The sequence below is a fragment of the Euprymna scolopes genome, chromosome 11, assembly GCF_053919585.1.
Source record: "Euprymna scolopes isolate OS-2025 chromosome 11, ASM5391958v1, whole genome shotgun sequence".
Taxonomy (NCBI): Eukaryota; Metazoa; Mollusca; class Cephalopoda; order Sepiida; family Sepiolidae; genus Euprymna; species Euprymna scolopes.
Window position 1 is genome coordinate 63,545,575 of NC_136492.1, and position 121,896 is coordinate 63,667,470.

The window sequence follows — 121,896 nt, forward strand, 5'->3', positions numbered from 1 at the left end:
TCAACTTTTTACTGCGTGGAGGGATGCAATGACGTATCTCTGCTTCTGATGCACGTCCATGACAGAGGTGGTTTTCTTAGAGTCTTACACCGTCAATATATGGGAACATAGAGATGAAACTTTCGGGTCATGAATGCATAAGTTCAGTCATAATAACAATGCAATTTGCAATCCTCTCAGAACACGAAGGAGTGGCATTACTTTTGAGTCGTCTGTAATAAAGATTATGTTACGAATAAAGGTGTTAGTATATCATAACTATTAATTTCTTGTAGAAGATTATACCCGAAGACAAATATATGTGTGCACAGTCATTACAAAAAATAGTGGAAGAAAGTGGGATACGCACAGTTGACTTAACATAGACATTTTATTTACAAAGAGACAACATATAGAATGATGCAAGTCTTAGTCCGATATTGTGTTTGTGTGTCACTCACAACTGCTACGGATATAAGTAATATATTCCCAGCTTCATTTACTCGAGTTCAAAATCGACATTTTGTTGGCAACTGTAGCGTCTGTTTTGTCCCGTTCTCGCGTCTCCACGCGAGAACTTGTATAACACATGTAAAGAGAAGGTGGTAACTCCGCCTGAAACAAAAAAGGAGTTAACTCTGCTTAATCGTAGTCCTCTTTTCCTAACAGTATATGAATATGTGTATATATTTGTATGGTCAGGATGCAAGTAATCGATCACTATAAATTTTGGAACTCAGCTACTAGACGTAAGGATCCTAATGTGGACTATATTTAGTTTAATTTAATTATACGCAAAGATGGTAAAAAGGGATGATTACCCACAGTAGAAATTTTGATAACTCCGATTTTTGTGAAGTTTGACAATAGATATTAGAGACCCATTAAAAAATATTCCCCGAATTTCAGTTATTTAGGAATATTTTAAGGTGTTTAAGGACAATATATACACAACCGCCATTTCAGCTGAAATCATTCATATCTGCATTTAATTTGAACCATGATAATTGACACAAAATGTAACATTTTCAACAACAAAATAGGTGTATTTTATACATACATGCCGGTTTTTGTACGTGCTGATTATTTATTCTGAGTATTTTTAGTGTTACTGTAGAGGTTCTACTTTGTGTGGTTTAGCTTTTCGAATACTGATCTGATTTTACGATCAAACATGATTTCTGCTGGAGATCGTGCGGCTGAAGTGTGAGAGTTTGCCGTAATCTTGTGTTCTTTGAGATACTGTTGTAGAGCTTTTTCGTGGGCAATTCATGAGCTTTTTTAGTGTGCCCACAAAGCCATCGGCTTGGCTGTTGCTCATAGAATGATATTGTGGAGTTGTGAGATGCTTTATCTGATATATACTGCAAATATTTTTGAAATTTAAAGAAGTGAATTTAGTGGCATTATTCTGTGTATAAAGAAAGTAACACAATAGAGACGTTCGCTGAAAGTTTTCTTATATAGTTTTATTTGGAGAGAATTTACTCAGGAGGGAGAGATTGAACTTAACTTTTTACTTAACGAACTTAGTGAGGCACACGGAGGGACATCGAAATAATATTCGCCTTAGATTACAAACTTCCTACATTGTTGACGGTGTCTCGTTCGCACGGCTTCCCGGAGATATTGATCTAAAAACCTTAATTTTCCACGCTTGAAAACGTGAAGTCACTCTTCATCGGCTATATTGTCTACAGTATTTGATCTCTGCGCTCTGCTTCAACTTTATATCACCTATCTTTCATCTAACCCTGGAAATCATTTCGTTTTACAGACCTGGGTTATCATGCACTCAGTGTGACCCTTTTCAAAATTCACACTAACTTTTCTTAATCGTCACCGACGTTGGGGCCCTAATATGTAACACAATTAAGCGAAATTCTTTAAATTTTAATTTCTTCTTAAACCCCCTAAAGTTTGAGCCTTAATTGGAATAAGGATTCTAGATATGAGATTTAATATCAATTAGTCTTAATTTTAATCTTTGTGATGAAAGATAAAACAGTGAAAAACTGTTCTGTTGGGGAATTAATTTTATCCGTCTAAGGGGCGGGTATTCTTCTAGCCATATATGAAGTTAAGTCAGCCGGATTTTAGAAGGCTCAAATAGGCTTTAAGCTGACAAATAAAACGTTACTTATGACTAGCCAATTTGTATATGTTATTGTTGTATCATGTTTTTGACAATATGATAACGAACTTCGCTAAAAAAAAATTTAATATTTAGTCCGGTTCAAAATGACTGATAATATAAAAAAGATTTTATATAATAGCTGAAAACTCGTTAAAAAGACGTTAATTGACGCTGGAATAGGTTTTATCTTTCTGTTTTATTTGTTTTGTTTTAAATTTTTTACATTTTTTTCACAATAACTTAAAAGTATATTACAAAACTTGACTATCTAGTATAACTCTGTTTAACTGGTCAAATGCAAAACAACACGGGAATATGGAATATCAAAATGTAACAAGAACATACAAACGTATAATTTGTTCGTCTAGCCGACGGACAACTTCTGTTGGTTAATTAGATATCGACTTGGTATTTATTTGTTTCCCCACGAAACAAAATGTGACACAAGATCGTTTTTAATGTGGGGGAAAATCAGCTCCCCTCAAAAGGGGCACTGTGGCAGTTTGCAAAAATGATATTACCTTAATATAGAAGGGTTTTCCCCCTCCATTGACTGAGGACAATTAATTTGAGTGCAGAATCTGAGTAGACATCGCAGTTTAGTCACCAGTCCAGTATGAGTACCGGATATCGACTTCAGTCTTACGGCCTTGTCTTCTGGTATTTATTGTGTATGGACCAGTTCATTCGTAGGTAACACAACACCCCCTCCCAAACTAATTGCTCCGAAAGGTGTTTACGTAGACTGAATGAATCTGTGATCTTCCTTTTTCTGCCAGAACGTCGTAGTTCTCATATGATTTGGGGAAGCTCAATATCAAATGTGTCGTATACGGTTTCAATCGCCTCTATTTCTTCCTGAGGCAAATTTTCTTGATCCTCAGTTACACATTCGCGTATCTAATTCACATGCCTATTGTGTGTGAATTTCGGGCCCTGAATAATGTAGATAACATTATCGATCCTCTGTATTATCTTCCCCAGGTACGAAAAATAAATGTTATTTCTAAAATGCTTGAAGTAAAACTTTTTCTCCAAGGATGTATTTTTAGTGTTACTGTAGAGGTTCTACTTTGTGTGGTTTAGCTTTTCGAATACTGATCTGATTTTACGATCAAACATGATTTTCGAATACTGATCTGATTTTACGATCAAACATGATTTTCGAATACTGATCTGATTTTACGATCAAACATGATTTTCGAATACTGATCTGATTTTACGATCAAACATGATTTCTGCTGGAGATCGTGCGGCTGAAGTGTGAGAGTTTGCCGTAATCTTGTGTTCTTTGAGATACTGTTGTAGAGTTTTTTCGTGGGCAATTCATGAGCTTTTTTAGTGTGCCCACAAAGCCATCGGCTTGGCTGTTGCTCATAGGATGATATTGTGGAGTTGTGAGATGCTTTATCTGATATATACTGCAAATTGTTTTTGAAATTTAAAGAAGTGAATTTAGTGGCATTATCACTGACCAGGCAATCAACAACTCCAAAATTAGCAAACAGTTTATGTAGGACATTAATTAACAGTTATTGCTGTGGTGGGTTTTCTGTATATTAGTACTTCTGGCCATTTCGAGAAACTATCCACCACTATCAAGTAATAAAAACCATCCAGTAGTCACACAAAGTATATATGTATCCTGAACCATGGTTGTTCGGATTTGGGTTTTTGCTAAGACACACCCTTTATATGTTTTAACCATATTAGTGATATATCCGTCCATGGATGGTCAGTAAAAAAAAAAGCTGCGCATCAGGCATTTCATCTTGCTAGTGACCTATGTGAAAGTTTTTCAGTATACTCTTCTGAAACGTTTTAAGAATAATGACTATCTCGCTACAAAGCAGGATGTTGTCGCAAACTGAGAAAATGTCTGAAGTAAATTCCCCTTGTGTTAATTTATGCTTTGTGGTATTCATAAATTCATCATTCACTGCTTCTGTCTTTATTTCTTTTTAATTTTTGTATCTCTCTTTTTTTTTCAGTCCCAATTTGCTAAGGGGTAACTTCACTGTTGTGAACAATAGAAGAAAACGCAAAATATAGAAATAAAAATATTCTTTCTCTCGCCTTTTTTACGCAGATGTTTCGAAGAGTTTTTTCGCCCGTGTTGAATACACAATGCATTAGTTTTAGTGTAAAGGTTCAGCGTCGAAAAACCTGGGGGTTTTTTTTTGGGGGGGTTCAATGCTATAGTTGCATTCTAGAACCTTCGATAGTCAGTGTTATAAGAACATTGGGATATTTACTAGAGTATCCTTCGTGAGTTCTTCGAATCCACGATCGCCAGTATTATACGAGCACCGGGGTATTTAAATTCGGAAATTCTTTGTGAGCTCTTTGAATTCTCGTTTCGCCAGTGTTATAGTCCTGTTTAAAGGGTTAAAAGGAAAACAACACGGGGGTGGAGTATCAAAATGTATTAACAAGAACATACAAAAGTACGAGTTGTTCGTCTAGCCAACGAACAACCTTGGTTGGTCCACCGTATATCGACTTCCGTCTTAAGGCTTCTTTGTCTTCCGGTATTTATTGTGTATGGACCATTTCACTCATAGGTAACACAGGTAGTTCAATCACAAAAATATCCTAATAACAACTATGTATGATGAAAAAAAAAGATGACCTACGATGAAAGAAGCATCGGTTAAGATGAAAGGGCGTGGTTTATGATAAGTGTATACAGCGAAAAGGTTTAGCTGAAACGAAAGATTGGCCAGGAGCAAAGTGTCGTATTTGTTCTGATACTATATTTCATATCTGCCGTTCTCAGTCAGTAAAGGAGAAATCTTTCTAGACTGGGACAATTTTTATATGTGTCCCAATCCAGAATGTCCCTTTTGAGAGAAGTGGATATTCTCAAGCTGACCTTGCATCTAACCCTTCCCTTGCAGAGGATGCAAGTAAATAGGGCCGTTTTCTTTTAAAGAAACCAAACTAATGTGTTTCCATTTTCTCGCCAAATCGGATTCTCAGTGATTGGTCTATGAGAGCCGTCTCTAGGAGAAGGAGGATCCGCAAGTAGTTGAGTAATGTACAGCGGTTTCAGATATCCCGTAGTGATATGGGAGGACATCGATGAGGGGAATTAACTGAAGTTCCTCAAAATATGAGGAAACTAAAACACTTTTTTGACACTTGAGGCTCTTCTCTATCTCCACAAATCTAATATCAAACTATATATGGAGTACCGTTGTCATAGTTGGGCTGGTGAAATTCTGTTCCATCTGAAGGTTCTTGATAAAGTGCAGAAACGTATCTGTAATTTGATTGATCACAGCCTTTCTTCCTTTCACAGACGTAACGTTGCTAGTCACAGTCTTTTAGTGTAGGAGCAACTCATTTGTAAATAAAAGGAGAAGTCTATTTATTTGACATACACTTTTATATACACGGAACCAATTTAAAATATGTTATATACTCCAATAGAAAAATGCGAGCATGTAAAGTAATATGATTAAGCTTAAACATGGAAAAGTGAAGGACTAGTTGTTAAAACTGGAAAAGAAAAGGACAAGATATTTTAGTAAAAAATATAATAAATTTAGAACTTAAGTAGTGAGTCGAGAGATTTGCTAATACTATGAGATATAATTGTAAGCACATCGGCTTTAGATCTAGCAGAACGGAAACCATATTAATTGTCACTAAGAAGGTTATTTTTGTTGAGATGGTTGATTACTTCTGTATTTAACACAGACTCCAGCAACTTACTCATGATGCACAGGAGACTTATTGGCCTGTACTGAGAGTGGGATGAGCGATCACCTGAATTCTAAAATACAGAGCATACTGATGAAATTTTCCAGGATGATGGGAAGCAATTCTCCTTAAGACAACGTTTAAACAGTTTTGTAAGTATGGGCGCTAGTTCTGGTTGAAGTTTTTTTAGTACTATGATTGGAATACCGTCAGGGCCTGTTGCTTTACTGGAATGAAATACACTTTTTGTTGCCATAAACACCTTGTCTTGAAGTCTTGATTTTTCACACACAGTATATATATATATATATATATATATATATATATATATATATATATATATATATATATATATATATATAACGTTTTGTTCGACGTTTATTTCATTCATTCCGTTTTAAATTCTATTTTTCTTTTTAAAACAGTATTTAATCCGATTCTTTGTGAATCGATATCATATATAAAACTGCTAATTCCTATTGATCAGCTGTCTGAATATATTCCATCAGATTTTTTTTTTGTGTGTGTGTGGGGGTTTTAGTTTATGCTTTGTATTAGTTTTACGTGCGTTTTTTTGTTTGTTTGTTTTTTAGTTTTTCCGTTTAATTCTTCCTAAGACGACCCATTCGTTTGTCTGCATTTGGAGGATAAAGGAATAATTATTATTATTATTATTATTATTATTATTATTATTATTATTATTATTATCCGATTAGTTATTGTCATCACAACAACTAATTTCCGCTGATCTTAGGAAACCAATTTTTCTCCAAGACGCATAATCGTGACGACTAGGGCATCTCGACGTTTTAAAGTTCAATCCTGAACAAAATCTACAAAACGATTGAACAAGTTAATTAAATGCTTTTTTATCGGACATTGAAAAATTAAAAAGCAAACGGTGTACCACCGCATCTTTAATAAATGGTTGTGTTGAAAAGTACGTGACGGATTCTGAGTTCAACAAAAAACCACTTGAATAAGGCTGGAAGAAAAACAATGGAAACACTGATGAGCATAGCAGTCCATAAATAATATTGACTAATAATTCGGCTTCATTAACATTGATGAAAGCACCGCAATTCAAGCGTTAAATCAGACATTTCTCTCACTTGCGTTTTTTTCGTTTTTACTCTTGTCATGCCAAAACAAAGCATATTATCACATGGAACATAATGGGCTATTATTTGGGATTATGCACGACAATAAACGGGGGGTATGAGCTACGAGATGTCTCTTCACATTACATTTAAACTTCTGCACATTAGTAAAGTCAAGAAAGCAGAAAACAGGAAGGGAATTTCAATGTCTAACAGTCCCAGGAAATAAACTATTAGAGTATAAGACTGCGATATCTAGCGAACTTAATGAATGATGGGATTTTACTGCTTATCGGATTAGTCGGAGTATATACGTCGAGGGGGGCAGAAGTGTAATAAGTTCATCGGAGCACATTCCATTAGTACTTACAAAACAGACACATGGAGGCAAAATTGCGGCGATGGGACAGATGTTGGAGATTGACCGATAGTGCTGGACATAACAGATGCGGGACTCTTTTACACTATGCATCCTTGTTAAAAAAAATAATACGATTATGAATTAAATCGTTAATTATTTTTTTTTTAATTTATTCAAAAGTGACTAGTCATAAAAACATTATTTTTGTAGTTTATTGGCTTTTGTTATTTTTTGTATTGTTGTATGTTTGTTTTTCTGTTTTGTTTTGTATTTGTTTGTTAGTTTGTTTTGTTTTGTTTGTTTGTTTGTTTGTTTTGTCTTTTTTTTTGTATTGTTTTGTTTTCCCCTCATTGTTCGTCCTATTCCAATGAAATTGTGTACATAGATATGATTTTGAAAAATTAAATTACAAACAGATATTGTACAAAGATATAATTTTGAAAAATTAAATTACTAACAGATTTTGTACATAAATATAATTTTGAAAAATTAAATTACTAAGAGATTTTATACAGAGATATAATTGGGAAAAATTAAATTACTAACAGATATTGTACGCAGATATAATTTTGAAAAATTAAATATTATTTTGGAAAATTAAATAACTAACAGATTTTGTGCATAAATATAACCTTGCAAAATTAAATTACTAACCAGATTTTGTACATGAATATAATTTTGAAAAATTAAATTACTAACTGATTGTGTGCATAGATATAATTTTGAAAAATTAAATTACTACCGGAATTTGTACATAAATATAATTTTGGAAAATTAAATAACTAACAGTTTTAATACATAAATATAATTTTGAAATATTTTATTAGGAACAGATTGTGTACATGAATATAACTTTTAAAAATTAAATTACTAACAGATTTTGTACATAGATATAATTTTTAAAAATTAAATTACTAACAGATTTTGTACATAGAAAAAAATTTGAAAAATAAAATTACTAACAGATTTTGTACATAGATATAATTTAAAAAAATTAAATTACTACCAGATTTTATACATAAATATAACTTTGAAAAAATTAAATTACTAACAGATTGTGTAAATAGATATAATTTGGAAAAATTAAATTACTAACAGATTTTGTACATAAATATAACTTTGAAAAATTAAATTACTAAAAGATTGTGTACATATATATAATTTTGAAAAATTAAATTACTAACAGATTGTGTACATAGATATAATTTGGAAAAATTAAATTACTAACAGATTTTGTACATAAATATAATTCTGAAAAATTAAATTACTAACAGATTTTGTACATATACATATAATTTTGAAAAATTAAATTACTAACAGATTGTGTACATAAAAATAATTTTGAAAAATTTAATTACTAACAGATTATGTACATAGATATAATTTTGAAAAATTAAATTACTAACCGATTTTGTACATAAATATAATTCTGAACAGTTGAATTAGAAACAGATTTTGTAGATTAATATAACTATAAAAAATTAAATTACTGACAGATTTTGTACGTAAACACCATTTTGAAAAATTAAATTACTAACAGATTGTGTACATAGATAAAATTTTGACAAAGTAAATTACTAACAGATTTTGTATATAAAAATAATTTTGAAAAATTAAATTACTAACAGATTTTGTGCATAAATATAATTTTGAAAAATTAAATTACTAACAGATTGTCTACATAGACATTATTCTAAAAAAACTAAATTACTAATAGATTTTGTACATAAATATAATTTTGAAAAAGCAAATTATTAACAGTTTGTGCACATAGATATATATTTGAAAAACTAAATTACTAACAGATTTTGTACATAAATATCACTTTGAAAAATTAAATTACCAAGAGATGGTGCACTTAGATATAATTTTGAAAAATTAAATCAGTAACGGATTTGTACATAAATATAATTTTGAAAAATGAAATTACTAACAGATTTTGTACATAGATATTATTTTATAAAATTAAATTGCTGGCATATTTTGTACATAAATATAATTTTGAAAAATTAAATTACTAACAGATATTGTTCGCAGATATAATTTTGAAAAATAAAATTACTAACAGATTTTTTACATAGATATAATTTAGAAAAATTAAATTACTAACAGATTTTGTACATAAATATAATTTTGAAAAACTAAATTACTAACAGATTTTGAACATGAATATGCCTTTGAATAATTAAATTGCAAAAAGATTTTGTACATTAATATAATTTTGAAAAATTAAATTACTAACAGATTGTGTACATAAATATAATTTAGAAAAATTAGACTACTAACAGATTTTGTACATAAATATAATTTTGAATAATTAAATAACAAACAGAATTTGTACATAAACATAATTTTGAAAAATTAAATTACTTACAGATTTTGTTCGTAAATATAGTTTTGAAAATTAAATTACTAACCGATTTTGTACATAGATATAAATTTGAAATATTAAATTACAAACAGGTTGTGTACATTTATATAATTTTGAAAAAATAAATTACTAACAGATTTTATACATCAATATAATTTTGAAAAACTAACTTACTAACAGATTGTGTACATATATATAATTTTTAAAAATTAAATTACTAACAGATTGTGTACATAGGCATAATTTTGAAAAGTTCAATTGCTAACAGATCTTGTACATAAATATAATTTTGGAAAATTAAATAACTAACAGATTTTGTGCATAAATATAACCTTGCAAAATAAAATTACTAACTAGATTTTGTACATAATATAATTTTGAAAAATTAAGTTATTAACTGATTGTGTACATAGATATAATTTTTAAAAATTAAATTTCTACCGGAATTTGTACGTAAATATTATTTTGGAAAATTAAATAACTAACAGATTTTGTGCATAAATATAACCTTGCAAAATTAAATTACTAACCAGATTTTGTACATGAATATAATTTTGAAAAATTAAATTACTAACTGATTGTGTGCATAGATATAATTTTGAAAAATTAAATTACTACCGGAATTTGTACATAAATATAATTTTGGAAAATTAAATAACTAACAGTTTTAATACATAAATATAATTTTGAAATATTTTATTACGAACAGATTGTGTACATAAATATAACTTTGAAAAATTAAATTACTAACAGATTGTGTACATAGATATAATTTTGAAAAATTAAATTACTAACGGAATTTGTACACAATATAATTTTGAAAAATTAAATAACTAACAGATTTTGTACATAAATATAATTTTGAAAAATTAAATTACTAACAGTTTTTGTACATAAATATAATTTTGAAAAATTAAATTACTAACAGATTTTGTACATTGATATAATTTTGAAAAATTAAATTACTAACAGTTTTTGTATATAAATATTATTTTGAAGAATTAAATTACTAACAGATTTAGGCTCATCTTAAGTAGGACAGGCACTAGTGTAAATGTGGTATTGTGGTGTCTGAGATGGTTCTAGTTAAGAGTAGGATAGACATTTGTAAAACATTTTTATTACTGTTTTTCACCCCAAACAAGACATGTCACCAGTTGAAACGTAAAAAAACTATTATTTGAGATCGTGCCTAATAGGCGACTGCGAGGAGTTGAACAGCGAGATGTCTGTTCACATTACATTTAAAGTTCTGTAGATTAGTGCGACTAGTGAAGCAGAAAACATGGAGAGAATTCCAAAAGTTTAGCAGTCCAAGGGAAGAAACTGTTAGAGGAAAAGGCTTTCTGACATCTATGGACCTTAATAGTGAATGGGTGGGATTTTGCTGTCTGTTGGATTCGTCGGAAGTATTACGTCGAAGTAACATTAGTGTTATGAGCTCATCAGAGAACATTCCATTAAGTACTTGCAAAACAGGGACAGAGATGCAATACTGTTGCGATGAGACAGAGATTTGAGCTAAACCGATAGTGCGGGACCTATTAGACTTGCGACTATTATTTGAAACTCTATCTAAGAGTGGGTGGTGGATGCATCAGCCCAGATGCGGAGACAATGCCCTATGCATGGGCAAATTGTGGTTTTGTAGAGATATGTGTTTTTTTTACGATTTTACGATGGTGTGTGTAATATTTTCCATTACACTACCAATTGAAGGTTGTTTTTTTTGGGGGGGGGTCTGCCATTGTCTTGAATATTTGTATACAATTTTATCAAAAAGGTCATTTACAAATATCAGGAATAATAAAGATCCAAGGATCGACCCCTGGAACACACCTGCATTAATATCATGTTGTTTACATGTACGACCTTCAAAGACCAGGATTTTTCTCTTGTCTAGGAAGAATCTGACTATGCTAAGTATTCGATCAAAAATATCATAGGATTTAATTTGATTTTAAAACTTTGGATATATCAATGGCTAATCCCTAGCTTCCCCTGCTTTATCCAGTGCATGATATATACGTTCGGAAATGACAGTTAAAATATCCGCAGTAGAGCGGGCTTGCCTAAACCAATACTGTTGGTTAGAGAGAATCTTAGCATTTACAAAAATTATAGGCTAGCGCTTGATTGATTAACGACTCAAAAATTTTAGCGAAAAGAGGGAGTGATAATTGAGTGGGTCATTTTCTTTTTTTTTTTTTTGCCAGAATTCTTAAATATTGATCACATGGAGGCAATTTTCTAACTATGATTAAAGTAAGACTAGACCAGACAATTGTTGAAGAGTTTGGAAAATTTTGATTTTTTTTCGAATAGGTCATAATTTCCAAAGGATTGATCAATTAAAAACGAATAGATTTCGTACTAATTATTTATCTATCGCTTTCAGCTTTTCTGTATAGTGTTTTAGTTCCGCTTATCTTTTATTCGTGGTTGATTACTCTCGCTTCCGTCACCTTTTCTCTCTGTATGAGGTTCGGTCTGTACCATCGATACATTTGAAACGGTGTTTTCATCGCTTAAAACGAAGATTGAATGGCGAAATCTTAAGAATAGTCCGTTCGTGTAATGTTTCTGAAAATTTGATTATGTCCGCTTGGAAGCTTCACAATCGACGACTATTGCTTCATCCGAAAGCTTCATCAAATCCTGGTGACGAGTGCAAGCAGAAGTAGAAATTTCTGTTACGTTTCATTTTCGAATTTGATGGCATTGGATTGAAAGGCAATTAACATCAAGCAAATCGATAACATCTCGATTTAGTTTGAAATGAGTTTTTTAATTGAACACTTCTGTCACTTCACTTTAACAAAAAAAATAGTGTTTTATATTTTATTCTCTTGAGATATATATATATATATATATATATATATCAAGAGAATAAAATATAAAACGCTATATATATATATATACATATATATATATATATATATATATATATATATATATATATATATACGTTCGATTATAAACATATATTCATATAATATGCATAAAAAATTGGAACAAACTCGATGAAAACGCATTCACACTTTCAGATCATATATATCGATAATGGTTTACCGACATTTAATCACGTGAAATATAATCACCCGACTATTAATCACAGACATATAATTACTAGACATTTAATCACTCGACACTGAGACAGTTAATCACCTCCCAAGGGAAAAATAAAAATTATTTATGTAATAATGTTAGTTATGTGATTATGTTTTTATTACGTTAAATTTTAGCCCCTTTGAGGATTTTGAGTTTATTTTTACGAGAGATTAAAATCTATAGGGTAAAACTGTACCCCTCCCCGCCAACCATGTAAGGGTTAGAGGAGAGGCTATCTGTTCGCTTGAAGTAAATATCAGCCACTTTTTAAAACTTGTTTAACCAGTAAACAATAAATATAACAGTTATTTTAATTAATCTATTTTTCATTTAAAAATGTAAGCAAACTTCTGCAAATAGTTTCATTTTTTTAAACAATATCGATCTTTAAAAAAAAAGAATACAGAATATTATAAAAGAAACTTTTCAATAACTATTTTATTTAAAAAATAGACAAATATAATGTGATGAAAAATAATACCCTTCAAGCATGTTCGGAAGTCCCCAAGTGATTAAATGTCTGGATATGATTAAGTTTCCACATGATGAAAAACATGTGATTACATGTCTAGTGATTAATAGTCCGCCTTTAATAGTTGTGTGATAAAATGCCGGGTGATTAAAAGACCGTACACCATCGGTAATTAATATTTCAAATTTATTGTCCATTCATAATAGTTTACACGCGTTTCGTTGAATGGTGTAAGGCAGAATAAAATATGATTAATGAACAATAAATATATATTTGGCTTTGGAATGTATATATGCATATATATATATATATATATATATATATATATATATATATATATATATATATATAAGGTGACCCAAAAAAACGGGCCCTGTGTACACTTTATGTGATATCTCAATTATTTATTCACCGATTGCCCTTATTTTACAGGACATGGCAGAATCAACGACCGTGAGTACACCAAGACCCCAGTGAGAGCTGAGACAAATAATACACTGTGTAAAATTTTACTACAAGACAGGCTCGTTTAAGAAAACCCAGGACAGTTTCATGCGTCAGTTCGAATGTGAAAAGGCTCGATCCAAATGCAGAATTCAGAACTGGGTGGACAACTTTAAGAAGTATGGGACTGTGGAGAACCTCAAAGCTGCCAGAGAGAACCGTCCAAGCCACTCGGGACGTCCCAAGAAGCGAACAGCCGAGCTGGTCGAAAGAGTGAGAGAGTCTCTCCAGCAGAGTCCGAAACGCTCTGTGCGTAAGCGAAGTTAGTTCCTCGGTATGTCCCGTGAGACTTGCAGAAGAGTGCTGGTGAACGATATCAGGGCTTACCCATACAGAATACAGACGTTGCACACCTTTACAGCCTCAGACAAGAAGCAGAGGAAGGCTATGGCAGTCAAGATGCTCGAGAAGATCGAGGAGACACCAAGTTTCCTTAACCTCCTTTGGACCTCAGATGAAGCCCACTTGCATCTTGATGGAAAGGCGAACTCCAAGACAAATGTCTTCTGGAGGTCCTCCAGGCCCAATGAAGTAGCCACCAAGCCCCTGCACTCTCCTAAGTGAACGGTGTGGGCTGCAATCTCGGCCAGAGGCATCATCGGATCAATCTTCATCGAAGAATCTGGCGCAGCAGTGACAGTCACCAAGGAGCGGTATGTGGAGGTCCTCAAAACCTTCAAGAGTGAGCTCCAGACCATCTACCCGTCGCTCATGAGCAAGTTCTGGTTCCAGCAGGACGGGGCAATTTCTTACATAATAAACCTGTCCCGAGATTGGCTGAAAGAGAACTTCGGAGGCCGAGTGATCAGTCTCAAGAATGTACACCCCATAGCCCGGATCTAGGCCCTCCCTTCCAGATTTTTTTCTTTGGGGCTATCTTAAGGACAGAGTCTACGCAGGGAAACCCAGAACCATCACGGAGCTCAAGGAAGCTATCAGGGAGAAGATGAGAGCCATTATCAATTCGGTCTCTAAGAACTTCATGTACAACATTGTGCTGCACCTCAAGAAATACACGGAGCTAAATGGAAGCTATCTAGAACATATGCTGTAAAACGGGGAAAAAAGGCCAAAGACCCGAGTGTTTTGATGTGATGTTTTGAATATAATAAACTAGTTATGACCAAAGTTTCATTTCATTCGGTCAAAGCACTAAGAAACGGGGCCTAATTAGAGTTGGGGCCCGTTTTGGGGGGCGGCAGGTCACCCTGTATATATACACACTTTCTATTATAAAAATATAGACATATAATATGTAGAAAAAAATTTCCAATTGGCACAAGCTCGATGAAAATGCATTTACACTTTCGGAGTATATATATCGGTAATTAATATTTCAAAGCCAAATATATATATATATATATATATATATATATATATATATATATATATATATATATATATATATATATATATATATGTCATTCATAATAGTGCATTGTGTTTTACACGTGTTTGTTGAATGATGTAAGACATAATAAAATATTATGAATGAAAAATAAATATATATTTGGCTTTAGAATATATATATATATATATATATATATATATATATATATATATATATATATATATATATCACTGGATCATTTTATATTTTTTCTCTTGGTGTATATATATATATATATATATATATATATATATATATATATATATATATATATATATATATATAGGGTGACCCAAAAATAAAAGCTAAATGGAGGCCATCGAGAACATATGCTGTAGAACGGAGAAAAAAAGGCCAAAGACTCTAGTGTTTTGATGTGATCTTTTGAATATAATAAACTAGTTATGAGTAAAGTTTCATTGCATTCGGACAAAACACTAAGAAACGGGGCCTAATTAGAGTTGGGGCCCGTTTTTTTTGGGGGGGGGCTCACCTGTATATATAAATGTAAAATAAGGGCAATCGGTGAATAAATAATGGAGATATCACATAAAGTGTACACGGGGCCCGTTTTTTGGGTCACCCTGTGTATATATATATATATATATATATCCTTTGATACAAAACTTTTTTGTGGCTTTATAATTGCCAATCCAATGGTTATTTGTAATGACAATCGCGAAGCAATTTGAATGTACTTTACCATGCAAATAGCTCACATAGCTTACACTTTCTTTCTTTCTCCCTTTCGTTTGAATTCACTTTTTCGCCACTTCCTAGGGTAAGTAAGTTTTTACAGGAACGTGTAAACTCAAAGCATTCTCAACCAATAAAAATCGTGTCAAACCTGAAAAGTAACAAATCTATGTGAAAGTTATAAATTCAAACTTATAGACTCCTATAAAACAAACAGCCCAAAAACTAGTTAGACTTATATAGCCGGCCTAATCTGAAAGACCAAAGAATGTATCCTCAATACCCCTCTACCGTGGCCTTTGGCAGGAGGATGGCGAACATGACTGTGATTCACACACAGACCTTCTTCATATCGCACACACATTCGTGCATACTACTGAGAGTCAGGCGAATAGAAACACGTTGCCACTCTCAGCTGTGCAAGCACTGACAAGACCAAGGTAAACCAACACACATACATACTGCTACGGTACCAGATACTCACATGCGTATATGATTCACACCATGAACATCTTTTACTTGTGACTACTGACTCAACTTTCGTTTCCCAAGCATAAGTTTGCATAAAGTAACATCTTCATGATTAAAAATGAATTTTACATTTTTATTTCTTATATAAAAATGTTTTCATTTTTCTCAAATTTTCAATTTCAAAGCTCTGTTATAGTTTTAGTAAGCATTTGCTTACTAGTGACCCTTCTATTTTCTCAATGGTTTATTTATTTACATTTTATATGCATGCTGTTGTGTATCTTTATTTTCTTCCTTCGCTAAATCATATTTATACCCAATTTATATTAATTTTTGGTGAGTCTCTTGGCAATACCCAAAGACGCTCATTGTTCAAACTGACCCTATCAAGGTCAGGAACCAGACCATATATTCTCTTTTATTATTTTTAATTAACGTTTCAAGTAGCTAAGTTTGCGAAGCGATGTCGAGCTAGCAAATATATATATATAGAGAGAGAGAGAGAGAAAGAGAGAGAGAGAGAGAGATAGATAGATATGTAAAAGTGAACGTGCCTGTGTGTCTGTGTGTCTGTCTGTGTGTCTATCTGTGTGTCTGTCTGTGTGTCTGTCTGTGTGTGTGTACATTTCCCTACGTAATAACTCTGTCAATTTTTAGTCTACAGATCTGAAATTTGATATACAGAGTACTGAGATTTGAGAAAATCGATGTGATCGGTTTTCGGACAGACATTTGGCTATTAAGGGGTCAAAGTTCAACGATTCGACCTTTGAGAACCCTACCAAACTCCTCCGACAATTTGGGGTCTAAACACTTGAAATTTTAGAAATAGGTTCCTTGGACATGGATCTAACTTACTAACTTGATTTGAACCCAAAACAATAAATGTTAAGGGGTCATAATAGGGGTCAAAGTTAAAAAAAAATTGACCGAGCACCCATCCTAGTATATATATATATATATATATATATATATATATATATATATATATATATATATATATATATATATATATATATTGAATTTAGTATTACCATGAGTGAAAAAAAAACGTGAACGGATTAGAATGTCCGTATTTATTAAAACCAATCGATTAATCAATGAATGTATCGCTGAAATATTTTATTTAATGAATTCTGATCGATTATTAAATTTGTTATTTCTTTTTATTAAAAAAATAATCCATTCTTCACACCTAATGCTAAGAAGAAAAAAATGATTTCTTTAAAATCGCGGTCTTTTTTGTTTTATTTTTGTTTATTTGTTTTTTGGAAGGTTTTTGTTATGTTTTTATTGTTGCTTGTTTTCACTTAATGAATATTATTGAATTACGCAATACGAAATAACTCACATGCTCTCAAAGGTCAATACTGAAAATGAACCCTTTTATATTTTTTCAATCATACTAAAAACCAAAATCTTGTTACTGTTCTCATCAATAGTGAAAAATGGTATTTTTAAATAATCAAAATGGTGCAATTAAATGTAACGTATTTATAAAAACGTCTTTTGTAAAATATGTAACTTGACTGGGCCCCTGCCTTTCTTCTTCACTGCAACCTTTTTCTCACAGACGTGGTGTTGCTAGTCTCAGTCTTTTTTATAAATATCATAGCATGTGCTCTTCAGCATCATCTTATCTATTCCCTGCTTCCTTTGTTCCAGCTCGTTTGATTCGCTGGTGTAGTGGTCTCCATCAATTTAATATTTTGATACCTCGTTGTAATACAGCTTCTTGTTCCAGTAGCTTCTTTCTAAGAATTGCAGGGTTGTGGAACTGCTCATTGTTTTCTTCCTACCTACAGCCACGGTGTTTCAAGATTAAGGTCAATAAGCATCCCATGTCTTTGCGATAATCATCTTTCATTCTGGTTAGCTTATCACATCAAATGGCTTCATTCCTTGTCCCAAGCGATTTGTCTGAGAAAAATGAAATAATCTTCCTCTTCCAAGAAGTTATGCAGATTTTTTTTTTCTAATTGCAATAAATTTTAAATTGAGAAAAACATTCGTGCACGGTGTAAAAAATAAGTGAAAAAAAATCCTCATATTCTTCAAAATGAAGATCGTTATTATCTACGACCTTTTGCTAGCGAACTCAGATTTTAGGCTTCTTCAACTTCATCGAAATACTCAAATAGGAGACACTTCGAAAAAAAAACCGGAAAGAGCCTGAAAACAAGCCTCAACTGAAGCTGCCTTAGCCAACTTAACAAATAAAAACGATGTGCAAATAATAATGCGGCATAGAGCTATGTTGGTTAACCGTGTAAGCTGCCCCAACCTGATTTCATAATTAAAGTTTCGTAAATCAATATGACACACAAAAAGCCACTTGTTAACCATATTATGTAAAAGTTACATTTAATGATGTGGATGACATTTATTACTTATATTGTACTAGCGAGTGGTACCCGGCGTTGCTCGGGTGTTTGGAGATGTGTGTGGAAACTCCGGGGTGGGGGAGGTTAAAAAAATGTTTTGGTAGGTAAGTATGAGGATCGAAGCCGAACCCTTGAGGCAAAGTTGTAAATTAAAGTGTGAAAAAAAAAGAGTGCGCCGGTTGTAACCATTGGGCCACCGCGAAATGCTAACGAAAACACGTTTGAATTTATTTAATTACTTGGATTTGGCAGGTACCCGTTTTAATGACTTAATGAGATCAAGTTTGACTGCAGGATAGTATTTCATTTACTGCGGGAATGCTTCCCAAGATGTTATAGAAAAAAGACTAACCCACATGCGGCGAGCGACAAATGTTGAATATTTATCTTCCCAAAGTCGAGCAACTTAAATAGACAGGCGAGCTTCGTTGTTAACTTTGAGATATTACGATTTATATGTGATATAAAAAGTTTTAAAAAGTTGTTAGGCGAGCGACCGCTTCTCTGAAAAAACCTTTTGTAGACATACAGAAAAAGCGAACACACATACATACATACATACATTTTCGCTTTTATATTTATAGATAATGTATGTGATTATTATCCATCATAGACCTCATACCTTGGTGTTTTTTTTATCTAATGTATGGTGGCAATCATGTTGAGCCTCTATTGGTGATGAGTGTGGTTGAACTGCTGAAAAAGCTAAAATCAAATACATTGGAAGCAAGTGCCTTTCCAGTCGAATAAAATCAACGATGTTTCAAGTCAATGAAATTAACAACTTGTTTTGGTAGCTGGACATTTTGTATTTTCTTTATGGTTTTACATGCAACAGACACAACGTGTCGCGGAGAATGGGACTCTTGTTATGTCTATTGTAAACTAATCTATAGTTTGATGATCCTTTCTTCCTTCTATGATAAGGTCATTCCGTATCCGGTTTTTGTTTACTGCCTGTGTTCCCACGTCTATGAATGGTTTAACCTGTAGCCCAATTAGGATGCTCTATGCTTAGACAAACTTCTTGGTCTGCCATTCACTCCTGATCTTAAATGGAGCACTGGTAAAATGGGTTGGATCATTCTACCGCTCCAGTAAATATCTCACTGTTGATGAAATTCTCTACCTGTATAAGAGCCGAGTACGTCCTATGATAGGGTACTGTCGTCACACATGGACACGAACTGCTTGGATCATCCTATCCTGCCTTGATATAGTTCAAAACAGACTTCGTAATCTAGTAGGTGATGTCTTTTTGTCTTCTCTGCAACCTCCTTCTCACAGAAGAGACGTTGCGAGTCTGTCTGTGATTTGTCGTTCTAGAGATAACTCAACAACGGGATTTGGGAGAATGAAAGCGAGGAAACATAAATTAACAAACAAAATGCATATATATTAACTTTTTTACATAGATATAAAATATACTTTCAAATACGAATGTTTGTTGAAAAGTTTTAAAGTTCTTGAATAAGAAGTAGACAAAAGCGTCAGAAGGATTATCTCAAAGTTCCGTTGGGTATGTGAGAGAGTTTACCTTATGAGTGGCTTTGTTTAATGGAGATATAGGAGCAGGCTTACAAAAATACCAGCATGGGGCATTCAGATCTTCTAGGATAGGCCTTACTGAGATTGAAAGTCACCCGGAAGAAGTCTCCTTTCAATTTACTAAACTACTGTTTTATAGGAGTTTCTACGTTCTCATTGCCCTGTTATTTTTACGTATATGTGTTACACTTTTTTTATTGGTTGAAAACTATTCTGAAACGATTTTCATTGGTTGAAAACTATTCTGAGTTAACATGTTCCTGTGAAAACCAACTTGCTTTTGAAGTGGAGAGCGAATCTCAACGAGGCGGAGAAAGAAAGACGGTAGCAATTAAAGCCATTTGCTTTTTAGCATTCGTTCGGAATGCACCTCGATGTAAAAATCCGGCGCCAGATTGCGATGAAAGAAGTGAAGAGGAAAGAGTAAAGCGAACGAACACACGTTCATCTTGCACATCAATTTCTAATCTATTACAATATCATGTGACCATTCAGTTTATTTACTTATTTAGACTTGTTTACTTTCTGTCTACTTTCGAGAATTGCTGACACTATTAAAAGTTTCTGTCATCTAATTTATAGGCCAAATGTGGGTCGCGAGAAGAGCATATTTTAAGCCTCCAAGGAAATCATTGTTTTCGGTTGTTGTTTTTTTTTGTTTTTTGTTTTTTTTTTGTTTTTTTGTTGTTGTTTTTTTGTTTTGTTTTTTCGCATATTTTAAAAGCCAAAAAAGTTATATTTGGGCACAGTTTAATTTGACGTTGTTTACTGAAAACGCTTTAAAATAGAATTTCAAATACGGAGTTTGTTTTCTTTATAGTTCTAAATACATTTACATCGTTTGCGTTTTTATGCGTTTTAGTTGGCGCGAAAGAATCGAAGAAGCTTGTCCTATAACCACAATGTTATATCCCTGTGTCTGTTTTATAGGTACTTTAATGAAATGTGCTCTGACGAACTCGTAGCACGTGTGCCTCTTCGACGTACATACTCCCGACCAACCAGACAAGCAGCTAACTCGAAAGGTCCTTAGATGCCAGAAAGTTTTCTACTCTGATAGTTTCTTCCCACGGACTGCTAGACTTTGGAACTCTCTCCCCGTTTCCCGCTTCTCTGATTGTATTAACATGCAAAAGATTAAATGTAACGCTAACAGGCTACTCATGGCCCAACTCCCCACACGGTCACCTGTAGATATGATCTAAATTAGTAGACCATCACGTCCAAGTGGCAAAACACCTTGTTTGCGGTTAAAAAGATTAGATACAAAAAAGGTATAAACACTAACATTAAACAATACACGTTTTGATTAATTACAAATATGTTTTAGATGAATATGTTGGGAGGGTTTTACAAAAAAAATTTATTTCCCCACTCCACGTTACTTTCCAATCAAATCGTATATAGACATATTTGTATTCGTGGACAGTAAATGTGGTCTTATGGTAATTGATGATACAGGTTAAGACTATGACATTTTTCAGTAACGCTTACTAAGAATGATCATCAATACCCATTATCCCCACATATTTGAACGGCTTTGTGCCTAATTTGCCCAAATGTATATGTTACACAAATGTTTTATATTTTTTTGCAAATATTTAAAAGTGTAGTATCTGTTCTGATACTACTTTTAATCTATTCTCTCTTCGGTTAGCGAATAAGTTTTTTTAGACTGAGTTAAATTTTATTTTTCGTCTTGTTATAATTAATATTATTTTGTTATTTATATAAAAATATGCTAAGACAATTTCATGTTCGTACGTGCGTTATCACCTTTCACCCCTATTTTAAAGACTAAAATGAGTACTGTTGCGTCATCTGGGCAGGAGCTGCTCGATGCGCCCTGTCCTGTTTTGATAGGGTTCAAAACCGATATTGAAACCTAATAGGTGATGAACTTTTTTCTTCCCTGCAGCCTCTTTCCCATAGAAAAGACGCTGCTCTGCCGTTATTTCTATGGCAAGTGCTAGTCTAGCAGTATCAGAATTTTTGTAGGAATTTTTGACACCCCTAACACGAAACTGTGAATACAATATAAAAATCTCGTAATTTCTCTGTTAAAAGTGGGTTATTTATTTTCTTTATGGATTATACTTCCAAAATAAACTATTACAGTTGTTTTAAAAGTAATAAAAATATTTTTATTTTTTTTTTAAAACAGTAATGAATTTTCCGAACTCAATATTTTTCAATTTTTAAACTCAATATTTTTAAATTTTTAAATTTTAAAAATCTATCAAAATTTTTCTATTGATTCTATTTTTACGATATTTTCAGGGTCAATGTGAAATTTTATGTTCTTTCCAATAAACCGAATATAATATTTTAGACAAACGTTTTTTTTAAATTCACGCCCCCCCATTTTCACGCCCCCCCCATTTTCACGCCCCCCCCCCATTTTGAAATGTCTATTAAAAAGTAAATAATTAATTTATGTTTAATAGGTTTATATATCACAAATTGAAGAGAAAAGGTCAATAAATAATATATTCAAATTTAAAACAAAAAAAAAATCAGTTTTTTAGAAATTTACCTGTAAAGTCCGAAGTTTAAAACCTTATTTTATAAGAACACATTTTTTCTTTTTGTCTTTTTTTTTTTTTTTTAATGAAACCTTGGTCCTTGCTCCTTTAATTGAAAAAAAAATTAGGGCTTGAATTACATTTTTCGAGGAGTTATAAGCTTAGAAAGATAGGGGGTCGAATAATTTACGCCTCTCATTTTGAAATGTCTATTAAAAAGTAAATAATTAATTTATGTTTAATAGGTTTATATATCACAAATTGAAGAGAAAAGGTCAATAAATAATATATTCAAATTTAAAACAAAAAAAAAAATCAGTTTTTTAGAAATTTACCTGTAAAGTCCGAAGTTTAAAACCTTTTTAAAAAAAAAAAACACATTGTTTTGTTTTGTTTTTTTTTTAAATAAAACCTTGGTCCTTACTCCTTTAATTGAAAAAAAAAATTAGGGCTTGAATTACATTTTTCGAGGAGTTATAAGCTTGGAAAGATGGGGTGGAATTATTCACTATTTTCACGAAATTTCTGACACTGCTAGTGCTAGTCTGAGCTCCAATCTATGGTCATCCCTCCCCCCTTGCCAAACTTTATCGAACCACACTGGACTAGCTACACCCACTATCAACAATTTTCTCCACTCTCTATCTGTGCATAATTCTAAACGCAGATCCCATGAACAAAGCTTCTTTCCGAGAACTGCCAGCATCTGGAACACTATTCCATTCGCCTGGTTCTCAGCCTGTTACAATATGATAGCATTCAATTCCAATGTTAACAAGTTCTTGTTGAGCCGTTCCCTTAAATAATTAGAATTCTACCCAATCTACACCATTAACGATTACTAAACTACCACCTTACATTCATTAACTCTTATCTTTGGATGGTCTTCGGGCCTTGATTAGTGGTAAAATAAAGAGGGGGAAAAAGGACATGATCTCCTGATTATCGAATAGGCAATGAAAAAAATAATAATAATTTCTTAAAATTTCCGTCGTTGTGTCGAACAGGAAATTCTAACTAAAATACACTTTCTTGGAATTCGCACGAGTATCAAAGTATATATATATATATATATATATATATATATATATATATATATATATATATATATATATATATATATTAGCATTTCAGCCCGGCGTTGCCCGGGTGTTTGGAGGTGTATGTTGAGCAAAAAAAAAGTGGTAGTAGGAAGGCAGGCTCGAACCCGTACTACGAAGGAGGAAAAGAACGGGAACAAAAACCTGACGTCTTTGCTGTTACGACCACTGCCAATCCGGAAGTGACATAGGTCTAAATTAAGGCTAGACAATCGAAAGTAGAGGATGACTTTAAAAAATATCGGCTAAAAAGAAGCGACCTGTAGAAAAGTGCCCAGTTGAAGGTGAAGATATTAATGTTTTTAGCCAATTTTTCGCTCGTCTGAAACGTGGAACTTCAAAACGATACTGATCTTGGTAAAATCCGTCGCCTTTGTCAAATCTTTTAGGCAGACACGCAAACATACATACATACATACATTTATATATTGGTAACTAAAACTTTTCGACCCAAACCGATTAAAACGCTTAGCCTATCTTTGAATACCCTTTATGTAAAATTTCAAATGTTTAGACCAGAAATTGTCTGAGTAATTTGGTAGAGACCGCAGAGGTCAATTTTTTTTTAATTTGGCACTTATTATGACCCCTTAACATTTATTGTTTTGGGCTCAAATCAAGTTATTAAGTTAGATTCATGTCCAAGATACCTATATCTAAAATTTCAAGTGTGTAGACCCAAAATTGTCGGAGGAGTTTGGTAGAGTTCTCAAAGGTCAAATCGTTGAACTTTGACCCCTTAATCACCAAATTTCCGGCCAAAAACCGATCACATCGATTTTCCCAAATCTCAGTACCCTGTATATCAAATTTCGAGTCTTTAGGCTGAAAATTGACAGAGTTATTGCGTAGGGAAATGTACACACACACAAAGACACTTTTACTTTTATAGATATACTAGCATGGGTTCCCGGCGTCGCCTGGGTATTTGGAGATGTATGTTGAGCAAAAAGAAAAAAAAGTGGTCAATTCTTTTTAGTTTTGACCCCTATTATGACCCCTTAACTTTTATTTTTTGGGGCTTAAATCAAGTTATTAAGTTAGATCCATGTCCAAGCAACCTATATCTAAAATTTCAAGTGTTTAGACCCCAAATTGTCGGAGGAGTTTGGTAAAGTTCTCAAAAGTCAAATCGTTGAACTTTGACCCTTAATCGCCAAGTTTCTGTCCGAAAACCGATCACATCGATATTCCCAAATTTCAGTACCCTGTACATCAAATTTCGAGTCTGTAGACTAAAAATTGACAGAGTTATTGCGTAGGGAAATGTACACACACACACACACACATATACACAGATATACACTTTCACTTTTATATATATATATATATATATATATATATATATATATATATATATATATATATATATATATATATAAGTGTTGAATAGCAGGGGACTCATTTTTAAGGATGCCGGGGAGTTTATATTGGGGCATATATATAACGGGACTCGTGTAATACAGACATAGACATAACGGTGGTGATGATGAGGGAGAGAAGACACACACACATATACACATACACACACACACACACACACACACACACACACATATATATATATATATATATATATATATATATATATATATATATATATATATATTGCAGTTCTTTTAACACATATTAGAGAAGAGGATGATATGATGCACAGTGTTTTACACAGAGAAGGGGAGATACATAATCTGTGAACGGTTACACAATGTTCATTATAAGATGATAACCCCAATTACCTTTCGTTCGTGATGAAGGACGTCACAAGACAACAGTTACAACATAATGATGACATCTTTATTCACTTCAGCATTTTATGACAAATTTAAGGCTAATTTCTGGAATGGTCACACATGAACACTTCTTAACCCAATTGATTATATAGTCTTGCTTTTCCTGTCACTACTACCACCCACGGTACACACACATATCCGCCATTACGGTAAAGGAGATCTTTACCTTCTTTTTGAGAAAGGGTTGGTTTATTATTAATTGCCGATGTTGTTCTGAGATTCTTTGTATGGCAGAGTGTACCTATCCTCATGCGCTGACTTTTTTTTTTAAAACCTCACCTGTCCTTGTGTCTAACCTCCTACAGAGGAAGTAAATAAATATGTGTGCTTGAGTAAGCATATTTACGCGCATAAGAAGAGAGTGTAATATTTATTTTGAACATTTCTCTTAGGTACTCTTTTTCATCCAAAACAAATGATATTGCCACATGGGCGCATAAGGGGTCATTTGGGATCGTGTCTAAGTGTGCAATGCGGGGAGTTGAGCAGCGAGATGTTTGTTCACATACATTTACACTTCTGCAGATTAGTTACAGTCAGTGAAACAGGAAACGTGAAGTGAAATTCCAAAGTCTGGCATCTGAGGGAAGAAACTATTAGAGTAGAAGGCTTTCCGGTACCTAGAGATCACAATGGTGAAATGTGGGATTTTGCTGCTCGTCGGATTAGTCGGGAGTATATACGTTGAGGGGGGAGGATACATGCATGGGCGAGGAGTGGCTTTGTAAAGATATAGGGTATTCTCATGTGTGGGTAATTTTCTAACACAGTAGAAGAAGCTCATCTTCTTTTCAGCAACATTGGCAACGTCCTCGATGTATTCGATCAAACCAGATGTTCTCGACCAGGGGTATTTTTTTTACAAAGGAATTACCACTTATCAAGGCCCAGAGGCCACTCGAGGATAAGGGCTAAAGAGTGTACAGTGGTCAAAAGGATAATATCAGTAATCGTTAGAAGTATAAATTTGGTAAATTGGATTACTTAAGGGGAACGGCTCATCAAGAACTTGTTTACATTGGACTTGAAGACGGCCATATTGTAGTCAGCTGGAAGAGAGTGCCACTGGTGTGCAGTTCTTAGAAAGAAGCTTTGTTCATGGAATCTACGTTTAGGTGAAGGCACAGATAATGAGTGGAGGGAATTATTGATAGTGTTTACAGCTAAACGAGTGTTTCTTGTAGGCTACGAAGTCTATTCTGAACTCTGTCAAAGTAGGATATGGTCTTCCTAGAAGCTCCTGCCCAGATGTGACAGCAAAACTCCATCCTTGGACGTACCTGACTCTTATATAGGTAGAGAATTGCATCAGCAGATCGATATCTACTGGATCGATAGAAGGATCCCATCATTTTTCCAGTGACCTTGGCAACAGATTTGATGTACGTGTTCCATTTCAGATCAGGAGTAAAAAGTCAAGCCCAGGATCTTGTTAAAACATGGAGCATCCCAAAGACGAGAGCCATTCATTTCAATTGATGCCAGATGGGGATAAGAACGTTGATGATGCAAAGATAGAAGCTTGGTTTTAAATGCATTGAAAGTAACCAGCCACTTTTCACCCATTGTACCACATGCTCAAGATCAGAAGAGAGAGAATCAGAGAGAACTTGGTCGTTTACGGCCTTTGATGTGCTGCCATAGATAGTAGTGTCGTGAGCAAAAATGTCTACGAATGATCTAAGGGTGTAATTTGGAAGATCATTCATATAGATAAGGAAGAGAGTTGGACCCAGGATGGACCCCTAGTGGATAAAAAATTATATAGTCGCAGGTAAATAATTGAAGTGCCTGATAATTTAAAAATAATTATTTATTTTCAGATTGTGTCATGTCTAAGAAATGTAATGCAAATTATGTAATGCATAATTTTCTATTTAGAAAAAAGTTGATTTTCTTTATTTTTGTGATACAAATGTAAAATACTGTTTTTATACAAAAAATAAAAAATAAAAGGTTCTTTTGACCTTCTTGTTTTTCTGTCACTTTATGATGACTATGAATTTTTTTATGTGGTAATAGGTGATAAATCGAGAAATAAATAAAGCTGATAGGCGAATGATTCGTAACGAAAGACATCTGTTTGGTCTGTGTGTGTGTGTGTGTGTGTGCGCGCGCGCACGCGCGTATGTGTGAGAGAGAGTGAGTTTTGACTTTGTTTTTTGTTTTAATTTTGTTTCGTTTTTGTTTGTTTTTTATATTTTTGTGTATTTATTTTTTATTTTATTTATTTTTATTTATTTATTTTTATATTCTTTTCGTCTTCGTTTCTTCCGTCTTTTCTTTCTTTGGTAGAGTAGTTTCGTTTTGTTAACCGCCAGAAGGTGTTTGTCATTTTTTTTTCCATAGATTTATCGAGTCTTTATTTTTATTATTATTTTTTATTATTATTATTATTATTTTTATTTATTTTTTTTTTTTTTTATTCATTTTTTTTTTTTTTAGAAACGTGTTGACCACGAGTCAACAGCGTTGCGCTTTGCGGAGTTGCAGATCAGCTGCTTTTTCTCTGTTTGAATGAACGAGCGTATTGACTTAAGACTCAGCATTTGCAACGCTCTCTATCTTTGCCCAGCAGCGTTCAGTTGTTTCGCGTGAGAATATGCTTCCTGCCTGCGCCCGGATTGTATTTACACGAGTTTGACATTTTGGCTCAAGAAAGGAAGATGAATTGAACGACCAGTTCCGTGTATAAAAAAAAGGGGGCAATATCTAATATCTTTTTTATTATTTTTTTATTTGTATGTTTTTTCGCAGTCAGACATCAGTGTTGGTATTTAAACTGAGATTTAGCTCATTCTGTCATTATTATTTAAATAATCACCATCATCATCATCATCATCATCATCCGTAGTGCAACGTATCAAAATGTTTTCTACCTATCGCTGTTATAATTTGGAAAATTAGAAATCGTTTAACATAATTAATATGAAATAGACAGAAACTGGAAAAAAAAAGAAACAATTATGATATTAGGATATATATATATATATATATATATATATATATATATATATATATATATATATATATATATATATATAGTCTGTTTATTATACAAATATTATTGGTTACATATGTGCATACATGTTTCAGTGGAGTCCCAATTCAGGGACAACATTTCATCAGATCAACAGATCAAAAAGGAATTCTTTTTTGGTCTGATGAAGTGTTGTCTCTGAATTGGGACTCCACTGAAACACGTATGCACATGCGTAACCAATAGTTTGTATAACAAACGGACTATATACCAGCTCTGTCCTGCATTTGGGACTCTTTAATGACCACGTGAGTTTCACTGGATTTTAAATCATTATTGTATCAATTTTTTTTTAATTCGTATTATGGAAATCGTTTCAGACAAGGCATGAAGCCACTTGATGCAAGGGACTAACAAAAATAAAATATAATTATCACAAAGGCGGGAGATGACTATTGACCCTAGTCTTGTGGAAAAATACGTTACTTAATATTTGCATAAGAAATTCTTAATAAGATAATTGTTGAGCATAAATTAATATTTGGTCTGGTGAATCTCTGTCCATTTGACGGCTCTTGATATGGTGAAGGAACGTATTTGCAATTTGATTGGCCCCATTTTTTATTCTTCTATGCAACTTCTCTCTCTCTCTCTCTCTCTCTCTCTCTCTCTCTCTCTCACACACACACACACACACTCACACACACACACGCGCGCGCGCACGCACATACACAGACGTGATGTTGCTAGTCTCAATCTTTTCTATAAATACTATTATGGCATGTATTTCTCAGAATTGTCTGATCTATTCGCATATTTCCAAGAACTGCAAGCTTATACAGTTCTCTTTCGACACTATTTTCCTCCTACATATAGCATTTGTCTTTTCAATACTGAAATCAATAGGCCTCCTGTGTCTTTTCGATAATAATCTTTCGTTCTTGTTAGTTCCTTAAATCAAGTGGCTTAACGCCGTGTCTGGGGTGATTTTCATAAAAATAATTAGATTTTCAGAAGTATATTATTGGTGTGTTGTGTTGGTGTGTATAGCGGTAACGACATAAAACGGGGTACACAGACGGTGACGGATAACGACATTTATAATAGATGGTAGACAGTTCATATTCATTAAGAGGAGCTTGATATAAATAGGGACGTAGACAGTTCTTTTAACACGTGGGGGATTGATACATTATTGAGGAGGGAGAATACGGTTACCCTTTGGAAGGCGGATTTCATACAAAGTTCATTTTACAAAGACAATAGAGAAAATCATTACCTTTTCGGTGGATGACAAACGAAGACAAAAAATCTTATAACATGAAGACATTTATTCCAGATGGTCATGATGCTGATCAGTATTTCGATTGCCTTGCAGAATTACATTGTCTTGTCTCCCTTTTTGGTTCGCTTCCGAAAGGGCTTAGCAAACTCAACTCTCCTCTCTCCCGAGTCCTAGCTATGACTCCCAGCTATGTCTCTGAACTCCGACTCTGATCTGCCTGAATGTATTGAGATCTATATTTATTTGTGACGTCAAAAACGTTCTCAACCACGTGAATTTTTTTCTTACGTGGATTTACATACACGGCTGTCTAACACGTTTTTGGCCAAACGAAAAAAAATCACAAATTGATTTCCATTGTCCTAACTCTGACCTCCAGTTGTATCATTATATATCTATAATAATGAACGTGTCTGCGTGTCTGCGTACATTTCCCTACGCAATAACTCTGTCAATTTTCAATTTACAGACTCGAAATTTGATATACAGGGTATTGAAATTTGATATACAGGGTATTGAAATTTGATATACAGGGTATATTCGGGCAGAAATTTGGCTGTCAAAGGTCAACGATTTTACCTTTGAGAACTCTACCAAACTCTCCCGCCAGTTTTCGGTATAAACACTTGAAATTTTAAGTATAGGTTCTTTGGACATGGATCTAACTTAATAACTTGATTTGAGCCCAAAACAATAAATGTTCAGGGGTCATAATAGGGGTCAAAGTTTAAAAAATTGACCGCTTTTTGTTTATTTGTTTTTTTGCTCAACATACATCTCCAAAAAACCAGGCAACGCCGGGCTGAAATGCTAGTTCCTAATATAATATACAATGCTATACATTCCTAGGATTGCATTGAAATTGCAATATGTATTCTTTTTCAACTTCTGGTTACTGGGTTCGATTCTAGCCTTTTCCTTTAATAAATATTATTTTCGCACTTATTTACTTTGTTTCTCTAATTACTTCGATCTGTCCCCTTCCACATACAGCATTATTAAAGATCGAAAATATTTTTCTTGTGTGTCCATACGTTTTACTAGACATAAGATCATAAGTAGATTACTATTTAGTTGTTGTGTGCTGTTTTGTCTGCGTGATATACTGAAGACAGACTTGAGCAATCTTCCAACGCACTTCTTATGAAATGGCATTCCCAATATTCGGTGACAACAAGGAATCGAAGAAACCGAAAGTGATGTAGGAATTAAAGAAAAAAGATTGGTGTTATTTTCAGAGCAATTCTGAGAGTACAGTCTACCCTACTATTTTAAACATAGCTAACGTGAGGAGAAATGGATTCATACCTTTCCCAATTGTATTGCAAACAGTAGCGATTTCACTTCTTAACTTGCGGCCATCCAAGTAATGAGCATGCTTAACGTTGTTTAACTGCTGTGATTCAATGAGTATCAAGTTTTCAATATGATATAGCCGTAAGATACTACAGATAGATATAAAAGAAAGACATATATATATATATATATATATATACTCTTTATTTGTTTTACATAAGCAGTAATATGTCGCTACACAGTCATGAGCCTGTTTCAGTCAGCTAGCTACTAGTAACTAGAGACCGCTTTAGGTAATACAGCTTATACGAAAGCAAAGATTGCAAACTTTGCTTTCGTATAAGCTTTATCGCCTATATACATATATATATATATATATATATATATATATATATATATATATATATATATATATATATATATATATGTGTGTGTGTGTGTATGTATATATATATATATATATATATATATATATAATTCAAGTATACGTCTTTAACAATCAGTTCAATAATGGCTTTGCTTCTGCTGGCTGACTGAGGTATGGTAGTATTCAGTCCTAGTGGGCCCTACCTACCAGGCTTTATCTTCTCCCTTTGAGAAAAAATTCGTTTATTACTAATGATTTGAAGCGCTTCGTCGAAGAATTCCGACGGGTCTGCTCAGACATTTTTAATAGGCCAGAATGCATTTCCTCTAGTGCGATGACTTTTCAACCCCCACCTGTCTTCTGTCTATTTTCCTGAAGAGATAAATAAAAATTAAAATAAAATAAAATAAAATAAAGATATCTAACGTTACTTAGTCTTGAATATCAATTTCGGCCATTTGTTTCAACCGTATGACAAAGCATAGTTTATTTGTTTTTTCTTTCCCTTTTTTCACAAGACTTGATTGGTTCACACTTTAATTTAACGGGCGGTATTCAATTCCATTTGTGCTACTGTTTTCTTTTTCTCATTATTCTGTCTTGTTCTTTTTTTTTTTTTTCTTGTTTTGTTTTGGTTGTTTGTTTGTTTGTTTGTTTTTTTGTTTGTTTGTTTGTTTGTTTGTTTTTCTGTCTCTTTTGTTGTTATTGTTGTTGCTGTTCTAGATCCTTGCCAGCGGTTCGGTTTTGCCCAGCATCGTTTATCATATAACTATTTGACCAGCAACGACGTTTGCGCCATTTTCCACCGTTTGAAGTTCAATACGATTGCAATGGATGACAACAATAGAAATGGCGACCAAGATTTATGAACGACACCGACAGAAGCGGACAAAACTCATTTCACGCTATCGGTTTGCATCTAACGCGATAATCAGAAAAGTATCAAGAATCCATATAATAACTACCTGTTCCCACCAGATATTGTTCGGGATTTTTTTTTTTTTTTTTTTTTTTTTTTGGTGGGGAGAGGGTCTCGCCTTTTGTTACTAAACTTTTTAGTTCATTAAAAACGGGAAAAAGTTATGGCCCGTTAACTTAAAATGAATGATTTATGCCAGATTGACGGTTGAATATGGTAACATTTGTGCTCATTTTTGCATTAAATACTAATCTCTATTAACCCTTATCGTGCATCGAATGGGTACCATAATATTTAGTTCGCTGCACCTTATCATAACAAAGGTCCATACAAATTTTAACCAAATCGGTCCAATAGTTTCCGAAAACACTTTTAGAGTAAAAATTTTATTGTGGTGACTAATCCCTATTAAATTCTATTCATTTCTAAATGTGCATCGAATGGATACAATAATACTTAGTTCACTGCACCTTATCATAATAAAGGGCTATACAAAATTTCAGCCAGATTGGGCCAGTAGTTTCCGATAAAAAGTGGAATGTATAAACTAAAAGAAATATAATATAGATGGCGTTGTTTTTAGAAAAGTAAAAAAAAAATGTATTTTTATATAATTCTGGAAGTTAAATTCAATTAATACAATGTCATTTTGTTATTTCGTAATTACTAATTTAATAAAATTGTTATAAGACTATCGATAATTTTGTAAAAGTAAAGTTTAAATCTATATTTATTGAATTACTGGGTGCAAATACCTTCCAAAACGCTCAATATTTTAATACACGAAGATTTGCTAAAGATTTTTTTTACGGCATATCAACCCCTTTTCAGGTTATTTAATGCCGAATCCAGTGATTTTGAAGAAAATTGTTTAATAGAATATATTTGTTTTGTTTTGTTTTGTTTCGTTTTGTTTTTTGTTTTTTTGTTTTTTTTGTTTGTTTGGTTGGTTTTTTTTTTTTTTTTTTTTTTTTCAAGTCGGTTTCTATTTAATCCATAGTTAGGACCCATACATGTACTACCACTCTGGGTCAGAGTGGACCTGGGAGCAATGGTAATTAAAGTGTGGCTCCACACTCCCCAAAGCCCGCAAACTGGGGTCTCACCATCGGATATAGTTTAAGGTCATATCCAGGACCTAACGATTTTAAAGCTAGAAATAAGTCTTTCTATTCAACAGTTGAAAATGCTTCCAAATGCCTTTCAAATATCGATAGCTCACAAAGCAATTCATTCTTTATCTTTCAAGTATAGACAAAAACTAAAATAGATGATGTGTTTACAAGAATACTCACATACATTCTGGAATATTTAATTCCAGGATTTTTTTTTCTTTTTTCAATAGGGTTGTAGTAACTGAATCGCAAAGTGATTCGGATGAATGCTAAAAAGCAAATGATTAAAAACTTATCCTCTTCCTTTCTCTGCTTCGTTTGGATTCGTTCTTTTTGCCACTCCCAAAAGTAATCATTTTTTTTTACAGAGCATAGTAATTCAACGTATTTTCAACCAATGAAAATCGTTTCAAATCTCAAAAATAACAAGTCTATGTCAAAATAAGAAGCCAGCACAAACTTAGAAACCCCTGTAAAAACGGTGACCAAATGAAATTTTTCCAAAATGACACCTGCCGCCTGCACCTCGAACATGATCTCAAAAACGTAGCCCCCCCCCCCACTTCTAGCATTTGGCCGAGAGAGTCTATACGAAAAGAAACACTACAATGACTCACATGCAAGCCTTCTTCATTTCGCACACACATTCTTACACACTAACGACAGTCAAGCGAACAAAAACGAATTGCTACTTATAGCTATACACGTACGAATAAGAATAAGGTAAACCAACGCACACGCATACATATTTGCACGCTGCCATATACTCACATACATATATTATTTACATATGCGTAGTATTCACAACAACAAAAAAAGCAATAGTTACCATGATGCTGGCATGCGATGTCCTGATAAAACGTTGAAAATTAAACAAAAATACAAGTAATAAAAATATAGAGTCCAGTTGAACATTATATTTTCGCTCGATTGGTGACAGTTATTAGCTGTGTTTCTGTATAATTTTCGATTTTGGAGCAATTATCACGGTTCCGCATGGTGGTGGTGGTTGTTGTTGTTGTTGTTGTTGTTGTTGTTGTTGTTGTTTGGGCGTAACAAGCTACTATTTGGGATCATATCTACAAGTACACTATGTAGGGTGTTGAGCAGCGAGATGTCTGTATACATTACATTTAAATTTCTGCATGTCAGTGCAGCCAGGGAAGCAGGAGACGGGGAAGGAATTCAAACGTCTAGCAGTTCGAGGGAAGTAAACGGCTTTCAGGCATCTAGGGATTTTTGCAGTGAAGTGGTGGGATTTTTCTGCTTGTCGGGTTATTCAGGAGTATTTACACCGAGGGGATACAAGTGCTATGGATTCGTCAGAGCACATTCTAGAAAAATACTTGTAAAACAGGTACAGGGATGCAGCATGGCAGCGATGAGACAGGGGTTGAAGTCTGGTTGATAGCGTGGGACCTATTAGGGTGGAGACTCTATTTTGAACCTTGTCTAAGAGGGAGAGACTAGTGGTGAATGGGTAACAATACTCCATGCATAAAATAATTTAAAACAAAAAAAAACTTAACCAGGTATGTAGAAAAGTAACTTATCTTGCCCTTATTGCCTGTTTGTTTGTTTGTTTGTTTGTTTTTCATATCTTTTTCCTGATGGATATTGCTAAAGAAGCACATACCACTTTATGAATATAATCTATACAGGAAATTGGGCATTTGTGTGTATCATAGAAGGTTTTATGCTTTAATACCATTACTTGTTTAATTTAATTCATTTAAGAAGTTTCAAAATCCGAATGAGAGCCTGTAGTTATTGATCCGTTTTCACCTTGTTAATTCACACAAGACACAAAAAGAAAACACGTACTAGCATTAACATTTTTTATTATTTTTAATGTTGGTTCTTTGTTTATTAATGTGAGCGACACGGTAACAGGATTCTCATTGTCATTTTTTTGTTGTTACTATGGCAGACGGACTAATACGCGAATATGTGTGTGTGTGTGTGTGTGTGTGTGTGTGTGTGTGTGTGTGTGTGTGTGTGTGTGTGTGTGTGTGTTGATATGCGTGTGTATGCTGATACAGGCGAACTATAGTTGACAGCCGTGTGTGTGTGTGTGTGTGTGTGTGTGTGTGTGTGTGTGTGTGTGTGTGTGTGTGTGTGTGTGTGTGTGTGTGTGTGTGTGTGTAGATTCGTGTGCCTGGATTAACATAGAAATAATTGATCACAATTCAAAGTTAAATAAACTTTATTTGATCATTTAATCAATAAGGAAATAGAAAAACTATGTGGACCATGGTATTTTGAAGCTTAATGCTTTCTCATCAGATGGGGAGGGGGAGGGGTGCTCTGAATCTCGAATGATGGATTTTTGTTTTAGATATCCTATCAAAAGATTTCTATCCATTTTAAATATTTTAGCGTCACCAAAAAAGAAAAAAAAACTCATGTTTTAAGGAAAAAGATTAATGTAGCTAAATGAATTAAAAAAACAAAAAAATTTTAAAAGCAGGGCAGAAAATATTGTAATAACTTGGAGAGTTAAAAATAAGTAAATTTGATCTATCTTGCGATGACATTCGTTTTTTTTTTGTTTTTGTTTTTTTTTTTTTTTTGCTTTTTAGACTAGGCCGTACTCCTTAATGTTTGCTTAAATAACTAGATATCATTTATAGAGGTCGCTTGACAGCATTTGGGTGCCGGTAGAAGGAGAAGAAGGAAGAGAAGAAGGGGAAGGCGAGGAGACTCAGAAGAAAGATCTGAGTGTCATGATCGGTAAGTACTCCCTCGGTTGCAAGCATGGGGGGGGGGCATTGGCTCATTTAATTTCAGAAACAAGATCATTGATCTAGAAGAGGTAAGTATCCCTTCTAATTTCAAATGCCAAAATAATGTGGATCAAACGCAAGACAGCAGCAAAAATAACCAACATAAACCAAAAACCCGGAGGAAGAAATGAACAACTAAAGAGAATAGAATGGTAATCGAATGCTATTACAGAAGCCACCCCCAAAGAAGGAGACTATCGAAAATGGATGAAAGAGTTGTGGGACATGTTTACTGATTACCACACAATGGAACAAATGATTGCAGACAGAGCAAAACTTATTCTTCAGAAAGGTTGGTTTTTAAATCTAAAACTAATGGAAATACAACGAAAGAAAATGATGGGACAGACCAAAGAACACCTCTCACTGGAACCCCACACATAGAAACTCTTGTAGAAGACCTGCAAAACTTAAACAATGTAAAAAATGTAAACGTGGAGACTGAAACATCAGAACTAACTGAGAATGAAGCAGCTGCAGTAGAAAACATCATAGAAAGTATGAATGAAAAAAAAATAAAACGAAGAGTGGAAGAAATTAAAAGCAAAACATAGAAAGTGAACAAGGTCCTCCCATACATCCCAACAAGTATTATTACAAATTTAAATAATTTATTTGTGCGACTGTCAAGCCAATAAGTATGAAATTTAAAGTGGAAAAGAAGAAAATGAACCGACAAGACATGGATGGGAATTCAGGCTGGAAATCCAGATCAACAGACTTAAAAAAAAAAAAAAAAAAAAAAGCCATAGCAATAAATAGGATGAAAGCGAACAGAAAATAATGGAAAAGTGAAAATGCGACTCGCAGGTAGAGGTTAAACAAGAAACACAAAGAATTAAAACAAAAATTAACGGCAAGAGAAGAAAGTCTAAAATGATACAGACACAAATCGGAAAAGTGCAAGTAAAACAGGACTTTTGAAAACAATGAAAACCAATTCTATCAATATGTAAATGGAGGATAAACAAAAACAGACCAACAAAAAATGTGTCCCAACAGAAATAAAACTCTACTGGAACAAAATGTGGAAAAAGTGAAAGGACCATAATAGAAATGCCGAATTCCCCACTCTTTATTTGTGCCTAAATCAAAACGTAGATTCCATGAACAAAGCTTCTTTCTTAGAACTGCACGCCTGTGGAACTCTCTTCCGTTTGCCTGTTTCTCAACTGACTACAACTTGGATGTCTTCAAGTCCAACATAAACAAATTCTTCATAAACCGCCCCCTTAAGTAATCCAATTTATCAAATCTCCATTACTAACGATTACTACAATATTACCCCATTGATTACTGTACAAGAAATAACCCTTATCCTCGAGTGGCCTCCGGGCCTTGATAAGTGGTGACTCCTATAAAAAAAAAAAAGAAGAGTTACAGCAAATCGCACGAGGGATATCTGGTCGCCAATCTTTCATGAAAAACACCCGTCTAGCTGAAACTACTGTCAATAATTTTCTCCACTCTTTATCTGTGCCTAAATCAAAACGTAGATTCCATGAACAAAGCTTCTTTCTCAGAACTGCACGCCTGTGGAACTCTATCCCGTTTGCCTGTTTCCCAGCTGACTACAACTTGTATATCTTCAAGTCCAACATAAACAAATTCCTGATAAACCGCCCCCTTAAGTAAGACACTTTATCAGATCTCCAATACTAACGATTACTACGATATTATCCCATTGATTACTGTACACGCAATAACCCTTATCTGTTACGTGGAAGGCTGTCCCCTTTCCATGTAAATAAGAAGAATATTAGATAAGTGAAAATGAGATTAGGATAAGCCTAGAATCGAACCCTGTAGGCAAATTTAAGAAATGGAATGTTAGAAATTTAGTCTATTGTTAAATTCTATTAGAATAGTTAAATATTGTTTATATCAAAAAAAAAGAGTTGAGTATCCATTCTTTAGAAATCGGAATATCAAATATGTCAGTAAAAGAATGAACAATGCAAATTAAATTATATTGTTAAAAAATAGGTTAGAGTTATATATTGAGGATTCTTTTGTTTGCCAAAAGTGTGTTGGACAAACATATGTAAAGCCACGTGAAATTGGTCACGTTTGAAAAAGACACTTCTGACGTCATAGACAAAGAACATTTCTCCATATTATGGGTTCGGATTTTAGTCAGTTAGAGAAGTCAGTCAGAGAGAGTTGGTCAGTTGATGAGTTGGAGTCAGAGCCCCTTGGAGGCGAGGGGAGAGGAGTAAACCAATGTAGCCATACCATTTGAATTCCTGACGTCATTGACCGGCCGATCAGATGAATACAGAAGTTATCATTATGTAAGTGTTGTCTCGTGTCGTCATTCAGTTACAACAAAAAAGGTAATGTGTTTCTCATCTTGTAACGAACTCTTGTGTAAACCCTTCCAAGTATTATGTGTCCCCACCATCATCATAAGTGAAGTATCTCCTCCTCTCTAATATGTGTTAAAAGAACTGTAATATATATAAATGTCTTCTCTCCCTCATCATCACTATCCTTATGTCTGTACATGAATCCCGTTATCTATGTACTCCAATATGAACCCCCCCCCCCCGCCATCTCTTTATATGTACCCTTATGCAACATCATTACAAGTGGCATTCCATAAAAATGGCATTTTGACTCACAAATAATTAATTCCGTCTCTTTTAATGTCATTCTCTCCCTCATCATCACTATCATTATGTCTGTATTGCATGAGTCCCGTTATATATGCCCCAATCCCCGTCATCGTTAAATATGAAACCCCTACTATGCAACATATCCTCGAGTGGCCCCCGGACCTTCATAAGTGTTGACTCCTAAGTAAAAAAAAAAAGGAAAAAAAGAAAAGTTACAGCAAATCGACCAAGAGATAGAAAATAAAATCAGCAAGACAACCCTAAGAAAAATGGCAAACTGGAGAGTACCAAGCCATTACAAAATATACATATACCAGTTAAAAAACTTCCCAGCACGACATAAAAGGTTAATTCAAAACCTGAAACGGTATATCCACGAAGAAGACGTGTCAGAATAGATGATGTAAGGTAGAACCACACTTATACAAAAAAGACACAGAAAAGGGAACCGCCCCCAGCAAGTTCAGTTCTATAACTTAATCATGTGGAAAATCTTCACAGTACAACTGAGAGAACAAATTTACCACTCCTTTAATAATTATGTATTACTTCCCGAGGAACAGAATAGATGCCAAAAAGGAAAAAGAGGAATACATGATCTACTATACAAAGACCAAAAAATCCTGAAGGAGGTAAAAAGTAGAAAAAATAATATAATCATGGCATGGATACACTACAAGAAAGCATACAACAGGATTTAAACACTACCTACAAGTTATCAACAACTGTAGCTTACTTTTTTGCAATGGAGGGGGGAGGCTTCCACCGAGCAACGCCGGTTGAAAGGAAAAAAAAAGGCTAAATACAATTTTTGAAGGCCAAAACTGCTTCAAAATAAAGCCAAACTTGCAAAATTTGGCAACCCTCTACAAGAATATGAGAGTTACCTGCCTTTGATGTAGCCTTAAATATCATTATAATAATATATCATCATTGTTGTAATGGTGTTAGGCAGAAACTCATAGTAATTTTGACATGCAGCGATTCTTCACCGAAGAAAGAAGTCAGTGAAACGTTACATAAAAATGGGAACATTCGAAAGAAACAGGGCAAAAAAGAGCATAATCTGCCAAGAGGTGATGGATTGAAGGAGTAAATTAAAGATTATTTCTTACAATGTGATTTTATTACTTGTATTGAACTATGTAACACAATATTACTTTCTGTGTATTTATTAGTACCTACTAATTTATCTTATTCGACCCAGTTCTATAGTTAATATAAAATGGACAATATCTTCATATTTTCTGCATGTTATTGGTTTCTCTGTACAAAAACTTTTTTTTTGTGCTCTCCAGAAAAATATCAGTTTTGTCAAAGCAGTTGTTGATTATATATTTATATATTTATATATTTCTCATTCCATGGAATTTCCACGGGTTCAGCTAGTTTAAAATATTTTTCATATAAAATTACCAAATAAAATATTGATATTTTTAGTTGAATTTTTTTATATAAAATTTTCTTTCGTCAAACAAATATGCGTTTCCATTACACTGATTTATATTAATTTAATTTATAATTATTAATTTAAAACATTTCTTAGAAAAATAAATAACTAACATTTTTTAATATCGGATTTTAAAAAGAAACAAATTCACTCTTGAATTGAAAATCATGTTTAATTTCAGAAGAGTTTCTGATGGGTAGCTATTTTGTACAAGTTCTGGAGATGAAGAATTTTCAGTCGGAAGCTGTTCTGTACAAGTCCTGGACTTTATAGTTTTGCAGGCAAAGAGTAAAAGATAAGAGTAAAATTCATGATTATTTATTTTCAACCTGCTTCAAGGCCTCGATGACCTCATCCTCCGTTATACCACCTTCACACCTACCAACTTCGGTTGTCAAAAGGTGAGGAAAGTCGACCAAATAGGTGTCGAACTGTTCCAATGACAGGTACCCTGGAAGTGAGACCTACATGCCTCCAGAACGTCTTCATTTGTGGTCACAGTATGTCCATCCGGCAATGTGACACGTACGATGTGCTGATTGGCTGCTTCTATGGCCATGTTTTTCGCCTCCTGGGGCATTCATTTTAACCTAGCCCAAATTGCTAAAGCTTGGTGCTCCTTTTCTGTCAAGGAGGCAAGCTGAGCCTTAATTACATTAACACTATCCACCTCCTCCACCGCACAATCTAAACTAGACTCTAGTGTCGCTTTAGCTGCCCTAGATTCTTGAGTTGTCTGCTAAAGTTGGTAGAAAAGAACCTAATGGCATCCTTAAGATTAATCCACCACTCTTTCCCAATTACAGCCCCCCGTCATTTCCCACTGTTGAGTTAGTAGTAACCCATCCCAGTAGCCCTGAACATCGAACAACGACATGTTGGGCTTCCAGTGTACCAGCCAATTTAAGCTTAGGTCTATTCAAGTTTAGCCGAATGCAAACAAGTCAGTGGTCTGAGTAAATTATGTTATGGAAACTTGGACAATCTAATAATCCTACATCGACTCACCTAACTAAGAACTGGTTGATATAACTCAAAAGTTGTACTGCACCAGAGCCGCGGCTACCTGTCCAAGTCCACACTACATCATGAGGCCTTTCATTTCGGAACTTGGCAATAAGATCCAACTTATCAAGAAACTCACGAAAGTAAAAGGCATCCCAATCCTTGTTAGTGCCCCTAGATGTTAACCCCAAGAGATCTAAATTGGAATCCAAGATCATATTCCAATCTCCCGCTAAAATAACCATTCAGGAAGTACTCATAAACTGCTCAGTCTAATGAAGGAAAGCTGCAAGCTCATCATGGCTATTTGGGGCATAAACACTGATAAAACGAAAAGCTTTACATTTTATGGTAACATCCAGAATGCAGTTTTCCTTCCGGATCCATGAAGCACAGGTCACATGCTGCATCCAAAGACTTTTTCACATTTAAGACCATAACCTCTTGTGTGGAGTCACCTATTTTAAGAGTGTGAGTCAGTGTCCACCAATTCATAATCGGGATCTATCAATTTTTAAGACCAAGGTTACAGGTGCAGGAATCTCTAGAAGTCGAAAGTAGTAGGGTATCTGCAGGACCATTAAATGTAAATTTAACGAGATCTCCGATTAACAAAAGGTTTCACCAAATCACATCCTCACATACATAAAATAAAAATATGAATAACTCCAGAAAATAACGACACTTGACAAAGAACTGAAGATCGTTGTATTGATATAAAATAACATTTATTTACATGTTAGAGAAATATTACTTCAAATCATTCCAATGTTGGTGTTTTCTTGTTATGAGTGTTCATGAGGCAAATTTAGCTGAATGAGGATCTTGTGAAAATGGCATGAAGTTTAAGATTACTGACTTTTATAAACAGAGTGATGCGCGAGGTTTGAATGTGGTTATTTTCCAAGAGGCAAACAGTCATTAACCATGTAAGTGAAACGTGTGTGTGTGTTTTCATCACATAAGAAAACAGTAGTTCGGAATAAAATTTGTTTAAGAAGAATTAATTCTTGTTCGATATGGTAAGTTTCCATGATGAGAATTTAGGTGCAGGACGCGCGCAAAGTCATGTTGGGTGATTTAACGTCTTACAATGAGGGAGTCTCTTCAGCACGTGTCGGGTTGGAGAAATCAGAAGAGAAACTGATTTGATTTTCGTGGCAAATCTTTATATAGAGACGTTCTGGAATATTCCAGATGTTTTATCTGTTTGTCAAGAGCCTGTTTGCTGTATTGCTATGCGTGGAATGCAATGTAGTTCCTTTACTGCATGTGGCCGGATGGGCAAACTGCAACATGTGTTCTGATAAACATGGATTTTGAATTCAAATCGTTCCAGTGCTGGTGTTTCCTTGTAATGAGTGTACATTATGCAAACTTAGCTGAATGAGGATCTCGTGAAAATGGCATGAAGTTTGAGATTACTGATTTTTATGAACCAAGTTGCACATGTGGTTCGAATGTGATTAACAGGGAAAACAGTCATTAAACCATGTTAGATAAATGTGTGTGTGTGTGTGTGTGTGTGTGTGTGTGTGTGTGTGTGTGTGTGTGTGTGTGTGTGTGTGTGTCACATAAGAAAACAGTTGTTCAAAATAACATTGTTGAAAAGAAGATACAAATTCCCGTTCGCTGTGATTATTTTCCATGATGGGTGCTGAAGAGAATAACTGGTTTGATTTTGTCTGTAGCATACATAAAGACAGGGGATTTTAACATCTACCTTTTGACAGAGTTTCAACGACAAATGTCCGGCTGGCAAAATCTAAAGAGAAACGGATTTGATTTTTGTGGGCGAATCCTTATATAGAGACTTTCTGGAATATTCCAGCCTATTTGCTGTATAACTGCGCGTGGAACACAACATAGTTCCTTTATCGCATGTGTGCAGATGAGCAAATCGCAATCGTGTGTTTGCATGTTCTGATATATGTGGGCATTGAAATGGTGATTGCTATGAAAATGTCTCTGTCTCAGTTTCTTTCATTTTTTTATTTACTTTATTTTTTTTTTTTAAGGAATTAAACGTTCTTTTTAATACCTACAGTATTTCTGTTTATAATAAATAAGAATTCTGCATTAATTGAAAGGTGATAAGTCATCTCCCTCTCAGTAGAGACCAATAAGTCTCCTGTATGTCATGAGTAAGCTGCTGGAATCCATATTAAATAGAGAAGTAGTCAACCACCATATATATTTCTGGGGAGGCTCCATGTTTTGACAAGCTTCTGGGTTTGACCTTTACTCCTGATCTGAAATGGAACACGTACATCAAGTCTGTTGCTCAGGTCGCTGAGAAAATGGTGGGATCCTTTTACCACTCCAGAAGATATGTCACTACTGATGCAATTCTCTATCTGTATAAAAGCCAAGTACGTCCAAGGATGGAGTACTGCCGCCACATCTGGGCTGGAGCTGCTAAAAACAGCCTATCCTGCCTTGACAGAGTACAAAATAGACTTTGTGGCTTAGTAGGGGATGCTTTTTTCTCTTCCCTACAACCTCTCTCCCACAGAAGAGACGTTGTGAGCCTATCCTTGTTTTATCATTATTTCCACAGCAAGTGCTCGTCCAAGCTCCAATCTCTCGTCCCCCCTCACCAATCTTTCACGAAAAACACCCGTTTAGCTGAAACCACTGTCAGTAATTTTCCCTACTCTTTATCTGTGCCTAAATCAAAACGTAGATTCCATGAACAAAGCTTCTTTCTTATAAGTGCACGCCTGTGGAACTGCCTGCTTCTCACCTGACTACAACTTGGATGTCTTTAAGTCCAATATAAACAAATTCCTGATGAATCACCCCCTTAAGTAAGACACATTATCAAATCTCCAATACTAACGATTACTACGATACTATCCCATTGATTACTGTACATGCAATAACCCTTATCCCCGAGTGGCTTCTGGGCCATGATAAGTGGTGAGCACCATGTGAAAAAAAAAAAACGGGCAACGCCAGGTGGCCTGATAGTATATAATAATAATAGTAATAATAATAACAATGATGGCAAATTTGTGGATTAACACTCTCAGCTAAATCACCTTCCTAAAATAAGATTCTACCTTTTTAGGTGATTCCTTGAAAAATTTGTTGGAAATAAAAAAGCAATTATTTTAGAATTTAGAGTATGAGATAGTTGTATAAATTAAGGCAAAATAATCATCATTTTTGGCCATTCTAATTTTTTAGGAATGTTCACGAAAGATGTTTGCCACTAACTCTAAGTCCGACTTGCTAAGTCGTAAAATCATGCATAATCAGATAAAAATAAACACACACAATTCATCTCCCAGAGAAAAATAATATAAAATAAAGTAATATAAAATAAAATTTGGTTTAAGATTGGCCCTTATAACAATAAACAACAATAAAGAAAAACTTGTCACTGAATGAAGATTGTATATTCCGCAAATGACAAAAATTGATCAAGTAGTTGTTTTTTATTTACAAAAAACAAATTTTACTGATAAGTGATAGACGAAGCCATGTTTTTCTAGAGAACATAAGGGGACGTAATCAGTGATTATTTTAACAGTTTCCACATGTATTAGGGCTATCTGCCTTTGTCCACCGATTCGTTGATTGTAATATGAACGTTTTTTTTTTTCACCCTTATCAAAACTTGATTTTCTTGAATAAAAAAAACTACTTAATCAAATTACGTGATTTTTGGAATTTTTCATATTTGTCCCGTGAATGGAATGTACATCATACAGACATTTGTGTAATTTTAAATGCTGCCAATCTGAATAAACACCTAAAAAAATTTTGTTTAACTGCTTTAAAACGATAGGATATCACGAAAATAGTTGCTCATTTTATATTAAACTTGCGTGTGAAACTGATCCACCATCCCAATCGTTTTTATAAAACATTTTATATTTAATTTGGTACAATTATGTCTATTGAGAAAAATGTTTTTATTTCATTTTTAAACATTTTTTTTTGATACTTTGTAAATACTGAATTCTTATGAAATTATTCGTGCTTGTTTTGTTTTGCTTTGCTTTGTTTTGTTTTGCTTTGTTGTGTGTTTTTTTTGTTTTTTTTTGTTTTGTTTTCCGTCAATTTGTTGTGAAAGAAAATAAGGTATTTTCATAGCTCTGCACCCTATACTACTTCATCCAAAAAGAAAAATGCAATTCTTCATTTTTTTGGCGACTACATGTAAACAATTAATTGATCCTTTGATTTTAATAGATGCAAGGATGAGAGAGAGAGAGAGAGAGAGAGAGAGAGAGAGAGAGAGAGAGAGAGAGTACACACACAAGTCTAGCCTGTAACTTGCAAGACATGGTTGACCACTAAAGATACGACATGATCCTAGCTGCAATGCACCAGATGAAAAAAAATGGCTGGGACGAAGTATGGAATATATTAATCTAAAAATTAATCAAAGTTGTGTAAATATGTAAAAAAAAAAAAAAAAAAAAAAAACGCTCTTGGTCGCGAAAATCCACTTGAATATGCCAAGATGGAGGCTAAACAGGTGTCGACCGAAATCCATCCTTTCCTTAGTGAAGTTGCTGGGGTCCTTATTCCATATTTCGTCCAACTGCTCATCTCACTGTGAAGACTTCCATTGTGTTGCCCAATGATGTTCCAACTAGTACGGCCACGTCACCCGCTGTTAATCATCAGAAACACTCCAAAATGTGTCCTGCATCAATGCCAATAATCCAAGTTTGTGTAGTAGACTGCCTAATATACGGAAAGGATCAGTTGATGATGACCTGTTCTTAGTGAGCAACACAAGCAAAATAGCAACAGACAAGACAAGTTGAAAGTCATTTACGAAGCATGAGGAGACACAAAGATGAGCTGGAATTTCTTTGTTTCCTCAATTTTCCCAGGAAACACCAGGATACAAGACCTGCTAGTTTGTTTTTTTGTTTTGTTTTTTGTTTTTCTTTTTTATAGAACTGTGGTAAATGTGTTCTTTTTTGCCACTAACTTAGCTATATAACACATCTACAGTCTCTTTCACTCCTCCATAGGAGGATATGAATTTCTTATAGTAAACGAACCTCGTGTCTCACATCTGAATGGAAAAAGGTCAAATATTGCCTGACATCTCTATAATATTCTGTTTGTTCCTTCCTTAGTTAGTCAGTACATTATGCTTTGAAAAGGGGCAAATACAATTTTTGAAGGCCAAACTACTTTTAAAAAAAAAAAAAAAAAAAAAAAAAAAGGCTAAATTCGCAAGATTTGTCTGTATAAAAACGCCAATCTGGCAGTCCTGGACAAAAATATGAGAGTGGCATTTTTAAATCTAAGACTACAAATAAAAAAAAAAAAAATTTTTTTTTTAAAAAGCAGGGCAGAAAATATTGTAATAACTTGGAGAGTTAAAAATAAGTAAATTTGATCTATCTTGCGATGACATTCGTTTTTTTTTGTTTTGTTTTTTTGTTTTTTAGACTAGGCCGTACTCCTTAATGTTTTCTTAAATAACTAGATATCATTTATAGAGGTCGCTTGACAGCATTTGGGTGCCGGTAGAAGGAGGAGAAGGAAGAGAAGAAGGGGAAGGCGACGAGACTCAGAAGAAAGATCTGAGTGTCATGATCGGTAAGTACTCCCTCGGTTGCAAGCATGGGGGGGGGTGCATTGGCTCATTTAATTTCAGAAACAAGATCATTGATCTAGAAGAGGTAAGTATCCCTTCTAATTTCAAATGCCAAAATAATGTGGATCAAACAAAAGACAGCAGCAAAAATAACCAACATAAACCAAAAACCCGGAGGAAGAAATGAACAACTAAAGAGAATAGAATGGTAATCGAATGCTATTACAGAAGCCACCCCCAAAGAAGGAGACTATCGAAAATGGATGAAAGAGTTGTGGGACATGTTTACTGATTACCACACAATGGAACAAATGATTGCAGACAGAGCAAAACTTATTCTTAAGAAAGGTTGGTTTTTAAATCTAAAACTAATGGAAATACAACGAAAGAAAATGATGGGACAGACCAAGGAACACCTCTCACTGGAACCCCACACATAGAAACTCTTGTAGAAGACCTGCAAAACTTAAACAATGTAAAAAATGTAAACGTGGAGACTGAAACATCAGAACTAACTGAGAATGAAGCAGCTGCAGTAGAAAACATCATAGAAAGTATGAATGAAAAAAAAATAAAACGAAGAGTGGAAGAAATTAAAAGCAAAACATAGAAAGTGAACAAGGTCCTCCCATACATCCCAACAAGTATTATTACAAATTTAAATAATTTATTTGTGCGACTGTCAAGCCAATAAGTATGAAATTTAAAGGGGAAAAGAAGAAAATGAACCGACAAGACATGGATGGGAATTCAGGCTAGAAATCGAGATCAACAAACTTAAAAAAAAAAAAAAGAAGCCATAGGATGAAAGCGAACAGAAAATAATGGAAAAGTGAAAATGTGACTCGCAGGTAGAGGTTAAACAAGAAACACAAAGAATTAAAGCAAAAATTAACGGCAAGAGCAGAAAGTCTAAAATGATACAGACACAAATCAGAAAAGTGCAAGTAAAACGGGACTTTTGAAAACAATGAAAACCAATTCTATCAATATGTAAATGGAGGATAAACAAAAACAGGCCAACAAGAAATGTGTCCCAACAGAAATAAAACTCTACTGGAACAAAATGTGGAAAAAGTGAAAAGACCATAATAGAAATGCCGAATTCCCCACTCTTTATCTGTGCCTAAATCAAAACGTAGATTCCATGAATAAAGCTTCTTTCTTAGAACTGCACGCCTGTGGAACTCTCTTCCGTTTGCCTGTTTCTCAACTGACTACAACTTGGATGTCTTCAAGTCCAACATAAACAAATTCTTCATAAACCGCCCCCTTAAGTAATCCAATTTATCAAATCTCCATTACTAACGATTACTACAATATTACCCCATTGATTACTGTACAAGAAATAAACCTTATCCTCGAGTGGCCTCCGGGCCTTGATAAGTGGTGACTCCTATAAAAAAAAAAAGAAGAGTTACAGCAAATCGTACGAGGGATATCTGGTCGCCAATCTTTCATGAAAAACACCCGTTTAGCTGAAACTACTGTCAATAATTTTCTCCACTCTTTATCTGTGCCTAAATCAAAACGTAGATTCCATGAACAAAGCTTCTTTCTCAGAACTGCACGCCTGTGGAACTCTCTTCCGTTTGCCTGTTTCCCAGCTGACTACAACTTGGATATCTTCAAGTCCAATATAAACAAATTCCTGATAAACCGCCCCCTTAAGTAAGACACTTTATCAGATCTCCATTACTAACGATTACTACGATATTATCCCATTGATTACTGTACACGCAATAACCCTTATCTGTTACGTGGAAGGCTGTCCCCTTCCCATGTAAATAAGAAGAATATTAGATAAGTAAAAATGAGATTAGGATAAGCCTAGAATCGAACCCTGTAGGCAAATTTAAGAAATTGAATGTTAGAAATTTAGTCTATTGTTAAATTCTATTAGAATAGTTAAATATTGTTTATATCAAAAAAAAAAGAGTTGAGTATCCATTCTTTAGAAATCGGAATATCAAATATGTCAGTAAAAGAATGAACAATGCAAATTAAATTATATTGTTAAAAAATAGGTTAGAGTTATATATTGAGGATTCTTTTGTTTGCCAAAAGTGTGTTGGACAAACATATGTAAAGCCACGTGAAATTGGTCACGTTTGAAAAAGACACTTCTGACGTCATAGACAAAGAACATTTCTCCATATTATGGGTTCGGATTTTAGTCAGTTAGAGAAGTCAGTCAGAGAGAGTTGGTCAGTTGATGAGTTGGAGTCAGAGCCCCTTGGAGGCGAGGGGAGAGGAGTAAACCAATGTAGCCATACCATTTGAATTCCTGACGTCATTGACCGGCCGATCAGATGAATACAGAAGTTATCATTATGTAAGTGTTGTCTCGTGTCGTCATTCAGTTACAACAAAAAAGGTAATGTGTTTCTCATCTTGTAACGAACTCTTGTGTAAACCCTTCCAAGTATTATGTGTCCCCACCATCATCATAAGTGAAGTATCTCCTCCTCTCTAATATGTGTTAAAAGAACTGTAATATATATAAATGTCTTCTCTCCCTTATCATCACTATCCTTATGTCTGTACATGAATCCCGTTATCTATGTACTCCAATATGAAACCCCCCCCCCGCCATCTCTTTATATGTACCCTTATGCAACATCATTACAAGTGGCATTCCATAAAATGGCATTTTGACTCACAAATAATTAATTCCGTCTCTTTTAATGTCATTCTCTCCCTCATCATCACTATCATTATGTCTGTATTGCATGAGTCCCGTTATATATGCCCCAATCCCCGTCATCGTTAAATATGAAACCCCTACTATGCAACATATCCTCGAGTGGCCCCCGGACCTTCATAAGTGTTGACTCCTAAGTAAAAAAAAAAAGGAAAAAAGAAAAGTTACAGCAAATCGACCAAGAGATAGAAAATAAAATCAGCAAGACAACCCTAAGAAAAATGGCAAACTGGAGAGTACCAAGCCATTACAAAATATACATATACCAGTTAAAAAACTTCCCAGCACTACATAAAAGGTTAATTCAAAACCTGAAAAGATATATCCACGAAGAAGACGTGTCAGAATGGATGATATAAGGTAAAACCACACTTATACAAAAAAGACACAGAAAAGGGAACCGCCCCCGGCAAGTTCAGTTCTATAACTTGATTACCAATCATGTGGAAAATCTTCACAGTACAACTGAGAGAACAAATTTACCACTCCTTTAATAATTATGTATTACTTTCCGAGGAACAGAATAGATGCCAAAAAGGAAAAAGAGGAATACATGATCTACTATACAAAGACCAAAGAATCCTGAAGGAGGTAAAAAGTAGAAAAAATAATATAATCATGGCATGGATACACTACAAGAAAGCATACAACAGGATTTAAACACTACCTACAAGTTATCAACAACTGTAGCTTACTTTTTTGCAATGGAGGGGGGAGGCTTCCACCGAGCAACGCCGGTTGAAAGGGAAAAAAAAGGCTAAATACAATTTTTGAAGGCCAAAACTGCTTCAAAATAAAGCCAAACTTGCAAAATTTGGCAACCCTCTACAAGAATATGAGAGTTACCTGCCTTTGATGTAGCCTTAAATATCATTATAATAATATATCATCATTGTTGTAATGGTGTTAGGCAGAAACTCATAGTAATTTTGACATGCAGCGATTCTTCACCGAAGAAAGAAGTCAGTGAAACGTTACATAAAAATGGGAACATTCGAAAGAAACAGGGCAAAAAAGAGCATAATCTGCCAAGAGGTGATGGATTGAAGGAGTAAATTAAAGATTATTTCTTACAATGTGATTTTATTACTTGTATTGAACTATGTAACACAATATTACTTTCTGTGTATTTATTAGTACCTACTAATTTATCTTATTCGACCCAGTTCTATAGTTAATATAAAATGGACAATATCTTCATATTTTCTGCATGTTATTGGTTTCTCTGTACAAAAACTTTTTTTTTGTGCTCTCCAGAAAAATATCAGTTTTGTCAAAGCAGTTGTTGATTATATATTTATATATTTATATATTTCTCATTCCATGGAATTTCCACGGGTTCAGCTAGTTTAAAATATTTTTCATATAAAATTACCAAATAAAATATTGATATTTTTAGTTGAATTTTTTTATATAAAATTTTCTTTCGTCAAACAAATATGCGTTTCCATTACACTGATTTATATTAATTTAATTTATAATTATTAATTTAAAACATTTCTTAGAAAAATAAATAACTAACATTTTTTAATATCGGATTTTAAAAAGAAACAAATTCACTCTTGAATTGAAAATCATGTTTAATTTCAGAAGAGTTTCTGATGGGTAGCTATTTTGTACAAGTTCTGGAGATGAAGAATTTTCAGTCGGAAGCTGTTCTGTACAGGTCCTGGACTTTATAGTTTTGCAGGCAAAGAGTAAAAGATAAGAGTAAAATTCATGATTATTTATTTTCAACCTGCTTCAAGGCCTCGATGACCTCATCCTCCGTTATACCATCTTCACACCTACCTACTTCGGTTGTCAAAAGGTGAGGAAAGTCGACCAAATAGGTGTCGAACTGTTCCAATGACAGGTACCCTGGAAGTGAGACCTACATGCCTCCAGAACGCCTTCATTTGTGGTCACAGTATGTCCATCCGGCAATGTGACACGTACGATGTGCTGATTGGCTGCTTCTATGGCCATGTTTTTCGCCTCCTGGGGCATTCATTTTAACCTAGCCCAAATTGCTAAAGCTTGGTTCTCCTTTTCTGTCAAGGAGGCAAGCTGAGCCTTAATTACATTAACACTATCCACCTCCTCCACCGCACAATCTAAACTAGACTCTAGTGTCGCTTTAGCTGCCCTAGATTCTTGAGTTGTCTGCTAAAGTTGGTAGAAAAGAACCTAATGGCATCCTTAAGATTAATCCACCACTCTTTCCCAATTACAGCCCCCCGTCATTTCCCACTGTTGAGTTAGTAGTAACCCATCCCAGTAGCCCTGAACATCGAACAACGACATGTTGGGCTTCCAGTGTACCAGCCAATTTAAGCTTAGGTCTATCTAAGTTTAGCCGAATGCAAACAAGTCAGTGGTCTGAGTAAATTATGTTATGGAAACTTGGACAATCTAATAATCCTACATCGACTCACCTAACTAAGAACTGGTTGATATAACTCAAAAGTTGTACTGCACCAGAGCCGCGGCTACCTGTCCAAGTCCACACTACATCATGAGGCCTTTCATTTCGGAACTTGGCAATAAGATCCAACTTATCAAGAAACTCACGAAAGTAAAAGGCATCCCAATCCTTGTTAGTGCCCCTAGATGTTAACCCCAAGAGATCTAAATTGGAATCCAAGATCATATTCCAATCTCCCGCTAAAATAACCATTCAGGAAGTACTCATAAACTGCTCAGTCTAATGAAGGAAAGCTGCAAGCTCATCATGGCTATTTGGTGCATAAACACTGATAAAACGAAAAGCTTTACATTTTATGGTAACATCCAAAATGCAGTTTTCCTTCCGGATCCATGAAGCACAGGTCACATGCTGCATCCAAAGACTTTTTCACATTTAAGACCATAACCTCTTGTGTGGAGTCACCTATTTTAAGAGTGTGAGTCAGTGTCCACCAATTCATAATCGGGATCTATCAATTTTTAAGACCAAGGTTACAGGTGCAGGAATCTCTAGAAGTCGAAAGTAGTAGGGTATCTGCAGGACCATTAAATGTAAATTTAACGAGATCTCCGATTAACAAAAGGTTTCACCAAATCACATCCTCACATACATAAAATAAAAATATGAATAACTCCAGAAAATAACGACACTTGACAAAGAACTGAAGATCGTTGTATTGATATAAAATAACATTTATTTACATGTTAGAGAAATATTACTTCAAATCGTTCCAATGTTGGTGTTTTCTTGTTATGAGTGTTCATTAGGCAAATTTAGCTGAATGAGGATCTTATGAAAATGGCATGAAGTTTAAGATTACTGACTTTTATAAACAGAGTGATGCGCGAGGTTTGAATGTGGTTATTTTCCAAGAGGAAAACAGTCATTAACCATGTAAGCGAAACGTGTGTGTGTGTTTTCATCACATAAGAAAACAGTAGTTCGGAATAAAATTTGTTTAAGAAGAACTAATTCTTGTTCGATATGGTAAGTTTCCATGATGAGAATTTAGGTGCAGGACGCGCGCAAAGTCATGTTGGGTGATTTAACGTCTTACAATGAGGGAGTCTCTTCAGCACGTGTCGGGTTGGAGAAATCAGAAGAGAAACTGATTTGATTTTCGTGGCAAATCTTTATATAGAGACGTTCTGGAATATTCCAGATGTTTTATCTGTTTGTCAAGAGCCTGTTTGCTGTATTGCTATGCGTGGAATGCAATGTAGTTCCTTTACTGCATGTGGCCGGATGGGCAAACTGCAACATGTGTTCTGATAAACATGGATTTTGAATTCAAATCGTTCCAGTGCTGGTGTTTCCTTGTAATGAGTGTACATTATGCAAACTTAGCTGAATGAGGATCTCGTGAAAATGGCATGAAGTTTGAGATTACTGATTTTTATGAACCAAGTTGCACATGTGGTTCGAATGTGATTAACAGGGAAAACAGTCATTAAACCATGTTAGATAAATGTGTGTGTGTGTGTGTGTGTGTGTGTGTGTGTGTGTGTGTGTGTGTGTGTGTGTGTGTGTGTGTGTGTTTATCACATAAGAAAACAGTTGTTCAAAATAACATTGTTGAAAAGAAGATACAAATTCCCGTTCGCTGTGATTATTTTCCATGATGGGTGCTGAAGAGAATAACTGGTTTGATTTTGTCTGTAGCATACATAAAGACAGGGGATTTTAACATCTACCTTTTGACAGAGTTTCAACGACAAATGTCCGGCTGGCAAAATCTAAAGAGAAACGGATTTGATTTTTGTGGGCGAATCCTTATATAGAGACTTTCTGGAATATTCCAGCCTGTTTGCTGTATAACTGCGCGTGGAACACAACATAGTTCCTTTATCGCATATGTGCAGATGAGCAAATCGCAATCGTGTGTTTGCATGTTCTGATATATGTGGGCATTGAAATGGTGATTGCTATGAAAATGTCTCTGTCTCAGTTTCTTTCATTTTTTTATTTACTTTATTTTTTTTTTTTAAGGAATTAAACGTTCTTTTTAATGCCTACAGTATTTCTGTTTATAATAAATAAGAATTCTGCATTAATTGAAAGGTGATAAGTCATCTCCCTCTCAGTAGAGACCAATAAGTCTCCTGTATGTCATGAGTAAGCTGCTGGAATCCATATTAAATAGAGAAGTAGTCAACCACCATATATATTTCTGGGGAGGCTCCATGTTTTGACAAGCTTCTGGGTTTGACCTTTACTCCTGATCTGAAATGGAACACGTACATCAAGTCTGTTGCTCAGGTCACTGAGAAAATGGTGGGATCCTTCTACCACTCCAGAAGATATCTCACTACTGATGCAATTCTCTATCTGTATAAAAGCCAAGTACGTCCAAGGATGGAGTACTGCCGCCACATCTGGGCTGGAGCTGCTAAAAACAGCCTATCCTGCCTTGACAGAGTACAAAATAGACTTTGTGGCTTAGTAGGGGATGCTTTTTTCTCTACCCTACAACCTCTCTCCCACAGAAGAGACGTTGTGAGCCTATCCTTGTTTTATCATTATTTCCACAGCAAGTGCTCGTCCAAGCTCCAATCTCTCGTCCCCCCTCACCAATCTTTCATGAAAAACACCCGTTTAGCTGAAACCACTGTCAGTAATTTTCCCTACTCTTTATCTGTGCCTAAATCAAAACGTAGATTCCATGAACAAAGCTTCTTTCTTATAAGTGCACGCCTGTGGAACTGCCTGCTTCTCACCTGACTACAACTTGGATGTCTTTAAGTCCAATATAAACAAATTCCTGATGAATCACCCCCTTAAGTAAGACACATTATCAAATCTCCAATACTAACGATTACTACGATACTATCCCATTGATTACTGTACATGCAATAACCCTTATCCCCGAGTGGCTTCTGGGCCATGATAAGTGGTGAGCACCATGTGAAAAAAAAAAACGGGCAACGCCAGGTGGCCTGATAGTATATAATAATAATAGTAATAATAATAACAATGATGGCAAATTTGTGGATTAACACTCTCAGCTAAATCACCTTCCTAAAATAAGATTCTACCTTTTTAGGTGATTCCTTGAAAAATTTGTTGGAAATAAAAAAGCAATTATTTTAGAATTTAGAGTATGAGATAGTTGTATAAATTAAGGCAAAATAATCATCATTTTTGGCCATTCTAATTTTTTAGGAATGTTCACGAAAGATGTTTGCCACTAACTCTAAGTCCGACTTGCTAAGTCGTAAAATCATGCATAATCAGATAAAAATAAACACACACAATTCATCTCCCAGAGAAAAATAATATAAAATAAAGTAATATAAAATAAAATTTGGTTTAAGATTGGCCCTTATAACAATAAACAACAATAAAGAAAAACTTGTCACTGAATGAAGATTGTATATTCCGCAAATGACAAAAATTGATCAAGTAGTTGTTTTTTATTTACAAAAAACAAATTTTACTGATAAGTGATAGACGAAGCCATGTTTTTCTAGAGAACATAAGGGGACGTAATCAGTGATTATTTTAACAGTTTCCACATGTATTAGGGCTATCTGCCTTTGTCCACCGATTCGTTGATTGTAATATGAACGTTTTTTTTTTTTTCATCCTCATCAAAACTTGATTTTCTTGAATAAAAAAACTACTTGATCAAATTACGTGATTTTTGGAATTTTTCATATTTGTCCCGTGAATGGTATGTACATCATACAGACATTTGTGTAATTTTAAATGCTGCCAATCTGAATAAACACCTAAAAAAATTTTGTTTAACTGCTTTAAAACGATAGGATATCACGAAAATAGTTGCTCATTTTATATTAAACTTGCGTGTGAAACTGATCCACCATCCCAATCGTTTTTATAAAACATTTTATATTTAATTTGGTACAATTATGTCTATTGAGAAAAATGTTTTTATTTCATTTTTAAACATTTTTTTTGATACTTTGTAAATACTGAATTCTTATGAAATTATTCGTGCTTGTTTTGTTTTGCTTTGCTTTGTTTTGTTTTGCTTTGTTGTGTGTTTTTTTTTTGTTTTTTTGTTTTGTTTTCCGTCAATTTGTTGTGAAAGAAAATAAGGTATTTTCATAGCTCTGCACCCTATACTACTTCATCCAAAAAGAAAAATGCAATTCTTCATTTTTTTTGGCGACTACATGTAAACAATTAATTGATCCTTTGATTTTAATAGATGCAAGGATGAGAGAGAGAGGGGGAGAGAGAGAGAGAGAGAGTACACACACAAGTCTAGCCTGTAACTTGCAAGACATGGTTGACCACTAAAGATACGACATGATCCTAGCTGCAATGCACCAGATGAAAAAAAATGGCTGGGACGAAGTATGGAATATATTAATCTAAAAATTAATCAAAGTTGTGTAAATATGTAAAAAAAAAAAAAAAAAAAAAAAAAAAAATGCTCTTGGTCGCGAAAATCCACTTGAATATGCCAAGATGGAGGCTAAACAGGTGTCGACCAAAATCCATCCTTTCCTTAGTGAAGTTGCTGGGGTCCTTATTCCATATTTCGTCCAACTGCTCATCTCACTGTGAAGACTTCCATTGTGTTGCCCAATGATGTTCCAACTAGTACGGCCACGTCACCCGCTGTTAATCATCAGAAACACTCCAAAATGTGTCCTGCATCAATGCCAATAATCCAAGTTTGTGTAGTAGACTGCCTAATATACGGAAAGGATCAGTTGATGATGACCTGTTCTTAGTGAGCAACACAAGCAAAATAGCAACAGACAAGACAAGTTGAAAGTCATTTACGAAGCATGAGGAGACACAAAGATGAGCTGGAATTTCTTTGTTTCCTCAATTTTCCCAGGAAACACCAGAATACAAGACCTGCTAGTTTGTTTTTTTTTGTTTTGTTTTTTGTTTTTCTTTTTTATAGAACTGTGGTAAATGTGTTCTTTTTTGCCACTAACTTAGCTATATAACACATCTACAGTCTCTTTCACTCCTCCATAGGAGGATATGAATTTCTTATAGTAAACGAACCTCATGTCTCACATCTGAATGGAAAAAGGTCAAATATTGCCTGACATCTCTATAATATTCTGTTTGTTCCTTCCTTAGTTAGTCAGTACATTATGCTTTGAAAAGGGGCAAATACAATTTTTGAAGGCCAAACTACTTTTAAAAAAAAAAAAAAAAAAAAAAAAGGCTAAATTCGCAAGATTTGTCTGTATAAAAACGCCAATCTGGCAGTCCTGGACAAAAATATGAGAGTGGCATTTTTAAATCTAAGACTACAAATAAAAAAAATAAAAAAATTTTTAATTAATTTGCACTTCTCCATTCAATTTATCAAAACAAAGAAGCAAGAAAATGTGTTTGTTTGTTGGGGGGCTTTTTTTTTTTCAGAAGGGACATTTTTACTTTCTACACCGTTTCATAAGGTACTTCCGGTATAATTTATTTCCCGTAATCTGGTAAGATTCTGCTCGTTTTAAATAAACGAATGTACGTTGTTGTTTTTTTGTTTTTTACATTTTGCTATTACACTTCTTTCTAACTTTTTCTATTTGAATCTTAATATTAAATCGTATCCGTAGTCTTCATAAATGAAAGTGTACATATATGACTCATAAACATGCTGTCTTCTGCTTGCTGTTAAGTTACGTTGATTTAAGTTTAGAAAAATGACTGTTTTGCTGTCACATTATTTTGTTTTGTCAAGTTAAATAATTATGTAGTCGTATTTAATAACGTAGAAACAAATGTGTTATTTTCAACATTAATTGGCTTCAAAATAATTATGATATTATATGAAACATATTTAGTAGAAACACATTTTTTATAATCGTTTTGGTACTTATGTTAGCGTGCTGAAAGAATAACGTTATTATTTAGAAACTTATTCTTAACCTGTGGAGGAGAAGGTGTTTTGGAACTATTTCACCTAACAATACACAAAAATATTGTGAAAATTGATTTTAACTTGAAAATACTATTTTAAAAATATAGTAACATAGATATACAAGCAGTAACGTTTTTCGGTATTATTTACTTCACGTTCGTATATAACAATATATATATATATATATATATATATATATATATTTGTAGATTTCGGGGTGCTAAAAACGGATCTGCAAACCGTTTCCGTCGCAAAAAAATTGTTTTCATGATATGAAGAAATTATTTTTTCGAAAAGTGGGTGATCACTTTTCGATGTAAATTTAACTTAAAATAAGCACCCACTTTCTGCCCACCTGAGAGAGGGGGTATTTTTTTTGTGTGTGTTTATTGGCTAAAAAAGTTTTTTGATTGATTTCTTTTGCATGGTATTAACCCCTGCCCTGAACTCTGGAACTCTTTTCCATTTCACAGCCTAACCTTTGTTTACGCTACGCGCGAGCATAAACGAAGGCTGTTAAATGTGCACTCGCCTATCAAACTGCCTTATGACAGTATAGTATTGGCGAAAAATTAAAATTAGATGAAAAACAAGTAGTTTTCCAAATATTAAACCATGTAATTCTATGTTATCACGGGTAGCCATTTTGTAGGCGCAAGCCCACGCATATGGTTGATGCACGCGCGTCGACCATATGCGCAGAAAAAGAAATTGAAAAAACCTTTTAGCCAATAAACACTCAAACAAATGTCCCCTCTCTCAGGTGGCCGGAAAGTGGGTGCTTATTTTAAGTTAAATTTACATCGAAAAGTGATCACCCACTTTTCACAAAAGTAATTTCTTCATATGAAAACTATTTTTGCGACGGAAAAGGTTTGCAGATTCGTTTTTAGCATACCGAAATCTACAAAAAAAATATTTTGTTATATACGAACGTGAGACGGACCTTAATGTAAATTTTTACCCGTTTTTCTTAGACACTGAATAAAATTTGAGTGCATGTGAAGTTTAAAAAACCTTGCTATTTTTGTAGGTAGGCTTTTTAAGTTCAATTGTTACATATCTTTTGTTTATTAAATTCTTATGCAAATATATAGAACAGTTTGTTTTTAGGTACCTCCAATGTGCTCCACAGTTTTGTTCCCTTCTGTATGTAATACAATGTAAGTGTAATTTAATATTATCATCCTAACTTTTCTACCATTTAAAAGAAGTTTCAAATTAACTGCTAATATTTTTATTAATTTTTTACAGCATGTTTTAAAAATCTAGCAAAAATCAAATAATAGTCATATTTTTCTGAAATTTTCGATATTTATTCATTATTAAATAAACTTACATAATAAAAGTAGGTTTCGTTAAATATATTAGAGGAAATATTTTTTTAGGTGTTTTACCCTCCCCCCACTATATTTCATGTTATGAAAACTAACAATAATAAATGTAGGTTGATAAAAATTTCAACACTTTTTTAAAGCTGAAAAGATCAAATAATTAAAAAAATAGTTATTTTTTTATATATATAAAATCCCGTCATTTTTTTTCACTTACCTTAAAGCTGTAAATAAAATTGGACATAAAATCAATATTATTATGTTAAAAAAAATAAAATAAACAATTTTTCTTGATTTTTTTTTTTTTTCTCAGTAATATAATTATTTGAATTACAACAAAAAAGCAGAATTCTAAAAAATAATTATTTTTAAAAAGCTGTAAATGATATTAAATTCAAATATTACGCAATATAAAGTTTTAACAGCTTTTTTATATAACAGGTTTCCAATAATACAAAAATATATTCATATAATAGAATATATAACTCTTGAGATAATAAAAATTACAAAAGCAAAATCGACTAAAAAAAATTTGTTTTGATTTGATTATTTAAAATGATAGGTGATAATCAAAATTTGTGCCTTTTTTTTCCAAAAATGTATGGACGCCTGTAAGCAGAAACATCTTTAGATACATGTATCAACAGAACAGGTTAAAATTAATTTTGTCGTCTGTGTAGTTCGTTATTAAAGATCTATTTGTTTTATAAAAGGTAAGTCTTATGTTGGTTGCATTCATTTTTTTATTTTATTCATAAATTTCTGCATAAATGATCTTCCATAGAAATTGACTCAAACACACAAAATGATGACGTCACTACTTATTGTGTATAATGATGACGTTCTGCACAATAGTTTGGAGGTAGCTATTGTTTTTTTTTTTTTAAGCCCTCCCCCAAGTTAAAAATGGCTTTCTAAATAATGACTATTTCAACATGGTTTGTAAACTGCATAAGTAACTTTTTTCATTGAAATTTACTGTACGATGACTGTTATGATTATATATTATATTGGTTTTGTGTTATTATGTTTTTTTTTTGGACGGGGGGTCCCTTAATTTTTAACCATTTGCTAGCGTTTTAAACATTGGCCATCGTTAAACAAATTTGTTCAATACCTTCTGATCACTTATGTAACATGTCCAAACTCCTAATCAACAGTGACTCCCAGAAATTGCTCAAGAATGTATGACATAATCAAGTCCACAGTAAAGTTGAACAGTGTGGATGAGAGGATACAGCCTTGTTGAACTTCAGAGTAGATTTCAAAGGTTTCTAACTCTTGATCATAAATGTGGACCTTAGTTTGGGTTGTTCTATAATATGGTTTCAGCAGGTAAAGAAATTTTGGTACTGTCTGCATGCAAAAAGTCGGTAAAGTCAATGAAACAGACAATGGTGTTTTTCTAATAGCACCAAAGCTGTTTGAGTGTTCAGTGCAATGTGGATATCTGGTCAGCACATCCACAAGGTCAAAAATCGGATTTGTTTGGCCTTGTTCGTGCATCCTGCTGGCTTTGAAAATGCCACAGCAGGATAATAGCAAATATTTTTGCAGCAACATCGATGAGACTTATGCTATGATAATTGCCACAATGCTGTTTGTTGCCCTTTTTGAAGAAGGGGAGAAGAACGGCGTCACTCCACTCCTGACGAAAAGACTCTAACTCCCATACATGGACAAGAATTTTGTGGAGGACCAGAACCAAAACGTCAGCACACTGTTTGTAGATCTCTGCTGTGAGACTATCTTCATTATTCTTAAGTTTCCTCACAGCTTCCTTGACTTTGTCAATTGTCGGTGAGCCGACCCCGCAGTCACATTCACCAGCAGGGTCATGCGGGTTCTGCTAAAGAGCTGGAGTGGAATGATCATGATTCAGCAGCCCTGAGAAATGCTCATTCTATCGTTTTAATACATTCATCAAGATTAGTGATCAAGATGTGCGTCCAATTAAGGATGGTTTCGCAATGCCTTTGTTTACCACTGTGTAGGGTGTACACTTCCTTGTGTCACTAACAACTGCAGTCCTCTACCAGAACACATTATGGTCCACTTCTGTAGAACAGGTGGTCTCCCAATGGAGATGACAGTAGTTCTCAGCAAGCCTGCAGTTAGCTAGTTTCATGCACTTGGAAAATAATAGAGGAACAGATTCGTAAAATATCACGCACATCATGACGATGCATAATTTTGTTAAATAAAAATGTTGGTTTATGCACAGACCATCTTGACATGTGACAGTATCAGTACAAGAGAATAAATTTAATCCATTAGATGATCTTTGTTATTATTTCATTCCTGCAATTTTGATCAAGACTTTATGGTTTTTCCTTCCAGCTGACAATGGGCCGATATTCCGACAGTGATGATGATCGAAAGAAACGTAAAAAGAAGAAACGGCGCTCACGTTCAGGGTAGGTAATTTTGTTTTGCTTTTTTTTTTTTTGTTGTTGTTATTTTTATTTTTTTCATTTAAAAATTAAATGAATAAAACATATATTTACTCACCTTGCCACAAGTACAAGGTTGATTTAATAGGGATGAGCATCTCTTAGAAGTGGTTTAGGATGAATAAAAAATTAACCTCAGCCTCCCACATGTCTGTTTCACAAGTAGAGGCCTCAGTCAAAACTTGTTGTGTCATAGCTTCATAATGGGAAATCTGTAACTTCCACAAAATTTATCTTTCTGTTTCCCATTTTTCTGATTTGGTTGATTTTTAATACGTAATCCAAATTGTCCATCTGCCTACACTGAAAATTGGGTGCCAATGCACTTACTGATCCACGCTATTTTTTTAATCGTATTTCCAAGTTTAATTAAAGTTTTATATGTTTTTTTATTCAATTGTAATGTTAAAGTACAGAATAGGTATAACACACCCTTCCCTCCCCATGTTAAGAATGGCTTTTTAAATAATAACGTTATTATTTCAGCACGGATCTATAAGTGCACTAGTACTGAAAATTGTTTTATAATACTTAGCATTATTTCTTCTTCATTCCATCATTTGGACTTGTAGCATTTAAATGCTATGTTTTAAACAGGCTTGAAAAAGCCTCGAATTTTGAGCTTTGTCTTGAAAAAGCCTTATTTCTAGTATTATATTGAAAAGGCCTTGAAAATATGGGAAATGTCTTGAAAAGGGCTTCAAAATTATATTCTTTATTGCCAGTAAAAATTTGTGTCGGAATTATTAAAAATAAAATCGAAATAAATACTATTAAAATATTTTTTAAATATTAAAATACTATTAAAATATTTTTTAAATATTAATAAAAATATTATTAAAATATGTTTTAAATATTAAAAATAAAATCGAAATGAATACATCCTTTTAAATTGTATCATATTATTTCCGATATTGTCAGCACAAGAGTTACACCCCTTTGTCATAAAACTCCCTGATGTTATCCATATACTTTACGGATATAGCCGAAGTGAAATTCGAAATCAAAATAAATACTATTAAAATAATTTTAAAATATTAATTAAAATATTATTAGTTTTTTGGTTTATTATATCATTCTTTATATATCAAATTGAAAATCTATATAACCGTGTTAATTGATTTACCATGATATCATCGTCTTAGGCTAGCAAATTATACTAGTATGTGTGTGTGTGTATATATATATATATATATATATATATATATATATATAAATCACATTTAGCACATGTTTATTGGCAGTATTAGAGTTTGTTGATGTACCACCACGTTTAATAATATTTTAAAAAATGTATTTTACACACACACACACACACACACACACACACACACACATACATATATTAATCAAGAGTATCTATTGGTCTCCTAACTTTCAAAATAATGTATTATTTTTGTATTTTCATCCATTTCTGTTTTTCTGGCATATTTTATTTAACTCTCAAAAATACTTATGACTATAATCAAATTTATTACAAATTTGAAATATTTGAATTTTCAAATAGGAGGTTATACTTATATTATTCCTTATTCCAAAGAAAATGAAATTTAAATTAATGCCTAATACCTATTGTTAAACTTTCACAAAATCGAGAAAGATTGTAATTGGCCAGTTCTTGCATTTGTACAATCATTGTGATATGTGTCCATCGTTTTTACCAAAAAGTGCATAAGACGGACCTTGCTGTTCAAAAATACTTTAATAGACAGAGTGTTCAAAACAAATGTGTTTATCGTTTGATGTTTCTTCATTTTTGAATCATTGAAAATATTTAATAACTATCAAATGCAACGGATATTTGTGTCTATTCACTATTGGTTGGTTTAGGAGCTAGAGAGCACGGATCACTGGAAAGCACCTGAAGATTGGAAACACTATGATGATTTGTATCGGATTTTAGTCAAAAATCGATGCTCCTTCATTATCTTGAAGACAGTGAGATGCGGGTTCCACTATACAGCATAATCATGTTGATACACCAGTTCTTATTAGATCACCAGCATTGAGCCTGGTCAGTAGGAGGACATCGACACAGATCTACAAAAATCTTCTTTTTTTTTTTTTTTTTTTTTTTTAAATATGGAAGTCACCACTTATCAATGCCCGGAGGCCACTTGGTGAAAAGGGTTATTGCGTGTACAGTAATCAATGGGATAGTATCGTAGTAATCGTTAGTATTGGAGATTTGATAAAGTGTCTTACTTAAGGGGTGATTCATCAGGAATTTGTTTATATTGGACTTGAAGACATCCAAGTTGTAGTCAGGTGGGAAACAGGCAAACAGAAGAGAGTTCCACAGGCGTGCACTTCTAAGAAAGAAGCTTTGTTCATGGAATCTATGTTTTGATTTAGGCACAGATAAAGAGTGGGGAAAATTACTGACAGTGGTTTCAGCTGGACGGGTGTTTTTTGTGAAAGATTGGCAGGATAGACTGTTTTTAGCAGTTCCTGATGTCGTTATCTCCCGTGATAGGTATATACATGCAACTGGAGACCACTCGTGAACTTTATACTCTCATGAAACTTCCTCCTTCAGAGGAAGCTGATTCAACCCGCTAAACTTTAGTGCTGTTTCAGTACGGTACGATACAGAGAATTGCATTAGAGATATGAACGTAACGATTAACAGAAAGAATCATAGCCGGCATTATGACGATGTCCACACAGCAAAATTCATTAAGGAGCTGCAAAAAAGATACGCAAAAATCCACGAAAGGCAATGTGGATTTTAGCAAGAGAGATAATTTTTTTTATATTTTTCAGGATAATTTGGAATATTTACTAGTGGTAAAGTGCCACTGGTAACTGTTTTTGTTTTTTATTAGTGGGATTGAGAGCTGTAGAAATCATTGTTATGTTGGAAAGGAGTTACCGGCATCATAATGATTTGCATCAGGTTAAAAAATTCAGAAATCTTATCTGCAACTTAGAATACTCAGAAAATTGCAATGGAGATGTGAAAGCAGTGACTAGCAGAAAGGATCCTAAAAAGCACAGCAAAATTATACGGCATAATCACATTGACATACTGGTTTCGTTGGATTACCGAAATTAAGTAATATTGAGCCTGGTTAGTACCAGATGAGTGACCATTTAGGAATACCAGGTGCTGTATGTGGGAGGATGTTGACACCTCCATGCAAGAGCTGCAAAAACCTAACGTCATCATCTTTCCTGACAGGGATATATATGTGATTGCGAACCGCTTGTAAATTTCATACACCCATGAAACTTCTACCTGCGGAGGAAGTCGGTTCAACCCACACATGGTAAGTGCTGCTTCAGAACAGTAGTACACAACAAAATTTATCAAGAATCTGGAAAAAAGGTGTGATAAGATCCAGGAAAGATGATGCAAATTTTAGTGAGAAAGATGGGCTTCAAAGTGACAGTTATGAGGAAAACACCAAGCCAGGATCTTTCCTATTTCCCATACAAGAGTGACAAAGACCAACTATTCAACATCAAGGCACAAGAGAACCACTTTACTATTGTAGCTTTGTAGACCGGTAATAATTAAGACAAACACAGTGGCATAATTAACAAAAAGTGTATTAACAAAAGTATTTTACAGAAGTACACATCATGATTCTGGAGCCATAACTGCCACAAATCACTTTTATAACTTTTAGAGGTAATCATATTGTGACGGGCTCGTACGAAAAAGATAAACAGACCCATCGAAACAGCACATTGACAAGGTAACGAGAGTGAGAGAGAGAGAGAGAGAGAGAGAGAGAGAGAGAGAGAGAGAGAAAGAAAGAACGTAGAAAAAGAATATCAGCAGAAGCAAAAGGGAAGTGAGGGGGAGAGAGAAGGAAGGAACGAAGATAGCAGAAATCAGCAGGGGAAAAGGGTGAAGGGAGATAATTGAGGCGGCAAAAAGCTTCAGTTGCCGCGAAGATTTAAAATGGTGTGGACGCAACTCGCCACATGGAGTGTAAGAAAAAAAGGATTAATCCCATCAAGATTTTTAAAAAAAAAAAAAAAGAAAGGAAAAGGAGAAGAATATGAGTTGGAAGAATCTAAGGTAAATACAGACATCTTTTCTTGTAATGCGGAAGGCAATACGAAAAGGGCGAAGAAAGAACTTTTCCTAGCGGGGTTATAGTCTTTTAACAAAAAAAGAAAGAGAGAAAGAAGAAACCAAATGTGAGTTTTGGAAGAGATCTAAAATGTTTGCATATATATTTTCTCTTTTCTCTTCCATGAAATGCGGATGCATTATGGACATGAATACAAGAAAAAAAGGATCGAATGTTTTAATAAAAAAAAAAAAGATTGAAGTTTTGAAGAAGTGATAAAAACAAAAAAAATCAAATTCAAACTTAATGTATGAATAATTGTTTTATTATTTCAGCATATAAATATATTGAACTGGCACATGTAGTAACGTGAAATATGACTTTTCATTCTATATATATAAAAAAAAAAAGAGAGAGAAATCTCCCTCTCCCTATATTGGATAATAAAAAAATTGCGCGTGATGCACTCGTGGTTTGGAATTAAAATATAATCCGCTGTTTGGTTTTCTTTTTGTTGTTTGACGTATGTAAAATATCACACGACGGAAGTTATAATTCCGCATAACCTCAGCGCGCTTTGGATTCTAGTCGAGTCAAGCCAACAAAAATAAATATATTCGAATCTCTATTGTTGTTGATCTCGACGGCGAAAGGAGAACCATAGCTTAGCGCATTCGTTGATCGGTCCTTTCCCGAGACTCATATGTATTAATTATATATATACCCAACAGCAAATGTCACACATATAAACCATTTATTCCTGAAATAGGTAGATCAGTTTACTCACATAATATCTACTAAAAGCAAAAAACTTCTAAACATCATCACAAACACTCAGTTGAACCAGAGATGCTGTTTCCTCTCACAAGCAAAATAACAGGTAATTAGCCTACAGTCCTCAAGAAATCTATGCCTCATACTAAGCAAGGTCATTTAAACTGCGATGGTCTTTGGATGCGTTTCTAGTGAAAGCCACATCATGCTGCCCCACATCTTTGAAAAGGGGCTCAGACTCAATTCAGACAGCTATGTTGCGTTGTTGTCTCCCTCAAACTAATGATGAATTCTCAAAGAACACCAGATCTGGATCCCCAATTCATTCGATTGCAACCCCATGAATTATTATGTATACAGCACAATGAAAGACGCCAGCTGTATCACTACAACACCAAAGTGAAGCTGATTGCAAGAATCAAACTGGGGTTCAAGCAACTCTCAAAGAATACTGTAAAAACTGCAGGCTTAGAGCAGTTTATTTCAATTGTATTTAATTCTCTAGGGAATGTACTTTATTTACTTTTCAGAATATATCAATTATTAGCCAAGATATGATATTTCTTTTTCTTTCCAAAATGGCAAATTTGTCTCAAACACTCTGTGTGTGTGTGTGTGTATAATTTCTGTGAAGTCTGATGAAATTATCAGATCGTTAACACGATTTGATAATCAAAACATGTGTAACCAAGCAGATTAAAAACGGTAATAAAAACATTATATATATGTATATATATATATATATATATATATATATTTATATATATTAGTGATTAACCAGAGATTTTTAGAATTACGGTAAATGACGAGTTCAAAACCTTGCACAGTTTCTTCAAAAAATTGAATAAAATTAGTATATAGACATAAACTTAGTATATCTATATAAATAAAACAGTAGATATACATATGTGTGTTTGTGTGTAAATATTTAACGTATAAACTCTTAAACTACTGGTCACATACCATTGAAATTAACAGGAAATAGTAATCATACATCAAGGATGATTTATAGTGAGTAAAATCTTTGTTTGGATGGATGAATAATGTGTATATGTTTGCAAATTGAAATGCAAAATATTCATTTCCAAATGCTGATATATTGCTATTACTTTTGTGCATTAGCAAATTCATTGCTTAAAGTGGTTTAATTTTAAATCTTTCTTATCTATCTCACGATTGCTCAACAGTAGAGAACATGACTCAAGTGCTCAATATTTTTGTTGGCACCCAAGTCGTTATTTTATTTTTTTATTATCTTTTTTATTTTGAAATCAGTACTATATATTAGGTACAATATAATATTCAATAGAGAATTGACTATGTAATAATAGATACAAAATCTGCATGAATTAAAATATATTTAAGCACATTTTATGACTGGGCAAGTCTAGGCAATCCACGCTAATATATAATAATAGGGAAAAAATACATTTTAATAAATTTTTCATTTAAAAAAAAATCTATGCTGCAGTTGCCAGTAAGGCTCCATTTTGTAAAAATTACGCTTCTTGTAGCTTCTTTATGCATTTCAGATGTGTTTTTCTTAAGATTATATGTGTTATACTAAATAGAATTTGAGTTAAAATTGTTCCTCTGTAAATATAATTTTAAAAAAAACATAAAACTGTCTTTATCGCCTGTACACAACTTTTTACTGCATCGTGTTTACCATGTCTACTTATTAGCTGCTAAAATCTTTTATTTTATATATTTTCTTTTCCAGGTCTGCAGAGAGTATCTCATCATACGACAGCCACTACCATAAGAAATCAAAGAGTCGTAAGAAACGTAAACGTAAATCACAGAGCCCTTCTGCAACTTCTTACTCAAGAAGCCAACGAAGTCGGTCAAAGGATCGCTCTAGTAGAAGGTCACGATCGCGGTCTCGTTCAAGGGATCAATCCAGAGATAAAGACTATTACCGCGACAGAGACTGGGAAAAATCACGGGATCGGGACAGGTCAAAAGAGCGCAGCCGGTATCAAAGGTCCCGAAGTCGAGACAGACTCTCTGGATCATCAAAGAGATCGAAGCGATCGCGATCCAGGTCTCGTGGATCCCGGCGATCGCGATCCAGATCTCGTGGATCCCGGCGATCACGGTCTAGATCTCGTGGATCCCGACGATCACGGTCTAGATCTCGTGGATCCCGGCGATCGCGATCCAGATCTCGTGGGTCCCGACGATCACGGTCTAGATCTCGTGGATCCCGACGATCACGATCCCGGTCTCGCGGGTCAAAGCGGTCTCGATCAAGGTCTCGTGGTTCTAGCGAGTCACGGTCCAGGTCTCGAGTTCGCCGGTCAAAAAGTGGAGATCGATCACGTTCATCATCTTTGGGCAGAAATTCTCGGAAGTCGAAAAGGTAAATATTTTGAATATTTGAACATTTTCTTTTAATTGGCAGGAACTGTGTGCAGTTATCTTGGATAATCTGCTGAAAAAAATTTTGACTTGTATCAGAGATTGCAAAGTGCATAATACATGTTTATTACTAAGAAATGCTTACAGCTATTTGCTTATGGAAGTCTTAACTAACACATGGCTTCATAGGCAAAACTTGTTTAGAACTTAACTATGCTGACTGTGCAGTAGATATTGACAATGACTATGCTATAGTACTTTCCATAATTAACAGCATCCATGCAGCAGCAGTGGCAACAACAGGAAAGTGATGGTAGCTAAGTAGTTAATGATACAGACTGACAATCTGGGTGTGCCAAGTTCAAATCCAGTTCATTCTATAGAAACCCTTTCACTTTGAGATGTTGGTAACCTTCACATGTCCCCGCGCATAAATACCTGATGTTTTTCTAGAAAGAATTCTAACTAGAACTAGGTTTGTATGGGCTTTAAATGGCCTTGAATTTTTAGTTTTGTCTTCAAAAGGCCCTGAAAATTGTATTCTTTATGTCGAGTAAAACTTTGTGTCAGAATATTAAAAAATAAAATCGAAATAAATACTATTAAAATATTTTTTAAATGTTAATTAAGATAATATTAAAATTATTTTTAAATATTAACAATAAAACCGAAATAAGTACATTTTTCTGAAATTGCATCGTATTATTATTTCCCCGTATTGTCAATAAAAGAGTTACGTCCCTTTGTCATGAAACTACCCCATGTTCCTATTTACTTGCCTCCCCACCAGAGCAGAGTTAGACACAAGGTCGATTTTTAATGTGGAGAAAATCCAGATCCCCGAAAAGAGGCTCTTTAGATAGGAACAAAAGTAAAAATTGCCTCAGTCTAGAAGGATTTCTCTTCCGCTGATCAAGGACAGAAAAGATGAAGTGTAGTATCGGAACAGATGGTATTTATTTGCTCCCCCACCGAGCAAATTAGGCACAAGGCCGATTTTTAATGTGAGGAGTGAAGGGAGGGGGAAGGGAAAAAGGGGACCAGCTCCCGAGAGGTGGGAAATGGGAGCTGGTTAAAGGTCAGGCATGTGAGGTTGCCCCCACATCTGGTCTTTGCTAGTCATAGCTAGTCCTAGCTAGTCATAGCTTGCAGTATCTGTCGGAACAGATGGTATTTATTTGCTCCCCCACTGAGCAAATTAGGCACAAGGCCGTTTTTAATGTGAGGTAAAAACCAGCTCCCCTAAAAGTAGGCAAAAAGGGGGCACTCTGGTTACCAAAAATAATAATTGTCCCAGTATAGAGGGTTTCCCCTCCATTGACTGGTACAAATCATCTTAAGTGCAGTATCTGCCGGAACAGATACTACACTTTGATCCCAGCCAAAAGGCCAACTTTATGGATGTATCCAATGGAAAGTTCAAAAGTAAAATGAATATAAATGGGTCAGAGAATGTAAATATGGACTGATAATGATTTAAAATCACTGAATGACAGATAGTGTAGTATGAGTTTAAGCTGTTAATAGTTGGCCAGTTTTGTTGAACTTTGTGTAAATAACCTTTAAAACTGCTTCTTGAATTAAAGGATAGACAAAAATTACTTTTCTTGTCAATTATTAAGCTTTTGGGTTTATTATATCACTAGCAGTTCAGCCCGGTTTTGCTCGTGCCCTATGTACTGTTCATAACTTTATGTGCATATGTATATATATATATATATATATATATATATATATATATATATAAAAAGTTTGACTTATGTCCAGGTAACCTACATCTAAAATTTCAAGTATTTAAACCCAAAATCGGCAGAGGAGTTTGATAGAGTCTGCACAGGTCAACTCTTTCACCTTTGACCTCTTGGCAGACAAATTCTCGCCCAAAAACTGATTAAAAATGTTTGAATACCCTTTATGTAAAATTTCAAATGTTTAGACCCAAAATTAGCTGAATAGTTTGTTAGAGACTGCAAAGGTCAAATTTTTTGAATTTTGACCCCTTGACAGCCAAATTTTTGGCCAAAAACCAATTAAAAAGCTTACCCTATGTCTGAATACACTTTATGTAAAATTTTAAATGCTTAGACTAAAAATTGGCTGAGTAATTTGGTAGAGACCGTAGAGGTCAAACATTTTTTAACTTTGACCCCTTAACAATTATTGTTTTGGGCTTAAATCAAATTAAAAAGTTTGATCTATGTCCAAGTAACCTGCATCTAAAATTTCAAGTGTTTAGGCTCAAAATTGGTGGAGGAGTTTGGTAGAGTTTTCAAAGGTCAAATCGTTGAACTTTGACCTTTTGACAGCTAAATTTCTGGCTGAAAACCAATTAAAAAGATTTTCCCAAATCTCAATACCCCTTATGTCAAATCTCGAATCTGTAGACTGAAAATTGACAGAGTAGTTTGGTAGAGAAATTTACACACACACAATTTCACTTTTATAGATACATAGATTGTTTATATATTAAATTTCCTTTTTGAAAACTTGAATTTTATCTGGAGAAGGCTTTGAAAAGTTCTTGAAAATTGACCTTGAAAACCTGTATGAACCCTGTAGAAAGATATTGGAGAAACGAATGCCAACACTAATTATCTGATTCATACGAAATGAATGATTCATGAACAGCAGCAGCAGCAGTGAGGTGATGGTGGCTAAGTGGTTAACAATACTGACAATCTGGGTGATCCGGGTTCAAATCTTGGTCATTCCAGAGATACTTAACTATGTTAATTATGCAGTAGTGCTATAGTATTTTCCATAACTAATAACATCCATGCAGTAGCAGCAGCAACAACAGGGAGGTGACGGTGGCTAGATGGTTAATGATACAGACCGACAATCTGGGTGTGCCAAGTTCAAATCCAGCTTGTTCTATAGAAATTCTTTCACTTAGGGATGTTAGCAACCTTCACATGTCTCCTCTCGTAAATACCTGATGTTTTTCTAGAAAGAAACCTAACTAGAACTAAGTTTGTATTGCTTGAATTTTTAGCTTTGTCTTCAAAATGCTTTGAAAATTGTATTCTTTATGTCCAGTAAAACTTTGTGTCAGAATATTAAATAAAATCGAAATAAACACTATTAAAATATTTTTTAAATATTAATTAAGATATTAAAATTATTTTTAAATATTAAAAATAAAATTGAAATGAATACATTTTTCTGAAATTGCATCGTATTATTACTTCCCGTCGATACAAGAGTTATGTTCCTATTGTAACAGTTTTTGGGACTAGCCCAGGGGTTTGACGTATATTGGGATCCCGGATGGAAATCCCAAGTGCCGATAGCCCGAAGTTAGGAATTTCAAGGGGAAATTCTCCACCCAAACGCGTGTTGTAAGATAAAAGAAGATATGCAGTGTGCCGGTTGTAATGATATCACAACCAAATGGCACTTTCCGAGGTTCGAACCAGCATTATTGTCATGAAACACCTTAATGACATTCACGGTTAATAATCAGAATAAGGCAATAAGAATGACAATGACACAACAGGGTATGAACGTACTAGAAATACATTAATTTATTTGCATGCGTGTAATACAGGTGAACGTAAAAAAAAAAGATAAAACAACAATAATGCAAATGGGGGTGCAGACAACATTATGGGTTGAGATGAGGAGGGGGAGCAATAATAATGTTTAATCATGGAAACGTATTGTCCTTTTCCCCTTTTTTTTTTTGAAACAAAAATTGAGTCACAGTTATTGTTTGGAATCAGACAGTAATATGTTTTCTTCTTTCTTTACGCATGGCAAAAAGTCAATTTATATATAGCAAGAATGACATTGAGCATAAGGACATGGGATTGGGTTGAGCGGATTGGGGAGAATGAAAATTGGAGGATACTCAGCTCTGTTAGTGATTATCCATTCCGTTGAGCATGTGTTGTTAATGTAAATGTCCTTTCTTTCCTTCGTCACTGTTTTTTTTTGTTTTTTTTTTCAACATTATCCCTTACACGTGATTTTCGGTATATAGTTTTCCATTGGAGGGATATTCATCTCCAAGAATAGTATTCAGCCAAAGTAAATCCAAGCTTTGAGTTGATTTCTCTTTTTGGTCCGTTGGCGATCTGGTTTGAGTGGGCTGTATTTTATTCACCTCTGCGACTTTCTACACTGGTGTGCAACTCCATTTTTCTCAGGAGCGATGATTTTACAAAGTGTCCTCATTGCTTGCAGCAGGCCAACTAAATTTCCTGCTCAAGTCTCCTGTTCACATGTTTCCTTCTGAGATGGGTGTTGGTTGGGGTTTCTGTCTGGCTCACATCCATTCACATTCGCCATCTACTCTCAAGGCGATGGGATGGGGTGGGGATCTTGTCTCGGTAGCTTCCTTTGTGTGGGTGGAATGAAAAGAGGTTGGGGTGGGTTGACTATTTCGACTTGGTTTTCAATTGTCGCTGCTCGACGGGTGTGGGTTGGGGAATGGGGGTTTCTGCTTGACTAATACATACATTTATTATGACATAAAGAGAAGGGGGAGGTGTATAGTCTTTTCTTATATCACTATTTACTTTCCTCTCTACGAGGGCAGAGTTAGACACAAGGTTGATTTTTAATCTGAAATTTTGAGATGAGGATTGATAATTCATCATTTGAATTCTTCAGACTACTGTTACCATCTTGAATGTTATTTGCACAATGTTTCAGTTGATGTAACCTCCAACCTTCTTCAGGTGTATCTTTTCAAATTCGAAAATCTGCATAAAATTTTGAACATAACTCTTTATTTAATCCACAGGAGTAGCATACTCTCATTCTGTCAGCCATGATTGGGTAGAAGTCCTAAGCAATTCACAATTGTATTTTGGGCATCACCTGCACTGAGGATTAAACCTTCAACCTCTAGAAGAGTGTTACTTTTTACAACTGAATTTTACCAAGTACTTTATCCACTGCGCCACACGTCTGCAACACTCAAGATGTGAACAGTCATCGAAAGAATCCAAATGATACAGATTAAAAATTGTGTTTAATTCTTGATAACAGTAAATGAATGACTCTTTAACACTTGCTCTTGCAGTACAGTCTCTGACTTGCAAAAAAAAGTGTTTGTTTTTTTTTACCTTGGTTCTGTCAAATGATTTTAAATTTGTTTCTGATTACTTTAAAGTCCTAAAAACAAAACAAAAACTATATTTATAAAAATGAAGTTAGTAAAAAAGTTAAGAAAATTAATGTTCCTCTTCCCAATTAACCAGTTAAATATCATATATCTTTCTTGTGGTTTCTTGGTTTCAGGACAAGAATTCATCTAATCTGGTGGAGTATTATGCTTAAAACACAATTTTTAATCTTGAGGTAACATCACTTGGAGAAGGTGCATCATTCCTCGTAAAAGTCACTGTAGGTTAGCTACTATACAGAGGAGATTGTATTTAGGCTACAAATACTATGTGATTTTGAATATTTAGTCAGGTTTACTTGTAGGGAAAAGTATCCTCATGCCAGATTGTCCTGACAAACCTTTTGTACAGAGAAACCTTAGACATTCGAGGATAGTGTCTCGTAGTCGTTCAAGTTCTCTCCAGTAGACATTTGTGGCGATCGGTGTTACTGATCTGTAGAGAGCGTGGTCAATATTTCAAAGAGGTTATTACGTTGAAGGTCGAAGGTCACCACTTGTTGAGATATGCACTTTGCACGTTCCAAAAAACAATAAAGACCAAGTTTACCGAGTAAATTTGAAGAACATTAAAAGAAAGAACGTTAAAACCAAGTTACAATATATGCAAATAAGATTTTTTATTTGACTTGAAATATGTAAGAACAATAAGGGAGTGTTTGTGCACACGTGTGTGTATGTATATGTACGAGCATGCATGAAGCTGAAAGTGTTTGTTGCACTCATAAGTTCAGTGTGTATACGTGTATGAACTTAGAATGTTCATTGCGCATGTGTGTGTGTGTGTGTGTGTGTATACAAGAGTTAATATAAACACGTGTATTCATTCATTGCATAAGAATGTACGTATGTTTTATCTTAAATGTAAGTATTTGCCTTCCGAAGCAAATGGAAAAGAATGTGTGTTTACATGAATGATTCGAATGAAAAAGTGAGAGAGAGAGAGAGAGATAGACAACGGAACCAGAAGTAGAAAATGCAACCTGTCAAAAAAATCGGAAATCACCACAAGGACAGATAATCAGTGTGTAATTGAGATACATTTGTGTGCAACATATCTATTAGCATATCAGTTCGAAAAAAAATCATCTGCCCATACATTCAAGTTCTCTCCAGATTGAGGGAAAATATTTAGTTCAAAACTTTAACTATTTTTGTTTTCTTTCCTTTTTATTTTCTTTCTTTTTCTCGCAGATATGAGAAAAGCAGTTATCATTCCAAGAAATCTGAGAGTCCAGAAATTAAGCAGGAGGTTAAAGAAAACAAAAAAGAGTGAGTTTTTTTTTTTTTTTAATTTTGTTCTTCCCTTGCTTCAGATCTTTCGTAAATGTCATTTTTATTAATCAGCCAAAGAAGAAAACAAAAACATGCTGATTAGGAGGAAGATAGAGAAAGGCCAGTTAATCTTGCTACATCCAAATATGAGTGAAAAAATTAATTACAGGTATTAGGAAATTTAGCGAGTTCCCGTGTGTTTTTTGAGATCAATGATTTCCTTTTTTATTTATGGAAGATCAATGGTTTTTCCTATGTTTAGGGAAGATCAGTGAATTAATTTATGTTTAAGAAAACTAGTTTGTTCTTTTTTTGTTGTTGTTTTCATTGAACTAGGCAGGAGTGAGAGTTTTCTGCTTTTTGTAATTCAGAAAAGACAAAATTTTGATTTTTTTTTTTTTTTTTTTTTTTACATTCAGAAAAACAATTTCTGTTTAAATCTGCTTTTTTTTTCTTTTTTTTTCTTTTTTGTTTTTACTGATTTCTGACAAATCATTAAAGCTTTACAACCTTATCATTTGACTTTATTTTATTTCTTTTTTTTTTCTTCTTCCTTTCTCTCTTACTTTATTTTAATTTAATTTTTTTTCTGTTTTTTTTTTTCTTCCCCACCTTACATTTGTTTCTAGCAAATGATGTAGGTAGGGGGAGGTAAAATATTTTTGTTTAGTCAAAACTCATTTCCTTCCCCTACATACATACTTGGGAGTCTTTCTTTTGTTAACAACGTTTTTTTTGTTTATCAAATATATTTTTAATGTTTTGAAATTTTATTACATACAAAAACAATTTTTAAACACAAAAAACTCATTTTAAGGGAATTTAACAAAATTAAAAGAAAAAGTAAAGTTACAATATCCGTCACTACTTTCGGTATGAAAAGAAAAGATTTACACCCTCACCACCCCAAAATGAAAAATAAAGATTCTACTTTTTTAGGCTATTATGTGAGAACATCCTTAAATACTTAATGAAAAGAAGAAAATAATTAAAAAATATTTTTGAATTTAATACAGAATGATCTTACATCATTAAGATTTCTTCAAAAAAACAAAATTTAATGAATTTTTTTTTTTTTTTTTTTTCTAGTGAACTATGTGCCAAAATTCCAGGATTTGCTGAAATGGTAAGAAAGCTTCTTTCCTAGAACTGCCCTCCTGTGGAACACTGTTCCGCTGGCATGCTTCCCAACTGACTACTATCTGGTAGCCTTCAAGTTCAATGTAAACAAGTTTTTGTCGAGCCACCCCTTAAATAATCAAATTCTACCCAATTTACACTACGATTACTACACTACCACCTTACATTCATTAACCCTTATACTCGATTAGCCTTCGGGCCTTGATAAGTGGTGACTCTCTTGTTAAAGAAAAAAAAATTATTTCTATCCCACTCTTTTCTGTGCATAATTACTTGAGACATAAGAAGTGTGTTAACTCGTTTTTAATTAATGGAGTACTTTCTCCATATTTTATATGATGTAGTATGCACATTTTGGTATGGAAATAATGATAGAGTAGAAAAAGACTAGCAATGTCTTTTCTTTAAGAAAGGAGTTGTAGAGAACAGAAGAAATTATTGCTCACTAGATTGCAAAGTCAATTTTGTACCCTGTCAAGGCAAGTAAGAGATGTGACAGCAGTACTCCATCCTAGGATGTATCTTTTACATAAGTAAAGGATTGCATCAGGAGTGAGGCACTTTCTGAAACAGCAGAATGATCCAAGCTTTAGCTATATAGATGGACTTAAAATTAGGTGAACTTATTGATAGAAAGAATATAAAAATTGAATAAGACATAAGTTACATGAACAATGGTTGAATGTTTATGAATTAAGGACACTTTATTTTTACAATAACTCATGGAGATATTGATTGTATAAAGTTTGCTTATGTGGTTAATCATTTTGTAACAAAGAAAAAGGCATATTGAAAAGATTTTTCAACATCTTTAATCATGTAAACCTTTTGTACTCATGCACTTTTCTTTTTTCACTTTAATTTTTAATGCACAGCACAAACTTGTATCTACATTTTTCTATCTTTTAAAGTCTGGTTGGTTGGTTGTTTTTGTTTTATGGCATATCAATCCTTTTCAGGTTATTTAATGCCGAATCCGGTGATTTTGACGAACAATTTTTTAATGGAGTATATTTGGGTTTTTTTAAGTCGGTTTCTATTTAATCCATAGTTGGGACCCTAATAGGTACTACCACTCCGGGTCAGAGTGGACCTGGGAGCAATGGCAATTAAAGGGTGGCTCCACACTCCCCAAAGCCCGCAAGCTGGGGCCTCACCATCGGATATAGTTTACGGTCATATCCAGGACTTTAAGTCTGGTAATATCAACATATTTAGCAGTTATACATTAATTTATTTCATGTATAAATATGTAAGTAAAATTATATAAACATTGTTCGGAGTCTATGCGGATCGATCAACGTTTCGACATTTCCATGTTGACATCAGGATTTCAAATGAATCTCACAGTCAGAAAATAATCTTGAAACACAATCTTATCATTATTAAAAAAGGGGGCTTTAAAGAACAAGAGATCATACCCCCTACTAGATTGCAAAGTCGATTTTGTATTCTGTCAAGGTAACAAAGGATGGTTTCAGTAACACCTTCCCCCAGATGTGGCAGCAGTACTCAATCTTGGGACATATTTGATGTATCTAGGTATTTTTAATCGCTGTGATTAATAGAGAAGAGCAGCTTTGGGCAGATGACAGTTTCCTCCTTCTAGGAAAGGCCACAAAGGAAAAAAACATAGAAGGAAGAAAGTGTAATTTTCCCAGGGCCCTTCTTACCAGGGATTCCTATGCCCTGAGTTTCACCGAGTGTACGTGTCGAGGATCAGTTTGCATAGTCAGCAGAGGGCAAGCTGCCAAGGATAACATACCCATTGATCCTCGGAACGAGCAAAGAAAGATTGATAGTAATGCAAACTTGAAAACCATCAATGCTTTATTGTATTTGATGAAAATGTTATTTGCATCAGTAAATTGTTTCACATCCACTATTACTACTACTACTAATTTTATTCAATATATAAATAGTTAACACAAACCAGTCAGTTTAATATGCAAAAATGGGTAAATATAGTGATATTCCCTTTGATTTCAACTTGATTTAGGGAATTATTTAGATAAAATTTGGATGTAAACAAAATGTTATTTTTTGTTTTATGTCATTAATAATTTTTTCCAGGTTATTTCAATTAAGTTTACTCTTTTCAGTTACGATCACTATTTTTTTTAATGTTGGTGTTTTTTTTTTGTTTTTGTTTTTTTTTTTCAACTTAATGTGTACCATATTGTTTGTCTCTATGCATATAAAAACGAACCAAACTTTAAAAAAAAAAAAAAACGGGTGCACACATCAATATGGTGGGTTTATTTTCACAAAAATATTCAAATTTAAATGTAATGCATGAACATTTTGCCCTTTTATCAAATCGTTTCCATCAGTTTTTACATGGCCCAAGTTTTTTTTTTATTGCTTTACTATTTAAAGAAAAATCTAGCTTGATCGCATTGAATCATGTTACAAACATTCAATGTGGTAGCTATTGAAATAAATTTTATATGAACAGTCAAATTTTGCGCTGTTATTTTTTCATTCTTCTTGTTTTTTTTTTGGATATTGTTTTTTAAGTTAATAGGATCTTGTTGAATGTTTAGGCTGACTTGATATCATAATTATAAGAGTTTTCACTTGTTCAAAGTCTGCAGTTTTTGTTAAATTGGATCCATCATAATTTGGTGGTTAATTGTGCTATCGTTGTTTATGTTTATGTTATCTATGTGAACATATTGAAAGTTTTTAGGTATAATGAAAATAACATTTTGCTGTCAGATACCTACTACTTCTGTTGCTGGTAAAGGAAGTTTTAGTTTTGTTTTAATTAACAAATAAATATAAATTAAATAGAATAGTTGAGCTACCATAAAGACATTTTGATTATAACTCAACAGAGAAATAAAATCCAACTTAAATGATGTTTCAATATTTTTGGCATTGTTGTATGGGGTATGATCACAAAGGTATGCACAATTATTTATATTTATATATATGTGTGTGTGTGTGTGTAAGTGAAATTGTCTGTGTGTACATTTCTCTATCAAACTACTCTTTCAATTTTCAGTCTACAGATTTGAGATTTGACATAAGGGGTATTGAGATTTGAGAAAATTTTTTAATCGGTTTTCGGCCGGAAATTTGGCTGTCAAGGGGTCAAAGTTTAAAAGATTTGACCCTTGCGGTCTCTAGCAAACTATTCAGCCAATTTTGAATCTAAACATTTGAAATATTACCTAAAGGGTATTCAGATATGCAGCAAGCTTTTTAATCAAATTTGGCTGCTAAGAGGTCAAAGTTGAAAGAGTTGATCTTTGCAGACTCTACCAAACTCCTCTGCCAATTTTGGGTCTAAACACTTGAAATTTTAGATGTATGGTTACCTGGACATAAGTCAAACTATACATATGCATATATTAATAATAATGTATTAACAGTATATAGAGCCCAAGCAAAGCCGGGCTGAACTACTAATATATATATATATATATATATATATATATATATATTCCAAATTTCATGATGTTGACCATCTTACAATTCCTTTAATTATGCCCTAATCATGCCCAAATGTATTTTCTTTTCTTTTAGTGGATTGATATTTGCTATTTCTTCTGATGAGTTAAAGACAAAATAGATTCATTGATTGATATAATAATTAAATGAATGATTTTGCTCTAGGAAACAGTTGCTGTCAAGAATTGTAAATGTCAATGTAATTAAAGGAATAAATTGTAAGATGGTCAACATCATGAAATTTGGAATATAGACTTTTGTCATTTGTTTGTGATATGCTCTGTAATAACATTGATCTTCATAAATTAAGGATTAGTATATAAAAAAGTGAAATATAATTGAAAAAAATCATACATCCACATTTAATAATTATTATAGTAAATAATATATATAAAATGTGTGTGTGTATATATATATATATATATATATATATATATATATATATATATATATAACCAGAGGTAATAAGATATTTTTCTAATCAAAATTCTTTCTATAAGACTATTGCATGCTTATGGAAGTGACCATATGAAAGTTGCCAACGTCCTAAGTAAAAGTGATTTTGTAGAATGAACTGGATTTGAACTTAGGACACCCAGGTTGTCAATCTGTGTTGTTAACTACCATCATATATTCATAGACTGAATCTCTTTAAATTTTTCAGTCATAGATTTTCATCTTGACACAAGATGATGGTCACTGTTGATCCTGACTGGATTAATGTTGCAATTCTTTTTATCTGGAATTCTTTACAATTCGCAGCTTCTCAGACTAGATTGATATTGGTAATTTTTCTTAGGACAACTATATTTAATATTCGCAGTGGGATAATTTTATTTTCTTGACAATAGTTTTTTTGTTTTTTTTTTTACATCCATTTTTGGATAATTTTTCTATTATGAGAATGGCTCTTCATTTAAGAAGTGGCAAAATAGGTTTCTATTTATTTATTTTTATTTTTTTCAGGAACCAAGTGAGCAAGCAAAGATCCGACTAAAAATGGCTTTACAAGCTGCAGGTGAATATAATTGCAAAATATTTTTATACTGAATTTGTTTTGGGTTTTTTTTGTGGCGGGGGGGAGGGGTCTCAACAAATCAACCGTTTTAAAGTTATTTAGTGCTGAAATATGTTTCTGATTATAAATAATTTGTTGCATACAATTAGTTGCAAACAAGTCTTTGGATTGAATGTTTAAGATTTTTTCTTGGTATTTGAAAATATCAGAATCATATTTGGAATGTATATCCTTCTAAGGTTGGTTAATTTTTCTTGTGGGATTTTTATTTGATCAATATTATATTATTAATTATGAAATCCCCTCCCCCTTTTTTACTTTCACAAGGTTTGGAGGAAAGTAGGCCTTCAAAATCTGAACGCCTTGCATCATTATTTGGTTTGGCCAACTTCTGATTGGATACTAAAACAAGATTTAATAAATTGTTGGACACAACTTGTTCATAACGAGTTAGCATAATGTAAAAGAAAATCTAGTCAAAGGCACAAGACCAAATTATTATTCTAAGTAGGACATGTGGTCAGAACATTATTCTAGGGGAGGCATGTGGCCAGAACATTATTTCCAGCAGGGTATATAGCTGGAAGATTATTCTGAACCGGGTGCATGGTCAGAGCATTATTTACAGTATAGGCAGAACATTATTCTGAGTGAGATAAATGGCCAGATCATAGCTTAACTGTGACACACATGATTAACAATTAAATGAATATATCATTTTGTAATTGTTTAGCTGCAGCGGACGAACAACTACGTAAAATGCAGGAGCAATCCAGCCTTGCTGTTGAGCAAAAATCAGTCAAAGAGCAACCAAACTTTGCTTTGAAAGTTGAGAATATTGAAAGTGCTGGATTTACACAATCCTTTTTTCAGTCAGGTGCTGCCCCTGGACGTGCCAAGCAGGTAAGTGCTATTTATTTTTATAATCCACACACACACACACACACACACCAAAAGTATTTAGGCAACCTTAAAAATTGCTTAATTCTTATCCTAAAGGATATATGCTAGTGTAACATATTAAATGGCATAATGGTTTAATTTATTAAGTTGACAAGAAAATTCTTGCAGAATTTTTAATTTTGATTTCAAATGATGTATTTTCAAATAAGTTTTCGTTGTAATACCTTTACTTTATATATTATTTCATTGAGCGTTTTTCAATCTATCTAATCGTTCAAATTACAATCGTTTTAAAACAATTATGTCTCCTTTTCAGAATGTTGAATTCAAGATGAAAAATATCAAATTCACGCAATTTTCTTATTTTAATTCAAGCTAGGCTGAAAAGCTGCTGAAACAGTTCACGATATCAATGAAGCATTTGGCCCAAGAACCACTACTGAACACACAGTACAATAGTGGTTTAAGAAATTTTGTGGCAGTGACGAGAGTCTTGAAGATAATGAGCATTAGTAGTCAACCATCTGATGTTGACAACAGTGAATTAAGAGCTTTAGTTGAAGTCAATCCACGCACAACTGTTTGAGAACTTGCTTCTGAATTAGACGTAACATATACAACAATTTGCCACAACTTGAGAAAGATTAGAAAGACAAAAAAACTGATAAATGGGTACCTTGCGAATTGAATGATGACCAAAAAGAAATGTCATTGTGACATATCATCTTCTCTTCTTTTATACAACAAAAAAAAACCCGTTTCTCAACCGGGTTGTGATTTACCATGAAAAGTGGGTTCAGTATGACAACTGACAATGCTCAGCTCAGTGGTTAGACACCGATGAAGCATCACGACACTTCCCAAAGTCAGAGTTGCACCAAAAGAAGGTACTGCTGACTGTTTAGTGTTCTGCAACCGATCTCATCTATCACAGTTTTTTGAATGCAAGTGAAATCATTATGGCAGAAAGTACTGTCAACAAATGGATGAAATGCATCAGAAACTTCGACAACAACACCCAGCATTAGTCAACAGAAAAGGCCTAATTCTCCTCCATGACAATGCCTGACCACACATTGCTAAACTGACCCTGCAGAAGTTGAACGAATTGGGCTACGAGATTCTGCCTCATCCGTCATACTCTCCAGACCTCTCACCCACTGACTATCACTTTTTCAAGCATCTCAACAACTTTCTGCATTAGAAATCTTCAAAAACCTAAGCGATATCAAAAACACTTTCAGCAACTTGGTCACCACCAGAACCCAAGATTTTAAAGTTTTTTTAACTTGTTTTGTGTTGGCAAAAGTGTGTTGATTTTGATGGTGCTTATTTCGATGAATAAATTTTTATTTGAACCGAGATATGTTCATCTGAATTTAAAAGTTAAAAACTGCAAGAACTTTCTTGTCAACCTCATATTATACTAAATACAAGTCTTCCAGAGCAAAAAAAAAACAAACATAGACCTCTTTTGATGACGATCACTACTTTATAGTTTTTTAATAGAAAAGGGCAATATCAAAAGTTATAGCAACAAAGTCTATCCATACATTTCATTTATGTTTTAAAATAATAAAAAGTTAACAAAAAGAAATTAAGAGTTCAAAATGTCTAGACATAGAAATTATTTTTGTTTGTCCGTGTGAGGATTTGTGTGTGAGTGAGTTTATGACCTTGTGTATAAGTTGCTGCTATGTTTAGTAGCCCATTGCTGTAACTTGTGTTGTTTACCAAGGTAAGATTTAGTTGCCTGAAAGGAGTTTAAGCAGTATGTTAAGTTCATTTGTCAAGTTGAGTCACTCGCTACTGGATATCCGGTTACACTCATATACTGGATTGGTGGCTGAAGTGTGGTGTCTGCTCAGATCCTGCATCCAAATTAAATTGTCTTTAGTCAATGGAGGGGGAAATCCTTCTATATTAAGGCAATTTTATTTTTAAAAACTGCCAGAGTGCCCCCTTTTGGGAGAGCTGGTTTTCTCCTACATTAGAAATGATCTTGTGTCACATTTTGTTTTCGTGGGGAAGAAAATAGATGTCACTCACTACTGGATGTGCTTGGGTTCTTGCTTATGTAGCCAATGGTATTATGTGCTTGGCTCTCAGGGTGACTCTTTCTAATTGGTTGAAGTCCAGTTACAGTAACCAATTGAGATTAAGTATTTTGATAGAATTGTGCAATAAGTATTAAGTATTTTAATCAATAAACATTGAATATTTCAGAGGTTATTCCTCTGCTACTGTTTGTTGTTTGTTTAGTGAATTGGACTTCTGCACAAAGCCCACAAAGATTGTGTACCATTTTTGTCTGGTCTGCACGAAGTTCTCATCATCAGTCGAAACTATTCGTCAGACATGCAAGATTACAGATTCACCCTCAACAAAGCTACCTCTGTTGTTTTGGTACTACTCCTGGAACAGGGTCCCACATATCCTTCACATTCTTTTCACCAACAATTGGAGAAGGTGTACTCCCTATTTTCCATATTACCACAATCGATTGTATTATTTGTCATGAATTACCATTACTGGGAGTTAAAATTAGTTTACCCTTCATGAAAACTTGAGATGATCAAAAGTGCACCTCAAAATCAATAATTTCTAAAAAGTGTTTTCTTCTACTTTTAGTCAGTTAATTTTCCTTAAACTTTCTTTTTCCAAAATCACTGTTGATAGAAGACAGTTCTGCCCAGTTTTCTTTCTGGCGTTGTCAGATGTTTCGTACTTGTGGCTTGTTTAGCTTTGACCTTTTGATCAAGTTCATTCCACTACTGTTTAATGGGATTTAAGTTTACTCATTGCACTTGTCAGAACATCTATTAAACAGCATGTTGTTCCTTTCTGCTTTTATTTAATACACATCTGGCAGCGTTTACTATATTATTATAAATCCCACATAAGTACAAATTGGCCTAGAATCTGTGTTCCAGATAGAATTGCGTGATGCTATACTATACTATCATGGCCGGTCTGATTTAATTTATCGATTTAGACAAGCTTGTTCTACTGCAGATATCCTAACTATAATCTCTGAATGTATATACCGTGCACGTGATAAAGCAGGGGAGGCTAGGGCAGTAGCTTTAGATATATCTAAAGCCTTTGACAAGGCATGGCACCTCATGAAAATCAAATCATATGGTATTACTGGACAAATACTTAACATAAGTAAATCGTTCTTAAATAAGAGAAAAATTCAGCTTGTCCTCGATGGTTGTACATCAAAACAATATGATATAAACGTGGGTGTGATTTTTGGACCTTCATTATGCCTCATATTCATAAATGACCTCCCTGATAAAATTGTCTCTGAGATGGGTATATTTAGTGATGACACTAGGCCCTATAACAGACATGAGAGGAAAACGGATGAACACATTTTTTTTTTTTTTTTACACAGTGATCACGTCTTATCAAGGCCCGGAAGCCACTCAGGGATAAGGGTTATTGCAAGTACATTACGTTAGTGTGGAGATTTGATGAAGTGTTTAATTAAGGGGGCGGTTCATTAGGAATTTGTTAACATTGGACTTGAAGACATCCAAGTTGTAGTCCGGAGGGAAGCAGGCAGACGGAACAGAGTTCCACAGGTGTGCAGTTCTAAGAAAGAAGCTTTGTTCATGGAATCCGCGTTTTGATTTAGGCACAGATATAGAGTGGGGGAAATTTTTCACAGTGGATTCAGCTAGACGGGTGTTTTTCGTGAAAGATTGGCGAGGGGGGACCAGAGATTGGAGTTCAGATGAGCACCTGCCATGGAAATAACGATAAAACAAGGATAGGCTCGCAACGTCTCTTCTGTGGGAGAGAGGTTGCAGGGTAGAGAAAAGGGCATCCCCCACAAAGCCACGAAGTCTATTTTGTACTCTGTCAAGGCAGGATAAGCTGTTTTTAGCAGCTCATATCTAAGGAAATGACTGAAACCTTAGAGGAAAACCTCTAGTCTGTAGGGGAATGAGGACGTAAATGTATGGTAACATTCAATGCTACTAAGACTAAGCTTCTTTCCTTTAATAATTACAAGAAACTTTTTCACCCACTGATTGCCATGGCTAATGATACACTACCTGAAAAAGCTCTTCGTTCACACTTTTTGGCTTAACATTCACAGTGAACATGAATTGGAACAAATACATTGAAGGCATTGCCAAGGCTGCTGCAAAGAAGGTGGACTCTCTCTACTGTGCTAGAAAGTTATTTATGTCTAAAATTATCCTGTACCTCTATAAGGCCACATTCGCCCATGCATGGAGTATTATTGCCACATTTGAGCTTTCACTCCTAGAAAGGATTCAGAAAAGAGTTACCAACCTAATAGGTCCCACATTGTCAACCAAACTCCAACCTCTATCCCATCGACGAAATGTTGCATCATTGATTCCTGACTAACCTGACAGACAGCAAAATCCACCCCTGACACTGTAGAGATCCCTGTGTGCTGGAAAGCCTTCTACTCAAATATTAGTTTCTTCCCTTGAACTGTTAGACTTTGGAATTTCCTTCCGGATCCTTATTTCTCTGTATTGAATGCAGAAGTTCAAGTGTAATGTGAACAGACATCTTGCTGCTCAACTACCCACATAGTATTCCTGCAAATTTTGTCCCATATAATAGCTTCTTACATCTAAGTGGCATTGTACCTTGTTTGAGGTGAAAAACCAGTAGTAAAAAACAAAAAAATTAAACTTGGTGCTAATCTCTAACTTTGTAATTGAGAAAAGCTTCAACACACCATAAAACATCCTCCTTAATGCTTTATGGTTGGTGTTATATAGAATGATGCAACTCTTTTAGTAATTCTTTGCCAAACATTTGACCTAAAGATTTCAAACTTTGATTCTCTTAGATGAAAACAGATTCATCTAGAAGAAAGGAACTCTTGCTTCTCCTTATTTGTCCCTCAGTCCTCATTACCAATGAGTGATTTTTCTGACAAAGAGTGAAGAAAAAGCTGCTTTCCAAAATGGCAGTACTTTGTGAACAGTAGCCTGAGATGTCGGAAATCTTGTTTCTATGTCTATCCTTGTGGCCATGTCACTAGTAAGGGTGCTGGGGGTAAACGTTTCATCGGGGCTGACGTTATCCGGGACCCGAACCTTGGATTAACCATTAAGGAGGCTGTTCTATCAGCAGGTGCAAAGTACTGGGGCTGCTGTATTGCCATCTGGTGAATGAATTCTGGACCATGCAGTAGTTTCTAGTGGGGCCTCTCGATGCCATACTAGTGGGTAATTATTACGGCTTTACCTTATCATGTGCTACAAAAACAAGAAAAAATTTCCTGTCTTTTTCTCTCCTGCTTTCCCTCTCTGTCCTGCTCTAACCAAGTCTGTCAACCTGTTCCACAAATCCCAAATCCTCAACATGAAATATCTCCAGAAAAAGAAAACACGAATAAACCTAGAACCCCATCCTCCAACGTAGACCCCTACTAGCATGTCTCCTTCTCCAACATCAGGGCTCTACATTCCAACCTTCCAGAGATTGAAACCCAATTACAGGAAACAAAATCGGACATATTCTTCCTAAGCGAAATTGGCATAGGGCCAACCATTTCCCTAGATGAGTTCATAATTAAAGGATACTCTAACTTAACATCTAAATCTGACCCCCAAGATCGCTATGGGCATGGAATATGTGCCTACATTAAAGATGGCTTCCCGTGTGGTAGGAATATCTCCAGTGAAGACCCTAATTTACCTTATATGTGCTTCCGGGTTGCACTTGCTTACACCACTGCATTTATATTTGCCCTCTATCGCCCCCCCCCCCACAACAGCAGAGTTACTCTCTTTAAGAGCATATCTGAGAAAATTGACCACATCCTGTCTGCTCACCCTTCGGCTAACATCCACATTTGTGGTGACTTCAATGTCCACAATGTGGAATGGCTGACCCACTCGAACAAGACAGATGATGAGGGGAGGTCCTGTCATGATTTCGCCATTGCCTATGACCTCACCCAGATTGTTCACGGACCCACCCGTGTGCCCGATACTTCTGGTCAGTATACTAGCCTTCTAGACTTTTTTCTCACAACTTCCCCTGAGCTATGTTCATACAATAAGCCCTCAGACATACCTCTCCACCGTACTGTATATCGATACTCTACGGCTGACTGGGATAGCTTCTGTACATTTATATCTGATCTACCTCATGTTTAAAAAGGATGTGTCCTCCATAATATCAGACCTGACCGAATGGTTAATTGTAGGCATAGACCGATTCATACCATCCAAAAAATTCCAACAAAAACCTAACAGCCAGCCACGGTTCTCCCCAGAATGTGCTGCTGCCATCGCACACAGAAATCACTTTTTCCATAGCTACCAACATAATAGATGTACTGAGACTAAAGCTGCTTTCAGGACTGCCAGCAACCACTGTAAAAGAGTAATAAAATATGTAAGAGAGCTATATGCTCAGTCCGTTAAATCCAAAGTAGCTGAGCAGCGGCTTGGTTCCCAGCAGTTTTGGCAAATAGCAAACAGAATCCTGAACAAAAGCGTGCATCCTATCCCAACCATCATCAATGGACCTGAGATCATCTCGTCAGCATCAGACAAGGCCAAACTATTTGCCAAGAACTTTGCAGCTAATTGTACCCGATGCGACGAAGGCCATCAACTACCTGTATTTCCTCCTATAACAGACAACACGCTATACAACATACAAATATCTGTGCGTGAGGTCGCCAAGCTAATCAAAGACCTTGATTCCAGTAAAGCAACTAGCCCTGATGGCATTCTAATTATAGTGCTGAAAAAGCTTCAACCAGAACTTGCCCACATACTTACAAAACTGTTTAAGCGTTGCCTTAAGGAGAAGTGCTTCCCAACACCCTGGAAAACTTCATCAGTATGCCCTGTATTTAAGAACTCAGGTGATAAGTCATCTCCCTCTCAGTACAGACCAATAAGTCTCCTGTGTGTCATGAGTAAGTTGTTGGAATCCATATTAAATAGAGAAGTAGTCAACCACCTCAATAGAAACAACCTTCTTAGTGACATGCAATATGGTTTCCGTTCTGCCGGATCTACAGCAGATGTGCTAACGGTTATATCTCATAGGATTAGTGAATCTCTTGACAAAGGCTTCCTTTCTAGGGCAATTGCTCTTGACATATCAAAGACCTTCGATAAGGTATGGCATAAGGGCCTACTTCACAAGATTTCCAGCTACGGTATAACTGGAAATGTTTTCACAATCATTAAATCATTTCTCTCTGATAGGCTCATAAGAGTAGTAATTGATGGGCAGAAATCAGAGGCCTGCAGTATTAATGCTGGTGTCCCTCAAGGGTCAATCCTGGGCCCAACTCTCTTCCTGATCTACATCAATGATCTCCCAAAACACATGCTTAAATCATTCGTTGACATCTATGTTGATGACATGACCATCTATGGCAACATATTAAAGGCCGTAAATGACAAAGTTCTCTCTGATACTCTCTCCTCTGATCTCAAGCGTGTGGTACAGTGGGGGAAGAGGTGGCTGGTTACTTTTAATGCATCTAAAACCAAGCTTTTATCTTTACATCATCAATGCTCTGATCCCCATCTGGCATCAATTGAAATGGATGGTTCTCGTCTAGGGGAAGCTCCATGTTTTGATAAGCTTCTGGGCTTGACCTTTACTCCTGACCTGAAATGGAACACGTATATCAAGTCAGTTGCCAAGGTCGCTGGGAAAATGGTAGGATCCTTCCACCGCTCCAGAAGATATCTCATTGCTGATGCAATTCTCTATCTATATAAAAGCCAAGAACGTCCAAGGATGGAGTACTGCTGCCATATCTGGGCAAGAGGTGCTAAAAGCAGCCTATCCTGCCTTGACAGAGTACAAAATAGACTTTGTGACTTAGTGGGGATGCCCTTTTCTCTTCCCTGAAACTTCTCTCCCCACAGGAGAGACGTTGTGAGCCTGTCTTTGTTTTATTGTTGCTTCCATGGCAAGTGCTCGTCTGAGCTCCAGTCTCTGGTCCCCCCTCACCAATCTTTCACGATAAACACCCATCTAGCTGAGACCACTGTACAAAAATTTTCCCCACTTTTTATCTGCCAAAACCAAAACGTAGATACCATGAACAAAGTTTCCTTCTTAGAAGTGCACGCCTATAGAATTCTCTTCCGTTTGCCTGTTTCTCACCTTACTACAACCTGGATGTCTTCAAGTCCAACATAAATAAATTCCTAATGAACCGCCCCCTTAAGTAAGACAGTTTATCAAATCTCCAATATTAACGTACTGTACACGCAATAACCCTTATCCCCGAGTGGCTTCCGGGCCTTGATAAGTGGTGACTACCTTGTAAAAAAAAAAAAAAAAAAAAAAGGAACTAAGTTAAACCTTTTTGTATTTTAAAGGGAATTAACTCTTGTCCTTGTTGTATCAAATATATTTTGAGAAAAGTTACGTCCCTTGTATTCATGTCGGAGAACCAACATTTGTATAGATGCGCGTTGCTTTTTCTCTTTTCAATTAATGTCCTCATTATAAAAGTAAATTTTTCTACAGTTGTAAAAATGAATAAATAATTGTTGATCAATAGCGAACATTTTTCATTCAAAGATTTTCATATATTTATTCAATATCTCGCATTTCAATTACGGACACAATCACATTAGATTTGTTCCACTGCTTTATTGTCCAGTCTTTATGCACCTTAACTGACTGAAATCTTTTGACCTTCTTTTGAATGTTTCCTTCACTCCAGTACTACCATTTAGGCCAGCTTTAGTCTTCTCCTAACAGTAAATCTTGATTTTATGACATTGGTTCAGTTGTGCAGTGATGTTTGGAGATCTTAGCCTTCTGTCATGTTGATGATTAAAGAAATTGTCCTCTGGTTTTGCTTTCTCAGCCCCACTTTTGGTGTTGTTTCATCTAGCTTCCTAGTATCCACTGGGAAGTTTTATTTTGTTTGTAATTTTCTGCTCAAACTTTTTTTTGTTCAGATGAAGGTTAATGTGTTTAGAGTATTTCATTGATGATTAAAAATTGTTTAATTCAGAAATAAGTTTTTAAAAAAATTTAGGTTTTTATTTAAAGAAAAAACAAAACAACAAATTTCATTACTAGACAAGGTATATTGTCAACATATGTAAAATAATTCGTATTTATCAAACAGTAATTCAACACAATATTGTCGAAGTACAAGTGGTGGTAGACTGTAACTTTTGGAAAATATATACAGTAAATACTAAAGTTCCTCAGGAAGAATTGTATTCATATTATTTGGGTTATTCAGACTACTGTTCTAATCTTGAGTGTTATTTGCACGTCAATGTAAACTTGGACTTTCTTCAGGTGTATCTTGTCAAACTCGGGAATCTGCACAAATCCTTTATTTAATCCAAGGATGTAGCATGATCAGATACAAGTCACAAGTAATTTTCAATTGTATTCCTAGTAAAATGTCCCTAAGAACTGAAGTTTTACTTAATACTTTCTCCATTATATCACAGATCTTTGTGGAGGCAATACTCAAAAGTTGTGAATTAAGACCGCTACCCATTACGAGAACTTGCTATCACTGTGGGTTAAATGGGGGGTTCCATTCTAAGTTCTGTGCAGATTCCCGAGTTCTACAACGGGTTACATTGACCAAAACGTTGTGAAAATAATACTCAAGATGAGACCAGTAGTCTGAATAATCCAATAGAAATTATCAATCCTCAACTCAAAAATTCAGAAACAGAATTGTATTTAGTATTTTTGTGCTTAGCTTTTTTCATTAAAAATATGGCTTTAAGAACAAGAAATAAAATCTTTTGAAAGTTGTCTAATACTTTGGTAGCGAGGCTAATCAATGCAGATTTTCAAACATAATTCACACGTTTATTATTATTTGATGCTAGCAAGATGACAACATTTAGTACTCCAGCCTTAGTCATTACCGCTTGAGCTATTGTCAGACAGATAAGAAATAGTTAAAAATGAACCAACTTAAATGTATAAACGTATAGTTGGGCATGCATACTTTAAGTCAACTTATGCCTGCCAAGTTCTAAATTTTTTTTTTCAATTTTAACCCTTTTTAAATTTATATATAAAAAAAAAATTTTTCATTATCAAACCTTTATGAGAAAGATTTTTTTTAATTTATTACGATTTGTATATACAAATTGAGTAATGTTTCAACTAAATGATTAACCTCTATATATACATATATTAGCTTGCACCTCAGTATTGCCCGAGAAGTAATGATGTATCATGTGCTTCGCTCTCAACCCTGAATCCCATATTTTTATCTTATTTTATTTCTAAAATAAAGCAAAACATTTTTACCATTTATGGATATCCAGCGTGAATGCTGATCCCCTCCCTCCACACACACACAGTATTCAATAAAATTTTACTTGGGAAAAGTTATGTTTGATCTTTGTATAAGTCTTTGTTTTCAATTGCATCCCTGGTAAATGTTAATAGACATTGATAATTGAATATGAGTCCAAATAGAACCAGAGGGAAATTTGAACTCAATGGTGTCATGAAATTCTTTCAAAAATTTAATCTTTATTAAAACTAATTTACATTTTCTAACTTTTATCATGGATTTTTTATGAAAAACTTTCTCATATATGTATTTATTATTAACTAGTGGGACCTGTGGAAATTCCACAGCAGACTCTTTCATATGTAATATATTGATGTTGGCATTCTGTGGATGTTCAGCGTAAATGGAGACGCTCTGATATTATTGTAGCTATTTTGTTAAAACTGTAAAAGTACTTATCTAAGCTAGCAGGGATGCCTGGCGTAGCCCGATCGTAAAATACGCTTAAATATGATATTTAAAATTATGCAGATTTCATATATATTATTATAAAGTAAATTTTCCATCGATTCTTATATATTATGAAGTTTAATTTCAAAAATAAAAAAATATAACTGTATGACTTGGGTGCATCAGCTCAAACCAAAACCAAAACTTATGAAGAATTCTTGGTAAAATTATTTATTATAAGAAATGGAAGGTCATAATTAAACAGTCACTCGAAAGAAAAAAGATGTAAGCGAGACACACAAAATAAAACGCGCTATCGTATTAATATATAGATAATTAAAATTTCAATAGATGTTATTTCTTTAATTTCAACACCAGAGTATATCTATCTATCTATAAAAGTGAACGTGTGTGTGTGTGTACACATTTCCCTACACAATAACTCTCAATTTTAAGTCTACAGACTCGAAATTTGATATACAGGGTACTGAGATTTGGGAAAATCTTTATGATCGGTTTTCGGCCAGAAATTTGGCTGTTAAGAGGTCAAAGTTCAATGACTTGACCTTTGAGAACTCTACCAAACTCCTCCGCCAATTTTGGGTATAAACAATTGAAATTTTAGATATAGGTTCCTTGGACATGGATCTAACTTAATAACTTAATTTGAGCCCAAAACAATAAATGTTAAGAGAGTAATAATAGGGGTCAAAGTTTAAAAAATTGACCTCTGCAGTCTTTACCAAATTACTCAGACAATTTCTGGTCTAAACATTTGAAATTTGACATAAAGGGTATTCAGAGATAGGGCAAGCTTTTTAATCAGTTTGGGTTGAAAATTTGAGCTACAAATATATAAATCTATGTGTGTATGTTTGCATGTCTACCTAAAACTTTCGACAAAGGCGACGGATTTTCACAAGATCAGTATTGTTTTTAAGCTCGACCCTTCAGACGACAAATACCGAAAAATTGGCTAAAAACATTAATTTCTTCACCCTCAACTGGACACTTTTCTACAGCGAGAGATCGCTTTTTTCGACGATATTTTCGAAAGTCTTCCACTCTTTTCGATTGTCTAGCCTTAATTTAAACTTACGTCACTTCTGGTTTGGCAGTGGTTGTAACAGCAAAGACGTCATGTTTTTTTCACATTCTTTTCCTCCTTCGCGGTATGGGTTCGAACCTGCCTTCTTACTACCACTATTTTTTTTTTTTTTGCTCAACACTCACCTCCAAACACCCGGGCAACGCCGGGCACCCATGCTAGTATAAATATAAAATAGAAAGTTATGTTCCCGTAACCATGTCTATTTACCTTGCAAAACATCCAAATACTTAATGGACTATTTCATTTCCACGTGAAAAACCAAATATAGTTATATGACCTGAATTTTCCATATGTGTGACTCTTCAGAAATCCAAAAATCATGTCCAGAAAAACAAAACAATAAAAGCATTCACATTGATAGAGAAGTGAGTGGATTGTGATTGCTGGGATTGTTTTTGTAGGCACAAATTTTGGACTTTTGAAGAACTGCACGTATGACACTGAAGAAGACTGAAGCATCGGTTGAAAATTATTTGCTTTTGAAAGAAACATTTTCGCTTTTTTTTTTTAAGACTTTGTATTCCTACATGTCAACACATGGGAAATAAATGCAGAAAAGATATAAACATTTATATATTTTCCGTATTGATTTTATCCATACATTATACATGAAATAAAAAGAGGAATGCTTTAAAAGTAGATATTAACTATAGCATGCATGGTAAAACTTTCTAACTGGATGCATCTTCTATTTTTTTTTAATCCTGAGAAAAAAAATTTCCCTTAAATATAACCAAAGTATTTTTTTTTTCTGTTTTTTTTTTTAAGACCCAACTAAAGGAATTGGCCGAAGACAAAAATCACGATGATGCAATATTTGGCGTCCTCTCAGATATTAAACTAGAAGATAAGACCAGCACAGATTCCATTGTTGATAAAATTCCATCAAACATCGACATCGACACACATGCACACCCCAGCGTAAGTATAGAACAGGTGTGTTTATTTTTAAAACCACCAAAGCAAGATTTCCATCAACAAGATTGATGAAGATGGAATCCTACAATTGTTCAGTCTATGACAAAAATTTAACATCTAGCAAGAAGGTGATTAACTAACAATATTAATTTTAAAACCATTCCAGAAAAAAAGTTTGCTGGACTTTAGTAATTCCTAATGCAATTGCATTTGAGGTGGCCATGTTCGCTGACTATACCAGATACTATTCTTGGCTTTAGGGCAAATTGAATAACCACCAGTCTATAGTAGAATGCAGCAAAAACTGGATAGCCACATTTAATGCTACTCAGACGAAGCTCCTTTTCTTTTATCAATAAGAAACCTTTCCTTACATTGATTGTCATGGCTGATAGCTCTGTTCATAAGAGTTCAACATTTAAACACCTTTGTATGATATTCTCAGCCAACACGAAGTGAAATAAGTATACAAAAGATGCTGTCAAGTCTATTGCAAAGAAGGTAGGTTCCCTCTTCTAGGATAGAAAAATTCTCACATTTTGTCAGTATCTTACATTTCTGTAATGTTATGATTCGCTCATGCATGGAGTATTGTTGCCACATTTGGATTGGTGCATCAACCACTAGTCTCCCTCTTGGATGATGCAAAAGAACTTTTAAGCTAATTAGGTTCTTGTTTTATGCTTCAATAGAAATGTGCCTCATCTGAGGTATATAAAAGTATAATAAATTTTTTTTTTAATTTTAATAGTAAATTCTAGCTTTTTAAAAGGTTGAGAGCATGATTGCCAACACTATTGACAACGAAAAGTATGCAGGTCAACATATTTTTCAATCTTATAAATTTTTTAAAAAATGGCTAACATTGGTTTACTGCTATTTTAAAAGTAACTTCTAAGCCTGTTAGCTGAAGAATAGAAAAGTTGGTAAATGTTACCTTACACGAAAACAGAACACTGATCACTCTAATTTGGTTTTATAGGGGGTATTCGAGGTCGCTGACAATGAATATGATAATCAAACCCGCTGCAAATTTACCGTTTGCATGGTATGAACCCCTAGACCGCGCGTCCCAGCACCACCACCACCCCAATGTAAACAGAATTTTTGGTAAATGTTGGCACGTTACTTACGGAAAAATGGTTAATTAAACTGCAGAAGCACCTGTTAATGGCATACCCCCCCCCCCCCCAAAGAATGAAAACAAAAATGTTTGGTGGTTATAATTTTGTAAACCGCTCGTGAAAACTTCTTTAGATCAATTAAAAAGCATTAAAATTATGTAAGACAAAAAAATAAATAAACCACTTTTTTTTTATAAATTTCTTTGAAATGACCGCTTAAAGATTCTGGCATGTCAAGATTCCTATGCGATGTTATAGGACACCCCACTATGCCCGTTTGCACGCAAACGTATCATGTAAGAAAAACACTACCGAAGGCGGTGAAATGGCACAAAATAGTCCCATGGTCTAGGGGTTCATACCATGCAAAGGGTAAATTTGCGGTGAGTTTGATTATGAGATTCATTGTAAGCGACCTCAAATACCCCTAAAAAACAAATTAGACCGGTTGGTGTTCTGTTGTAGTATAAGGTATCATGGTGCATTTGTGCATTTTCACGTGTGTCAGTGTCATATCAAAGAATTCAATTTTCTTACAAGTTCAAGTGATTCACAATTAACATATGCTGAGAACTGAGGTCCAAAGAAGGGGAAATGGATTCTACTAAGTTAACACTAGTCTGTTTTACTAGTTCCAAACTGGGAAGAGGAAGCTTGCTGTAGATGAGATAAGATGATTTCGGCAACATTCTGAGGGCCTCTTTAGTTTAGCTACCCACAATGCCAGTTGCTTTTAACAGTACTGAATTTTTCATAAATTTATTGTGTCACTCTTGAAAACCTGTATCTATATATAAATAGCTGAAACCCCAAATTATTTTGATCAAATTTTATTATTCATCATCATATCTTGTCACTCCATCTCTTCAACCAGCGGCGTGCGGTTTCATTACCAACACTGAGGTCTTCGTCCGTGCAGTTGGGCCCCAGTGGGCAAGATGTTAAAATGTGCTCGATGGTCTGAACTTGGGCACCACAGGGGCATTCAGCAGTTGTAGAGTAACCCCACATGAGTAGGTTGTCGCCAGTTTTTGCAACTTTTGTCCTTTCCCTATTCAGAGTGACCCACTCCGAACGGGACAGGTGTGTGCCAGGTGGTAAGGTTTCACTGGGCTCTGGCAGTGCTATATTTGTAGACTGAGGGTCTACCTCTCTCCACATCTGTAGCCGGTAAGAGGATGTAGGAGTGTCCGGTAGTTCCTCCACTGTGGCAAAGCTTCGCCAGGACACAAGTCGTCTAGCCACCTCCGAGTAGCCATAGAGAGGGTGTCTGGGATCTTCGAGTTGTTTAGTACGCTCAACTCTCGCAATTATATCCCGGCGGACTTTAGGTGGTGGTATGCCACTTAATCGGTATAGGGCTGGTAAAGGTGTGCTTTTTAAGTTTCCGGTTATGATCCGGCAAGCTTTGTGGAGATCTGCATCAATGCGGTGAGCATGGGTTGAGCGAGACCATACTGCAGCGCCATATTCAGCCGTGGAGTAACATAGGGCTAATGATGTTGTCCTTAGCGTGTGTGGGTCTGCTCCCCAACTCAAGTTAGCCAGTATGTTGACTAAGTTAATTCGAGGCGCGATCTTCTTTCGGAGCTTGTCTATGTGTGTCTTGAAGGAGAGAGTTCGGTCCAGTGTGATGCCAAGGTAGACTGGATATGGTTCATTTACTAGCTCCTTACCTTCCCATTGGATTTTATTATTAACAAATATTCACAAAATATGAGTTTCTTTGGAGTCTTAAAAAAAAAAAGAAAAAAAAAAAAATTAGGAGCACAACCTCCAATTTGAAATTTGATCCATAACTTGGAGTTCAATTTCTTTCGAAGATCCTGTAAACTTGTGTCCCAGATTTTAAGCATTTTACTAGAATCAGAGCAATCAATCAATTTGATTTAAAAAAAAAAAAAAAAAAAAAAAAAAAAAAAAAAAAAAAATGGACGATTTCACTGATTTCAATGACAATGAAAGTATAGGAGGGTGGAACATTTGTTAGTCCTTAATCAATCCAGGACAATGTCGGATTTCCCTGCTAGTTTATGAATAAGAGTTTAATGAGAGCCATTAACCAATTTTAAGTTCTTAGAAACCTAAATTTACACAAACAAGAGGGTTGCCATAATGTTAAATCATACATCTTTTTTGTTGTTTTTTTTTTTTTTTTTTAAATTTTCATATAGATATTTTTAATATATTATCTAGCGATTGATACGAGATAAAAGAAAAAAAGATCACATAAGATTTAGTAGCGTATAATTTTGATCTTCAAAAAGGAAACATAAAAACTGTTCTGTAAACTAATTTTATTAACTAGCAAAATACCTGGCTGTACATGTTAATAATAAAATTATATAATTTATTGAATAATTGATCAGAATTTTACTAACAACATACCAGCAATTATTGCATTTTTTTTGGGGGGGGGGTAGGAAAGTCTTAGTTTAAAAAATTGAGGACAAGAGTATGTTTTTTGAATTGATACATCACTTGTTTAATAAAGAAATAAGTTTTATAAATGAATTTCTCTTTCTCTTTTATATTACAGTTATTTATTGATGTGAATGAAAAGAAAAAACGATGGATCCAAAAACTCTGTGCATTCAGAAAAAAGAAGTTGACTGGAGCTATTCTCACTTGAATTTAGTTTTTTTTTTCTTTTCATAATAAATAACAAAAACATTTTATTTGTTATTTTTGTTTTTAGCTTTTTTATTTTTCTCAAATAATGAATCATTTTTATGGTTTGATTTATTCTTTCCCATTAATACTAAAAAAAAAAAAAAAAGATTGCTGAAGGAATATGGAATCTTTTTGAACGTTTTTGAAACTGATGAAATTCTGATTCCTAAAAAGAAAAATTTTCCTACAGAATTCACAACTAAATAAGCCGTTCATGATGTTCTTTAAAAGAAATATTTGCAGGTAATTTAAAAAAAAAAATCACAAAAGAATGCAAGAAAATTTCTGTATAAACATTAAAAATAGTTATGTTGTTTTTGTTAAATATTAATTTATATTAAATGAGAAATCATTGAAATTAAAAAAATTAAAATTCCAATTTCATTTTTAGATAAATATATCAGCTCAAATTACGCAGCTATTTTTTTTTTTTTTAAATTATTTTATTTAGCTTATTCACATAATGTTAATAAATTTCAAGCTTAAATGAAAATAATTCCTCATTTAGTAATATTTAATAGAATGTGAAACCATTTTTCTTGCGGTCCTCTCTGAACAATACCATTACACATTAATTAAACTGTTTGCAGAGAAGTCAAAAAAAATTTTTAATACACACTATCATCTTTTAAGTCTTGTGGAATCAGTACTTGTAGACTATAGCAGATAAATTAGGCCAACTGCTGGTTCTTACTGTTAAAATTAGGTTTCCAAATGAATTTCACTGCTGGTTCTTGTGCTGTATTGAAATCCAAGTGCTAATTTCCATAAGATATTAGAATTGACCATTACTTTATACAAATATCAGGAAATCTTGAACAATAAAAAAATGTAATAAACAAAACCGATTAAATAAAAATTAATTATTTATTAAATAAAAATTTAATACTAATAGAAAAACATCTTATGTAAAAAGTTTTTTTTTAACAAACCTACAATTTATTTATAAAAATTAAAGCTTTTCAGTTATGGTGATCCTAATAACTAATAATCTTGGCTGTTTCTCCAGCTCTCCTGAACTCTAGCCCAGTTTAATCATATTAACCCAGATATGTATACTCTCAATGTGATATCATTTTCCTTTTCACTCTTTTTTTCTGCTGGTGTCTTCTTGATGGACACTTTCATCGATTTAAATATTTGGTTCTTATTTGGAATTCAACTTAATTTAAAAAAAAAAAAAATTACAAACAAATCTTTATGATGTACATACCCGTCATGGAATGAAGATGTTATAAAAATCACAGTTTATTATAAAGCAAGACAGTTGTTTTATAAATAATGGAGATAACTCAATTCGAACTATAGAGATCAAAATCAGGCTTTTAATGGACACAATTTGCTATGCTTAAAAAAAAAAAAAAAAAATGAACTACTGGTTCAATTTATATGATTTTTGGAATATAACATCTTCATTCCATAACAAGTGCATATAAAGATTTTTCTGTATTTTTGTTTTTTTTAATTGAATCAAATTCTAAAATATTCTACATCTTTATCTTTATTGTCACTGTTGGTGCAATACTAGTAGAATGGGTTCAAGTTTAGGAGAGATGGAGAAAAATTGTTTATTTGGGTCATGCATAACTAGAAAAGTTTGATTTTTATGCTTGTAGGACTGAAATATGTTCTTCCTTTTAGGTGAAGAGAAATTTAGTTTTTTGTCAATCTGGTAAAAAAAAAAATATTACGAATAATAATTCAAAAACATTTGGTTCCCAGTCGACATAATAAAAGACCCTGTTGATCATTCAGTGATTGCTGTTCTTCATTTCAAAATTTTTACGAAGAAGTGGATTTGATTATTTTGGTTGTACACACAGAACATAGTTGGAAATTGCAGTTTGTTCTAAATGTGTTTTTTGTTTTTGTTTTTTTCGTTTTTAAATTTTTTACCATTTTTTTTTTTTTTTTTTTTTTTTTTTTTTTTTTTTTTTGCTTTTCTTATTTTTTGAGTGTGTGTAAAACATGGCACCTTTTCCAAAATGCTCCTTTGACATTTCTGCTGACCTATTTCTATTGGTGGCCAAGAGAATAGTATCATCTACTTCTTTGCCAAAGCAACTCCAAGGCCAACAAGTCCTCCAACAGCCAATGCAGCACCTCCAATGATAGCCATGCCCATTAGGCCCTCTATAAAATAAAAAATAAGAAAACAAAATGAATTTAAATTTGCAAAAAGAGATAAATCTTTTCTAATTATTCAAAGAAAAAAAGTCACTTCTCAATTTGATTGATTCAAAATGTTCCGTGTGCATCTATTAGTGGGTATGGCCAAAATTTTGTATTGTTTTTTTTACCCCTTATATAAAAAAAAAATGTTTCAAGTCTACAACCCCACCCTATGAAGAAAAAAAAAAGAAAAAATACTAAAAATAAAAAATTTTTATGGTTGTTCATCTGTGACAAAAAGAAAATACATGTAAGTTAATCAAGTAGTTTTATTTTAAAAATAAATCAAATTTTATTGCTAAACGGCGATCTCTCCTGGATTTTTTTTTTTGTAGTACAAGGGAGATAATTCCAAATTATTCACTCATTTGCGAGATTTTAGAAATATTTATCTTTTCTGTTTAGAATAACAATTTATTAGTTATTTATAAACTGAATAAAGCTATATTGTTCCCATCTTTCTTTGTTTATATTGAGAGTATTTTCACGAAGTCATGCTGTTGATGTAATTTTTTTTTTTCACACATAACTGAAACATAGAAAGTTTTATAAATACATAATCATATCAGATTTAGCCAGAGATTTACACTAACTTCAAAAACTAAGTTTTTCCATACCTATTTGGGTTGATTCTCCATTAAAAAGAATCTATTCCAATTGGGATCAACCAATGCCTTTTTTTTTTTTTTTTTTGTAACAATTTTTCATGTGGAAAAATAAAATGAATGTTAAAATTCAATCAAAACTGTTTTTCTAGAGAACCAAAGTTATTGAAAAAAAAAAAGAAAAAAAAAAGTGAAAGTCACTTTTTTTCTTGTAACCTTGACAACACAACCACCATCTTGGCAGGGGTAACTAATATTATGTATAGAGCTTAATGATGTAAACATTCCAATATTCCTTCTCCCAATTCCAATACAATTACCAATTCAGATTCTTTTAAAACCTTTAAATATTAAGCTATGGAGTTGTTTCTATTTACTTGCCTCCCCACGAGGGCAAAGTTAGACACCAAGGTCGTTTTTTAATGTGGAGGAAGGAACAAAAATAAAAATTGTCTCAGTCGTGAAGGATTTCTTCTTCGCTAACCGAGAACAAAAAATTGAAGTGTAGCATCAGAACAGATACTACACTTTGATCTTGGCCCGAGTTGTTTATTATTTTTCATTTTCAGATTACCGTAATATATGCATATTTTTTTTTAAATACGTTTATGGATGGGCGATATATAGATTTTAGTTCTACCGATACTTTTAAATTAAATATTTTTTCATCATTTGTACCAGCAATGCAAACTTAAGAAAAATTAAAAGAATCGTATTTAGCATCGGAAAATAGGCACAAATTTTTCCAATTCTGATTAATTGTCCCAACTCTAATAGATTTTCATAAAATAAAACTGAAAACAATTGATTACGCAAGAACTGTAGAATATGCCAATTGTTAAGTATCAGATTTTGATCTTCTGAACATCATGAATTGTGCAAGATTTACTTTGATCCAACAGGTTGCAGAAAAAAAAATCCAAGCCAAAAGCATGGCAGTGGAAGTAAAAATATAAAGAACGCATAATTAGATAAACAGAACAAAAGGTACACAACCCACAACAAATGGTGGTGGCAATTTATAAATTAAAAAAAGTTTAACTGACCATTAGTTAATTTTTTCTTTATATATTTTTCCATGCTGAGTGCTTGACGGTTTTCCGGCTGTAGACTTTGTACCATTTTGATATATTGTAAAGCATTTTCATATTCCTAAAACAAATAGAGAAACTTAATTAAAAACTGCAATGCCGAAAAAACAGAACGTAGTAAAACAAAAAAAACAAGTCAAAAAGTTGGGAGATAAATGTTTCGGATGAATAAATGACAAGATGGAAACTTTATCTGTATACCTTCAATTTTGTATACCCAACTGCTAAGAAATAAAGGTAATCTCGCCGGGACTGGTCATCATTCGTCTTTTGTAGAATATCTGAGGTAAAAAAAAATAATAAATAAAAATAGTTGAAAAATGATGTTAAGACGTTTTTTTAGTAAAAAAATAAACTAACAAATCAAAATTTCCTCTGAAGACAAAAAAAATCTGTCAGAACAGTCGAAAATTCCAAATCATATTAGGTATGGCCAAAATTATTGGCAAGCAAGATACCTGATGTTTAATCTTTTGAGAAATACAAAACTTTGTATTTATCCTTATGTTCTCAAAATAGAAATAATATTTATTAGATCAAACCAACCTAAACATAGAACAAGATGGTACAAAAAAAAAAAAAAAAAAAAAAGTGACACAGAAGTGCAAGTTTAGTTGCTCATAAGAATTGAATCTTAATATTATTCATAGCAAATTAAAAATTAAACTGATGCCTTTTTTTTTTTTAATAGCAAATCAATAAATTCAGATTTGAACCATGTAGAAAGACAATTTGATAAAAGGATAAATTATATTCACTAAAATTTAAAAAGAAACGAGAATGCGCAATAAACAAAAACTAGTTTTGCATTTCTTTTTTTTTTTTTTTAAATTGTAAATGTTTTTAGCGTTTTTTTTGTTTGATTAATAGTAAATGTTTACAAAAATCAAAATGACAATGATGAGGTCTCCTAAGATTTCCCTTCCTTCCAAAAATGGGATTAGTTTATTGCTAGTTGTTCAAGACACCCCTATGAGGAAATGCCAATGGGGCTGCCTAGGTATTTTTCGTAGGTCAAAATGCATTGCATTGAAATTCTTTCTTTTTAGGTTTGACATATCTTTCCGAAATTTTCAATTAAATCAAAATAAAAAGAAAAATTAATTATTTTTGCATGTTTTTATTTTTGTTAAAAATCTTTGTAGATTTAAAAAAAAAAAAAAAAAAAAAAAAATGCCAGTCCGCCTAAATTAAAATTGATTCTATGCAGATTTGTTATCATGTTAAAGAAAAAACAAGAATCAATGTTTTTTGGGCATAAAAAAAAAAAATCAAGTTTATTTTGGGGGAAAATCTTCAGATTTTGCCAAAAATAACTTTCAATTGTTTTCAATATTCTCTCTTAAGCCTGAAAAAAATTATTTAATATTACCCCAAGTTTGAAAAAATAAAGAAAGAAAGAAGGAAAAAAACTTGTCTATTTTTTTACAAAGATTTTTAATGAAAAAAAAAAAAAAAAAAAAAAAAAAGTCATAAAATATCTGTAGGATGCAGGATTATTTAAATCGAAAATTATTTTTTTTTCGAAAACATACTGTCTGTCATTTTAAGTGATCATCTTCTCCCTGGTATTTTCTAAAGGATTTTAAAAGTTGAGAAGGAAGGTGGAAGGGAGGGGGGGGAGGGTAAAACTCTCCACACAATCTCACATGCACTACTTTACAAAGTGTGCAATATTTTCATGCATTTCAAACATCTGCTGTTGGTAAAAATAAAGATGGAGAAACATTGTAATAGAGGAAACAAAGAAAAAGTTCAACCAACCTTGAAGGAAAGCAATGCCTTTCCTGATATCATTTGTGTATTTGCTACGTACTAAACAGAGCGCATAGTCGAAATGTGTCTTTTCATTGATTACACCTCGCTTCTCTTGATTTATGTACAACTGCTCATATTTCTGAAAAAGATAAAATCTTTTGCTTGAATAAGAAATCATTTTTGGAGAGAAAAAAAAATTACACTCAAAAGAAAACAGCCAAAAATAACACAAAATTAAGCACAGTTAAAACCCTTTTGCTATAAGAAAGAATCTTTACAAAATTTTTAAAGCCAACTAAAAATAAGGAATTTATAACTATTTTTATACCTCATACATTTAATACAAAAAAGCGCCTCCCCCCTCCTTGTAGAAAAGTGCCCAATTGAGTGTGAAGGAATTAATGTTTTTAGCCAATTTTTCAATATTTGTGGTCCGAAGAGTCGAGCTTCAAAACGATACTAATCTCGTGAAAATCTGTCGCCTCTGTCAAAAGTTTTAGGCAGACATACATACATTTAAACAGAAAGGTGAGATTTATTTCAGAATAATGAACTATCTTCCTGTGATCAATTCAGTTTTATTTTACTAGGGAGAGTGTCGCCGCTTATCAAGGCTTTACACTTAAACAGACAGGTGAGATTTATATTCTAGATGTAGTGTTGCAAGATCAAAAAATCAAATTCATCTTGTAGCTCAATTAGGACCAGAATTAGGAAACATATGGCCTAGCATTATCGTGATACACTATTCCTATTGGCCAATGTTGGGCGATTTTTTTATATATATATTGCTGTTTTTAATTCATCCAATTGTGGGCAATAATTTTCAGAAGCTCATAATACAGAGTTACATTCAAATTCCACCAGACACGCAGCATAATGCTTTACAATGAAGATCTGTTTTTGTGATGGCTAAGTATAGCCCATCTTGATTAACTGGGGATCATTTTCTCACAGCATTATGGTAAATGATCCATTTCTCATCATTTGTAACAACTTGCTTTAAAAATAAATAAATAAATAAAATAAAAAAAAATAAAGTGTATTTCCATTCCATTTATAAAACAAATCAGAGATTCTTTTCACAAAAATCATATGCCCCCCCCCTTTATTAAGCCATGGTCCTAAAACCGTTAGCAATAGACAAAGGCTACTAAGCTAATTAGGGAATGCTTAAAACTTAGGAACATCACGACATTCATTTACACAATTCTGAGGCAGCACATTCAGGACAGGACTGAAGAACATAATGCTAATAGGAGATCGCTGGTACATTTCTGAGCAAATACCAGTGTGATTATGTGGAGGGTCTAACGTGAATTTATATTGTCATAGGGTTGGTTTGTTCAGATGCAGCACAGGGCGATATTTAAGCCTTGCAGTAGGGCAAGAACCATGAAATAATCTGTAGGCAACAGAAGCAACTGTTACATTCCGGCAAGTAGACAACAGATCTAATCCTAGTAGATTATATACTTCAGAGGGAACAGGGTCGTAGCAGGGAATATGCAATATATATATATATATATATATATATCATGGCACGATGTAGACACTCAAGAGAATCAGAGAACACCTTGCCATATCAATTTGTGTCCAAAGTGGATTTTGATATGCTAAGCTTTTCTACTATTTCCCCATGTTGTGCAATGTGGGTTATTCCCAATGCCTTACTTTAGTAATCACATACAGAGGGTCATCTGCCTTAGCGTTCTTTGACATCAAGGCTAAAACATCCAGCACTAAACTTTGTGAACCACTTCCAGAGTTCTGTATTTTCATCATAAACTGCACATCTTTTTTTGTTGTTGTGAGACAATTTTACCTTTATGAAATAGAAAAGCATCAAGCGCCTAAAATGAGTTTTATAATCTTCCATTATCAAACAGCTTCAAAATTAACCCAAGTTAAATAATTTTTAATATTCTTTCAAGAGAGGAAGTGAGGTATGCTCTAATCAGAAATGTGAGTATATAAAATTTATTCAATAATTTCACATATTCTAAAAAGTGTCGAAATATGGACTAATAAAAATAAGCACTAGCTTTCTTGACAAACTGATATTTTTTGTTATCCATACGCCCGTGCATTGTCAGGTGGGCCTGCTAGTTAACATTAGTTTGATTATGAATAGTTTTGACTTTTTCCTTTTCCTTGTTGATTGTCTTAGATGAGATAAAGACAACAGGACAGAATAATGAGGACAATTAATTTCTCTATTTGTGCTTTGAATGTCTATTTACTTGAAAAGCTGCCCAAAAGGTGTCCATTTTTTTTTCACCCAAATATTTGTAGAAAAAAAAAAAAGAAAAAAAAAACACATACAAGATTAGCAAATTGAGAAGAGGTGCACAGACAGAAAAAAAAAAATTGAATCGGTAATTGTGTTTTTATTTGTGTTACACAAATAGTCCTGAAAGGCAAAAACTTATTCTCTAATACCCCATTCTTTTAATATCACGTACTAACTTTATTTACTTAGTGTTGCTGGGTGACTTTTCACCTTCATTTTTATTTTACTCATTGCACCCACTTCCCACTTGTCTTTTCTCTTCATTTCTTGTTAAGAAACATTTATTGAAATATAATTCAATTTTTTAATAAAAAATTTTTATAATATAAAAATAAAAATCAGACATCTTTAAATTCCATAAATACTTTTGCTTTTTTTTTTTATTATCATTATATTTTATTTATGCTGCTTTTTTGTTAGTCTTTTTTATGAATTTTTTTTCTTTTAAAAACAGTATTTTCAAAGTTAACTTTGATTTTTTGGGTCATAAAATCAATAACTGAACAAAATTGTTATAAAACTATAAATAAAAATTTTAAAAAGTTAGGATTTCTGGTCTTGAAAGATCAGGTAAGCGTAAACAGTTGTTTACAATAGCAGTAGGCAGGTTTGTAGAAATAGAGTCAGTGAAGCAGAGACAAGTGAAACTGCTTGTACTACGAAGGGAGGAGCAGTATTTAAGAAACCAAAATGTACTCTGGTGATTTCAATTTCTTTATGAAATTTCTTTTTTATTGGATTTTAACAATTCCACCATCGATTTCAATAAATATTTACTCAATAAAAAAATATATATATTATATTGATACAAGAACACACACACACAAAAATTAAGTTAAGACCTTAATTTGTTTTATGTTTCCATTTGCATTGCTCACAACTCATTCAATCTCTGCCCTTTATCATCCCACTAAACGATGGTGTTATAACCATCGAGTGAATCTCTGAAAAATATTAAGATCTCGTCTCTTAATCCTTTTGCTAATGTTTAACGTTCACAATGTAGAATAACTCAAACATGACTTATAAAGGAAGGTTTAGTCACAATTTTTTCCCTTGTACATGAACGGACTCAGACTGGCAAGAAAGCCACTTATGTATTCAATGTGGACAAACATTTTGAAAGTTTTCTTGGATCTTTTTCGGACAACTTATGCTGAAAGAGTGCACATCTACTCTTCTATGCATTCTGGGTGCTCTGATTACTCAATTAAGATAAAATTGAAGTTCACAAAGACATCGGATGTCTCTTTCCATCACAGAGTATATTGATACTAAATCTGCTTAGAACCGTTTTAGATCACTCAATTCAGAAAGAAATTCCTGAACATTCCATTTAAAAAGAAAAAATGTGTTCTGTGTCACATACGATATATCTGATTGGTTAATCACTGGTATTGAGAATTTTACCCTCTAAAAAAAATGTCTAACACAGACAAAATAGCAAGCTTTAATACATCCTTTTATGAGCTCCAAATCTGTTTTTTCTTTTTACTGAATTTTACTTTTAAGATAAAAGTCTAACTTGATCTCTATTGTACTCTTGCGCTTTCATATTTTTGTAGTTTATTTTTCAAGAAGTAATAGGATTTTTTCTGTTTAAGTTGATTGCATAATTATTGCTTTCATTATGATTAATTTTCATTTAACACAAGATGATACATTTGTCAAGACTAACTGGTTCAAAACCTGTGAAAATTGTTTTCTGGACAGATAGCACACAAGACAGCAAATTTTCTAATTTCCTACAAACACAAGGGTCAAATCATTGCTCGATTCATACTAAAGATTAAAAAAAAAAAAAAGTGTACTTGATGTTCTCTTCCTAAACACTGAGCATTATAAAATGTAAGAATCAAAGGTAAGTGGAATAATTCTGAGAAAGTGGCTCCCTCTCCTGCACTTAGGCGTACTAGCTAATGAAAAAGGAGTCTAAAAATCACCCTTGACTATGATCAATCATTTTGTATATGTTTTCTTTTTCTAGTCTTGTTGTGAGAGATGATTATTTTATTTACAACCAATCCATCTTATTAACATTTTTATTATTTAGATTATTTCGGTTATTGTTCTCTTTTTGGATGTTCTCATAACACTTTGACTAATGTAACAATCTTTTTTTAGGTGTATCTTGTTAAATTCAGAAATATTTATGTTCAACTTGGAAAGCTGTAAAGAATTTCAAAACAGAACCCTTTATCTAATCCGTAGGGGTAGATTGTTTTTCTTCCATCAGCCTTGACCAAGTAGAAGTAATTCTTTATTATTTTCTTAATATTGTCTGTATTGTGGATTAAACCTTCAAACTTCACAAAACTGTCACTTGAAAATGATTATTACTTAGTACTTTATCTGATGCGTCATGGATCTGTGAGATTCACAAGTTTGACAGGATGCAGCCGAGGGTTGGAGATTACATTGACCAAAGCAGCCTTAGAATAGCATTCAGAATGAGAATAGCAAGCCAAATAATACAAATTATCAATTTTCATCGCAAAAAAATTCATTAACCCTTATGCTCCAATGACTTTTGGCCTTGATAAGTGGTGACTCAAATAAATAAAATATATATGAATGTAACTTTACATGCTTATATTCTCTATTAAATAATTAAATTTATCATTATTTCTATTAAATAATTAAATTTATCATTATTTCTATTAAATAATTAAATTTACCACTATTTCTATTAAATAATTAAATTTACCACTATTTCTATTAAATAATTAAATTTACCATTATTTCTATTAAATAATTAAATTTACCATTATTTCTATTAAATAATTAAATTTACCATTATTTCTATTAAATAATTAAAATTTACCACTATTTCTATTAAATAATTAAATTTACCACTATTTCTATTAAATAATTAAAATTTACCACTATTTCTATTAAATAATTAAAATTTACCACTATTTCTATTAAATAATTAAAATTCACCACTTTCTATTAAATAATTAAATTCACCATTATTTCTATTAAATAATTAAATTTATCATTATTTCTATTAAATAATTAAATTTACCATTATTTCTATTAAATAATTAAATTTACCATTATTTCTATTAAATAATTAAATTTACCATTATTTCTATTAAATAATTAAATTTACCATTATAATTTTGTTAAAACACAAAATTAAAGAGTGAAAATTGCCAAATAAGTTGGGATTTTTTTTACTAAAGAATGGGGACATGTTATTGGCAATTTACACTAATACTTTTTAAATAATCTACAGTAAATGCACATAAACTTGCTACAATATACTGGCTATGAATAAAAAACAAAATCTCAAAGTTGAGATCAGATTTAAAGAACAGTATGTGTCAGGTCGTAGTATAATCTTTTAAGCCTCTGCCATTTTGACTTTTTTAAATTTCCCAATGTCTTAGTCAGATTGTGTTAAAATTACAGAAAGATATCGAAAATAAATATATTAAAGTTAAAAACCCTTCAGTGATTTTTTTGGACATCTTGTATATATAAGTAAAGATAAAGGTTATTGCATCATGCAAAAGCAAATGATGATGAAGAGGTTATTGCATCATACAAAAAGCAAATGATTAAAAAAAAACCCTGAAAATAACTTTATTTAAGCAGAATGATTATTATTTTGAACTTTTATAATTGGCTATAAAAACTATGATCATTTCCTAGTACATGGGTACTGAAATTTTATTAAAATTACACTAAGAGGATTAATTACCAGACAAAAAATTATGATCTGAAAATTTGGGGCTTAATCAACAGTAATCAGAAGAGTTTAACAAATAATGTGCAAGTGGATTGTCACTCTGCTGTTTAATGCCCAATTCCACTAAGATATATTTGCATACCATGTGTACTTTTTTTGTTTTTTATTCATGCTATACTATTATGAGAAAGAGAGGAGGAGGAGGAGGACCATCTAAATCTGATAATCTACTTATTGTCATTTTATTTATTTTCATAAAATTTTCACAAAATTAAAAAAAATTTATGCCTCTAAACTATGAATGGTGCTTGCGTAGATTTGTATTCTTCTAAACCAATGCATTTCAGGTGAAAACATTATCACATACTTCTGTATCATGCTGAAATTAGTATAAATTCCGAAAATTATGAAAAATGATCTAGAAGAGAAATAATCTCTACTAAAGCACTTTATGTTTGTGTATGTGTGTGTGTGGGGGGGGGGAGTTCGTTCCCGATGGACTCCGAAATGACTGGCCTGATTTTTTATGACATTTCACACAAATATACTTTGTGTCTGACAGTGTGATAGGTTTTGTATCAGAATGCACCTGATAAGTATCGAAAATCATTAATAAAAAAAATCCAATTCAAGACGGAACAGTTTGATTTTGAACAAAATTAAAATCATATAAAACCTAAAATCACGTGCATTTTAAGGAGTTTTATTACTGCACAAGCAGAAGGGCTTGGCATATAAAATCAACAGTAGATTCTTTGATAAGACAGGGACACATTCGGAATGAATGTTTCTGTTTAAAACACAATTGAACCATGATATTTGACTTTTGCATTTTAAACTTTAATTCATACAATTATATAAAAATAATTTTATAAAATCAACAGTAGGTTCTCTACAGTGCAATGTAAACTACAATATATTATGGATTAAATCACTATGGGAAGGCATGTGAAGTTTCTTCCTGGTGCACTGCAGTGGGTCCCCAACTAGAGAAAGCAATAAATCAATTTGATTGAGAAATGAGTGATTTCACCGATTTCAATACCAGGCAACATTGGGTTTCCCTGCTACTTACAAGTAAAAATATAATTTAGCGAATTATCAAGTTTGATCATATGTTTTCCATGTGAAAGAGTTATGTCACCGATTTAGTATAATAAACTGACTTATCTCCCTTGACTTAATTTAAGGGTCTGCTATTTTTTAAACAGACTCTCAGAACATAATTGCGGATTATTTTTTGTTAAAAATACATCTAGCACACCTACTGGATCATGTTTCATAATTTTTGGAACTTATAATTTCGACATGATACCTTAGTATATAGTAATGTTTTCATCTGAAATGCATTGGTTCAAAAGATCACTAACCTACACGTGACTGATATGTATATCTTGGTTTTTGATCACAAGGTCAAGACTGCTACTTTGCTCTACGAAATTGTGGGTGGCAACCATTTTCATTATTGTTTACACATTTTAATCGTGCATTTCGAGTTTAGTTTTGGTTGGTTGGTTGTTTTTGTTTTACAGCATATCAACCCTTTTCAGGTTATTTAATGCCGAATCCAAAGACTTTGAAGAAAAAATTTTTAATAGAATATATTTGTTGTTTTCAAGTTGGTTTCTATTCAACCCATAGTTGGAACCCTAACAGGTACTACAACTCCGGGTCAGAGTGGACCTGGGAGCAATGGCAATTAAAGGGTGGCTCCACACTCCCCAAAGCTGGGGCCTCACCACTGGATATAGTTTAAGGTCATATCGAGGACCTCGAGTTTAGTTTAACTTTTTACTCGAAATGACTCGTCATGTAATAATGTTAAAGATAAGAAATATTTTGAATGCATACGCAGACTTATTTTCTCATATCATCCACAAACCCTATTTAGTGACATTACCCAGTAAAAAACGGCAAATTTGTAAATTTTGAAAATAAAAACTACTTGATCAAGTTTTGTGATTTTTGGAATATACCATCTTCTTTCCACGAGGAATAGGTACAATATAAACGTTCTTTCTCATTTTTGTTTATCGCCATAGGTGCCAATCTGAATAAACACTTGTTTTTTTGTTTTTTTTTTTAAATAAGTGGGATTCTAAATATACACAAAAAAAAATTGTTTTATTACGTATGAATGTGCAATACAACAATTTTACAATTGAAAAAAATAAAAATGTCTAAACATTTTCGGGTACTTATACAGTTTAATCAAGGCATTAAAAAAAAATGGAAAAAGTACGTATCCGTTTTGGACTGGAGATCTCCGAAAAAAAAAAAATTTTCATTTAATTTGATTGAGTAGCTTTTTCTTTCTTTTTTTTTTTTTTACAGCGGAAAAACACGTTTTTACAAGAGCGCGTTGAAGTCAGCCATTATGGAAATTTTTAACACACCACGGGGAGATAACTCAATGTAAAGCGCCGACACTCGTTCCCCATCTTTATTACTAGCTTTTCTTCTTAAAAATCGGAAATTTTGCTCGGTATCATAAATTCTTTTTACACTGTAAAAAAAAAAAAAAAAAAAAAAAAACAACTACTTGATGAAATTTAAGTGAAATATTTTTTGGAGAACTTTGTTCCATCACGGATATGTAAAATATAACCTTTTTCTGATATTTTCATTTTTACAATGAAAGTACCCATTTTTGAAGTATGAAAAAGCAAAACTAATGAAAGCAAAAGTATTTTTCAACCAAAATAAACAATTTTTGCTTTTATCGTTATTATACATTCTGGGCAATTCACATGAAGTTTGGAATAACCCATTCAAAGTGTCCTTTTCGATATCACCTAACCCCACATTAAAAAGATTGACATTTGTTAACATTGGGAAAAAGCAAGTGTAAAATAAAAAGTAAATAAACTAAGGTAAATTTTCACCTGGTTTTCAGGTATGTTGAAAACGAATATCGCATCTAAATTTTCCACAAATAAGTAATTTTCCGGATATTAAGCAATGCCACTTCTTATATTATTGCTGTTAGCCATCTTGATACACACAAGCGCAAGCATAGTTTCTCGTGGTAGCGTTTACATGCAAGTGCGCTCGCTTGTGCATACCAAAATGGCCACCAGCAATAACATAGGAAATTACATTGCTTAATATCCAGAAAACTACTCATTTGCGGATAATTTAAATGCAATATTTATTTCAGCATATCCGAAAACTTATAGAAGTCATCTTTTAAAAAGAAAATGTTAAGGTGGAAACCAGGTAAAAATTTACCTAAAGGGATAGGGGTTTTTTTGGGGGGAGGAGGGTTATCTTTTCCACTTCACTCCCGGTTGCTCTTTTGTTTTTACTTGAGTCTTTTTACAGTAGCATTTGGTTAATAAATTGTCAGGTGAAAGTACAGAAAATAAGTAAATGAAGCCCTTCTCACTACGTTAAGGGTTTTTCTAAACAATAACATTATTTAGAAAAATCATTTTTAACACAGAGAGGAGCAACCAGAAGTGAAGTGGAAACAGTAATTGTAAAGATAACTAGTATTTTTTTTTTTTATTTTTTTTTACAAGACCAAGAGATATGAACTTAGCCAATTTGTATTTTGGGGAGATGGATTAAAGACATTACAAAAACGATCTTGTGTGAAACTTTTAACTAGAGTACTTGTGATGAATAAAAATAAAGGGCATAAAGTATAGGTTCTCGAGTTTGAAATGAAGCACAATGCGAAGGTCAGAGATTACATCGGCCAAAACATTACAAATATATCCAAGGTGCGAACAGTTATCTAAAGTATTACGATTCTTTGTTACAAAAAAAAAAAAAAAAAAATTATTCTAGAAAAAACCCATAATTAAATAGTAAAGAGAAAGAGGAAACAAAAATAAAATGTATGAAATAAATTTTATAAATTATTCCTATGCGTTAAGATAGTGGATTCAGTAGAGAATTTCATTCTAATGTGTTTTATATAAATTACATGTTGTATTTTATTGTTATTTTCTGTTTTGTTGAAGAGTTCGGGTGATAACTATCCTGTGCTTTTACTCAAAAGCATTACAGGAACAAAAGTAATTTGGGTGCTTATGCACCTTTTGTTACTACCCCCCCCCTTTTTTTTAAATAGTATTTTCAAGTTGAATTCAAGTTTTACAATATCTTTTATATTAAATTGTTAAGTAAAAGTAGTTGTTTGTCGAACCGAATAAACATTTTGCATTAAATAAAAATACTAAAAACTTATCCAGTTCGGTAGAAAAGTAACTTATCTTGCCTTTGATAACATTTATTTGTTATATTGATTTTTTTTGACAACTTTTTCATACCTCTGCAGGTTGTAATACAAACCCAACATGAAAATACTATTTTTTCAAAAATTACACGGTGCCATCTCTGCATGAGTACCATTTATCTTTGTTGCACAGAAATTGTTGCAATTTAAGCAAATTTCATTTATAGAAGCAGTAAAGAGAAATGGGTACTGACTGATGAAGAATACAGACTGTGCTACTTACAAGTTAAATTCAAGTTTTACAATATCTTTTGTTGGTACTTCTGCAGTTTAAAGCCCGTTTTTTCATGAGTGTCATTCGGCAATGCCTAGCGAATGACGTGAGCAAGCAGACGGTAAAAATTGGAAGGGGAAGAAAAAAAAAAAAAGAGTACTTGTACAGTTTAATCATATCTAAAAAGGGGGGGGGGGGGCGAAGAGCAATACTCCAAGGCGAGCAGGCAACAGTCCAGGTTGCAAAAAGAAATACTCTTTAAGCGACCCACTAGGTGTGTCAGAATTTGAGGGGAATTTTTGACACTCCTAACAAAAAACTGCGAATAGAATAAAATATAAAAAACTCGTAATTTCTCTTTTTAAAGTGGGTTGTTTATTTTCTTTATGGAATCCAGTCCAGTTTTTTTTTTTTTTTTGCTATTAGAAAAGTCCACAGTTTAAAACTTTTTTTTTTTTAAAACTATGTTGATTTTTTTTTTTTTTTAATGAAACCTTATAATCTTATATTGCACAGAAAGTTTCGTTTTATTACAAAAATTATTTCTATTTCATTCAATGTGTGTGTATTTTTTTTTTTTAGATATTAAAAAAAAAAAAATTAATTCCATAAAGTGGAAATAAAATATATTTAATCAAAAATTCATGTATTTCTTTGAGAAAAGAAAAACAAAAAAAATTCTTCGACTGTTTTTTTTAAGGCAAAACACTTATAAGTAAAATGTGATTAGTTTTCAGCTATGGAGGCAAAAATTTTTTCAAGTGCAAGGCTAGACGGCTAACGCGAACGTGTGGTTTTTACGTCCTTCTGTTCATCAGTAGTTCAAAACAAAATGAATCACCGGTTCGACGTTTGCCTAAACACCGTAATAATGTTTACATAATGGCAGGGTTTTCAAATACTTGTTTAAAAAAATTCTTTTATTTAAAAAATACATGGAATATAAAATATAAATATGGATAAATTCTTAACAATGAAGAATGGAACTACCCATTATTTTTTTATAGGTAAGTGATTTTTTGGCATTTATATATACATATATTTTATTGAAACAAGTTAAAATACATTGATTTTCTTTAAATCTTTTTTAAAGAAAACCGATTTAAAAAAAACAAATATTGCATAATTTGCTATTAAACTTGTTATTTTTTTTAAATTTGGTCTTTGCTCCTTTAATTGAAAAAAAATTAGGTTTGAATTACATTTTTCAAGTAGTTATAAACTTCGAAAGATAGTAAGTTGAATTATTAAAATTCTTATTTTTAATGGCCGCTTTTGATACACCTAGCGACCTACCCAAACGGGTCTGGTAACAACTAGTATCAAAATGTTTGCAGGAGAAAAGTTCAAAATTTCGACCTAGAAGAGAATGATAAAAACTGCTTTATTGGTTTTTAAACTTTTTGACCATAAATACCATTTGCCCTGCTTAGTGCTTGCTTCACTCATGTTGGTTCGTTCATCCCCCGATGGTTGAGCTCACCCAACACAAGCATCACTAGCAGTATCAGAATTTTGGGGGAATTTTTGACACCCCTAACAGAAAACTGCGATTAAAATATAGAAAACTCGTAATTTCTCTTTCTAAAGTGGGTTATTTATTTTCTTTATAGAATATGCTTCCAAAATAAACTATTTAAGTTGTTTAAAAAATAATAGAAATATTATTTTTCATTGTTTAAAAAACATTGTTTACAAAGTGCGTGCGTGCGCTCTGGGAAGCCATTTTGTTACGTAGTGAAATCAATTGATTTTTATGAGATGAATATTTTTCAATTTTTAAACTTTAAAAATCTATCAAAATTTTCCTATTCGTTCAATTGTTACGTTTTTTTCAGGGTGAATGTAAAATTTTATGCTCTTTCCGATAAACTAAATATAATATTTTAGACAAACGTTGTTTTATAAATTCACCCCCCCCCCCATTTTGGAATGTCTATGAGAATTTTAATAATTAATTTTGTTCGGCACATTTTATATATCACAAATTGAAGATAAAACATGAATAAATAAAATACTCAAATTTAAAACAACAAAAAATATCACTTATCTGTAAATTTACTGGTAAAGTCCAAAATTTAAATCCTTCTTTTTTCGATAACCACGTGTTTTTTTTTTTTTTTTACGTGGAAGCTTAATTTTTGTTTAGAATGTTCCAGTAATTAATGGTCGATCAGTTTATATTTTTATATTTAATTCCTGGTTTCCTTTTTTTCGATATAAAAAAAAAAAAGACGAAACCGGATAATGCAGATTTATAGTATAATAAAAAAAAAATTCAGGTATTTCTTTAAGATATTAAAAAAAAAAAAAATAACATTACATATCTGCGTCATATCGTAATTCGTGTTAATGAAAAAATGAAAACTCCCAGTTTTTATGTACGATAGCGTAAAGGCACAAAAATAAAAAAAAAGGACAAGTTATCTCCCTTAAGTCAGGCAAAAACGTAACTGACTGCTACTGATTCTACCCGACACTAAGCATTCTTTGGAGCAGACGTATTTACTAGTCTTTAAAGAATTTTATTGGAATAATGGTGAGTTTTTTTGTTTTTTTTACTACCCGTATTTTTTAACTTTCTGTAACTGACGAGAAAGTTGTATTTAAATTTTATTTTGACTTTTTAAACTTTATTTGAGTAAAAAACATTAATTTTTCAGGTAATTTCTACACTTTATCGCCGAAACATTTTCGGCGATAAAAAGTTACGTTTGTATTATTACTGTCTCTGTCTGTACACATAGATTAAAAAGAAAGTGGTCTAAAAACAAAAATATAGCAAATAAATGTTATCAAAGGCAAGATAAAATATATTATAAATTCGAAAAAGTTGTCCCAAAACAAATATAGAACAAATAAATGTTATCAAAGGCAAGATAAGTTACATTTCTACCTAACTGGATATATTTTTTGTGTTTTTATTCAGTGTAACATGTTTATTCAGCTCGAAAAACATGCAGTGTTTAAAATTCAAAATGGCGCCCGACTCTCTCTCGGAGAGGGTAAGTTTGGGAAAAGGTATTATAAATTATAAACTAGACAAAATACTGTTAGAAATTCGCTCAATATATGTTACCGTGACATAAGTTGACATATATTCGGTTGATTTTTAATAGTATTTTGTCTAGTTTATTATTTATAACATCTTTTCCCAAACTTACCGTGTTAAAGAGACAGCCGGGGCCGGGCGACATTTTGAATTTTAAACACTGCATGTTTTTCGAGCTGAATAGACATGTTAAATTGAATAAGAACACAAAAAATATATCCAGTTAGGTAGAAAAGTAACTTATCTTGCCTTTGTGTTTATATATTTGTTTTTTTGACAACTTTTTTGAATCTATGTGAGTATCAGAATTTTTGTAGGAATTTTTGACACCCCTAACACGAAACTGCGAATACAATATAAAAATCTCGTAATTTCTCTGTTAAAAGTGGGTTATTTATTTTCTTTATGGATTATACTTCCAAAATAAACTATTACAGTTGTTTTAAAAGTAATAGAAATATATATATTTTTTTTTAAAAAAAACAGTAATGAATTTTCCGAACTCAATATTTTTCAATTTTTAAACTTTAAAAATCTATCAAAATTTTTCTATTGATTCTATTTTTACGATATTTTCAGGGTCAATGTGAAATTTTATGTTCTTTCCAATAAACCGAATATAATATTTTAGACAAACTTATATTATAAAGAAGACGTGTTTCGGTTTGTTATTATTGTTATTATTACATTAAATATTTGTTTAATCATATAGGGTAAATATGAAGAATTCCACCCTTTATTCATATAGGGTCAATATGAAGCCACCCTCGAAAATTCCTTTAAAATTACGGCCAAATCTGTTCATTGCAATGTGGCCATAAAGTGGGTGCCCATTTGACGTCACATTATAGAAAAGTGACCCCCCACTTTGTGACCATTTGTAAAATTTTTTATCTTGGAAACTACTAGTTTCGTTTGCCGTATATATAAATGGTTATTTCTGTTTTCAGCGCCTCCGAAAACCTTTAAAAGTGGAAAATTTGAAGGAATATAATCCAATATCGAGATTATTAAGGTTTCTGAATTAGTGTTTTTTTTTTACACTTATAGGCCTCCGTACATAAGAGATAATTTTTCACTTCCGGTGTCGTTACAAGTTGCTTGAAAGACACGCGTAGTCGCGATGTGTGTTGGAAAAATCCTTCCATTTAAAAAATACATGGATTATAATACATAAATATGAATAAATTCTCATACAGGAAGATTAAAAGAAAGCATATCTTACTCATAGAGCAGGTGAGTGACATTTTGCCATTTAAAATATATATCGTAAGATTCAACTGTGTTACTTGTTCGACATTCCGTGAAATGTTAAGTGAAGAAATCGAAGGAAAAATAAATAAAATTGTTTATTTCTCTATTAAAGCTTTTATGATATTAAAATTTGGTCTTTGCTCGTTTTATTGAAATAAAATTTACGGGTTTAAATTACGTTTTACTATTATTAAAATCTGATAGAAATATAGGTGTATATTCAAAATGGCGACTCGCCTGAAAATTTCCCCAAAATTCTGATACTGCTAAAGCATCACTCCTCTTTATTCATTTTACAATCAAGACATTATATAAATGAAAATATTGAAAAAAAGTTACCCGTTATGGAATGAAGTTCTCGAAATAAATTCACATAATTTGATCAAGTAGATTTTTTAACAGCGGAAAAATAATTTATGACACTGAGCAAAATTTTTAGACCAAAAGGAAGGAAGAAAAGCTATTATTTAACATGGGACGGGGGGTGTCAGGGCTTTAGACAGAGTTATCTCCCCGTGGCGCACCCCTCCCTTCCTCGTGGTCTAAAAATTCAAACATGGCTACCTTCAGCTCACTGTCATAAAAAATTGTTTTTCCGCTATAAAAAAAAAAAAAAAAAAAAAAAATACTTTATCAAATTAAATGAAAAATTTTTTTTTCAGAGAATAACGGATACGTAAAATATCATTTTTTCCAATATTTTCATTGTGTAATGTCTTAATTACACTGTACAAGTACCGAAAGGAAAAGAAAGAGTTCAAAAAAACAGAATATAAAGAGCAGATTACCATTGCGCCAGCGTAGTATAAACACCCCCAACCTCCCCATGTTACGAACGGCTTTCGGAATAAACACCCCCAATTTCGAAAGACATTCTTAACATGGGGGGGGGGGGTAATACTAGTAATATTTATGCACAAACAAGACATATTTGTTCACTAATTCAAAGCAGCAAAACTTATTACCCCACCCACCACCACCAAAAACAGAAAAACAAAACACGGTTGCCGTAAAAAAAATGTTAAAAAAACAGTAAAAATTTATGAAATTATTACGGTAAGTTGTTTTTTTGTTATTGTTTTGTTTTTTATTAACTTCCGTTCGCTCGGTATAATCTGGCGGTTTCCGTCGATCGCCGGGGGTTACCGAGCGAGACTCACGGCAAAAACGGGTTTTAAATCGCAGAAGTACTTGCTTGTTTATTAAACTGTTAGGTGAAAGTACAGAATAGAATAGTTACAAAACGCCATCCCTTTCTCTAGGTTAAGAATGGGTTTACTTGAGAATGGTAACAATAACGTCATTATTTTAGCACGCTCCGTAAAAAAAAAAAAAAAATAAGTTTGGGTCAAATTGTCCTGACAAACACGAAATAGGAAGTAGACACGATAAATATCCAATGAAGGACACCGAAAGACGAACGAATACTGCTTTTTAATAACCTTTAGCACGTGATATAGAATCACGATTAAATACAACCTAATTTATAATCTGTATATATATATATATATATATATATATATATATATATATATATATAGCCTATCAACAATGTTTAAACGATACAAATTTAAACTTCATTCATTTCTGAACGGTAATTAAAAATGCTTTTAAAGTGTCATCGTCATTTTTTTTTTTTTAGTAAAAAAAAAAAAAAAAAATAGAAATACGATTGGGTTGTCATCGATGGTGGATTTAGGTTAAATATGGGTAACTTAGAGTTAAAAGCAATTTATAAACGAAATTAAATGTTTGTTAAGATGACCAGGTATGTTTTCAGGAAATTGCCACTTTTTTTGGTTTACCTTTAAATCTTCAGCAGTAACATAGTCATTAATAATCGCTTCGGCGTCCATGTTCCACACTTTTACTGCTTTCACAAAACAGAAGAGTTCCAAGAAATCAAGTTAGGTAATTCCAATGACCTCATCCACTCAGACCATCCTTGTTTTCGTTCGCCTTTAGTCACGGTCACCGAGACAGTAGTCACGTGTAGAACAGTTTTCCTTCCTTCTACACGGAGAGCGACTTGGGAGGGCACTACTGACCGCGTCGTCCGCAAGGATGTCTTACTATGAAAAGTATTTGAAGCCAAATCTTTAAGAAAAAAAGTAAATTGAAAATTTAAATTGTTAAAAGAAATAACAAAGAACGTGTGTGTAAATATAAGCATTTATATATTTTTCATTGTGCTCGCGTAGATTGGTGATGTTAAACATTCACCTATCTACACGATGGTTTAAACCGACGCATTTCAGGTGAAAACATTTACGTGTCGTATTGAAATTAGTATAAATTAACAAAAATTGTTCCTAGCGGCATTTAAAGGTGTTCGGGTATTTGAAACGAATATCGCATGTAAAAAAAATTGTCTCGGACAAATAGTTTGTATGTAATGTAAATTCTGTTTTTAAATTATTAGGCACCTCCAAAATTCATCACAGAATTACCCCCCCCCCTCCCCATATGTAACACGATGTAACTTTATTATAAGTTAATATTATCAATGTAACGTTTGTACCATGTAAAAGAAGGCCAAAATAAACTAGTAACAATTTTTTTTTTTTAATTTTTCATCCCATGAAAATAATGAAATTGCGAGACGAAAATCGTGTTTACATAATTGGCGCTTTAAAATAACGTTCCCATGTAGCAGGCATTCCGAACGTGAAAACATACCCATGTATATAAGAGTCAGGTACGTCCAAGGATGGAATACTGTTGCCACATCTGGGCAGGAGTTGCTAGAAAGGGCTTGTCCTGCCTTGATAGAGTTCAAAATAGACTTCGTAGGAGATGTACTTTTCTCTTCCCTGCAACCTCTATCTCACAGAAGAGATGTTGCGAGTTTGTCTCTGATGTATCGTTATTTTCATGGAAAGTATTCAATTGAGCTTCAGTCTATGGTCCCCCCCTCGCCAAACTTTCACAAGAAACACTCGTCTAGCTGAAAACACTATCAATAATTTCCCCACTCTTTATCTGTGCCTAAACCTAAACGTAGATTCCATGAACAAAGCTTCT

At 33.4% G+C, this 121,896-nt stretch overlaps 2 protein-coding genes across 6 annotated transcripts; one reads left to right on the top strand and one right to left on the bottom strand.

Annotated features, from left to right (window-relative positions):
* Positions 1 to 57,512: 57,512 nt before the first annotated feature.
* On the top strand, positions 57,513 to 98,493 carry LOC145287881 (uncharacterized). Of its 5 annotated transcripts, none has more exons than XM_080135795.1 (9): positions 57,513 to 57,622; positions 61,725 to 61,801; positions 68,363 to 69,004; positions 75,332 to 75,409; positions 76,502 to 76,538; positions 80,978 to 81,029; positions 81,763 to 81,932; positions 94,544 to 94,696; positions 98,357 to 98,493. In XM_080135795.1, the coding sequence occupies exons 2-9, from the start codon at positions 61,731 to 61,733 to the stop codon at positions 98,447 to 98,449; spliced, it is 1,296 nt and encodes a 431-aa protein (XP_079991921.1). In that variant the 5' UTR covers positions 57,513 to 57,622; positions 61,725 to 61,730; the 3' UTR covers positions 98,450 to 98,493. The 5 variants fall into 5 exon arrangements, with proteins under 5 accessions (XP_079991921.1, XP_079991919.1, XP_079991920.1 ...); XM_080135793.1 differs by having other exon boundaries at positions 57,546 to 57,622; positions 94,544 to 94,711; XM_080135794.1 differs by having other exon boundaries at positions 57,593 to 57,653; positions 94,544 to 94,711.
* Positions 98,494 to 99,840: 1,347 nt separating this feature from the next.
* LOC145287883 (mitochondrial fission 1 protein-like) lies at positions 99,841 to 120,855 on the bottom strand. Its single transcript, XM_080135798.1, has 5 exons — positions 120,678 to 120,855; positions 104,123 to 104,255; positions 102,560 to 102,639; positions 102,314 to 102,419; positions 99,841 to 100,623 (listed from the first exon to the last, which is right to left on the bottom strand). Exons 1-5 carry the CDS (start codon positions 120,726 to 120,728, stop codon positions 100,535 to 100,537), a joined length of 459 nt encoding a protein of 152 aa, XP_079991924.1. The 5' UTR covers positions 120,729 to 120,855; the 3' UTR covers positions 99,841 to 100,534.
* Positions 120,856 to 121,896: the final 1,041 nt, after the last annotated feature.

Excerpts from the sequence above, each read along its gene's own strand:
- LOC145287883 (XM_080135798.1), bottom strand. The coding sequence starts at position 120,728 with ATGGACGCCGAAGCGATTATTAATGACTATGTTACTGCTGAAGATTTA. Across the intron at positions 104,256-120,677 it reads TTACTGCTGAAGATTTAAAG|AAATATGAGCAGTTGTACAT; the intron begins GTAAACCAAAAA and ends TATCTTTTTCAG. Across the intron at positions 102,640-104,122 it reads AGGCATTGCTTTCCTTCAAG|ATATTCTACAAAAGACGAAT; the intron begins GTTGGTTGAACT and ends TTTTTACCTCAG.
- LOC145287881 (XM_080135793.1), top strand. The coding sequence starts at position 61,731 with ATGGGCCGATATTCCGACAGTGATGATGATCGAAAGAAACGTAAAAAG. Across the intron at positions 69,005-75,331 it reads AATTCTCGGAAGTCGAAAAG|ATATGAGAAAAGCAGTTATC; the intron begins GTAAATATTTTG and ends TTTTTCTCGCAG. Across the intron at positions 94,712-98,356 it reads CCAGCGTAAGTATAGAACAG|TTATTTATTGATGTGAATGA; the intron begins GTGTGTTTATTT and ends TTTATATTACAG.